General features: G+C 42.4%; 1 protein-coding gene across 4 annotated transcripts; it reads left to right on the plus strand.

Annotated features, from left to right (window-relative positions):
- The first annotated feature begins 48,350 nt into the window (after positions 1-48,350).
- Positions 48,351-117,670, plus strand: FRMD1 (FERM domain containing 1). Of its 4 annotated transcripts, XM_048487159.1 has the most exons (15): positions 48,351-48,710; positions 54,188-54,254; positions 70,310-70,491; positions 78,551-78,641; positions 85,905-85,984; positions 87,651-87,727; positions 93,385-93,571; positions 101,859-102,014; positions 105,645-105,710; positions 105,914-105,982; positions 106,306-106,480; positions 108,969-109,301; positions 109,432-109,545; positions 110,074-110,153; positions 112,356-117,670. In XM_048487159.1, the coding sequence occupies exons 3-15, from the start codon at positions 70,357-70,359 to the stop codon at positions 112,644-112,646; spliced, it is 1,854 nt and encodes a 617-aa protein (XP_048343116.1). In that variant the 5' UTR covers positions 48,351-48,710; positions 54,188-54,254; positions 70,310-70,356; the 3' UTR covers positions 112,647-117,670. The 4 variants fall into 4 exon arrangements, with proteins under 4 accessions (XP_048343116.1, XP_048343115.1, XP_048343117.1 ...); XM_048487158.1 differs by lacking the exon at positions 54,188-54,254; XM_048487160.1 differs by lacking the exon at positions 54,188-54,254 and having other exon boundaries at positions 112,359-117,670.
- Positions 117,671-121,896: the final 4,226 nt, after the last annotated feature.

A 121,896-nucleotide genomic window follows, 5' to 3' on the forward strand; every position in this document is an offset into this window, starting at 1 on the left:
GAACTCTTCACAAAGCAACTCTTGTTCCACAAATAAGCCATTTTCATCAATATCTGTAGCCACCATGATGTTGCATCTTTAATACACTTAACAAGTTTTGAATCTTTACATGGTGTTGTATAACACACATGCAGAAGATTCCCATTCTTTATTCCCATCTATGGGCAGAGGAGCTCTCTACATAAGCAACAACATTGTCTTTGTAAGCATACAGATAGCAAATATCAAGAGGCTTTTACTATTCAGGATTATTGGATAACTTCCAGTTCTAATTGGTAAAATAAATACTGATGCTATTAATGAATATAAAAATAAATGCTGTTTTTGTTAACTTGGATGTGCAATCTAACCCACTAGGGTTAAGATAAAATTCTGCATGATCCCATATAATTCCTCAAAAGATATTGATCAACCATAAGGCACTAGAAGTTTTCCAATTGGAGAGATAGAGTGGACAATTATATTCTATTGAGACATTTGCAGATGAAAGGTGTGAAGGGGATGGCATACTGGTTAGTTTCTGCCATTCTTGTCCTAGAAGACACCAAGAGCTGTCATTATAGAGGCTGAGTTCATTCCTTCTGGATTCACATGTGAGGTCCCTGTTCTTTCACCAATACTATTTGCTATCTACATCAGCTACTTAATGAGAGCATGCATAGGTTGGGGGTTGGGTTTCATAAATCTGCTGCTGATATAAATCATAAATCTTCCCTGAGAAGCATCTGTCTCTGTCTTTCCCTAACACTAGTTGCAGTCAAAAGCTCTGCCTGTTTCAGTAGTTTATAAAGTTCCTAAACTAGAAGCTTTATTGAAAAACCATAATGTTTGTCACAGGCAGGTGACCTAAATATACACACAGTAGAGATAGATGGCCATAATTGCCCCCACTGGTAAAGTCAATGGGTTTGCCCCCAAAATATCTGAAATCCCTGGAAGGAGCTGACAGAGACCAATTTCCCCAATAAATAGAAAATGAATCATTTGGGGGAATTTAATCACTTCCAGCATAACTCTACCTCACAAGGTGAGACATGTACTAATGACACACTTCTACATGTTTGAAACATTTTTAGAGCAATCCTATGTCTAAGTTCACTGAATAGCAGGAAAAGAGAAAGACCCAACTTGGGGTGTGCATTTGGTAAAGTCAAGCTAAAAGACTCCAAAAACTCCTTATTGATATTTAGAGGAGTTTCCCATCCTCAAATGGTGGCAATCTAAGAAACATGAAAAAGTGGGTTGCTGATTAAATTTTTTTGCATCTTTTAGGCCATTATTAAAAATGATGTGGGGAACTCCTCTATCCCTCACATACCTTCTGACCGCTGCGACAGTCCACATGGACTCGGAGGTGGCAGGCTGTTATGAGACTGAACCATGGTGGGTGTGGGAGCCCTGCTTTTAAGACAACAGTATCTCTACCTATCCTGCCAACCGGGGGTGGGGGGGTGGGGCTAGCAGTGCAGTGCTAAGATGGGGTGCCATTCACTGCACTGACTCCATGTCAACCATAAGGGCAAGAAAATCTGCCTGGAATAGCCCTTGCCAACATCAGCCTTGCAAAATAACCGGCCTCACCCTCTTCCTAAAGGGATTAAGAAAGAGACAATACTCCTAATTGGGAAAACCAATCTCCAGCCCTAATCTATATGCTTCCATGAAACAAAGAGTATGCTAATGTGACTTCATCAAGGAGTTCCTGCGAGGTATTCTTCTAGAAATACCAATTTCATTTTCCTAATTTTTGACTAACCTCTCCCAAGACCATGTTCATTTACATTTGGCATTGTCTGGAAGCTGTGATTGAGTCAGCTTCCTCCTATTTTTGGACACTCCCTGTTTTTGAACATTAAGCCAAGTGTCCAGTCAAACTATCTACCACTTAACTTAAGTATCCAAACACCTGTTAAGTGTCCCTCTCTTGTCCTACCTTTGGAAGGCGAGAGCCTCCTTTGTCCTGGGAGATCAGGACATGAGGGTCTGTTCTCCCTATAACTAGCCCTGTTTACCAGCACTCAGTGTTCATATTTTCTTGGAGCTCTCTTAGTCTAGTTAATACTGTCCCCAACACACTGCCTTTCTTCTTCTATCAGAGCTCAGTGTGGGTTGCTGAACTCTGCATAAACAGGCCATTCCACTCCAAGATCAAGTAATTATTGCCTTTATTCTCCAACTCCCTTGTTGTTCCAAACCTATCTCCTCAATTCTATATACATCCCAGGACTTTTTCTGTGTGCTGTAATTATTGTGTGCTTGTGTTTTGATTATTTTACTTTTTCCTAATAAAACTGTTAAACTTTTATCCATTCTCCTGCAGATTTCTTGTGGAGACTCATCTTTATAAGTGTTGGTAATAAAGATCTCGAGCTTAGGTGCTGTGTGGTTCCCGGCCTGTATGGCTGTGTTCTAGCAGCATTCTCTCCTGATGTTTCGCCTGCATCTGTGGCTGGCATCTTCAGAGGATCTGATAGTAGGAAAGGAAAGCAAGTGGAGTATATACCTGTGAGTAACAATTAAGATAGCAAGGTCAATAGGTGAGAGCATCTGAATAGAAGTAGCCTGGCAAGTGAGTAACAATTAAGTATGTAGCCCCCCCTTTTGAATATATAATAAATTACAGCATTATCTAAATATCAATGTAAAACAATTACTATACATATATACAGATTATATCTTAACTTAATGAGTAGACTATCATACATCCTAATAGTACCTGGGGATTATCTGGCCCATATTTGGTTGCTATTACTAACTATCTACACATCAGTCTGCATATTAGTCTCTATAGTGTGCAGGTTTGGCCTTCCTTGGACACATAGTTTATTACCTTCTGCAATTCTGCATCAGAAGAAGTGAGGGTTTGTAGCTAATGAAGAAGATACTTTGAAATTGGCTTTAAGTCTCACAAAGTGGCTTCACAGCATTCAGCTTCTTCAATAAGTGCAATATAGTCAGCATCAATAGTCTTCAGGGGATGATGACGTGACAGAGTATCAGCAATGACTAGGGTTTTATCTGATTGGTATTCTGCTTGAGGATTACATAATCAAATGTAGAAGGCGTTTTTGGCATCTCATTGGAACTTTATCCAAACCTTTGCAGTTTATCAGTGATACTAGAGGTTTGTGGTCAATGAAGAGTTGAAAGGAAGACCAACCAAAGAGATATTTGGGAAACCATTCACAAGTCCAAACTGCTGCTAAACATTCTTTCTCAATCTGAGCATATTGAGTTTCTGCATCAGTTAGGGTTCTGGAACAAAATGCAGTTGATTTCATTTCACCATCATATTCTTGAAGAAGTACTCCACCAAGACCATAGCTACTTGCATTGGCACAGACAACATTGCATTGGCACAGACAACATTGGCTGACATCATGGTATATTAGTGCAGGTGCATTGGTTAACAGTTGCTTTACTTTTGCAAATGGTTCTACTTGATGTGAATCCCATTGCTAGGCTACGTAGGACTTTAACAGGTCATTCAAAGGATGTAGGACTTCTGCCAAGTTTGGCAAGAACCTGCCTAGATAAACACCATACCTAAAAAGTGTTTAAGTTCTGTAGTGTTAGTGGGAGGATCCATTTCTAGGATTGCTCATCCTAGAAATGTTTTAATGCCATGTTCATCAATGTTTTAATGCCATGTTTTAATGCCATATTCATCAATGTGAAGTCCTACATAGGTGAGAGACTTCTGGTGAAGACATTTAGCTTCGTTCATCTGTAGAACTTGCCTTTTGCAAGATGTGAAGGGTGTCTTAACTTAAAGGAATATCATCAGATCTCCTGATAAAAACTGTCAGGGTGGTGCACAGCTAATTAATGGTTTATTCCATCCAGCCACAGACTTGGGGACTCTTAGAGCCATTCCAGCCATCAACCACCACGATGTCATCAATCCTGAAAAAAGCGGGTGGCAGAGACACTCGGTCTGCTATTGCAGTGGCACACAGCAGCTATCTGGCAGAATCAGTTCTGGCTCAGCAACAATGGATAAGTTCAGTTTGAAAGATGGACTTTTAATAGCATGACGTAAAATTTTATGAGATCAAAAAAATCTACCTCTTCTAACAATATTCTGCCATTGTTATCTAAAACCCCATTTACTAGCAAAAAGGGATCTATGTTTCCAGTTAACAAAGGTGGAACCACCCAGTGAAATATTTAAAAGATTTCAGTTAAATCCCCCCCTTTGTGTTTCTTTCAGACAGTGCTCACAGAGGTTTTAATGGAAAGATTACAGCCCTAGCCATTGTACATATAATAGTTTCATTTTATGAATATAACATTTGTTCTAGAGAACTTAATGGTGGCAGAAAAGGTTGGACTGAGGCTTTTTAAGCAGCAGATATTTTGGATAGAAAGTGGAAGGAATGAGTTGTTTTAAACCCTGTTAGCCACTGGTCCAATAAAGCTCATTTACAAATACCACAGCAATGGATGTATTGTTAATTTGTCCATACTGGCTGCTTGTTTTTTTCTGTCTTCCACAGAAACTGCTAGTGTAACCCCTATGTTAAGAATGGGATGACCCAGAAAGGGGTGGAGCCTGAAAGAAGCAGAAAGCTGCAGAACTCATGAGGTTGGAGGAAACAAGGCCACCAGGCTGGGACCTGGATATAATATTTTAAGGTCTTAACACCTTGTTTAAGGTAACTGCAATGTTGTTGGGAACTAGTGGGAAGGGAGTTGTTTATTTTTGCCATATTGTAAATATTAGAATTTATTGTTTCAGGGCTTTTTGTGTATGTAATTGGTGAGAGTTCTTTTGGGGACCTTCATCATCTCGAATCCTGTTCACCAAGCCTCTGGAGTCTTCATGAGCCAACCACCAGCTGGAAGAAAAGGACTTGGCATTATCAGTCTGTAATTAGAAGGACTTGGAATGAAACTTGAACAGGACCATGAAAATGTTAATGTTTGATAAGTGTTATATGTTAAGAAAAGTAAACCTTTTTGTTTAAAATTTAGTTGTTGCAAACTCCAAATTCTGCCCTACAGAACCCATAAGTTGAGGTTACACTAGCTGTGCCCATCACATCTTTAAAATATTCCACCATAATCTGGAATATCCTTGAAGAGCCTCTTGAATTTGCCATTTTTGTATACTAGGTTCAGATAGCAAGGGTAGGCTTAGAAACATTTTTGAGGAATGTCTCTTGCTTGCAGAATTCTCTTAATCTGTAGTATCTTTGATCCTTTAAGTGAAAAGATCTGGAATTTCATATAGTCAAAGTATGTAGTCTCTCTAACTGTCATAATGAATTCATTCTAAATTGAGTATGGAATTGCTGTTTGTCAGCACAGAAGCCTTGTGATGAATTGTATTAATGAGCTTTATGAATTTACACTTTCTGTTGCTTTACTTTTCATGATAATTCCTAATTTATGATAAGTTTCTGGCATGGAATCATAATCAAACTCTATTAATATCAGCAACATATGTCTTTCCCTCTTGACTTACTTCAAGTGTAGCATTCTGTGCCATATAACATTTGTTGTCAAAGATGGGACTGACCCAAATAATGTTTTTGTTTATTAAAATATTTTGATCCTGTTATCCAAGTGTAACCCATGCCATTTTAGTATTTTTTGGTTTTGTTGGATCTTAGGGCCCAGGGGATAAAAGCTCACTGAGCATGTGCAGTTGGTAAGCTTGCTTACTTATTACCAACTGCAAGAGCCCCACCCTCCTCAATTGATCTGGCCTGCAGTAGGAGAAGGAAGGCCTACAGCTTAATTGAGGGAATGACCTATTGAGGGAATGACCTATTTTTTTACAAATATGGGCCCAATAAGAAAGGAAAATATATTAGAATTTCAATGTCATGGAAATATTAGGTTGTTAACCATGTAACCCTCCTGAATTGATCTGGCCTGCAGTAGGAGAAGGAAGGCCTACAGCTTAATTGAGGGAATGACTTATTTTTTACAGGCCCAAATTGAGGGAAGACCTGCAGCAGCTACATCAGATGCAGAAGGCCAGATGAGAGAAAGAAGACCTGCTTGATTAATAGTTTGGATTTTACTGCTATTCTTTCATTACTGGACACTGTTAGTGGTGGTAACTGTTCTGAGTGCTTTTTCTTAAAACAGCACTGAAGATTTTGTACAATTGAGTTGTGCTGTATATATATACTCACTATATATTCACTATTATTTATTCTTAAATGATAGAAAGTTGTATTAAGATTAAAAGTTTGTTAATTGGTTCAAGCAATTTCATATTGGTTTGTTAAGCCACAGGGTGCTGTCATATGTTATTTCCTAAGTCTCCAATGGAGATTGATGTGGCCAAGGATAAGTCGGTTACACAAGCATTTATTACGACAAGGTAGCAACATATATATTTTGGCACTAGAGGCAATCTAAATGGCACTTTCTGGGTTACAATCAAGCCTGTAGTTGGTTCACTTTTCTCTTGCTTCCCTCCACTTTAGTGTGAGTCCTGCTTCTAGTTTCATAGATAAAAATGAATGAGGAATAGCTTGTGAAAGATAACAACATCTGAACAAATTCCATGATGTTAATCATTGTTGCTGAGCCAGAATTGATTCTGCCAGTTAGCTGCTGTGTGCCACTGCAATAGCAGGCCTAGTGGCCCACCAGATGCCTTTGGGAGCTCACGTGCAGGTTTTTGAGGTTGCACATTCAGAATAACCACAAGAGACAACTCCACTGGGGCTGTATTGTTTCAGGAAGGGAGGGGGTAATGCTTCAGTTGTCCTCTGCTCTTAGAAAGCCACCGGTATTTTGAGAACACAAAGCTCTATATATGTTTATCCAAATAGTAGTGTCAAATGGCGTATTTGAGACTAGATTATTGTATTATACTCTATATGGATCTGCCCTTGAAGTCAACTCAGAAACTCCACATGGTACAAAATGTTACCCTTTCTGCAGTCACTTTTATTGGCTGCCTATCAGTTACCAAACTCAAGTCAAGGTAGTTGTTATTGCATACAAAAAAACCCATGGCCTTCAAGCTTGGAGGACTGCCTCTCTTCCTATGTTCAGTCATTTCTGAAGCCTTCTGCACGTGCAAATGGGTATGATCAAATGCAACCTGTACACACATATTTACTGAGACCCCCATCTTGTAGAATGGCTTGCCTGAGGAGGTCAGGAAGGTCCCCATTCTTTTGCCATTCTGCAACCTATGTAAAAGAACTGTTCAGGAAGACAATATATAAAGACAACAAGACTATAGTCAATAACAACACATTTTTATTGAAGTTGAAGATCAGCATATAGCACAATACAAATTTTATAGTGCATAACTAATAATCTAGAGTCTTAAAACCTCAACATTTCAGACAAAACAATTCTATATAAAATACCTATACCAGTGATGGAATTCAGCAGGTTTGCACCACTTCGGCAGAACCGGTTGTTAAAATAGTGCTTGTAAACAGCCAGTTGTTAAATTATTTGAATCCCACTACCAGAACCGGTTGTTAAATTATTTGAATCCCACCACTGACCTATACTATATAAAACACTATATAAAGTCTATGCCTTTGTTCGTGGGATGTATTGTCTATTTGTTGTAGGTATTATCTTTCTCTTATCTTGTTTTCTACCTCAGTAATTTCATTTTCTACACTGTTTGACGTATGGTATGTGATAATTTCTTGCATTGTCTCTAGTCCAATTGGATTGCTTATTGTCTCATTCTACTGGGTCATATACATAATAGTGCAACAGCACTTCAGTTACGTTCATGTCAATTTCACACCTAAGACTAGTTACCTGCATGTCAGTTTCACACCTGTCTTTGCTGAACCTCAGGCATGTTCCTTGGAAAAACAGCATTTTGGAAAAATGAACATGTTATCCTGCCATCTATATACCACTTTTTTGTCATCTCTGCATGAAATCTTGTAGAAACTAGCAAGATTAAAAGTTGTCAGGTGAGTTGCAACATTTCTGGAGATGTCATTTGTGTGGAAATCATATCCCCATCTTTGCCATTAGAAATAGAGACAAGCCTGACCTAAAACTGTCTTGTCAAAGGCTTTCATGACAGGAATCAACTGGCTGTTGTGGGTGTTCTGGGCTGTGTGGCTGTGTTTTGGTCATTTTTGCTCATAATGTTTCACCTGCATCTATGGCTGGCATTGATGGCTAGCATCCATAATGTGCATTGAAGCAGGCCATGAACAGACCTTGACAAGGCTGGCCCTGGGGGCTGCCTTTAGGAATACACACAAACACCATCAGCCCAGTTTCACTTCACAGAAAAAGACACTGTTAGCAGATGTAATGCATAACTGCAACACTTTCCTACCATCTACTGGTGGTCAATGGTATTTTCATAGACTTCAAGTTTCAAATTTTAATAATTATTGCAGGGTCATTTTTACCCACAATCTTTTTCTTAAATATAACTGATTGTACAATATATATTTGCTAGACATGCATTAAGTTTTAAAAGGGTCTTCTGGTTTTTATCCGGCAGTCCCAGCTATCAGATTTAAAAACATTCTTTAAGAGTATTGATAAGTCACCAATTTTCTGCCTTCTACAGCTGTGTCCATCTTTGGTTTATCCCCTAGAGTAATTTTGTATTTAAGAAAAGGTAAGAGGCTGCACCCTGTAGCTCAAGACAGAAACCTTGACTCTTCATTTCTGCAGTTTCTTGTAGGAGAGACAAATTTCGGTAGTCTTTGTGGGTCTTCAGTGAAAGCACTGCAAGATTGCGAGAAGATGACCCTCCAAGAATCTCCACTACTGTATCAAGAGACAAACTTGGCAGGTAGATTTCATATCAAAACAATTAGTGGATAAGCTCTGCTTGTGACTACAAAACTTTCCTTGGAATATTAATGATCAACCTATGGTTAAGACTTTCATTTGGAAATAGTTATCAGATAGACTCCCTAAGCCACTGCTTTCTATTAAGATTTATCATAAATTTCACAAAGGGCGTGATTTTATTTCCTGTTGTCAGTTCCTAAATGGCAAAGGAGATTCACAGTAATTTAACCTCTAATCATTGATGACCGTGATGACATTCCAACATAGTCCATATGGCCGAAAAGGTTATAGGGGCTCTCTGTGAATCCTAACAAATTAATTTCTAGCAAAGGAGAGGACAGACAATGATCAAACAAAATGTCTCTCTAGTGCCTCAGGCTAGTAATTTAGAGATAGCCTTTGTTGGAAGCACAGTTCAAGCTTCAGATCTAGAAGAAGGAACAAGGACAAAGAAGGCTGTGGCTCCATTTAATTGGACCGGAAGGACCAATGATTGCAATATTGATGGTTCCTCCGCTCCTGTAAATCTATTTCCTCAGGAAAAATACTAGAAGAAGATTAGCTAGTGAAGCAATAAAGAGCACTATTTAGCCCCTGTATCAGCAGGAGAAAATCATGTCCCCCTTGGTGCATGGTGAATGTCTTCATTCACACAGTCTCATCCTCTTTAAACAGAATGAAGTTGGCCTTTGAACCAAAACCTCATCTCAATGACAGCAAATAGAAACTGATACTTAATTGTTAGGTCTCGGACCCTTAAGCTAACAAACATACTCTGAAGTATTGATCAGTAGCGTTTATTGAGCAGGCATTGAAGTACCACACGAACAAAGCCAATTCTGCCAAAGCTGGCATTCGCAATCCCCTTTATTCCCCAAAGCCAGCCCCCCTCCCAGTTTCCCAAGAATTTGTGAAAACAGTGTTTGGAGCTGAGGTGTCCCAAGGTCACAAGCAGCTGATAGAAAGCCACCTGGATTCCCACCCCACAAGATAACGAAAGCAGTATTGTTCCCATGAGACGGGAGGAAGCCTAGTTGTCTACAAGCATGTGAAGCCATAAAGCAAAGATCAAGGGAAGAATGTGCAGATGGCAGTGGTTACATACAGCAGGTTAGTTACATATATCTCAGTAGCAGCAGTGAGGTGTTAGCTGGCACATAGGCTCATTCTGCACATGCAGAATAATGCACTTTCAAACTGCTTTCAGTGCTCTTTGAAGCTGTGCAGAATGGCAAAATCCACTTGCAAGCAGTTGTGAAAGTGGTTTGAAAACGCATTATTTTGCGTGTGCGGAAGGGGCCATAGTTCCGGGAATGCCTCTCAATCAGTTGTAATGGTTCTTCGAATTACAATTTTGCTGGTTGTCTGGCTCCAGCTAGCTGTGGTCAAGCTCCAATGCACAAGGTACAACATTCAAGCAAAGGCAAACTCCATGAATTTAATGAGATGTTGCATTACAAATGGCAGCTTCGAGTACATTGCAAGTCAGCCAATTGATTACTCAGCACAGTCTATTGAACATCAGTCAGCCCATTCAGCCCATACTTGATTGTGTTCCTGAGCATCTGATTCCCAGAATTAAATTATGTGCAGGCATGATACTTACTGACATATTTTAGCAACAAAATTCTGCAATTGATAGCTTTTAGTCAAGTCTTTAAATTTCCCCTGAAGACTGTATTTTTGCTGAATCTCAGGCTGAACCTTAAGTTTGGATCTTGTCTAGATTTCTGCAGGCTCAAAGGGGGGAGGCTCCCAATTTTGCCTCCAGTTCCCTTCTGCAAAAGCTATTTCGTCCCCTACAAGCAGTATTTGGCAGTGTGTTTTGGCCTGCCATGGGAGAGAAGAATTGGCAAACCCCAGCCTGGCAGAGGAGACAAAGACACCAGCAGCCAACTGCCCCTCAGCTCTGTGTGGCAAAAGCTGGAAGTCTGAGCCACTGTGGAGCTGTGTTGGCATCCTGATTAGACACCAGTGTGTGTGTGTGTGTGGGGGGGGTGTTCCTCAGAGTGGACCCAACATTTGTCAGCTTCTACCCCAGTTTTGCGGCTGGTTGTACCATGGTCTTTGTCCTGGACTTACATCACCTTTTTGGAGGGCTTTCCGGCAGTGGGATTTGTAGGGGTTTTTTTTCTTTTTCTGCCTGCCTGCACTGCTGGAAAGCCATCTGGAGGTGGCGAGGCAGGGCGGCACTGCAGTAGTGCTGTCCCCAGTCACCTGGGGCTCTGGATTGAGCTGCCAGAAATTTAAGAAAATCTAGGAAATTGTCACAGCACAGTTATATAAATGTATGCACAATGTTGTCATATTTCAGCAAAATTGCATTCTCGTATCTAATATTGTGCAGGCTGACATGCTGACAGCTAATCCATCCTGTGACATTTTAATGGCAGCTATCTTATTGCCGAATTAGCATTAAACTTCCAACGGCATATATGAAGAGTAAAATAATTACTAAGAATTCATTCAGGTTGTAGAGATGAATCTGAAGTGACAACACTCTGATTAGAAATGTAAATTTAACTGGCACAACACAACCACTCAGAAAACGAAAGCACGCATCAATTTTTGAGGTCACTGTTTGGTTAAGTAGCATATGGTCTACAATGAGATGTGGGTTTCAGTTGAATTGCAAATTGTTATCATAAGTGGATTCCATGCAGCACAAATATCTTTATGGTGTTATAAATAGCATTTTGGAGAAGAACTTAGAACAGGATTCTTCTCCAAAATGATGCAAGCCTGTTATATTCCTCTCAACCTGGGTTTTTCAAAAATCAGTAAACTGGCAATCTTTTTGCAAAATCCCAGCTTGAAGGTGCTCCCACGCAAACATGACAGGCAGGAGACACTTCATTCTTCTTGCCCATTGACCAATTCCCAATCCCTTCCACCCTTTTATTGTTGTGTCTGCCACCATCTGCCATGTCAGGAAGATTCTGCACGTGTACCGTTATACAAGTCTACCAAGCATATTTTCTCCCCATGGTAGGAAGTATAACTGCCATTTCACTCATAGGCCATTTCTGCAGGGCACAATTAGACCACATTACAATCGGTATCCGGGTCTATTTTATCCCGGTTTCTCCCTTCGCATGACTGCTCATTTCTGTGAAAAAATCGAGTGAAGACTAGGAGGAAATACTCCAGTTTGTTTTACATGAGCCCAGGTCTTTTGTATTTATACCACAAGCATATCCATGCATGCGCATACATCCCTGGTGTCCCGCATTCTGATTTGGCTGTTGTTTTGGGGCGGCAGCTTGAATGAACGTCTTCTGATTGGTTGACCCACAGCAAGCAGGGGGAAATGAAGCCCTCTTTTTTCCAGTTCTGGATAGGGCCCAGCTCAGGCCTCAACATGGCAAGCGACTGCAAAAAACAATGGGGCACAGCATCACATCACATTCCCACTCACATCCTCATATTTTTGTGGAAAATGAGAGACATCCCCCCCCCCCCGGTGATATGCCCACTAACATTCGCCCCAAAATGCACATCTCCCTAGCTATGCGCTCTGAGCAACCAGTACTTATATAGAAAAGAAAATGGGGGTATTTTGGGACTCCAGTCCTGATTAACTCAACTGAAATGGCACCCAGTTGATACAATGAGCAGAAAACGTGCTTGGGGAAATGTTTCGGGAAGGATAGGCTGCAATGGTCGGTGGCGGGTTCAGCACAGGTTCAGCATGGGATTTTTGAAAAGAAGTGCCATATTGGCAATTTTTGAAAATCCCAGGATGAGGGAAATATCACGGGGCAAATCCGCTTAAGGACCGGGAACCATGCAAACTTCTTGGCCAGACTGGGATATTTCCCTTGCTCAACCTGGGATATTTCGACCATGCAGAAATGGCCATATATCTACAGAACACATTCCTTATTGCCTAACCATTGCAAGACAGTCCCCCTTTCTCTTTTTTTTAAAAAACTGTGTATTGAACATGCAAAGCTATGTAGGTGCAGCCACTCAGATTGTGGGAAATTGGCATGGCTGCATGTATGCTTTTGCAGCTATGCATGCGTTAAAATTTTTTAAAAAGAGAAGCATTTCTGTGCGGAGGCGTGAAAGCAAACCAAATTGTTTCCATGAGCTTCACTCTCTCCTTACATGTATAAACGGCACACATCCAAATAAAAAAAGGAAAATGGGTTCATTTATAATGACTGCAACTCATTATAAATGGGCTGTGCAGAATCCACCATCAAGAGGCAATCACTTGATTACAAGTAAAGTTCCACCCAGAAAAACCTATCCCATAATACTTGCCCATATGAATTGGCTTTCTTCTAATCAACATGGATTTCTACAATACCTAAATGGCAAGAATTTAGTAGAACTAGGCTAGCACCTAGCACACCTGATGACTTATATTTGTAAAATGGAGCATAGCAGATAGGTAGTAACAGTGTGGTGTAGTTTTTAGAGTGTCACGTTAAAATCCCTATTCTGCCGCCGCAGTTGGCTAAGTGCCGTTGACCCTGTCACACTTTCCCAGCCTAACCTGCTTCACAATATGAAAATGATGTATGCCACTATGAGACATTGGGGAGAAAGATAGAGTATAAATAAATAAGTACACGTGCGGGATATGAGTTTTTACCATATTTTATATGAGCCATAAACTCACATTCAGTGCAGCCCTAAACAGAATTAGAGAATTCTAAGCCAACTGTCTTCAGTGGACTTAGAAAGGTGTAAGTCTGCTTAGAATAGCAATATGTCAGCCTCAGCATGTACATGCTCGGCAATATGACTACCAAAATATATGTATGATGATTAATTTACTGACATCATAGACAATAAAATTGCACATATTATGAGGAATAAAATACACCTATCAAAATAATTTATTACATTTTTGTCATATTCTATTTCCCAAGCAACTAATGAAACCAGACTCAAAGTCCTATTAAGACCTCTTTATGTTCAGTGGAATGCTGTTGTCATATTTTATGATTGAAGAAAGACATTTCATTAATAGCAAAGCAAAGCAATGGTCATTAGGTGGCAGTATTGTTCTGCATGGGAAAAATGATTGACCAGTTCCCAGTTGCAGCTGCAACTGGAAGGACTCAGTTCAGTTCTTTAATTTGATATGTTTGAACCAATTCATAGTAGTTTCTCAGTTAATTTTGCTGTATTATTTCATCACTAAAGAGGTAAAGTGTTAACAAGCAAACCTGTGAAAAATCTTCCAGATCAGTAATGCTCCACAGAATATATTATGTTGTAAACCAGAAACACATACACACAAGGTGGGGGCAGGGGGAGAGAAAAGTCCTCTCTCGTGATACTTTATTCTGTGATTTTTGTTTGTGCTTCTGAGGTCTAATCAACATGAATATAATCAAACAGGTCATATCGAGATCCACTCTGAGCAACCCCCTTAATTATTTATTTACATTTATATCTTACTGTGCCCAGATGGTTCAGAATCATTTACCAAAAAACAAAACAGGGATATACAGCCAAAAAGTAAAGAAATATAAGAAAGAAAGAAAATGGAGCTGTGCAAAAGTGTAAAGTGGGGGATATCAACTTTCAACTGTTCATGACATATTTTCTAAAGGAATCTGAAGGCAGTGGATAACATTAAAAAAAAAGGACTGAAAGCCAGCTCAGTTTTGTGGCATGTGAATAATTTACATGCTGTTTGCAAGTTTATAAGATGAATAAAGACAAATAAAAGCAAAGGAATGTCTAAGCAATTGTTTAGCTCAAGATTCCAGCATAGCAGCAAAAATACTAAAAAGATAGAATATAGCTATAGTAAATTTTTCATGATAGAAAAATGCCGTACAGTGGTACCTCTAAAATTGGTGCCTTCGACAGTCGTCGATTTCAGAAATCGACAATTGCCAGGCGCCAATTTCCGCCCTCTAAAATTGTTGGCCGCCTCGATTTTCAGCGGCCACCAACGGTATGGAAACGCCGTTTGCGTGTGCAAACGGCGTACCTCTAAATACGCCGTTTTCACAAATCACTGATAATCTCCGGATGGATTATCGGCGATTTACAAGGTGCCACTGTATTTGACACTGACGTCCTGGGTAGAAAAGTAGACAAGTAGAACTACAGTTCTCTAATCTGGAGAACCAGGTTTGATTCCCCACTCTGCCACTTGAGCTGTGGAGGCTTATCTGGTGAACCAGATTAGCTTGTGCACTCCAGCACATGCCAGTTGGGTGATTTGAGTTGAGTTATTTGAGTTCCAGATGCTGCACTCTTGCTGGGAAGAATGTTTCCCTCATAAACACTGAGAGACTATTAACGGATAGATAAGTTTAAATATTTTCCATTTTAATATGTCAAATATCTTATCAATATTCGAAACTAAAATTCACAGAAAAGTATTTTGAGGTGCATTTTATTGGGGGAGGAATTAATTTCAGCTCTAAATGTCTCTGTGTGAGTTAAGTGTCATCAAGTGGCTTCTGACTTACAATGACCAAATCCAGATGCCACTGATGATACTTCACTGTATACCTGAGAAAGGAGTTAAAATCTATTTCTACACCATGTTAATTTAACTGATCGCAAACCTGGTCTATGAAGTAGCATACAGTAACACACAAGTAGTTTCCTGCCTCGCTACTGTCATCATCATATCCTGAACCATGGGAAGCAGGTGAGATGGTTGCCCTATAAGAGATCCTCCCATGGCATTTACTGCTGACAGTATCAGATATACAGTTATACTCATTCCTGCGGTTCCAACAAGACTTGCACTCCTAGTACTTCAGTGAAACTACTGCAGATGAGATGGGTACAGGTCCGGGATTCTAGGTATGATTGCCAACCTCCAGGTGGCGCCTGGAAATTTCCAACTATTACAATTGATTTCCAGATAATCAAGATCAGTTTCCCTGGAGAAAATGACTACTTTGGATAATGGACTCTCTGATATTATACCTTGCTAAGGTCCCTCCCCTTTCCAAACCCCACCCTCGCCGGACTCCATCCTCAAAATTTCCAGACATTTTCCAACCTGAACTGGCAAAACTAATCAAGAAAGTGGTTGAAAAAGTTCCCAGTTAGCAGCACAGATTTTTTTTTTCCTGGAGCATTCCCAGTTCAAAACATATTCCAATCCTTTCTTAATGTTCAAGATTAAATAAAGACACAGAAAGGAAAGATTCTGAGCCACTCTGCTGGAAATGAGTTTTTTCCCTTTCATTTCAACCCTAAATTGAAAAGAAACACTTCCTCTACTACCTTAGCCTGAGGGATCTGGCTGCTGTGATTGCCTAATTAGCTCAGTGTAATGGTGCCACCTGGGAGACTTGGTCAACCACCAGAGCTGACCAAGGTTTATGTTAGATAACTTGAAAGAACTAGGCTGAAGAACAAAAAAGCTGTTGGTTGTGGTGGGTTTTCCGGGCTGTGTGGCCGTTGTCAGGTGGATCTTGTTCCTAATGTTTCGTCTGCATCTGTGGCTGGCATCTTCAGAGGTGTATCACAAAGGGTAGTCTGTTACACACTGTGCCCAGTGAGAAGGGAATGTACACAGTATGCACAAAACCAATTCACACAGACCAGTAGCTACATAAAAACTCCAACAGAAAAAGGGTTTAATCAAAACTCTGACATATCATGCAAAACGATTTGTGAACCTCACCTCCTCCCTGATGAAATCAACCATCTAGACTGGGCTCTGCAGGCTAATGGCTACTCCACAACAGAAATCAGAAGAGCTTTAAGACTGAGGACTGAGGAGAAACAGCCCACAGGAAAAATATTTCTACCCTACATCAAGGGAATCCCTGATCAAATAGGGAAACTGATGAAGAAATATAACCTACAAACCATCTTCAAACCTACCAGGAAAATACAGCAGATGCTACGCTCAGCCAAGGACAAGAGAGATCCCCTCACTTCTGCAGGAGTCTATCGCATACCCTGCAGCTGTGGAAAGGTCTACATAAGAACCACAAAACGCAGCATTCAGACTCGTATTAAAGAGCACGAAAGACACTGTCAGCTTAACCATCCTGAAAAATCTGCAGTTGCAGAACATGTCTTAAACAAAACTGGACATAACATTTTATTTGAAAACACTGAAATTTTGGACAATTCAGAAGGTTACTTTGTCAGATAGCACAGGGAGGCCATTGAAATTCACAAACACCAAAATAATTTCAACAGGAAAGAAGAGACTGAGAATTAACAAAGCTTGGCCACCAGTACTTAAAAACACCAAAAGCAAACCCCAAGGGCATGCTAAGTTCATGAACAATGGATCCAAACACAGGATTTGCATTCACCAATACTGCTGCTGCTGCAGGGCATGAAAATGTGAATCACTCTCTGGACTGATAAACCCTACCCACAATACAATACTATCAACCACATCTTTGCATAACAAGTTCCACCCAAACACTTACTGATTGGTTCCCCACCCTGGGACATGGACAATATATACCCCACTAAATATTCCCTTCTCACTGGACACAGTGTGTAACAGACTTCCTGCTGTGATACACCTCTGAAGATGCCAGCCACAGATGCAGGTAAAATGTTAGGAACAAGATCCACCAGACCATGGCCACACAGCCCAGAAAACCCACCACAACCAGTTGAATCTGGCCATGACAGCCTTTGAAAAAAAAGCTGGTTTTTGCCCTTTAAGTCTCACATCTTAATTTTTGCTTCCACAAAAATTTACAGTTGTGACTTTGTGGACATCTTGACTTAAATAGAGCAAAGCAGGCTAAAGAATCCATCATGGAGATACTCCAACCTTGCTGTGATATCCCAGCTCCACTGTTTAGGCATTCCAAAGCAAAAGATCATCCTTTGCTGAATCTTCCTTATCTCCAGCCCACAAAGGGAAAGGCTGTGAACTCACAGGAAAAAATGAGCAGTAAACAGATCCACAATTTCCCTGCCCAAAAGAACCCCCTAATTACAGCCACATAAAACATTGAAGACTTTGATTCTCATATTAATGACTGAAAAATAGGTATAATCTCTTTCTTGTTCTGTTGCACAAACCAGTTCTAATCTTAATAGATTTACAGCTAACCTGATATCAGCCTTATCTCTGATATGAGTTCTGGTTTGATAAAGAAGGAATGCTCTTATCTTAACAGAAGGAAATTTTTGGACTAGGAGACTTCAGTAAAGAAATAAATTCACTTTAGTGCTGGCAGGAGGAGAGTTTAAATAAAGTTTAAAACCAATGAGGTTTAAAAGTGGTAGAGGAGATAGATAAGCTCAAAAATAAACCATGGAGAGCTGTAAGGTTTTCTCATACAAATATAATGTCACCTGGCGGTTGTGGATTTTCCAGATTGTGTGGCTATGGTTTGGACGTTTTAGCTCCTAAAATGTTGCCCACATCTATGGTTGACCGGCAGAGCCCTTCAGCGGAGCGAAGTTCAATACAGGGCATCCGCCCATTGGAGCTTCGCTATGAAGCAGACAGGCCAGGCATACCATAACATGCCTCTGAAGATGCCAGTGATAGATGTAGGCAAAATGGTAGGAGCTGAACTACCATACCACAGCCACACAGTCTGGAAAATCCACAAAAGCCAGTTGATTCCAACTGTGAAAGCCTTTGACAATACACCAATGTCACCTCTTTGTTACCTGCTATGTGTGGTTCATATCTTTTCTCTAACTTTCAATCCCTCTTTTGTATTTCCCCACACAAAGATAGTTGAGGTATCTTTTGATACCCCAGTTTCCCTGATAGTCCAACAAATGGGACAAATTTAAGGAGGGATTGGGGTAACCATGTTAGTTTACTGTAGTCAAAGCAATGTAAACATATTTATTTGATTTTTATATTGTAACTATTGCTCCATGCTTAGACTGTGCAGTCATAGACGGAGCTAGTGTGAGGATTTTGATGCCACATATTTATATTTATTTGTCTTACACCTTGATTTAATAAATTGTTGTTCACTTTTCCTTTAAGGAGCAGCCTTTAGTACAGTGCTTTGTTGTTAGTTTTGAAATGAAAGACAGCTGTGAATCACCCACCGGCTGAGGTTGCCTCTGGGGGGTGGGATGGGTGGAGCCAAGGTGACCGCTTCCGCGTAACTGAGGGCGGAAGCAAAGCCCGGGCCATGTTGGGCAAGGGCTGATGTCACCAGGAGGGGAGGGCGGATTGACCCTTTAAAGGGGAAGCCCTCCTTTGTTCTGGCCATGTGCTTCGGCCAGCCAGCAATTTGCCCACCCACCTCTCCCTGGGTTTGTCCAGTTGTTGCATTTTTCTGTCATAGCCGTTTGGCGGTGGTGCATGGGTAATGATCTGGAAGTGCCGATGGTGGCAAGAGGCAACCGCCCTGCCAAACCGGCAAATGGGGATCACCTCTTGCCAGGAGCGTCCGCCCGGCAGAGCCCTTCAGCGGAGCGAAGTTCAATACAGGGCATCCGCCCATTGGAGCTTCGCTATGAAGCAGACAGGCCAGATCAAGACCCATGCTACGCCTCAAGCTTCTGTTTTGGTTGGCTAATAAAATGGCTATGGCCAAAATGTTTATCCCAGCAAAGTGTCCAGTGTGGTTATTGGAGAGGATTCACCCTGGTGGTTCCCACCCTCAGAAGGCAACCCCAGTCTGCCATGGAGGAAGCTTGTCTGGGTCACCTGGGACCAGTCACACACAATCAGCCTAACATTTCTCAAAGGGTTGTTGTGAAGATAAAAAAGAAGAGAACAATGTAAGCTGCTTTGAGTCACATGGTGTAGAAAGAAGTAAATAAACTTCCCCAGAGGTTACCTTTACACAAGAGGCCAATTTTGCTCCAGTATTTCAAAGAAATTCTTGTTTTGATCATAGCAAAGAATTGAATATGGTACTCCTCCTTCCTAAACGTCTTTTGTAGCATGTGCATATATTTTAAATCATGTGAAAATAGAGAAAGACAAATGACACATTTTTCTTTGATCAACCTTTGTCTGACTAATAGGGCTGTAAATTATTTTATGTTCTGGTAAGCAATACTTAACATATATCCAAGACAAACTGTAAACTTATATTCACAGTGAGTAAGAAGGAAATAGGTTATCAATGGCTCTCATTTGTTTTGAGATAACAGCTGCAAAAACATTTTGCCAGAGCAGAAGGGGAATGTGTTTCTCCTGAAGGAGAGCAGAAATGGTGAGAGAGAATATAAAGTAGAGGGAAAGGACAGGAGATAATTTTGATCATCTGCTTTTATTTAACTTCTTGCTCATCCAACCCACCTCCAGATGATTTTTCAATTATTGAACCATCAGCGTTATGTTCCCCTATAAGGCTTATCTTCAAAAGGAGCAGACCCTGATAGTCAATGCATAAGCGGAGAGATTCGTCCTTCTTCTTAACAAACAGCACCGGGCAGCAAAGCTGCTAGTGGCCTTTTGAATAAAATTCTGTGCTAAGTTTTTATCCAAAAACTCCCTAAGAGTGGCATCCCCTGCCGGACTCATGGGATAGAGGCACCCTTTGGGTAGTTTGGCACCGGGAACCTATTCTATTTTACAGTCAGTTTTGCAGTGTGGGGGCAACGAATCACATTCCTTTTCTTCGAAAACCTTACTTAAATCCCGATAAGGCATCGGAATGCTGGTAGCCGTTTCAGACGGACTCTCCAAAGAAGTGGCCACCCCCTCCGCCCCTTCCACGCTGGTTGGAGGAGTGGGGTTTGAGTGTATATGACTGCTGCAAGGAAGATCAGTGAACCGTACTATTCAATCCACCCATTTAATGGTGGGATCATGTTCCTCCAGCAAGGGCATCCCCAGAATTACAGTATATTTGGCAATGTTGGCAATGATGAAACTGCGGCATTCCCAATGTTGAGCGCATTGTATTAAGATCTTTTCAGTTTTGAAAGCCATGGTGGGGCCCTCCATCGGACCCCATCCATTTGAGTAAATTGGATGGGTGTGCGAAGAGGAATTGGGATGAGACCTAATCCTTCGACTACACTAGAATTCATGAGACAGTGTGAGCATCCCGAGTCGACCAGGGCCTGAACCATCATCTGGGTTCCTTTTGGGAAGTTGGTCATAATAATGGGCAGTACCAGGGGTCCCCGGTCATCACTCACCCATTCAGTAATGTTAGAAGGCGGGTCCAAGCTGAGAGCATCAGTCACGAATCCAACCCCTGTTACTTCATCCTCAGAATCTGTGCCAGCTAGATTCAGTCCCAATGCCACTTTAGAGAACCCCTTCTTGAGTTTGCCTGGTTTGGAAGTTGTAGGTTTGACTGAGTATGGTTGGGGTGGACCTTTAGCTGCTGGCTTGGCAGGACCGCTGTCCCCACAATACAGAGACTCAGCTGCTGACGGCGGGCATATGGGGTCTCTTCAGGTTCGACAGGCTGGCAGCTGGTGACTCTACGAGGCCTCATCAGGGGGGGCCAAGAAAGGATTTGGAATCATAATTCCGGGCATCCATCATTCTTGTTTCAGCTTCGCTGGCCAACACGAGTATCTGGGTTGCCATTCACCAAGGACCAGTGATGAAGTTCAGAGTGTGGGGCTTCCTTAAAGGCATGCACCAATACCTGTTCCAGCCAATCGGGGATTCCTAGCCAAAGCTCTTGGAGAATTCCACAAATGATTTATTCCCTTGGTGCATACGCATAATCTCTCTTTTGGCTTGCTCCCCCAAGAATGGATTTTCACAGCGCCGACATATGGCCATCATAAACTACTGGAGAGAGTGAAGTTCGGGGGCCTGTCGATGAAATAGTCCCACACACCAGTCCGTGGCTGGCCCCCTCCAGCAACGCTCCCACATCATGAACTCTTTTAACTTCACTTGCATACTGTCTACCATAGTCCTGCATATGGGCATCCACCTATACCAGGAAGTGAGGCAGACAGTTAGGGGTGCTGTCGAACCATACATTCAATGGTCTGTAAGGCACCGGGGCCAGGGCTGGTATCACCAGAGCAAGCAGCATCAGCGGTGCTGGTTGAAGTAGGGGTGCTGCCCCAATGATGGAGGGGACGCCATCCCTCCCATCTGACGTAAGTACCACTAGCCTGCAACTTTCCCAGGTCTGAAAACGCCAGCCTGAAATAGTGGTTCCTAGGGCTGAACAGTTGTGGGATCCTAGGTTTGGTTATCATCCAAAATCCATTGTGGTTAGACTGCAAGCTATTGCTCTTGTCAGTGCGTGCAATTGAATCTGGAGCAGCTCCATATCATGGTGCAACTTGCGAATCTCGGCCTGGTACTCACACCTCTCCTGATCCCACCACTCAGCTGGTCTCAAAGTATCACTCGAGGGATCAGAGTCCGAATCAGATTCCTCAATAGTTGTCACCAGTTGGGTGAGCTATGCCGCACTTTTCCATCGCTCGGATTGCGTCTCCACAAATTGCTGTGGTTGTGTTCCCCCACTAGGATCGGTCCACTTTACATTTGTATAATTCAATATCTCCCACCTGAGAGCACGGGGTTCCTCTTGCAGCAAATCCAGAGTTGCCCCTCAAGCAAGTCCGAACCTACTCCTTCGAACTTTGAGAGAGTGTCGGTTAGTGGGGGCTGCCGAAGTAGTGTCAGACTTCAGAACATCTGAGTCAAGTTCTTCCTCCACATATTTTGCAACATAGTCCGCAAGAGTAGGGCTCATAGCCCTCTGCCAAGGAATGCCAGAGAGTCCTTGGAGAAAGGTCATAATCGCCAAAAAAAGTGCGCAACTTCAGCCGGCAATAGAAGCATGAAGCTGGCAACAATGCAGAACTGTCTTAATGTCAATTTTCCCGTTCAGACAATAACTCACTTGATGTATTCAAGGATTTTATTGAAGACATGAGAAAGACAGAAGATGGTTCTGGTTAAAAAGCGCCAGATAATATGTTGCAGCGTCAGATAACATGTTGATAATATGTTGCAGCAAATCCCCACTCCCATATATGAACTGAGTCCAGCCTGAAAGCTCGTCCCAGCCGCAAAGCTCCAAGGCCAGGGAAACAGACAAGCAGCACCTGCAAAAGGTAAAGCTCTCCCCAGCAAATCCCCCCTCCCAACAATGGCATCCTGACACAGGGCTAGGGATCTACTTTTTAAAAAATGAAAGTTGAGAATTCAGGGGACCAGGTTAAATCATAATTACCACAATACAGCATTATATCTATATTTTAGCACCTTCTTTGAAAAAAAGATGTTGCTGTGATACCACTGATAATCCCTTGAAAATCCCTTCCCTTGAAAATCCTCTTTATTTGAGCCACATAAAGAGAAAGAAAAATTGATGTTATAAATATAAAAATACACTGAGAGAGCAAGCGTGTAGAAAAACCCTGCCCAAACAGATTCCAATGTTTGTGGATCAACTCCCAAGAAAATCAGATGTAACTTGAGCATGTTCCTAGGCCGCAAGACATCAGATGGTGAAAACCATCCTGCTTCACTCTCTTTAGAAGAGTTTTGCTGGCTGGGGCAAATAACTGGTACTGATGCCAGAAAAATGTGTCATTAATCCCATTGCACACCTGTCCCATTTACATTTAAAACACTAGAGGTTACTTAACCACATCTCCTTATGACTCAGAATGCTCTACTTACTCAGCCTGCAAATAAAACTAGCAAAACTAGTATTTTTATTTGCATGAGGTCTTAAGTGTAAACTTTTAATTTGTATTCTGATTGCATACTTCATTGTATATAATAGCAGACTTCAAGGAGTGTTTCTGGGTTTTGGGGGGTGTTTTTGGCTACGCTTGCAAGTTATAATCTTAAGCAACATGTGGACGGCCTCAAGCAAAGCTTAGACTGGAGACACACAAGAGGTTCCCCCACCCCCCAGAAGTGAACATACTTTGACAGTGGAATTATTGCTCCTCTGGGAAACTGGATTTACAGGTTTTTGTATTATTTCAAAAATTTATTTGACCAGAGGCAACAGAGAGAGAACAGAAGTTCATGCAAACAACTACGAGAAGTGCTGCCTCCTTCAAAACCCTTTATAAAATAACCATTGGCAATGGCAGAGTGATTGGTTTAAGTTAAATCAAGAATGTTCTGAATGTTCATATGTAAGCAGGAAACTTCTGACACTTTAAAGACTAACTACACTTTTATTCCAACATAAACTTTCATACATTAGCTTCCCAAGATACTCTGAGTGGATCCTCATTATGTAGTCATTTTATGCAGCTTTTGATGGGGAAAAGGTTAAGATCAAGGGGCTTTGAAATGTAGGAGGTACAGACTGGAACACTTAAATAATGGTCAGTGTGAATGGCTGGAATAGAGATTTGAGATATGAAATCTCAAATATGATTCAGGAGTATTTTTGTACACAAGCAGTTATCATATCACCTTATGCCAATTGTGCTGAAAGAAATGTAAAATTATTATTTCAGCAGAAATTAGAAGCTTGAACAGATATTCTGAGCAGGGGAGGAGCTGTGGCTCAGTGGCAAAGTATCTGCTTGGTATGCAGAAGATCACAGGATCAATCCCCAGCATCTCCAATTCAGGACCCAGCAGTTGATGTAATGAAAGACTTCTTCCTGGGGCCTGGGAGAGCCACTGTCAGTCTGGGTAGAAAATATTGACCTTGAAGGACTGAAGGTCTAATTTGGTTTAAGGCAACTTTATGTGTGCTTATGTATGTATGGGCTGAAAAGAGCAGATTGTTGGGGATGCAGGATTCCTGCACATTTGATGGGCATGCCAACTAATTAAGATGGAGAAAGGGCTGAAAAACAAGTCATGCCAGACTAATCTTATCAAATTTTTTGGTAGAGTGACAAGCTTGGTAGATGAAGGGAATGCTGTGGATGTAGCATACCTTGATTTTAGTAAAGCTTTTGACAAGGTGCCCCATAATATTCTTGCAAGTAAGCTGGTGAAATGTGGACTAGACAATGCTACTATTAGATGGATTTCTAATTGGTTGACTGACCAAACTCAAAGGGTGCTAATCAATGGCTCATCTTCATCCTGGAGAGAAGTGACTAGTGAAGTGACAGAACCACAGGGTTCTGTCCTGGGCCCAGTGCCATTCAATATTTTTATCAACAACTTGAATGATGGAATAGAGGGCATGCTAATCAAATTTACAAATGACACCAAAATAGGAGGGGTAGCTAATACCCCAGAGGTCAGAGTCAGAATTCAAAATGACTTGGACAGATTAGAGAGCTGGGCCAAAACAAACAAAATGAATTTCAACAGAGATAAATGTAAGATACTACACTTAGGCAGAAAAAATGAAATGCACAGATATAGGATGGATGACATCTGGCTTGACCACACTACATGTGAAAGGGATCTGGGAGTCTTAGTAGACCACAAACTGAGCATGAGTCAGCAGTGTGATGAGGCAGCCAAGAAAGCCAATGCGATTTTGCACAGATATCAGTTTGCAAGGCAGGAAGCCACCGCATCTCCTCCTGCTGTAGCCCACCAGCCTCCACCTCCCACCACTGCTTGGAGAGCTGGTTTACCCACCATAAAGAACAAGTGGTAGACCTGGCCTCTGGCAGCAAGATCAACCCATTGTTTTCAACTGCCAGAAGATCAGTTCTCCAGACAATTGGTCTACCCACCTGGCCTCTGGTAGCTTTCAACTTCTGGTAGATCAGTTCTCCAGAGAGCTGGTTTACTGCCAGTACGAAGAATAGATTGACCTGGCCTCCAGCATCCAGGCATACCCATTGCTTTCAACCATCAATAGTTCAGCTCTCTGGAGTGCTGGTCTACCCATCGTTAAGAAGAACTGGTGAATCACAAATTGTCTGCTTAAAAAAAGAGTTGTGAGTGGCATAAAATATTTACATTTGCAAATAATTGTTTTGCATTCTTTTTAGGGTTAATGTTACTCTTGGTGAGAGGCCAGGAACTATGAACATCCAACTTCTATGCCTATCAGTACTGCTTAGCCACTACTGAAAGATGATGAGATTTTACCAAGTGTCACCTATACACTTTGAAGCCCTTTACCACAGATGCCAGGATTTTCTTGAACTCTCCGACAGGGAGTACTCCTTTGTCAAAGAGGAATTCTAGGTGATCATCCACTGTCAAGACAGCAAGGGACCATTAGCAGTAACACAAGTTCCTTCTATGCAGCACCTAGATTTGTGACCATTCTCTCCTAACTATAAATGTTGCACAAACCAGAGAGACAGCAAGTGCTTGGAAGGACTTTCCAGCTGACTCTGCTTGTATTGGTCACATGAGGAGACCAAAATAAGCTTGGCTTAAAGTTGCTACTCTGGCTTTGGAAATTCCTGGAGATTTGACCATAGTGTCTGGGGAAGATGGTGTTTGAGGATGGGAGGAAGCTCAGAAGGAATGTGGTTTTGGTTACCAATATTGCTACAAGGACAGCTACAGGACGTTTTTCCTGGCCAGCTGGCAATCTTAGGAGACCTCTGACATGACGCAGGAGTACTTCTTTGATTTTTGCCTGCCTTGTCCTCATTCCCCATTTAGGCTATGAAGATATTGCCTCAAAACACTCAAGTAATTCAGTATGGCCTCCCATGAGCCAGCATAGCCTCTAGAGCTTAAAGTACTATGAAAATGTACACAATTTAAACAAAAATCATGATGGGATGCATAAAAGGAACCTGTACATTCCATCAGCATGGTAAGATCCCAGCTTTCATACCTCAGTCTCTGAAAAACTATCATCTGTTTATGGCAGATTATTCATTTCTTACTTCATGGATGCCTTGTGTCACTAGAGATGCATCAGTACTGAACACAGCAAAGCTGAATTAAAGGATTTTTCTATTGGGTTTGTTATTGTTCATGCTGTTTACGGGAAGCAATCAGACAGAAAGCCTTGGAATGTTCTTGCATCTGTGGAATGTTGTGTGCTCGGTTTTTATCTACTTATTCAAAGCTAGAAGAGGGTGTCTTTAAGATGACGGAAATCTTTTGAATGCTGGGGCTGACTGATAGACTCTCCAAGGGTCAGTCTGCAGGCATTTGGTTATGAGAGTTGATTTCAGGCTGCTCATCAGTAGGTGGTCATGTGAGTTGGAAAATCTCTTTTTGAACATGTCTCATGCTTGTCATCCAAAGTAGCAAAAACTTGCAGCTCTCACTAGCTTTTTCAGATGATAAAAATGCTGATCTAGCATCAGCAGAACTGTATACCATTGCCATGTAGGAGGAAGATAACCTCCTCAAAAGCATTTTGGTTAAAAATTATTCTTTTTTTTTTTTTTAAAAAAGGACACAAATACACAGAGATATATCTCAAATCTATGGAAACTCAATCTCCAAAGCCTTGCCAGTTTGGACATCATATTTATGTAGCATCTAATCTACCTCACACACATTTTTTAAAAAGGAAAACAGTATGTTCATGTAATTATCGGGCAAAAATGAGTTTATTAGAACACAGCAATGGCAGAAATGGGGGGCGGCCACGATGCCAGAAGACAAATGTCCATGGAAATTTCAGCAAGTGGTGGACAGCAGTGAGGATCACTGAAGCAGCCAAAAATGGTGGGCAACAGAGAAATGAAATTGTGAGCTTCAAAATTGGGTGGAAGAAATAAAACATTTCCTGATCTTCGCACAACAAGCAGAAAATGTTTTGAAAACATGTTTTGGGGAAAAGATTGATAGTTTAGTGGATCCAAATAAAATGTTTTGAGGATGAAATAAAATATTTCCAAAATGTTTTGGCCTAAAAACTGTGTGGAACTCCTGCAGGGAATGTTTTATTTTCCTGCCTTAAAATGTTTTATTTGTGCTATGCAGAAACAGCCTCTTCTTCTGCTAAGCCTAATCTGATTCACAAAGTTGGTGAAAGGTTAACTAATATAACAGAAGATAGAACTATGCATGCCTCCCTGAGCACTTCAAAGGAAGGACAGGATAACTGTGGCTAGAAAAATTATGTCACATGCACTGTTCAATAAGTTCCTATGACATTAACACAAGCATATTTCATCAGGCAAATATTGCTTCAATTCAAGGGAGAAAATTCTGGGACTTTCAGTGCTGAGAAAAAATACCTTTGCAACAAAAAATACTATCTAGAGGAAAGTTGCTTGGGTGCCCTGCTTCAAATCAAATGAGTAATAATTGTGTTACCTAAATATTTTCTGTTGCTTTTGTGTAGCAACCAGTTTGTTCATCCTGGCTTCATTATATTCTGTAGAGAATCCTAAACACGAATATTTCTTAGAATGAAGCAACGTTTCTTTTAGAATAGTGCCAGTGAATGTTTCATTATTACATACTTCAGTGACTTTGGCTGTTTCTGCACAGCCAAAAAACAGCACCCTAGGGATGGTAAAAACACCGTCCCCGGGGCACTGGTTGCGGTTGTGCACGGCTAACCTCTGCAGAAAAGCCCCTTTGCCAGTCTCTCCCAGGGGAGGCTGCTGGGGCTTTTAGAGCCCTGGAGTAGCCAGAAGCGAGCAGGCCTCCCCCGAAGACTTTGCCGCTGGCCCAAAGCTGGCCTGGCAGTTTGCAGGTCAATTCACAGCTGCCGCCTTTCCTCGCCTCCCCCCAGCCCAACATCGAAAAGGGGGGGCGCAGCAACCAGGTAAGCTTTTAGGCTCAAAATGTAGCTGATTTGAAATAAAGCATAATCTGCCAGTGATAACTCAGGGGTTAAATGTGCAATCCCTGTAGTTCAGACAATTTGAAGAATGCATTAACACTGGCAGTTATCACACCAGCTACAAAGTTGAATGCCCCTAACTGTGCAGAAGCAAAATTGCTTGAAACATTGTTCATTTTAAAATAAAGAAGAAAGAATGTGTGCATTGGGGGTGTGTAACTTAAAGAAAGAGCTGGCACTTTTAGCAGAGTAAATTCAATTTCCAAACATATTCTTTGCTGAGATTATAACATCATGAGTCAGGACCAATGTAAAACTAACCACCTCCTCCTGCCCTCCTTTATCTACATCTAAATAATTATTATCCTGTCCATCATGTCCAATTCCACCTCTGTTTTCAGATGCTTTCAAAACACATTCCAACAATTGTCCTTTACTTCCCATGCATTGCAATCCTCTCCTGCGGAGGTGCCAAACCCCAAGCCATTTGTGGTTTAGAAATTATAGACTCCCTTTTCTATATTTACTGGAAGCGGCTCGTGAAAGTCTGTTTCAGTTCAAAATTCCCTGGGCTCTCTATTCTCTCATCCCGATACCTTGCATTTAGTGGCATGGTTTTGTATTCCTCCATCTTGAATAAAATTATCTGATGTTTACATGTCATCTCCTAACCCCAAACTTCATCCACACCCTGTGGTAGCAGTCAGTACATCAAATTACTTGCGAAGTAGAAGTTATATCCTTTTACGTTTGTGGCCCCTAAGGTAGTCTCAAGACCCTGAACTGACCTTGTCTGTGTCTTGCTGCATCTTCTTCATTCATCCATTAGTGTAGTGTGCAAAAAAACTATTGATACATTCAACAATCTGTGGAAGACCAGAGATGTCCTCCACCACACACTATGGAAGTTCAGCCTTCCCCTCTAGTTGGTTCACATTTTCTTGAAAAGGGATTCCACCCCATTATTTGAGAGCCTAGGAATTAAGGATGCAACACGAGCATGCAACATGAGCAAGCTGTAACATGTTCCCAGCAACTAACAATATGCCAGGGTTCAAAATATGCAGGATTGGAAGAGAAGTGTTCCAGTGACCAAATCTCATTAATTTCAAACTATTAGTATGCAGTGTCTTACGCTTTGAAAGTCCTTCATGGCTTGACAGTTATTAATTTCACTTGCTTTCTCAACAAGTTGGCCAAGTCTCCCATGCTGAAGCAAAACCAAAAATACTTCTCAAGATTTTCAGTTTGCACAAAGAGCAGAAAGCTCTTCATTAGCAGCCTGCTACTATGTTTCAAAACCAGCTTGACATCAAGATGACAATTGGATATGCCATCTGTTCTGTGCATCGTCTTTTGATGAATATGCTTCCGATGAATGGGAGCATTGCGTGCAGTGGTAGGATTCAAATAATTTAACAACTGGTTCTGGTGGTGGGATTCAAATAATTTAACAATTGTTTGTTTATAAGCACCATTTTAACAACTGGTTCTGCCGAAGTGGTGCGAAACTGCTGAATCCGACCACTGCTTGCATGCCATTCTTATTTAAGACTCTCAGCTGCCACTACAGAAAGAAAAGGTGGGTGAAAGAGATTTCAGAATTTATTTTATGAAGTCCTTCAATGTTTTGCTCATCCTCCATGTTAAGTGTTCCACAAATCGGTTTCCAGCAAAAGATTCTCAAAACCTTCATTAAAAATATCTCTGACATCACTTGCTAACCAAATGATGTGTTCTTTTCTTTCTGCATACCAGTAATAAAACTTAGCACTGAAATATTGCTGCTTTCTAGGGGACAGGGCTAGCAAAGAATTAAACCCTGTACTTTCCCCTCCCCCGCTCCCAACTGGAGAGTCTGGTGCATTTGAAGAGGCACCGTTATGCACTGTGTGTTTTTAGGAGAAAGTAGGCTTGTTTGGGTCTCATCAAGTATGCATGAAGTTTCTCAAGGCCCGTTCCTGGCCATCTCCTAACAGCATGCTCTGGGCATTAGCAGTGGATGCTGGAATGTGGCATTCCCTTGGCAACTATTAACCCCAAACTGAGGGCAGCCAACCTCTTTCCATTGTGTGGGACATGAGTGAAAGATGCTTTGTGATATGATGTAATGCCATGTATGCAAACTAAGCGAGGGGCTCGAATGGCACTTGGAAATTGTTCAGTGACTTCTAGAGAAGGGGCTGCGGGTGACTCACAACAGTAATGCAGCCTAGTGTGGCAAGGCTGTCACTACAAAAGCATGGAGGGAGTTGAGCTTGTTTGGGGGTGTTTTCCCCCCTTCCTGGAATTCTTCCATCATAGCAGAGCTACAGGTGGCAAAAAGGATAGTAACTACAACACAGGCTGAGCAAAATGGAACCGCAGGACTATGCTGTGGCTCCTAAGCAAGTCAAGAAAATGCAGATTCAATAAATATTCTAACGTGCAGCTGCAGACTGAGTTGAGGATTGTGGAAAGGGCCAGGAGTGAAGAGTGAAAAAGGTCTTTGCAGTAAGAAAGAAGTACCAAATACGGGTGGCTATTAGAGAGGCAAGAAGGCAGTTGAGATCGATTTCTTGGGGGCTGTTGGGGAGAGAAGCAAAAACACGGGAGCATTAGTAAGGAAGAAAAGAGATTATTATTACTAACACTGAAATACAATATTTAAGTACCTGCTGCTTTTAGAGGTAGTCTGCACATTCAGAATAACCATAAGAGATAACTCCACTGGGGCTGTATTGTTTCAGGAAGGAGGGGGGAATGTTTCAGTTGTCCTCTGCTCTTAGAAAGCTAGTACATCAGGGGAAATAGTTCCAGGCTAGCCCGGGTGTTCTAGTTTTCTTCATACAGGAAGAATATTTTTGGTAACATGGGGAGCTTTCAAATATGTATTTCTCAACCAGCAATCTAAGAGCCCAAAAAAGATACACAGCATCATCATTATGAATGTACTGGAAGTTTCTGGCTGCCTCTGGAGTCCACTATTCAGTTGTTCACCTCTCATGCAATCTCAGGGTATCTTCTGGTTTTAATATTTTGTGAGCATGAATATTGCTTAAAAAAGGAAGGAGTCCCCAAAGGCCTGCAACGTTGGAACAGCAGTTTCTGGTGAATCTAAATGCTAGGGTCCCAGGAAACGAAAACTGGTTTGTGTTTTGCAACCTCCAAATAACATTGGCAGTGAGTGACCTAAAGATAGGGATTAACAAGATGACAAATAGACTGATGGAGGGTAGCTGAGGGATAGTGGCAGACAGAAAAAGTTAAACTCTCATGAACACAACTTGTTCACATAGTCATGCACTCCCCTCACTCTTCCAGGTTCTTCTGTTTCTTTGCCCACAGAATAAAGGCAAAGGTTTCTGGGTCTGAGAAGCTTTGAAACTAATTTCAGCATCTTCATGCAGGCACCAAGGTGAAGAGGAGTTTGCTTCTTCATCACAAATTGGGATTCTGATCCTGCACTTAATCCCATTTAGAATCTCAGTTTGTGATGTCAAAGTGTGGTTTGCCCAAGCACTTGCATTTGGACAGCGCAATGAACTGGAGTTTGATTCAGGGCTTCTAAACCTAACAGCCTTCAGTGGAATTCAGCTGAACAGGTCAAGAGAGAGGCAAAACTACAAAAACACTGTGTTCATGCTTATCTGGGAAATAGTAAAAGAATGGGAGGAAAGGAGATACAAGGATAACAAGGATAAATAGAAGTTGTTGTGGTACTCACCTTGTATATACATTTTGTTTACAAACGGCATAGATAACAGCTCTTTCGGTTCATGGCCTTTCATTCACCCAGATCACAACCCCCACTGCTCACAGAAAGAGAGAGAACTGCCAACTAAGGTTTCCATCTGATGAAGCCTGCTATAGCACAAACTTTCATAAACCTCTTATTTTTTGTATGGTGCCACAAGACTGCTTCTGTTGATACATCTGTCAAATAATCTTTACAATGACTATGTCAGGACTATTAGCCCACACTGCAGATGTGGTGAAGTTGAATGATAATGATTTTCCAGGGGCACCTAATGTGCCTGTCTCATTATGAAATGGATGTTCCAGCTTATAGAGTACAACCCAGTGTGTTTACTAGGGAACAGGTCTCTTTGAACTCACTAGGTCTTGCTTCCAAGAGGGTCAGATCATCAATTATTTTTCTATATTGCAGTCTCAGTTTCACTCTCTCTGTCTTTAGCAGGCTGTGATTTTATTCAATTTGCTTTCTGCAAACAAGAATCTTCTGTACTTTGTGGGAGATTTCCCATTTTATCTTAGTGAGTCATGGCTGTTAATAGTTAAACTCCTCAAGAATTTCTACAGATGGTGCTACAGTCAGTCTATGATCCTCAGGTCGCCACCAGCCTCGCATATACACAACCTAACAAAGCAAGTATCTTTAATAAAGAAGGATGATTATGATCTGACAGCATAATGCACTCAACGGGCTAGTCTAAACTCCAGGCAGGTCAAAGTGTTAGCCACACACAGTGGCCAGAGGTGCTCCAAGCATGCACAATTCAGCTAACAGTTCTGAAAGGGAGTGAAGTCCCCTTGTCATTTCCTTCCCTATATCACACAGAAGTTCTTTCAATGTTTTCAGAACTGGCCACATAAAAACAAGAAAGAAACACATACCTACATGCCTAGCTTCTTCTAAGTGCATCACACACAAAAGAAACGATGTGGTTAAGAAACAGCCATGACTCACTAAGATGAAATAGAAAACATTTCTTTAGATAACAGGGTGAGTGCCAAAGAGGGGGGAACCTGTGTGTAACTGAGAATCAAACCCAAGGGGAATGTTTGCTCAAAGTAAAGGAGGTCATACATGTATAAATGGCCTATTTTCAAAATCAGCATGTCACTTCTGTAGCATGTGTGTCAGCTCTTAACTGTGACTGCAGAGAATGATCTGTTCCATCTTTTAAACAAATTAGAATTTCATGGGATGGTAATTTTTAGTAAGCTGCGGTAGCTACATTTTGAGAGCCAGAATGGTTTAGCAGTTAAAATGTCAGACTAGAATCTGGGAACCCCTGGTTAAAATCCCCCACTCTGCCATGGAAAAATGCCTCCCCACTCCTTGAGTGACAAAGAGGGTTTCTTACAGTTTCTGGCGCTCGTCCCCCCCCCCCCCCCAATTCTACGTCCTGGCTGTACCTGCTTGAAAGTACAACTTTTTCTTTTACTGCAGTTTTTCTCAGTCTCAAGGGGTGGAATGGGGGATTAATCTTTAATTAAAATTCCTGCCATGGAGTGTGACGTAAACACCGGCAACCAATTAGCAATCGGTGGGCGTTGAGCGATGCGCACGCAACATTTCCTGGTTTCCTTTTCGCCTTTGGGTTCAGAGAGTGCATGCGCGAGGAGACAAGGACATGTGAACCGGTAAACCGTTGCCATAGGAGATCGAGCAGCTACTTAAATGACTAGCCATTCACCCTTCCAAACGAGCGAAAACCCATTTATTCAGCCACACAGGAAAACTTTTTAAAAGTAGCTGCTGACGAAAACGCGAAAACACAAGAAAACGTAAGGTCTTGCGAGAACATGAAAACATGTGAAAATGAGAAAATGATAACCAATCAGAAAGCAGGGGTGGATGTGTTACCATTCTAATGTCAGAAGGGATGTGATGGACGCTACCATGGACGGGGATCACGCTTTTTTTTTTTAAGTGAAGAACTTTACCTTCGGATTACACGGCATGCCAGCCAATCAGGAGATACAAAAAACAGAGATCAATTTGTTGTGGGGATTGCTGCATTTCTGGAACCCGATATAGTCCGACATGTCTTCACTGAATAAATGCTGCAATAGGGAGGTTGAAACCCCGATGGAAAGGTGCAGTTTTTTAAAACTTGGTTTTAACTATATTTAATTTCCAGTGGGGAATTGCCCACAGAGGCAGGAAAAGGTAAACTACCTCTGAACATCACTTGCTTTGAAAATCTATGGGGCCACCATTACGTCAGTGATGACTTGATGGCAACCATCCCCCCAACTTTTTGTGTATTTAGGTAATTCCAGTTAAAATAAAAACAATAAGTCTAGTGCCTCAGTCTCTGTGAACCAAGAGATGAAGAGTGGTGCTCAGTCACCCAAACATCAATGGAAATTAATGAAGCATAAAGACAATCTGCTGTATTCACATCTCTATTAGAAATCAAAATTCAACTCAAACAAAGTCAATTCATAAATATAGTAAATGTTGCAAATCTGAACAGTTATTTCTGAAATCTAGGAATGGTCAGAAGTCTTCCAATCTAAAAATTTACTGTTTGAGAAATTTTATCTGCTTAATTACTGCAGCCTAGACTGCAGTTTAGGTTAAGAGGGCACTTAAAAAGCTAGCAGCCCAGGGTGTAACAAATATAAGCCAGTATAGCTGCTTGCTGCTTTTTCTTTTGCATTAGTGAGAAAGTATTAAATATACTCTCAGTTCCAGCTCTGTGATGCTTTTCAGTAATATAGAAGAATGAAAAAGCAGTAAGCAAAGATTCTTCAGTTGCTTTCAGAAATCTTTGATGGGTAGGTGGGGGAATCCTTTAGATGACCCCAACTGAGCTAGGCTGGTTATATCAGTTTGATATTTGACAGCGTGACAAGAGGGTTAACCTTACATTCTCTTCAAAGTTGATGGGATTACTGATGTCATGGCCAAGAGAGTTTGAAACATACAACTATGGCAGATTGCTTAAGCATGCTGGTTAACACTTTAGTACACAAAGTTCTCCTGTGCCCTGCCCAGTTTTCTTTGGGGCCTCATAAGATGTTGGGCCTCATCCTGTCTGGGACATGAAACGCTACAAGTTGGTCTTTTGCAAGGGATTAGATTGTGGAGTCACATTCCTAATTTACAAAGGCACTGGTGGTCTAGGGCATTTGTATTAAAAATGACAACCATCCACCCTCCTGCACACATGAACACTTTTACAAGTGGACATGGGCTAAACCTGTTACTTTTACAAGTTGAACTCGAATTCCTTTCGAACCCTTTTAAGGAAGTAAAAACAGCAATTTGCAGACATGATACAACAGTCACATCTCAAAACAGTTGAGTTCTTGTATGGGAAAAGTGTGACCCTTTGCCTTGACAAATCAGCTCTAATTAAAATGACTGAGGCTAGATTCTTGTCCCTCTATGCAATGATTTGTGTACAGGGAACTTGATCGTCTGGGTCAGTCATTCATACATTAATCTCCCAAGGCTGGTTCATAGTTTATGCTCTAGAATCTGCCTCAGTTTTTGCAGTGTTAAGCACTGGAAAATATATGTGGGAGATTCAAATACTTGGAGACACATGGCAGACACTCATCAGAGAACTCTAATACTGGCACAGATCATCCCCCTCCCCCTCCATGCTTGAAGTTCAATCGGGTTTATTATTAGTCACAATACTGTTTATTTATTTACTACACATGTATGCAACTTTTCAAAGTAAATTTTTTAAGCTGCTTGAAACTTTAAAATGATAGTCATAATCAGTTTGTTTATTTTATTTATTTATTTTAAACATTTTATGCTGCCTTTCCATCCAATCAAGGTCCACAATGTAGCAAACACAAGAAAGCATTAAACGTCTGAGTGATTAAAAAATACATTTACATTATAAAATAATTCAATTAAAAACAAATGACCACACAGCACCAGAAGGAGGGCCAGTGGCTGCTATTGCAGGTATGCTATTGCAGCTTTCGACAAAGACATCAATGGAGGGAGACAGATGAATTTCTTTGGTAAGGGAGTTCCAAAGTTTTAGTGCCACGACCTAGAAGGCCCTTTCTCAGATTGCCACTTATCTAGCTTCAGATGGTAGGGGCAACCGAAACAGAGGTCCAAAGATGAGAGGGGTATAAAGGTAAGTACAGATGGGAGAAGACAGTCATTAAGATATTTTGGGCCCAGGCCATGCAGAGCTTTAAAGGTCAATAGCAGCACCTTCAAAGGGACTCAAAAGCAATTTGGAAGTCATGTAGCTGGGAAAAGTCTGAACTGCTATGGTCCCATCCAACCCACTCTAGTTAACACTTTGATTGCAGCATTCCGTACCAACTACAGCTTCTGGAAAGTATTCAAAGGCAGTTCCACATAGCATGCATTCCAGTAATCTAATCTAGATGTCACTAGGGCATGCACCACAGTGGCAAGATCTTTTCTGCCCAGGTAGGGTCAGAGCTGGCTTACCAGGCAAAAAGGTCACAGATGCCACCTGGAGACCCAGGTCCCAGAGTGCCTCCAAGTTATTAACCTGCCAATGTTTCTTCTTTAGGGGAACTACAACCCCATCCAGAACAAAAGATAGCCCATTTCCTGGGTCAGACCCTCCCCCCAACAGTAGCACCTCCATTTTGTCAGGATTAACTTTCAGCCTGTAAGCCCTTATCCATTCCAAAATTGCCTTCAGGCAGCTTCCACAGCCTCCTTGCCAGAGCTGAGTGTCATTCTAAAATCACTTCAGCCCAAATCTCCAGATGACCTCTCAAGGCAGCTTTACAAAGACATTGAAAACCATGGAAGACAAGATGGAACCTTGGGAAACCAAATAGATCAAAGGCCATGGGGCACAGCACCAGTCCCAGAGCACCATACCCTAAAACCAATAATTGAAGGCAGACTACATCATCCCAGTCCCAAAAAGCAATCCAGAAGGAAACCATGATCGATGGTATCAAAACTCGCTCAGAGATCCAGGAGAACAGGGTTGCACACCCTGTCCCTCTCCTGGCATATGTCATCTACCAGGCCACTTCAGTCTCATAACCAGGCCTGAAAACAGACTGGAATAGATATAAACAATCTATTTCATTCAGGAATCTCTGAGGTGACCAACCACCACTGGTACAATCACTGGTTTTCTTATCAGTGGACCCATTACTGCCCACTTTAAGGCAGGACTGACCATCTCCTCTCTCAGGAAGGTGTATACTGTCTCTTACAGGCCTATCAAAACTAGGACAAAGAGGCTTAGAGACAGCTTCTACTCTAGAGCTGTGGCTATGCTAAACTCTGCGGCTTCGTGTTGATGTGTTTGGGGCTGTGTAGGGATGGGTGGAGGAAGGGGAAAGTGAGGATGGGGTATGAGTCTGAAATTGTGTGCATCGAGGAATGCTGCTGTAAATTTCGTTGTGCGTGCACAATGACAATAAAACACTTATGCTTAAACCCAACCCACCAGTCCCCACCATAGCAAATTTAAGCAGCCAGGAAGCACAAGGGTCATAGAAACAAGTAGTAGGTACTGAACAAGCTCAAAGATATCCCTCACAACTGGACAAATCAGCATCCTGGAGCCATCCAATCCTGTACCTGCTAATGTAGAGTCCAAGTCAGAATGGATGCAAGAGAGTTCATCCACAAAGTACTTAGCAAAATGATTTCAGAGAGCTTCAGAGCAGTCTACCTCCTCCTGTTGGCCAGAACACAATAGACCCCTGACATTTTGTAGATGTGATGGTGGTGGGAAAATATTGCTTCTTTGCTGCAATCACTGCCCATTAGGTCATGCTAACATTAAAGTCAACAAAACAAAAACAGAAAGTCAACAAAACAAAAACAGAACAAAAGTATTAAGGATTCATATGGGGAAAACTAGTCCCTGGAATACTTTGAACCTAAATCATCTTTCAAGGATCAAATTCAGAGCCTTGAATGGGGCCCATCTTGGCAGTTGAGGTGTATGTGGGCATAAAGTACTGCCAAGTTACAGCAAACTTGTGGTGAGATCATAGGACTTTTCAAGGCAAGAGATGAACAGAGGTGATATGCTGTTGCCTACCTTTGTGTAGCAATTCTGTACTTCCTCTGCAGTCTCCCATCCAACTGCTATTGAGGCCCAACCCTGCTCAGCTTCTGAGATCTAACATGATCAGGTTAGCCTGGGCCATGTAGGTCAGGTAAGATAGGTGCAATCAGCCAAAACTTGACCAACAGCATTTTCAACTAATTGATGTTTCTAGTCAGCGTTCAAGGGCATCCGCATGAACAATGCAATGGTCCAATCTGAAAGTTACAAATGTCAAGTTTCTATGGGAACAACCCTAAACAGGTCTGCTCAGAAGTAGTCCTATGTTCAGTAAGAATTACACCCAGGAAAGTGTCTTTAGGACTGTAGCCTTTGTGCCAGTAGTAAATGCAGTTGTGTAATTACTATAATACACAACTGTCTGAAAAATAAAGCAGAATCCTAGTGGCACCTTAAATACTAACCAAGTTTATTCTAGCATACTTTTTTTATGAATGAGAGCTCACTTCATCAGATCCATAATTAATTAGACAGAAGTAGTTACAATAGGCTTGGTGATTCAGAAAACCCAAATCGCAAAAAAAGCCAAATCAGAGCGGAATTTGGCTTTTTTGGCTTGTATTCAGCCCAAATACAAGCCAGGCCAAATACAAACTGAGCTGAATACCTCTGAATGCCAAATAGATAGATATTCGGCATTCGGGGGATTTAAACAATCAAAGCAGCAGATAAGGGAGGGAAGGAAAGAGTTGTTACAGATAGACCAGCTTAAAACAATAACCAATCAAAATAATCAATCTATTCAGAGGGCATGAGTACTACTCCCAACTGTTGATAGATAACAAAATAAAAGTATCATAAAATAAGTCTAGCGCAGTGTGGAACATGATATGGAAATGCGCAATAAGCCGTTCCTAGTAGAAAAGGATAGAGGTATAGCTAAACATCTGTAAGAGGTAGTATTTGCTATGATATTTAGCATCTACAGTGTGTAATGTCAGATCCTTGTTAAGACCTGTTTTCTTGATTAATGCTAATTCAGCAATTTCCTGTTGCACTCTCCCTTTGAAGTTCTACTCTAGGAGAAAAAGATTTTCAGATCAGTCAGCCCAGGAAGATTAAAATGTTCACCCACTGGTTTCTGAATAATGCAGTTTTTAATATCACAGGAGTGTCCATATATACTTTTGAATGACTACAGACCTGTTTGGCCAATGTAGGAGGTAGACGGGCAACATATATTAAGTTGGAATATGAACAAGTGAATAAGACCAAGGTGTGAAACCTGACTTCATTAAGCTTCTGATTGTACTACATTAGAGCAAAGATGGCATATATTGCAGGGTCTGGTTCTCAAGCTTGTCTCTGTCTTAAGTGGTCCATTATTGTGGGTCAGAAATTGCTTTAATTGGAAACACTTAGACAAACCAGTGGGGGAGTATTTTCACTTCTGTGGATATTCAGTAAGGCCGTTTCCGCGTTTATGACGGTGACCCGACGACGCTGGGACCATCCGCATGGATGGTCCTGGGAACAGCCAGGCAGCCGGCGCCATGGAGCGCCGGCACCCAGCCGACCCGGCATGTCCCCGGGCCTCCGGCGCGTCGCCGAGGCCTGGGGACACGCCCCCTGGCCCTGCGCGCCTGCTCCAGCGGCGCAGGGCGGGGGGGGCGTGTCCCCAGGCCTCTTACCGGCCAGCCGCCCGGTGACAAGGTAAAGTTGGTACCGAGGTGGGGGGATGGTGAAATTTCCCCAAAGAGAGCTTGGGAAGCACTCTGGGAGAAGCATGTGACTTCAGCAGGCCAGGAGGGCGGCATGAGGGCGGCGCAGCTGCGTTGCAGCTGCACCCCCCGTGCGAATGGCGGCCTGGAGACGGCGTTTTTACTGTCTCCAGGTCACCATTCATTGCCCGTGCGGAAACAGCCTAACAGTTGTGAGCTTATTACACAAAATAACTGTCCCTCTTTTACAAGTTTATAGACACCTTACTTTGCCAATTCACCACCAAATGGAATCGATCCATTCCCCACTGCCACTCTGATGGTTCACTGTTTTGACTGGATCTTGCACTCTGTACTGGAATGTAACACACCTGTGTCTTAAAATGCCAAGACTTCTTGCCTCCTTTTGTAATAATTCCCCCACCGCACTTCACTTTGTATCTGTTCCCCCATTGAGTGCAAGGCGTTTGACCAAGTGGGTGCTGGCTCTTAACATCTTACAGCACAATAAGACTTTTAAAAAAATGTTACAAAAGTTCATTGTTTATTAGTGAATAGCACATTCCTGGAATTTACCACTATTAGCTGAAATATTGAATATTTGAATATTCTTCCATGTAAAATAAAAACTCCCACATTTAGAAAACCATCTTAGACAGAAAAGCAGCATAGGGAATAGATAAACACCCAACCCCTACCCCACTTGTAGTCTGAAAGTTGTATTTTGTGATGGCATTGAATGTCGTCAACAAATACATGTGTTACATCTTAACAGGTTAGATTCCATGGAAGGTTTCCCTGTACATAACAGTCCCTGCAGTGACTGCCCCCACACCACCACTATTTGCTCACTGTAAGTGAAAGCACTTTTATCCCTGCTATGTTTTCCACATGTACAAGAGTACAAGGCATTTCTTCAGACATAATTTCAACAAGAAATGAAATAAAATCACATGGATCATAGTTTGTACATTGCATTACTCCATACATGCATAGTTATCTTGCTAAAAAATTATACCAAAGACCTGCATGTGGCTGCAGCCCTTGTATTGTTGCTTGCATGAACAGTTACTTGAAGTACATTTTCCTTTCCATTCTTACATCAATGGATTCCATTCTTACATCAGAGACACATTTTTTCTGACACTCAACAGATATGTCTTTTAGAAATTTGATGATGACTACTTTAGTGTATATAAGCAAGAAACTGCTCAATTTGTAAAGAGAGTTACTGAACTAACTATTTTCAGTGCAAAGTATCTGGAAGCCTCTTGCCACTTTCTTTCCTGGAAAGATGACTATCTAAATCTCAAGCATGATGATCTCCAACTAAAGATGAAACTCAGAAGACCCTTCTCTAGACTTTGATCTAGTTTCACCTCCCCTGCAATTCAAGGGTTATAGTTTGTTGCAAAGTAGGAATGGGGAATCCTTCCCTTGTGATCAATAATATAATGTGCACCATTCAATAGGTAGCACTAATATTTAAGCAACTACAGTCCAGATGCACTCCATCTCTTGTAATGGCCCTATTCTATGCCTCCAACATTCAAGATTCAGTCTTGTGCAGCAGCTTTTAGAGCAGGATTTCAGTACTGAACACCCAGATTCAAATCATTACTTTGATCTCCTGGAAGGATGTATAAAATACAAGAAGTAAAAGATAACAACATTTCAATGAAAGGAAAATGGATATCCCCAGAACAGGGGAGTTTGAAGGAAGCAGCTTATACTTTGTACATGACTTTCCATTTATTGCACTATATATAGACTGATTATCTGGAGAGGATTTCCAGAAATGAGCTTGAGAAATTTATACTACTCTGTAGAGAGCCAAAATTGTTTCACTTTCATTTTTCTTTTATTCTATTTCCTATTGATGGTTTCTGTGGGTAATGAAGTTTGCTGAATCAGGCAATCAGGACTTTTGTTAACAATCTTAACCAGGCTTGGTGGGTTTTGCACAAGGGAAAAAAACCCATCCTATTCTAAAGGGAGAATTTATAGAAATGCAACTGCATTTGTAATTGGTGGGCAAAGCTGTTTTTGGATAGGAGACTTTCTCAGCTTTGTGCAGTGTCTTCCCTTGCTTTTCAGGAGACAAGCTTTCATGCTATTTGCCTCCAGGGCTGTGTTGTTCAAAGGCTGGGGCCTGAAGAGCTCATCCCGGCTTGCAAAGAAAACAGAGAAATGAAGAGGAATGTGTAAATGACAGTTTCTGTTGAGACCATTGCTTCCAGTCAATTTCTTTTGTTTCAAGGCTTTGGCAGTGTGGGAGCTGCATTTAGTCACGTCTTCCTCCTGATGTGCCCTCCCAAGCCCTCCACATGCAACATTCGCGTGATGCTTTCATTCTTAAATGGGCATTGAGATGGAAGGCCATGTCACATCCCAAGATCTGATTTTTCAGACTCGCCATTTTCCATTTTAATTTCAGGTTCTGGTATGCAAATAAGAACAAATATTTTGAAGCAATTCAAAACCAAAATATTGAAATGATTGTTTACAAAAAAAAATAAAGAACAAGGGGACAAATCTTGGGACTTTAAAAGAACCCAGTTACACTTAAAATCATACTGCTTTTAATCCCCCTTTCATCAAATTCTTGCACCTTAAACAATGCCAATTATTTGGAACATGCTTATGGTAACTATTAAAAGAAAGGCAGAAAACCAAAGTCTTAACTCCAGAAATTCCACTTTCAGGACAATGACATCAAAGTGGCTAAAGGTTCTACATCCTAAGCATCCTAAGCATGAAGGGTCTGTCATTTTCTAAAACAACAGAATTTCATAATGTTTATATATATATCAGCACTTTTTAAAAGAAACTAAACTGAGGCAATCATACTTTGGTCACATTATGAGAAGACAAGAGTCACTGGAAAATTCAATCATGCCAGGAGAACTTGAAGGCAACAGGAAAAGAGGAAGACCCACCATGAGATGGATTGACTACATCAAGGAAGCCATGGTCTGCAAGTCTTGAGCAAGGATGTTAAAGATATGACATTTTGGAAGACATTAATACATAGGGTCACCATAAGTTGGAAACAAGTTGAGGGCACTTACACACACACAATTTAAACCATTTTCTTGAATATCTTTTGAGAGAAAAAGAAAGAGCTAGAAAGAAGAGGGGAAAGAATAAGTATCTTAATAAACGGTATGATATATGGTCAGGAAGCTCAGGCCACAACAATATAGCGAATCTCATGCAGCCTTCAGTGCTCTGTGGCTTTACTCCAAAACTCAAGCTGCACCCCAAGAGCAGGTTTTGTTGCTCATTTAAATGAATGACAAAATAGCCACAGAAAGAATAAGGGCATCTAAAAAGTCAGCGAGGTTTGCAAAGACAGAATCTCAGGTACAGATCTAATAATTATTTTGAGTAGACAATACACAGTTACTGCTTTTGTATAGTTGACATTTGTTAAGACTCTTCTCTAGCTCTGAGCCTCATCACTCATATAATGTTAACAGAAGCATATAAGCGGTGAACAAAAATTATTTGGGTGAAAAATACAATTCTTGGCTTTCCACAGCAACTGGCGAAATAGAATTCTATCCCGTGCCCTCTTTTCTGTTTCTATCAAAAAGATTAGACCTTTCATGAATGAATGACCTATTATTCCCTTTGAATTGTGTCCCCTATTGATTCTCTCCACATACCTCCCATTGGTCCGCTGTTTACAAAATGTGTGGAATAGGAATGTCCCAGATTTCTGACTTCTGAGTCATCCTCTCCTGGTTGGAACAGACCCAATCTTTCAAAAACCTTTACCACTGCCATTGTTTGTAGTGAATAACTGTTAACTTTAGCAGTTGACCAAAGATTATAGATTTAACACTACGGAGTTATCAGAGACTACATCACTGCCAAACAAGAATGTTGGATCCTCAGCTATAATTCTGTATTACAAACTAAATATATGCATCTTCAAGATACTAAAGTGTAGAGGGGAAGGCGGGGAAGAGGTGTAGTTGCACATATAGTACAAAAATGAAGAGATTATCTTTTCCAATAATATGTATACAGATTGCTTTCTGACAGTGGAATACTCTTGCAGATCCTGTGCAGACATAATTCTGGCTCCTTAAGCACACCTAATACACTGTGATTCAGCTTCAGAAATGTGGACATTCCATGCAGCTCTTGCTTTCCTGTAGCAACTTCAGCACTTCAGTTTCTAAGCTACATCTACGCTGATGTGCTAGATTCTACGCTGTTCCTTGGCACCAACATTAACCATGGTTAAAGCCAATCACAGCTTCCATTCAATAAAAATGTGAAACTTCCCACTTTTAAATCATGCTTAGCAGGAAGTGAACCTTGAGTCTGCACCAGACCCTAAATATATGTACAGCCGCCACTGTCTCTTTGAGGCTGACAGAGACAGTGCTGTGAACTATTTCAGAACCGGGATGTAACGAGAAACCAGTTTAGCAAACAGAATACACAGTCTGATTAAAATTCACCTTTAACACCTATCAACCATAGTTTGTTGAAAAGCCTGAATGGGAAAACTAATCAAATTTTGACTCATCATGATCTCTGAATGGAGCCATGGATGTTCATGATCTATGTTCATGACTATGATTCAAAGCAAAATAAAACAACATTTATTTACTAGATGTAGAAGGAATATTTTTCCTGGGGATATGTGATAGCTCCCAGCAGCTCCAGTTAAAATTCATAGAGGTCTCCAACAAAGACCTTATGGGCCACATAAAACGAGACTATTATTACTGATTCCCAAAAGGTGGTAGTATTAACACATTATTTGAGAAATTCTTAGATGCCACAGCTAGATTTGAGTCTAGTATTACTTTAGAGACCAAGAAGATTTTCCAGGTATAAGTTTTTGAGGCTCAAAGCTCAGCTTTGACTCACAAAAGCTTTTACATCGAAAATATTGTTGTGCAACTGGACTTGAACCTTAACTGTTCTACTGCAGACCAACACTGCTAACCTCTGAAAGTATCTTAGATGCCACAGTTCATTATATAAATTACATGCTCTGATTGTTAATCAAAGAAGATCTATGCAGAAAAGCAAATGACTTCGGAACAATACATGTTATTATCTATGTATTACAAACACACATTGTGTGCTTAATAAAACCAAAATGAGGTTCAGACAGATCTTTCTTTAACTTTTTTCTTTTTTTCTGACATCAAATTATAGCTTCACATGATTGTAAGTGACAGAGCTGAGATTAGTCACACAGTACACCACCAAATTTTCTGTAGTGCTCCTCACCAACTGTTAGTTCAGGCACTCAGTACATGTGCTCCCTTTAATAAAGGCCAACCTCCGAAGCAGCTCTTTTTTTATCAGAGGAACTGATCTCTGATCTCTGTCATCTGGGAATCAGTTGTGAGTGATCTTCAGCCCTCTCTTGGAGGTTGGCAACCCTAGTTCCCCTGGAAGAAATAGCTGCTTTGGAGGGCTCAGTCTACCCTCCCCTCCCCAAATTCCACCATTCAAATCTCCAGGAATTTCACTGTCTAGAGTCAGCAACCTTATCTCCTTCCCACTCAACAGCCAGCCTTCTTTTATCTGCACCTCTGTTTTCCGTCTCCTTCACCCTTCCCACAGACTCTACTTGAAAAACTACTACTATTCAATGCTGGTTTTCATAAAGTGGCTGCCGTTGAACAGCTGCAAGCAGCCAGGCCTAGTTGAGTCATACAAGTTGTGTGGTATCAAGTCATCTAAGGGATTGCTGCTAGGTCTGGGACTGCCAACCTCCAGGTGGAACCGGATATCTTTTAGGAGTGCAACTGAACTCCACACAAAGAGATTTGTCCCCTTGGAGAAAATAGCTGCTTTTGAGAGTGGAGTCTGTGACATTAAAGCAAGCTGAGACCTCTTCTGTCTCCAAACCTATGTAATCTTTACTGCAAAATTTCCAGGAATTTCCTAACCTGGAGCTCGCAATGGCCTCAATGTGTTTTCCCTCAAACCTTGCTGAAAAAATAACAGTTATGACTGGGCAAATTTCTGTCAAAGCAAGGGTTCTGTTTAGAGGTGACCTAAGGTAACTAGTACATGACATAGACTAAGTTTAGTTGTTATCAATAACCACTTTGCCCAGTCATTCATGATGAGCAGCAAAAGACACAGGCAATTTAGCTAGTAGGGTGTACTGTTTTGTATTTATGTACGTTACTTATAGTCCACCTTTCTCACTGGAAACTCAAGGCAGATTACACAATGTAAATGAGTGCAGTCAGTATAACTGTGCAGTTCAGATGGGGGGGGGCAGAGCTGCACTGTGGCTGAAGACAGTGCAATGAAGGTGGTGCTGAACCTCCTTCAAAGGGGCTCTGGGTGGTACAGGCTGGAGGAAAATTTAAAATCCCTCCTACCATCCAAAGAATGCCATCCAGGAAATGCATTTATGGCACTGTTTTCATGGCATAAATCTGATGGCTGCGCCAGGGTGTTCCCAGCATGAAAGTCCAGTGGAAGCCGACTGAAGTCAACTCCACCCCCAGGAACGCCTCTGGAACATCCCCAGTTGCACTGTTGTTCAAAAGATCATGAACGCAGCTCTGGGGCCAGTCCCAGGTCCACCTGTCCTTTGTCGTCCTTGCTTGCATAAGTGCCACGCCGGTGGAGTGGGCAAACGCACCGGCATGGTCCTGTGCCAGTTTCTAAAGCTGCTTGTCCCCACTCATCAGTGTTGGTCTGTAAACATCCTGAAAACAAAGTAATAGGATTGGGATTACAGAAAAATAAAAACAAAGCATAAGTATTAGACATGATATGTTAACAATATCAAAAGATATCTACAAAGGCAGATAACAATGTTGAGAGAGCAGGATAATACATATAGCAAACAGTTAATATATGCTATGAACAGTCGTGTAAGCCACAGTCACCTTCTGGAACTACCATATCCTATTCTCTTTATAAAATGCCCTCCTGAATGATTGTTTTATACAGTGTGTGGCATGCCACCACGACAGATTTGCTCATTTGAGCACGGTCTTCTTCAGGAATACCTGGCACATGGGTGAGATCAGCAACTGCCAGTACACATCCATTCTCTGTTGTGATCCCCACAACAGAGACTGGGGTTCAAATCCTTCCTGTGCCATGAAACCCACTTGGTGACCTTGAACCAACCATGTTCTTTCTATTTTACAGTGTTGTTGTGAAGATATAATGGAGATAGGAAAACCCATGTTCATGATCTTTGTAAATTGAAACAGGATGGTTCTCCCCCACCGCCATGAACATGTCATATATATGACCAGCATAGCTAAAGGATGGGTTAAATACTGACTGCGAAGTTATATCTTTATTTACTTCATTTATACCTTTCTCCCCAATGGAAAACAGCTTACATACCGGTAGTTCTCCTCCATCTTATCGTCACAACAGGCTTGTGAGGTAGAGTAGGTTTGGTGTGTGTCATTGACCCAAGGGCATCCAGCTAGTTTCCATTTTCAGGTTAAAATAGGCTATTTCTTAAAGTACAGGATTAAAATTATTTTACTGGATAACTCCCCATTGAAGGAAATATTTCTGTACTTTTCGTTTATACATATTTGTTGGGAGACTATTCAAATAAGGGTGCGCTATAGCACCGCTGTTGCGGATTCCGCACAGGGCATATATAATGGGTGTAGGACACAATACAAACCGTTTGGGAGGGGGGACTTCACACAGGTCCCATCCCTAAAACAAGTCTGCCCCGCTTTATTTCCCTCAACGGGATTTTTTGAAAATCACTAAGCCAGCAATCCTTTTGCAAAATCCCGGGTTGGAGTTGCTCCCGCATGAATGGCCAGCAGGAGGCACTCTTCCACGTTGCCATCCACAGTCAAGAAGAATCCACCTGTCATTGCCTTGCCATTGAAGAGAGGGCCCTTTTTCTTTTGGTGTGTTTCACATACACAGCTACGCAGGTGCAGCAGATCATAATGTGTGACAATCGGCATGGCTACGGGGTGGGGTGGGAGTCATTTCTTCATGCCTGTGTAGCTACGCATGTGTTGTAGAATTTTTTTAAAAAGAGAAGAATCTCCATGTGAAAATGCAGAAGCAACCCGGATTGCTTCCATGGGCTGCCTGCCTGGCACACATGTGAACAGGGAAAAGGACTACAACCCAGTTATTCATCAGTTGTGTGGAATTGACCTGTGAAGTTCTAAACACTGGGAACTGTGTCTCCACCTCATTTTTAATTATTAACCTGGATGGGTTTCCCTTAGCCTTTGACAGGTAACGTTTTCATCTGTCTTTCTCTATTACTCTATTGTCTTTCTCTATAATATTTTTTATTTAAAAAAACACCCTTCCAAGAAATTTAGGGAGGAATCCAAAGTCCGTTCCCCCCTCCACCCGCATTTGTCCTCACAACAACCCGACCCAGAGAAGTTGACAACAGAATGAGAATTCAGGTCGTACATCTGACATCTTTTACAATTCGCAATTAATCAGTCTTCGTACAGAAACAATGTACAAATTATACGGCACCGAGGAACCAATCAGTGAAAGGCATTTCTCTAGTCAGCCCAAGTTTGGCAAATCGCTTTCCAGCGACTGGGAGTGGGAGGCTGTTCCAATCCTCCCCCCGCCCCCCCGCCCCCCCGCGCGCCGCTTCTCCACGTGGGCTCCATCGGGAGGGCAACAAAGCTGGTTTCGCTCATGTTTACAAGTAGTCGGTCTGGGAAAAGAATAAAAGTTGGGGCGGAGTGCAAATTCGTTTTGGAAGGAGGCGCCCAGGATTGGCGGGTGGTTTACAGGACAAGGCTGCCTCATCTTTGTTTAATGCCATAAGAATAGTTTGAGGAAAACGTTTGGAGTCCAGTTTATTCTCCTGTTTATCATAGCCATTTGATGGGAGGATGGCGCATGGCTTTTCAGTTTGAGACTGGTTCGTCGAAGAACGGGCGCGTGCCGCGCTTGACAGAATCCAGGCAAATATCTGTATCCATACGTATATATTTTGCATGTACGTTAACTGCTGCGACATTTCTGTAAGTACTGGTGGTCGCTGGAGCGCCTATCCGTCAGCATCACAAGAGTTCGTAGCTTCTGAGGGAAATAAGCTCGGGGTTGTGCTGTGAAATAGCTAAAGTTTGCAAACAGGAACTTAATTTATTTGGGGGGGTGGCCGAGGCGGGGGGTGGGGTGGCTAGCTGCAGCTTTTGCATGTCGCCTTGTGTGGGCTTGCGTCTGTATGTTTTGTCCAATACTAATTTCCAAAATCGTATAGCAAGCAACAGGTTTCACTCATTGAATTGTTGAATGCTCAGTGCTTTAAATACCCCGCTTGAGAAACGCGAACCTGAAGCTTCCGTAACCCACATTCCTCCTGGAAAGAACTGCATGCTATTTAATGATCAGCTGGACGGAAGCTTGAGAGAGCAAGTTTTCATTGAAAATGTTTTGAGGTATAACGGATTTCTAGGAAGGTTCTGTTCTAATTAGTTGGAGACTTTCATCACGAAGGAATGAAGGAGTTTTAAACCATCTCAAGTAGCCCCCCCCTTTCTTTCTGATGTTGTAGTTGAATCTACATCATGTGAGGTAGAGCCATACTAAATAGTTATTTTCTGACTTATTTTAGTCTATATGTGAAGACCAGCTTGCACCTAAGTGGTTTCATACTTTGTTGTAAATAGATATGTGAGACAACTTTCATTTTTTAAAAAATAGGAAAACAATTATCTTGAATTTCAGATGTGTCAGGGCAATATAGATTTTTAAGGAAGTTCATTTGGCAAAATGTACCTGTTTGCTGTAGTAATCTTGAAACTGGAGCTGTGTGCCTGATGGCACACATATTTTCCCCACATGGATGTACATATAAACTGTGTATTCTGTCATATGGGAAGGGCCCATTTGGACATGGGTGTACAGTTTTATAGAAGTGGGTATGTGTTCTGTCTCCCAAACTTGCACTGCTGGCAGAGTAGAGTGGCATCATCTTCACATGTGATAGTTGATGTCTCCCATCACCACTCTTTTAGGGAAAATATGACATGTGAGGCTGAGACAGATCTGAAATAAGTGTTATCATATATTTTATTCAGAATGAAGTGGAAGATGTGGGCAGTGAAATGCTTTGAGCTACTTTGAGCTACGGTGCTTCATGTAATTCTAGAACAACTGGCTTAAAACTACACAAAGCTCTTTATTTTGTTATGAAGTGGAGCTTATTTTAATGGGGGACGGGTGGGGAGAAGGGTGTGGAGCTTGATCAAACAGTGGGGTTCCCTACCTGCATTTTGAACTGGTACAGTTTAGAATTCCATCTTCTTATGAAGATGGTGATTTTTCTGGCTGAGGAGGAAGGGAGGCATTTTGCTTTTCCAGGAGCTCTGGGGAAATTCCTTTGTTAATCCCCTCCCCACCCCTAGCTGGTTGCTCTGAAGCTACACAAAAAGATTATCATCTTATCTGATTAAAACAACTCCAGCTCTAATGAAGACGTTGAGTCTGTCCTGGGGGAACTGGCTGTAAACACCTGTCTCCCATTGAAAGAGTAGGCAAACCTCTGGCTGAAGTTACTGGAATTGCAAAAAGCTGACAGACGGTATTTAGTCTGTTCCTCAACATAAGCTCTTATCTGTCTGATGATCAGTCTCTAATAATAGGGGTTTGGTGATAGTTTTATCTGTGGGCTAATATATTTCTCTTGAGGGCTTCCCACCCCAATATGCAACATTAACATTCATTCTGTTAACTCTCAGCGATTCTCATTTTGCCTATGAGGTTAAAATTAACCAATAGCTCTGCAATGACAGTACAATAAAGTTTAAGGTAGGTCAGAATTATTAGGTGCTTCCTACTTCTCTGATTAGTGAGAATTTCTGGGGCTGAGTTTACTTGGTTTGTCTTCCTTTAAAGATAACACTCAAGGTGTGGGATATTTGTAATGTTTACTTTAGGTACAGCACAAATGGGAGCAACACAGTATATATATCTAAGAGTGTAAAGGAAATTAATAGTTGCAGGCCCACAAAAGATCAGATAAGAAATGAGGAAGCAGGTCATAAGACAATGAAGCAAGCAAGACACGGGGAATAACAAGAGAAATAACAAAGCCTGTGTTGAGGCTTAATATCTATTAAATTTCAGCAGTTAATGCACATAAGTATGTATGCTTACATCACCGTGAAAATGATATTTTGCACAACCAAATTTGTTTGTATTAACATAAAAAGGATATTTTACACAACCCAACTTGTTTCAATCAGTATAGGTAACAATGCAAAGAGTCTATATGTGTTTATATTAGCATGACTGTGTACTTGTCACAATGAAATTAGCATCCATGTATATAGGCAAACATTAGCCTTATATCCAATATATACAGGCAATAGGCAAACAAACAGAAAGCTAACTATACACTATTTCATAAGATTCATCAGTATTTGCCAACAAAAATGCCAAAAACAGTTTCTGATGTGGAGATAGAGAGGTGTGCTTGCTTGCATGAGATAATCCTCTTCCTAAATGCAGTGCATGCCTCCTTCCTCCTACTTATGTAAGCATAAGTACTTATTGATTGATGATTGATAAGTACTTATTGATTGTCGAAATTTTGTAGATATTAAGTCTCAGCACAGGTTTTGTTATTTCTCACAGCACCAACGCAAGCAAGTGAGAAATCTTGAGGGCTACAGATCCTCTGCCCCACAGCGATTGATTGATTTATTGATTTGATTTGATTTGATTCCTAGCAGAGAAATACTGTTGCACAGAGATTAGTCAGAATGTCATTTGCCTTCTCTTCTCCCATCAAGCTGCTGTTTCTTCACATACACCTTTCCCCCTTACACAGCTGGGTGAGGCCACCTGACGAGTATTTAGAAAGAGCCATTAGAGAATCATCTCTGATAATTATTCTGCTTGAGGAAACATTCATAAACATTAAGAAAATTTTATATTTTTTGTTATAGAATACGGTCCTTGTAGACTGAATCTATTCACAGGGATCAGACACCAGTTCAACAGCCTTATTTTTTATCTACACTGTATAAAAGAGATTTGTGCAGGAGAATGATCCTGAGAGCTGGTTACAGGGATGTAGGTAAGGGGGGGTTCTTGGGTTCAACCCCCCTATTGCATGTCCGAAGCTCCGCCCCCCAGTTTGTGGGTTTTTGCATTTTAAAGTGGTTTTTTGTTTTTGGCCTGCAGGGGACACAGTTTTTAAGCTAAAGGCACCACAATTTCAGGCTATCGTCAGGTGACACTCCTGATGATACCAGCCAAGTTTGGTGAAGTTTCGTTCAGGTGGTCCATAGTTATGGACCCCCAAAAGGGGTGCCCCCATCCCCCATTGTTTCCAATGGGAGCTAATAGTAGATGGGGCTACCCTTTTGCGGGTCCATATCTTTGAATCTCCTAAATCAAACTTCACTAAACCTAGGTGGTATCATCAGGATAGTTTGCTACTGATACCACCCAGGTTTGGTGAAGGTTGGTTCAGGGGGTCCAAAGTTACGGACTCCCAAAGGGTGTGCCTCCATCCCCCATTGTTTCCAATGGGAGCTAATAGGAGATGGGGCTACACCTTTGAGAGTCCATAACTTTGGACCCCCTGAAACAAACTTCATCAAACCTGGGTGGTATCAACAGGAGAGTCTCCTAAAGATACCCTGAAAGTTTGGTACTACTAGCTTAACAATTGTACCCCTGACAGCAGGCACTCCCCAAATTTCCCCAGATTCTCTTTTTAAATCCACCCCCTTCGGCATGGATTTAAAGTGAGAATCTGAGGTCCCCAGTTCAAATGTTGAAAGTGATGCTGTTTCAGGGTGGGGGAGAATCCACCCCAAAACACCATCACTTTCAATGTTATTTTTACCGGGAACCCCAGATTCTCCCTTTAAAATGGATTTAAAAGAGAATCAGGGCTCGCTAATTTAAACACGTTGAGAGTGATGCTGTTTGGGGGTGGATTCCAGCATCACAGCAGCCGCCCATATAGTACAGTTTGAATGGGACCCATTTTCTAACTGAAGCCCCAGGCATGTTAACATAAGTTTACAGAAACAACCTGAAGCCTAAGGAGCTACTGGCTTGTTCTATACCTAAGGTTGCCAACCTCCAGGTGGGGCCTAGCGATCTCCTGGAATTACAACTGATCTCTAGACAACAGAGGTCCATTCCCCTAGTGGAGGTGGCTACTCTGAAAGAGAGACATTTTCCCATTATAACTCACTGAGGTCCCCCCCCCTCCCTAAATCCTGCCCTCCCAGGCTCTACCCCCATAATCTCAATCAATTTCCCAACCTCCAGCTGGCAATGCTGTCTACACCTGGCTCTGGAACCCTGGAATCTATATGCACACGCTACAAAGTGAGGTGATTTTTTCTGGGGAGTAGTTCACAGTCTTAGTGACTTTGTTGGAAAGTTAAGGGCATGAAAGCTTCCACTATGTACAGTATTTTACTTAGACAGATGCACAGATTCCTACAGTGTCAGTTGTACAAAACAGAATGTAATGACTCACTCCTTCTGGATGATAGTGTATGTGGAGGGACAATTTTTATAATAATCTCCTCTATCCTTATAATTATAGACATCACCTGTACACCTAATACTCAACTATCTGTACTTTATTCAAAGACTGGGGTCATAAACAAACAAGACAGGTTTTTCCACAAACCTGAGAAAATCCCCAGGTTTGCAGAAAAATCTGAAATCAAACAAACATATATTGAGGGGTTAAAAAACCTCAAAAATGATAGAAGCAGTACCTGTACCTTTAAGAAATGCATGCTGTCACTGGTGCCCTCAGCATGGCATAGTGATTAAGAGCAACAGACTCTAATCTGGAGAGCCAGGTTTGATTCCCCACTCCTCCATATGAACTGCAGACTCTAATCTGGTCAATTAGGTTTGTTATTTTCATTCTTCAACAAAAAGCTGCTGAGTGACCTTGGGATGGTCACAGTTCTTTCAGAACTCTCTCAACCTCACCTACCTCACAATCAAAATCTACTGATAAAATCTACTATCAAAATCATTATGCAGTAGCTTCATTTTTACGTTCACAAAAAAAAAGGCTGTGTGCGCTCTGCGCACAACCCACTGTGCTCTGATTGGCTGGAAGGTTCGAAGGGCGGGAAGAATAAGCCATGTCTGTCCCGTTTCTCCCCACCAATCCAGCTTCAAAGTGTGATTGGGAAAAAAGGTGCACTTTAATGCAGGTTCTGAAAAAAACGTGGGATAAGGCGGGGAGCACGTGCCAGAACCAGGATGAATCCGTGTTTGGCGCTTCAGTGGTGGGGAGTTCTTGCTGAAACTGTGTTTTTTGGCTGTGTGGAATCGACCAGGAAATGTGGGGCTGTAAGGAGGAGAGGAAGAAGAGACAATGTGGAGAAGAGCATATAGGGAAAAAATTATGTGACACCTTTCCAAGTTCTTTTGAGTTCCTTGCTTGTATCCTTGCCTACTTGTGCATCATGTAGCCTTCTTGCATTTTTCTCATTACATACAGGCACCTGGGGATGCCAAGGAAAGTTTTTTGGACTGATGTGGTATTTTGTTCCTTGACTTTCAAAAAGGTGTGTTCAGAGGTAAAATAGATTATGAATTGTCATCTGCACATCATATCAGAAGCTCATTTTCCCACTACATTCACAGTCATGTGAAGAGTTTAGAAAGCCTTCATAAATTGTACAAGAATGGCCAGACACAGAAGAGGCTAAAACTGCTTTCTAATTCTTCTCCCTGGCAGGACAGAGCAGCCTGAATGCGGGGATATCTCATTTGGGGCGGTCAAACACTTATTTCAGAGTACTGAGCTTTTTAAGTATTGTCGGTATTTGTGGTTTCAGGATCTACAAAAAAGGAATTGGGAACCAACTTCTGCCTTCAGACAGAGACAGGAAGAAGGAGCTTTGACTCTTCTCATAACCAGATCTTACCCCTGAGCCCCTGCTACTGCCATGTGTTTACTGGAGCCGCATGTGCCATTTGGATGTGCTTGCCTACAGTTCCTTTGGCAGAAACACCCAAACCAGATCCATCTGGGCTGATCAGTAACCATTCTTATAACTGCAGTTATTTTGATCCCAAGCTCATAAACCAGATTTATGTTGCCTTAACAAGCCTTTTTAAAATCATATCAATATTCATGATCTATACCAATATAACCCAATAAAATAAATAAACATTTACTGGAAAACAATTGCACCCAGGCATTTCACAGAAAGAAACTAATGAATTATGAGAACCAATTGATCTGACATTATTCCAGTTTATTATGCTTCAGGGTAAATGGTAGCCACAGGGAAAGGTGAAGCAATTCATCCGTTGTTCTGCAGGTGAAACATTTGTATAAATATGAGTGTTTAAATTGATGCTTTCTTGGTAAATATATACCACACAGCGCTTAAATTAGGAGTAGGTACCTTCCATGACCCACAGTGGAAGTATATTAAGGATGAATGGAATAGAAACTATATACTGTAGGATGGTATATTGCCATGGTGGTGAATCTTTGGCACTCCAGATGTTATGGACTACAATTCCCATCAGCCCCTGCCAGCATGGCCAATTCTGTGTGTCGGTTTTCTGTATACTGTGTGGCCCAATTGGTGGTTGGGTTTCCGAAAGACCAAGACATCTAAAAAAGGCAGTTTCCCTTCTTTTTCAGTTTCCATAGTAAATTGTATGTTTGGGTGGATGCTGTTAAGGCGGTTCAGAAAATTCAGCAGTTCCTCCTCCTCATGGCTCCAGATTGTAAAAGTGTCATCCACAAATCGGAACCAAATTGCAGGTTTCCTAGGTGCTGTTTTGAGGGCTTCTTTCTCAAAATGTACCATGTAAAAATTGGCTATCACTGGGCTGAGGGGGCTTCCCATGGCCACCCCATCGGTCTGCTCATAATAATCATTGTCCCATTGGAAGTAGCTGGTTGTTAGGCAGTGTTGAAATAAAGCTGTGATGTCAACTGGAAACTTATGGCCGATGAGTGCAAGTGTGTCTTTCACTGGAACTTTGGTGAACAGTGAGACAAGATCAAAAAGTCTGTCGCTAGGGTTGAGATGGAGATTGCTAATTTTCTCGATGAAGTGGGCTGAGTCTTTAACATAATGTGCTGTGTGTCCAATGTGGCTTTGTAACTGTGAAGTCAAGAATTTTGCCAGTTCATATGTGGGGGAACCAATTGCACTCACAATAGGTCTGAGTGGGATGGATTCCTTGTGGATTTTGGGGAGTCCATATAACTGGGGTGGAAGAGCTTCTGACTTGCAGAGTCGTTGGCATGTGTCTGGTTGAATGGAGGACCTCTTAATCAATGTGATGGTTTGGCGAGTGATTTTCTTGGTTGGGTCTTGTTTCAGTTTTTAGTATGTTGTGGGATCCAGGAGTTCTCTGATTTTTTTTCTTTATATTGTTCAGTCTTCATGATTATTGTTGCATTTCCTTTGTCTGCTGGAAGTATGATGATTTCTGGATCTGAGCTGAGATTCTTAATAGCATTTCTTTCCTTTCGTGTAATATTACTGGGGGGAAGTTTTGCTTTTCGCAATATTCTTGCTGTTTCTCCTCTTAATTCATTTGCTTGCTCTTCTGGAAGATGCTGTATGGCTGATTCTACGTTGGCAATGATGTCTTCCATGGGAATTCTGGTGGGAGTAATAGCAAAAATGCCTCCCTTGGCCAGGATGGATGTTTCATCACTGGAAAGATGCCTTTCAGTCAAATTTATAATGATTCTTGAAGTGTCCAATGAAGGTTTCTGTTGGTGCTGATGGTTTTGGATTTTGCTGAATTTCTGCTTCTGTCTTTTTGTGTGACTGGCATTGTCTTTCTCCATTTTTCTGTAGGTGAGGTTGTCAATTTTGTTCCAGTCCTGGCTTCTCATTTTTTGACTGATGTGGATGTGGAGAAGTAGTAACACCTTGTCTATGGCTGCAAGTTCTTTGCGGGTGGTGTGAATTCTCTCACGTACTAATGCACATTCCAGGCGGTCATATATACGGTTAGCCTGTGGGGATTTGAAAGTCCTTTTTGCTTTGAGAAAGGCTGGAATAGTCTGGAATAGAAGGCATGGTTGTTTCCCTTGCAGATGGGCTGTTGCGGAACAGAACTGTGGTTCCAACTGTCACATGTGTGGCATGTACACAATAACGGGCACAGTTGTGACATGTACACAACAGGAGGTGTGGAAACAGTATGGAAACCTGGTCGCACGCGAATGCGACGTTGTGTGAAAATTTCAAAGCAATCAGTCCAGTAGTTTGGGAGATTACCTGTCAGCAGAAAAACGCACTGATAGATTTTAATATATATATAGATTTACATTAACAGGAATGCTATTTTTGCTGGCTTTCGTGCTATTGTATTTTAATATATACTGCCTTCATATTAGTGTTATGAAATCATGCAGGCCGGAAATTTCTTCTTTTTTAAAAAAATCTTGATTCTAATAAGAGTTTAGAAGCAGGTTTTATGGGAACTGCATTTAGCCTGAAGCTCTTTTCCTTCTAGGTGAAGAATATTCTGTTTCAAAACCTTTCAAGGACACTCTGCTGCAATATCTATGCTCTTCTTTGATGACTGACCCCATCATATGTGTGTATTTACAGCCTGCCAGAAGGAATATTTCCATTTGTGCATAGACTTGGTAGAGATATGTAAATATAACCAAGTTGAACAACTAAGGTATATTAGAATACTCAGTAAAACAACCAGTTTCCTCAGCATTAAACTTACATCCTCTTACAGTAATCATTTAGAAAGAACTTGTCAGTCTGTCTTTGACTCTTCTGTTATCTACCTCTGAAGTTAACTACTTGATTAATAACCTTATTGTGTTGACTACTAGTAGTTACCTAGAGACTCCAGAGGCTACACAACATTGACTTCCTAATACATCATTTCAGAATCACTGACATAATGCATGCAGGCTTTAGCTGGCAACCATGTATGCCCTTCTTATCTGGAGACCAAGTGACATCCATCAGTGCTATCTGAGCAGTGTCTGTTTTCTGACCTGACCTGACCTGTGCCTTTGTGGAGAACATTCCTCTAACAATCTAGAGCTCACATTGATGGCATGTTAGCTATGCTCAAAGGTTATGAGTTTGTTAGTCCTCACACTTTTACACTGTAAAAACAGCAGACGTTTGACATGCTGTATGAGACCAATACCATTCCGTAAATTATTGGTCTTCTTAATTTCAGTCTTTTCATTTTGTCAGCTGGGGTCAGACCAACTCACTGGCTATGTCTGTAGATGTTTTAAAAGGTATTTATTAATTTATTTAGATATTTATGTACTGCTTTCTCTTCAGTGGAACCCAAAGTGATTTACAACATTGATCTTCCCTCCATTTTATCTTCACAACAGCAACCCTGTGAGGTAGGTTAGGTGAAGAGTAACTGACCCAATGTCATCTGAGTGGGGATTTGGACCTGGGTTCTCCTGATGCTCTAACCACAGCACCACTGTGATCATTTCAGAGTTAGAAGCCTCTAGTGTGACCCAATGTCTGAACTGGTGATATGCAGGGTGAAGGGATTAGATGATGTGTTGTACGTTCTGTGTACAAAGCTCCTAAGATTTTTTAAAGTTAATTTATTTCATGCATGGGTTCCTGATTGGAAAGAAGACCACAGTGCAATAGTTTATGGCCCCCAAATCTACATAAAATTGAGGTTATGATGATAGAAAGATCTGGGTGTCTAAGGCTAACGCCATACACTGAGAGGAGATTGTCTGTGAAAAGTATAATACGAGTTTTTCACACAATGCTAAACTACAATCTGGAGCTCATATACTTGGCATTTGTGACAACTATCCATTTGGAATATTACTTTGTGGAAATTTTGAAGCCAAGATTGGTAGTTTCTGCTCTCAAGTGTAGCCTCAGCATCAGTATTTGCCTTTGCCATCAATTATCTTCTGTTTTTTATCTTGTGTTATGCTGCTTTGACCTAAAATTAAATTCATGGTCTGTAAAATGAATGAATAGAGATAGTAGTAATTTTAAGAAAGTTTATCTGGATGGCAATAAAGTCCTAACAGACTATGCATTGGTGCAGCCTTTAAAATGGTAAATTACAGGGGAATAACTGTAGTGCTTCTGTACACCCTAGATTAAAAATTAACATTTCTCTGACTAGGGATTTGGTGTCTTATGCAGACATTGGGAACAAGCCCATTGAATTCTGAGTAAGCATGTTTAGTTTCTGATTGCATATTTGTTAGAGAAGCCCTCCTACCTCCCCTCCACCCCCAACAGCCAACCTGGGCCCATAGAACAGCTGATCTGCAGGCCCAGTAATGCCCTCCCATCTTCCCCCTGCCCCCAGAAACCCCCTCCAACATCCAGCCTGGGTCTGTGGAACAGCTGCTCTGTGGACCCTGCAAAGACCTCCTGCCTCCCCCACCCCCAACATCTAGCCTGGACCTGCAGAACAGCTGCTCTGTGGGCCCTGCAAGGACCATCCACCTTCCCCTCCACGCCAAACACCCAGCTTCGGACTGTGGAACAGCTGCTCCATGGGCCATACAAAGCCCTCCCACCTTCCCAATGCTCACCTTCCAACCCTCCCCCACCTCAAGCCTCACCTTGCCACCCTCCCCCCACCAGAATCCTCACCTTTTTGACCTCCCCCTCCCAAAGCCTCTCCATTCCACCCTCCCCAAACTGCTACCACAAGCCTCACCTTTCAACCCTCCCACCACCCCAAGCCACTCCTCTTCACCCTTTGCCTATCCTCACTTCCCACCTACCCCAAGCCATACCTGTCCAACCTCTCCCACCCCCAAGCTACCGATTGAGAACCAGGTTGGTGCTCAGTGTTGAGCTGGGAGCAAGGGGGGTGGCTACAGCCCCAGTAAAGCCCATTGCAGGAGGAGATGCTTCCTCTTTCACCCTTTGCTAGAACCCATTGCATCTCCCTTGCAATGAGCTTCGCTGCTAGTAGATATGAATAAAATATTAGGAGCACAGACTACTAAACTATAGCCATACAGCTCAGAAAACCCACAAGAGTCAATTAGTTAGTCTCTTTATTATTTTGTCTTTTTAGGCATAGGTTTTTCTCTTAGTTTTTTTTTTAATGATAACTGTTGTGGAGTAAGTGGGAACTTGTTTTTGTGAATGATGATATTTTTGCTCAGTATACATTTTAGAAACATGTTTGCTATTCTACTAAAGCACAGAACATTTCTGGCCAGAAGCTTTAAATGTACCGTAGCACATAAAATGCCATTCCAGTGTTATATATTAATCACTTGTTTCCTGTCAGTCACAGTCATTATGGAAGCTTCATCATCTAACAATTCTCGAATAAACAAGTACAAATGTACTTTCTTATACTAGGAAGTCATTTGCCTGTCCGGATGGAAATCCAGAAGTGCTAGTTCAAATGCTAGTTTAATACTATTTGTTATAAACTGTATGTTTCTTTTCTGCATTTAGCTGCAAACAAATGATATGGGAGAGAAATTAATAAAGTGCTATATTTCCCTACATTCATGACACTTGGAAAAAAAACAAAGGATCTGGTACTCTCAGTATTTTTTTCTTTTGTTCCTTTGTTTTCAAGCTAATTAATTACTTCCTGTTTGGGGGAGGGGACGGAGCTGCACTGCCAGTTCTCTACTGGCAGTCATGAATCAGAGGTTAATTATCAAGCTTTGTTCCCTATTCAGTCATCCAAAGTGGCTGGTCATTTGTTTTTATAATTTTATCATAGTCGAACGTAATAGTGCACACACCAATTAGAAATAACATTTAGAAGGGCACTGGTGCTGGCAAACTACAAAGTGCAAAGGGAAGGCTTAACATGACTTAATAGTTCACAATTGACTCACAGATTCCAATTAGGGTTGCCAATTCTGGGTTGGGAAATTCCTGGAAATTTAGGGGTAGAGCTTTGGGGAGGGGGTTGGGATATGGAATGGAGTAGCCTTAATGGGGTGTAGTGTCTTGGACTTCACCCTCCAGTTTCTTCAGGAGAACGGGTATCTGTCTTCTGGAGATCAGTTGTAGTTCCTGGAGATTTCCAGGCTCCACCTAGACTCCAGGTTGACAACCCTGATTCCAATAGCCTGTATTAGAACAGGAAGTAATTATGTGTGGAACCACTGATCATTTAAAAGATCAGTAGCCCTGGGGAGTGTCATTTGTGCTAAGACTGTTTGATGAGACAGGCTGGCCTTGTAATGGTTCTATTAAGTATTTAAAAATGGCCACAAATTAGGTCTTAAAAAGATGCCTGTTCTGACTTCATAGTTTCAGGAATATCCTCAAAAAACTGGAATGTATCTCCCTGCTACTGGTCCTTACCAACAGGTATTCACAGGTGTACCAGCTCTGAACATGGAATCTCAATTCAGCCATCCTGTTTAATAGGACCATTCGTGGTGATCCTTCACCATTTTGGCTAATCGTCCTTTCAAAGGTAGAAGTGATTATCACATCCTGTGGCAGCAAGTTTCACAGCTTAATTATGCAGTGGGTGAAGAAATATTTTCTTTTATATCGCCATTAAATTTCAGTGAGTGCCTGTGAAGTATAGCATTTTGAGAGAGGAAGAAAACATTTGCCCTGTTGATATTTCTCCAACCATACATACCTCTATCACGTTCTCACTTACTCTTGTTTTCTAAACTAAAGAGCTCCAAAATCTTTAGCCTTTTTCCTAAGAGAAGGTTTTATAATCCCCTAAACATAGGGTAACCACATTTTTTACGTTACTTTATTTACTTATGTCCCACCCTAACCCAGTCAAAAGACGGGCTCAGGGCAACTTACATAAAACTATATAATACAATAAAGTTCAGCCCAATAACAGTTAAAACCCAACTCGTAATGTAAATTTTAAAAAACTTTGGTGCCAGTGAAATTCCAAGCAAGTTTCCAACGGAAAGAGAATAAAAGCTGCTCTTCAGCGGGACTTGTTCCTCTGTGTGCTTTATAATAATTTCCTCTCAGGCCTTATCTAGATTAAAGGCAAGGGCTTGCACATGATGAGTCTTTGGGATGCGTAGGGCTCCTACTTGTTTCTTCCACTGATTAAAGACTGTTGTATTGCATCAGGGCAACTTCTGAAAACATGAATTTGGAAGTAGCTTGCAGAAGCTCAGAAACCCCACTAAATGTACAAAACTGCAGTCAATTGTACCCACGCTTATGTGTCAAATCTATGTTTTAATGTCAGTCATTGTTTTAACTGTGGAAATTACTTACTGTCTGTAGCAGCTCTACTCACTGGCAAAAGGGAGATATTTTTCCTAGCATAAAATGTTGAAATCCCTTGGTATATCTGTGTAATCATGCCATTTGGGTGTGGGTTATTTCAGGGAGTTGTTCAGGATAAATGCCTGCCTTGAGGATTATTGTGAAACATTCTAGGTTTTAATCATTCAATGAAAGATATTGAAAGATAGTTATGCTCAAAGTCTTTTATTGTTGGAAACAGGAAATATGTTTTGACAGCATGCTCTTCTGCTCTCTAAAGTGGCAGTGGTGGAAAGTGCTATCAAGGCACAAGTGACTTACAGCAACCCTGTAGGATCTCCAAGGCAAGAGATATTTGGAGGTGATGTCCCATTGTCTACTTCTGCATAGGGACTCTAAAATTCCTTGATGGCATCCCATCCAAATACTAAGCAGGACCAACCCTCTTTAGCCTTCGAAATGTGACGGAATCATGCTAGCCTGGGCCATCCAGATGGGGGCAAAAATGTGTCTAAGTCATACAAACACAGGAAGTTGCCTTATAATGAATCGGTCCATCAAAGTCAGTATTATCTACTTAGACTGAGAGCAGCTCTTCAGAGTCCCAGAAATAAACTTTTCTTATTGCCTACTATCTGATCCTTTGTACTGGAGATGCCAAGGATTGAACCTAGGAGTAAGCCAATGTGCTAAAGCAAATACTGGTCCGTTCCACACAGAACAAATAAGATGTCCTGAGGACCTTAAAAAAGGAGTCTTGGGAAGGAATTCCACACATCCCCAGAATGCCTTTTTTAAGATCAACTTTTTTTCCTTAAGGCATCTGCAAGATGTCCCCTGCCTGGCTGTGTGGAATGCTGCGCTCCAGAGGTATCTTATTTCCCCCCACCCACCCCCCGACAGTTTCACTCTTTGGTCAGTTTCACCCTCTGCTTGTGCCCAACATTTTGTGTGCGACTGAAGGGATTCTCCCTGTCACTGTTTGCTGAACGTAACCCCAGGACATTTGCTCTGCAGGATCTGATCTTGGACACCCTTTCAGCCCAGAAATACATAGCTGTACTCAGTTTGTTCTGCTGATTCCAGCAATATACAGTTTTTAAGGAGCTATTTCATAGCTATGCAAACACACAAAAGAGAATCTTAGCCACTCTGAGGACTGCTTTACCTTCCATTGAGAACCATTGGGTAAACCTGCCCTCTGCAGTCTGTCTTCATTTTTTTCTGTACAGTACAAAAAAAACTAAGATGATGCTTCTCAATGGGAGGTAAAGCAGTCCTCTGAGTGGCAGCCTTCAGCAAGTGGAGGCAGGGAGAATCCCTTCACCAACACAAGGTGAAACTGACCAGAGAGAGAAATGGTTGGGTGGGGAAAAGCCACTTTCCCTCTGTGATGTCTTTGCTGTCTGGAACCAAACCAGCAGCCTCCTGTTTTTAAAACATCCCTGGGATGTCTTATTTTGGGTGTGCAGAGTGAAAAGAAGCAGTCATCCCTTTTGAAGACATCCCACAATCATCTTTTTTGTGCTTTGTGAAACAGGCCACTGATACACAACCCCTCCTCTCTACAGTAGCTTCAATAAAATACATTTCAGAAAAAATGTGCTCTGATGTATAGAACTTGCAAAGGCTACTATGGCAAACAAGGAAACCAAGAATGGATTGTTGTATGTATGTCCCTCCCCGCCCTACTTCTGAATAAGATTAATATCTGTATTAACAGAATAATTACAATTTGCCAAAACTTTTCTGGAAATGAAATTTCCAGTAATTAAAAAAAAACAGTAACAAATGCCTTGCAGACAGGCTACTGACTTAAGCTTCCATTAATTCTTCTACAGTGTATTGGCTGGACTTTTAAGGTCTAATTGAGATTAAGCGGTCAGAATCTGTAATGAACAAAAAGGCAGCATATGGACATTCTGAAGCCATCTGTGGGTAAACATGCATGTGGCTTCTTTGTTTTCTCCAGGTTCATAAAGCCTGTTTTTAAAACATAATGCTGGTAAGGCTAAACAACTTATTCTCCTTTGCTCAGGCCTAATGCAAATACAGTTAGGATGCCAGTTTTAACACTTGCCTAGTTCAAACAATTCTTTGGCATTGGCTGCTTGCAATCCAGCTAATGTATTCATTTTTATATTCATGTTTATATTGTAGTCTTCAAGTTGCTCAGAGTCAGGACAGTGTGCTAGAGATACCTAATTTTGTCCTCCCAATAACTGCTGTAACGTTGATTAGGCTGATGACTTCTCTGAAGGCATCAAATAGCGGCAGTAATCAGGGATTTGTACCCAGTCTATGACCATGACACCACCTTGGTTCTACTGCTTAGATGCATTTCTGTGGGATGAAGTAAGGGGTTGTGCAAGACTTTGTCCACTGACCCCTTCTAGCCATGACTCCTTTGATGCTGAGTAAGCCAGTTTCTATCCCTTCCAGGGGTTAAGCACTCTAAGCTGGTTGTTACTAGCAATTTGTATGAAAAGTTATGATTTGGATCATTTTCTTGTGTTAATTTTGTTTGGGATCTTTAATATCTGTATTCCATATTGTTCAAAAATATTTTTTGCATACATCTTCAGTCATACAGTGATGATCCTTGTGCTGTGGTGGCAGCTACTGGTGAAACAACTTTTTAATAATTTGCACAGTGAATGAGATCTCCAGTTGCCAGCCACCACTTGGTGGTTGCCAGGAAAGGTGTCACTGGTCACAATGGTGGTGACCTCTGTTTTAAACAGCAATAGCAAGGGTAAATAAACCCTGTTCTTTTATTAGCAGAAATTTACTATGGCTTCCATGCTGCTTGATCATAAGAGTCAATTTGGAGAGAGGGGGAAGCACCCACAAGAAACCTTTCAAAATGATAGTTTGGTGTAATAGTTGATATTAGACTAGGTTCTGGGAAACCCAGGTTCAGGGGAATAGGGTGAGAAAATGGCACCCAAGGCAATAGCCCCACAGCCCCACCCCAAGGCCCTGCCTCCTCCCACTTACCAACAGCTTGGCTGGGCGGTGGGGAAGGGGTCATCCCCTGTGGCCCTGCCCCCTCCCACTTTTTTTGTAAATCGGGTAGCCCAATCCAGAGGGGGGTGCCAAATCCCCCTCTGAAGCCAGGGCACTCCTGCACCACCATGAGTGCCCATTACGCTGGTCCAGGAGGTAAATGTGCCAGCATAGGGGTAACTTACCTGGATGTCTGGGCACAATATAGCTCCCCAGAGCCCAATCCAGAAGTGTCTTCAGTTGTTCAGGTCTACCAGTGCAAAATGCTGTGCCAGTGTGGCTGGGGGGTGTTTCGGGGGCAGGGCTGACTTAATCAGTCTCCAAAGCCTGATCAGCCCCCATGGACCAGCAAAGCCACCAGCAGAGATATGCCACAAAAATTTCTGGTGGTTTTCATGGGAAAGCCCTTTGGAGGGGGCAGGGCAGTGCTTGAGTGGCACCATCCCTGCCCATTTGTCAGCTCTGGTTTGGACTGTTAGTCTTGTAGTTGTTTCAGAATTATACAGATAATCCCACATTTCGGAAGAAATGTTGTTTCCAGTTTGTGCAATCCTAATGTGCAGTGCTCTTAAGTCTGTGCATCTACTTGGTGGTCAGGGTGGCAGCCACAGGACAGTGCAAGCTGAATTGTAGCACTGTCTGGAAGGAGGAGACTTCCTATGTTTCTAGCCAGTGCTTTTTAAAAAACTTTTTTACAGTCTACCACATATGAAAAAACAATCCAACTTCTTGATATTTCCAACAACGACAATTGAAGTTTTTACTCATCTTCATGATATCTTTGGTGTCACATACCAGCTCTAAAACATTTTGTAACACTTCTCTTTTAATGTTTGACAGGTAGTAAATTTGATGTTTTTGGACCATGGAAACTCCTATTGTTGGAAAGATACTGCTTTTTGAAAGTTTTGCATTCATTTCACCATTCAATCTTTTCCTTGTCCCATTTCAGTATCATATTTATGCAGGATCTTGTATATCCTTCCCAGCAGATGTTGTTTTTGTGATATAAAGCTGTTTTTCAAACTCTGTCATGTCCCTTAATATTCTACCCTCTAATTTTAATTCCCTTCTAAGTCTTGAAATTAAATGGAAGTATGTCAACCATTGTATTTTCTTTTCTTCATCTTTTATCTCTTGCCATGACTTAATTTTCCTATGAAAATTAACCGTTTCTTTATAGATTATATTCTTATTCTTTTTCACATCTCTGTCATAATATGCTTCCATGGTGCTTTAAAAGTGAAATTGGGGGATTTATAGCACAATCCAGAGCTGTTGGGCAGGGACAGCAGCTCACTGCCACTGCCCCACTGCTGCCAAAGAGCTTTCCTGCAGTGCAGGAAGCCCTAAAAGGTTTTTTTAAGGCAGAAATCCCCAATAGGTGAGAATAGAGATATTCCACAAAAATCATGGCATATATCTGCTGAACATTTCCACTGGCACAAAATGATCTATCCAGCTCTGAAGGCCAACTAAGGTTGGCCTCGCCCTTGCCTGCCCCTGGCCACACCAGCGTAGCATTTTGCACTGGTGGGCCTGGGCAATGGAGCCAGCTCCCAAGTAGGGTGTGTGGAGCCATGTGGTGCCTAGCCACTTAAATAAGTTGCCCCTATGCCAGCACATTTGCCCCTTGCACCAGTGGAAAGGGCATTTCTGTTGGCGCAAGAATTTCCAGAATGAAATGTCAAATTGTGGTTAAATTTGCTGTGAGGTTGGTCTGAACTTACCTTGCCATAACTGCTGAAAGTCAACAAGATGCAGCTAAAAATAGTAACATTTCACTTAATGATAATTAAGTGACATTAATCGATCTTTTAGCCTTCTTTGACCCCAGAGCTTTTCTCTATTATAGAGGTCACCAGCCTTTTATAATCAAGGAGCCTAATTATGTCAAAGTTATTTGATTGCTATCATTGCATCAGCTAATTTATAACTAGCTCAGTAGTTCAGCACCCGCAGGTTCCTAAGTTTTAAAATTCTCCTGAGTCTTTTTAATTCTCAGGAACAGGTAGTTAGTTGTGACAATTGAGTGATTTCTTTTACTGATAAAATCTTCCAAATACATTCCAATTTGGAGGCTGGTTGTTACAGTTCAGACAGAAGAAATGTGTAATGTATCATCTGGTCTACTTCACCTGATCGTGAATTATGTCCATCACAAGTCAAGCACTGACTCGACATACCTATTCTTGGCCACAAATACAGGCAGTCATCCATCCATTACTCTAAAAACATTGATACAGTAGAATGATGTGTCTAATTGTTACCCAGTCTCAAATTTCTGGAAAATATGATATTGTGGTTGCAGAACATTTCCAGGTCTTCCTGGATAACTTATCTGCTCTGGACCCTTTTCAGTCTGCTGTCAGGCCATTCTGTGGGATGGAGATGGCATTGGTGGTTTTAGTTGAAGATCTCTGTCTAAGTGTGGACAAGGGCCATGCCTCTTTGTTGCTTTTGCTGAATTTATTGTGGACCTTGCCTTTTTATTGAGTTGGTTAGAGGTAGAAATAGGTATCTGAGGATGCACTGTAGATTTGCCAGCTGGATCAGACTCAGAGGGTTGGTGCTGGAAACCGGTTGTCATCATAGGACTCGTTCTGTGAGGTTCCACAAGAAGAAGAGGAAGAGGAGTTTGGATTTATATCCCCCTTTCTCTCCTGTAGGAGACTCAAAGGGGCTTACAATCTCCTTGCCCCTCCCCCCTCACAACAAACACCCTGTGAGGTGGGTGGGGCTGAGAGAGCTCCGAAGAACTGTGACGAGCCCAAGGTCACCCAGCTGGCGTGTGTGGGAGTGTACAGGCTAATCTGAATTCCCCAGACAAGTTTTCACAACTCAAGCGGCAGAGTGGCAAACCCAGTTCCTCCAGATCAGAGTGCACCTGCTCTTAGCCACTACGCCACTGCTGCTCCCTTAGGCTTAGTACTATCCACTGTGCGATTCAGTTTTGATAATTCCTTAGGACAAATCATTTATGTGTTTGAAGTTAGCTTTCATCAATATGCTGATGATATCCATTCTGTATTTCTTTATCCAAATTTCCTGGTAATGTGGTAGACCTCTTGGGTGCCTACCTGATTGGGTTTGTTAAATGGCTAAAAGTGAACAAGTTGAAAGTGAATCCTGATAATGTAGCAGTCAGGCTGATGGGGAAGCTGAGGTCTTGAGGAACAGTGAATTTCCCACATTTGGTGAAGTGCATCTGGTCCTTGCTAACTTGGTTAAGAGTCGGCGAGTTATACTGGACCCAACTCTATTGTTACAGAAGCAAATTAATGAAGCTTCCAAAAAAAACCCATCTTCATCTGTCCTGAAAGATGCCTCCCTACCTTGTGTGTGTAAAGTGTCATCAAGTCATGACTGATGTGAGGCAACCCCAGCAAGCAGTTTTCAAGGCAACTGATAAGCAGAGTTGGTTTGCTCCCTATCTTGGATTCTGGATACATGGATCCATGCCACTGTGATTTTAAGACTAGAGTACTGAAATGAACTCTGCATGGGTCTGCCACTGAAATCAGCTAAGAGAACGGGGTTTTCGGGGGGGAAGGGTTGCCCCCTCCATCTTGGGAAACTCCTGGAGATTTGGGTGTGGATCCTGGATAATACAGGGACCTTAGTGGGGTACAGCGCTATAGAGTCCACCCTCCAAAGCATCCATTTTCTTCAGGGGAACTGATTTCTATAGTCTGGAGATAAGCTGTAATTCCAAGCAATCTCCAGACCCTACATGGAGGCTGGCAACACTAGAAAACTGTCTACTACCGCGATTCGCTTTAATACTTTTGACTCATTGAACATTGGTGATACTGACTCTTTCAATTTATTGGAACGAAATACGAATGTTACAGGTTTCTTGCCTTATGTACAATGTTTATGAGATCTTATACAATGTTTATGAGAATTTGTTACTAAGTACTGTCCCATTACGCTTCTTAGGTTGCCTAAGTGCCCTCATTGTATGTTTTGTTATTACATTTATATCCAGTTGCATATTACTTATAATATAATTATAAATATGTCTTTATGAATGGTGTATGACTTATCTATTGGCTTTATATTCGAAGTAATTGCATATATTAGTTAGTTCATTGCCTTGTGTCTCTATATATACAGTCCACACTTAGGCTTGGCTGGCCTCAGATTTTCTAGTATTGGTTTGACTGTATATATTTGCTGATCTGTTTAACACTAGAAAACTGCCATTAGTACAGAAAACTGCAACTCAGTTACTATTAAAAGCTAAGCAGGTATGCCTATTGCATTCATCCATTGGTTACCTAGCAGTTAGTCATGGCAGAAAGTTCTGTGTCACAGCTGACTTCGTACAGTTTTCAAAGCAAGATATGTTCAAAGGTGGTTTGGCACCAACTTCCTCTATGTAGTGACCCTGGGCTTTCTTGATAGTCTCCCATCCAAATCCTAACTCGGTTTGACCCTGCTTTGCTTCCAAGATCTGATGAGATCGGGCTAGCCTGGACCATCCAGGGTGAAAAAGAGAAAAACAGACTTTAAATGAAATAAATGAATTCAGAGAGAAAGTTTCATAAGAGCCCCACTAGGTCAGCACAAGGATCTATCCAGGCCAGTATCCTATTGTTGTGGCTAGCTGGATGCCTCTAGGAAGTCTACAGGCAGGCAATGAAATCAACAGATTTCTGCTGCTTGTTCCTGGCACCTGGTAGTCAAAGTTGTACTGATCCCATGACTTTTGTTACACTGCCCAGTGCATACTTATTGTGTGACTCATTTCCATTATGGTCCAGTCTAATCATCAGGTGTCAGAGTAAAACTTCTTGGCTCTTCAGTTATGTTTACTGCTAATCTTAAACCCTCATAAGAACATGCTGCTTTTTCTCTGATTCACCTTTTGGAATGCTGCCCCTTGTGCTGTGCTATTTACTATTAAATTTGCTGTCTTGTGACTTTTCCAGGGTTTTTTTTCATATGTTGTTGCTCATTCATTGAGCAGATTTCTCAAACCCTTTCCAGTGACTCTACATGAGACTGTGTTCTTAAAGTCTAAGTGTCTACATAAATTTTTAGTAGAAACAAGAAAAAAAACCTGAGGTAAATACTTGGCATGAGGGACAAAAAGCATGATTCAGAAGACTGGAATGCATGCTTAAGATGCCTTTTTCTTGGGTCCAGTAGTGCTTCCTTGAGCCTTGCATTCCCACCTACAAAGTAATGGAACGAGCCACTAATTTGCAAAAGAGCTGACTAATGCTAGAATTACTTATGACGGTGTTACTATGAATGCAGTCTTCTGAGACACGCCACTGTTAGTGTCATTGTTGGAATGAAGCCGAAGTGTTTCGTTCAATGTACATGCTTCCTGGCGTTCTGTGCTTCGTACTGTTGTTTTCAGTGAACAAACATTAAGGATTTATGTTTGTCAGGTTTGCCGAAAAGAAAATAGTTCAACTTCAGATTGCTGCATTGTTCTATGGTGGAGGGGGATGAGAAGTTTACAACAGGTTTCGCACCGAGCAAGCAGCTACTGAAAAGCAAAATGCCCTTGGAGTTCAGGAGCGTGTGCGTCCTCCTGCCGAATCGAGAGGAGCTCAGCGTGGCTGTTGGGGTGAGTGGTTCCATGTTTCCTTCAAGATCACAATAGGAATTTTACAGAGATTGTCAGGTAGCCAATGCTAATGGCAGAGTTCAGCGTATTAAATCTGGATTATACAGAGAGAAGTTCACTGCCTGAAAGACGGCGCTACATTCAGGATAATTGGCACTTATCACAGAATATACTAGCATCTCTTTTCTTTAATTTAACATGTTTTAGTACATTTCATTGGCTTAAACTATTCCTCACTGATCAGACTCAGAGGGCTCCTTCCCCGCCCCCCCTTAAATCGTTTTTTGGTTTCTCTAGTGGTTTTATGCCACTTGAAAATTATAAGTACACTTGCATTTTAGTTACCAAAAATATTCAATACACTTTGAACCTTACTGAGTAGTTTACATTTCTTGCAGTGACACTGAGCTGTGTTGTTTTAGCTGTGTTGATTTTGAAAACTGTGTTTTACATAGTTTTACCACCTTATATTTTGGGGCTGAATAAAGTGGTGATATGTCATGCATTGTCTTCATAAAAATAGAAACCTACAGAGATGCAAACTGAAATTAAAGAATTCTGTCTAAAGGGGTAGTATGTTAAAGAAACACTTCAGTAATTTCTTCTGATAAAGCTTTAAAAACACTTCTGTATCACTGGGGAAAAACAGGCAGTTGATCCTCCCCTTTATGCACTATACACTGTTCACCTTTCAAAAATATACAATTTGAAGTGGCCAGCATCTTGTTTTCATGCACAGACCTGCCTGTTTCTTTTCCATCTGTGCTGTCAATAAAACATGAATTACAAAATAATATAAAAAGCATATTAAAAGTGTTATTATTCACAGATATGAAGCTTCCGAGCACTTTAAAGCAATCCCTAGAGGGGAAATAACACACAGCTGTACATGTTTGAAGTATACTATCAAAGGAGCTGTTCTGTGTTCTCCCACTCAGTTTTCCAATAAGATAGCCCTTGAAAATAAACAGCATAAAGAACCAAAGGGGTATGTTAGAGAATAGGTCTGGTTCTTTTCATGCTGTTTAAAGCTGAACAATTAAGGGGGATTCACCCTTTTCATAACCCTGGTGGAGTTTTTTGCAGTAACTTCAATGTGAGAATCCTAAAGGGATTCTGATTATTCATGTTGTTTACTTGTCTATCTTTTGTTACGCTTGCCACTTCTATTCTCTCGCCCTGCTAATTTTCTTCTTCATACTGTAAATATCTTGGGACAAACTCCTGTCTCTTTCTCTTTTTCTTTGATATTACTTGATTAACGGCAATATGCACTGGTGGTGCATATTATTATTGTTATTATTACTACTAATGCTGCTGCTGTTACTACTACTACTATAGTCAAAACACCATGATAATCCAGCATGTACTTGATTGGCATTGGCATTTTCTGCATGGACCATATGTCCTGGGATAGGGGAGGTGAAACATCCTGGTTTGAGCATGACTTCCACATAGCTTCCTGCCCTAAATCAGGCCCACCCCACAGATTTTCCTTATCCCAAGGTTTTCAAAAACTGCTAAATTGGCGGTTTTTTTTTAAAACCCCACTCAGCTCCCACTCCCATGCAAACACTGCTGGAGATGGACCAGTTTATTTTTCCCGCCTTGCCGCCTGCAGCCAATCAGAGCAGCGGAAAAACAGGAATGTTTGCGCATGCTTGGAACATTAGCATGGAAAAAGATTTTAACCAGCAATTGCATCAGGGAAGAAGTCATTCACATTACACTAGGGCAGTGGTGGCGAACTTTTGGCACTCCAGATGTTATGGACTACAATTTCCATCAGACCCTGCCAGCATGGCCAATTGGCACTAGGGCAAGAAAAGGCAGTCTAGCTTACTATTATAAAATAGGACTTTCAGTGGGGCTTTACTAGAAGATCATAAGTGTTTGAGTTGGTGATGATTATCATATGGGAAGATAAGTTAACTGAGATAACTGGGGTCCTTGCCCAAGGTTCTAACCCAGTGTCTTGTAATTTGGAGATGTGTGAAAATGGCAATTTGAGCATGTGAACCGGAGTATAGCCTATGCTGTGCAATAGCTGAAATTCCTGGACCATCTTCTTAAGGGCAGCCCCATCCTGAGTGTGTTGAAATTACCCAGAAATCAGCAATATAGGAATTACAGTGAGCAGGTCCCTGTCTTTAGTTTGCTGGTATATTATTATGCCTGTTGTAATATCAGTGATTTAATTATTACCATGAAATTCTTTCCTGTAACAGATTTTTAACCATAGATAACAACTCACCATTATTATTGATATAGAAACTTTTTCTTTATGGCAAGATTCCATTCTTCTTTGTTCTGGATGGCAGGAAATGAATTACAGGAATGAATACAGGAACAGTTGAAAACACATCAGAGTAGGGTTGCCAGGTCCCCCTGGCCACTGGTGGGGGAGGGTGGGGTGAGGATCTTACCAGGGTCAAAACAGGACGTAGGCCTCGACGTTGCTGGTGTCATGAGATCACTTCCGACAGTGATGTCATCACATTGTCAACAACAAGGAACATACTCTGGTATTTGAGCAAGAACTCTATGGTAGACGCTTTTGCCCAAATACCAGACTGTCTTTCTTGTTTTCACCTGTTTGATTACATCACTTCCATATCATGCTGGTGATGTTGAGGCCTGGACCTCATTTTAAATCTGGTAAGACCCCTACCAGGCAGCCAGATGTTGTCAAGGGGATGGGTCCCAAACCCCTAGCGCAGGGGTAGGGAACCTGCGGCTCTCCAGATGTTCAGGAACTACAATTCCCATCAGCCTCTGTCAGCATGGCCAATTGGCCATGCTGGTAGGGGCTGATGGGAATTGTAGTTCCTGAACATCTGGAGAGCCGCAGGTTCCCTACCCCTGCCCTAGCGGATCCCCACCCCTAGCAGCAATCTGGCAACCCTAAATCAAAGATAATGATGAAGAAGAGTTTTGATTTATATCCACCCTTTCTCTCCTGCAAGGAGACTCAAAGGGGCTTACAGTCTCCTTTCCCTTCCCCACCCCCTCACAACAAACACCCTGTGAGATGGGTGGGGCTGAGAGTGCTCCGAAGAACTGTGACTAGCCCATGGTCACCCAACTGCATATGTTGGAGTGCACAAGCTAATCTGTTCCCCAGATAAGCCTCAATAGCTCAAGTGGCAGAGCGGCAGGGGCAGAGTGAGGGGCGCAGCCTGCCCCCGCCCCAGAATGCCCCTGCCATTGCCTGGCCATGCCCCCACTGTGGCTCCGCCCATGGCATTGCCCCCCTGTTGTCACTATGCCATTTCAGAGTGGGGAATCAAACCTGGTTCTCCAGATTAGAGTTAACCTGCTCTTAACCATTACACCACGCTGGCTCTCAAAAAAACCCAAAAAAGTAAAGTAAAATTAAAAAAGCAATTCTGTAGTGGGGAAAATTATTTTAATTAATTGTGCTTCTTTTATGCATTTTGCATACACTCCTTTAGGGGATCTATAATAGTCTAAATAAAACAAGAAAAATACCAGAATTAAGAAACTTAGTGAAAAGACAGTAATTTACTGAGCAAGTGAAAAGTTTATAAAATTAGACTGGTACACGGAGAGAGAATAGAGGCTTTCCCAGAAAGCTATTGTTTTCTGAGATAAACACAGTGACTCCATAATATTTCCAAATATCATTTACATGCAGCTGTAATGTAGATGCTGCCTGTGATTTGGAATTTATTGCTAAGAGTTTATGTGAACCCAGCAGTTAAATTGGCTTGAACTGTTTCATTTCTTTTTTATTTTTGTAATCCCTTTGATTCTGGTACATTCAAATTGGATGCTAGGTGAATGTTGCTTTAAGTTCCTTACCCTGTTAATGGTTTTCATCTTTATTTTTATTCATTTAGAACATTTTATTGTCATCTTTCCACTTCATTGGGGACCACCAGATAGCAAACATAAAATATTTAAACACTTATAAAATTCATTTTAAAACACACAAATAAACAACACTAGGAGGCGGGTCAAAAACTGGGGATAGCTGAGATGAACCAAAAAAGTCTTCATCTACTGGTGAAAAATTCCAGTAGAGGGAGACAGATGAATTTCCCTGGTGAGGGTCGTCCAAAGTTTTTGAGCCACAGTGGATAAGGTCCTTTCTTGGGTCTCCACCTGTCTAACTTCAGATAGTGGAGGCAACTGAAGTAGGGTTTCTGAGGATGACCACAGTGAACCAGTATGGTTGTATGGGAGAGGGCAGTCCTTAAAAGACGTTGGTCCTAGACTATTTGTACAGGGTCGAAACCAGCAACTTGAGTTGAGCCCAGAAGCCAATTGGAAGCCAGTATAGATGGAACAAGACTGGAGTGATATCATCTCTACAACCCACTTCAAGGGCAGCCCCTTGTAGACCACATTGTAGTAATGTAATCTAGATGTTACCAGGGCATGTATCTCAATGGCAAGATTTTTTTTCTGTCCAAGGACTGCAGTTGACTCACTAGCTGAAGCTGGTGAAGGGTACCCCTGTCCACCATTTCCACCTGTTTATCCAACAGGATGCCTGAATCCAGGAGCGATGTATTGGGATTAAGTTCGGTCTTGTTAATCCTTATCCATTCCAAAATTGTCTTCAGGTGCCTGCATATGATTTCTACCACCTCCCTGGGTTCACCTGGTAGCTCAAGATAGAGTTATATTTGCATATTGGTGGCACCTCAGCCCAAATCTCTGGATGACTACTCCCACCAGCTTTGTATAGATGTTGAAAAGTATAGGGACAAGATGGAACCTTGGAGAATCCCATAAGACAAGAGGCAGAGCAGCAATCCTCCAGTACCAAACTCTGAACCCTACCTTCAAGATAGGACTGGAATCACCACAGAACAGTTCCTCCCAGTCCTGAAAGGCAATCCAGAAGGATACTGTGATTGGTGGTATGAAAACCACTCAGAGGTTCAGGAGAATGAACATTCCCCCTGTCCATCTCCTGGTGCATATCATCCACCAGGGTGACAAAGGCCATTTCAGTCGCGTAACCAGGCCTGAAAACAGACTTGAATGGATCTAACAATTCATTTCATGCAAGAATCTTTGAAGTTAGCCACCACTAATTCAATCACCTTGCTCAAGAATAGTACATTTGAGCCTGGAGGGTAGTTATTCAATTCTCCTGGCTCCAGAGTAGGTTTCTTTAGAAGTGGATATACCACTGCCTGCTTCAAGGCAGGAGTGATCACTGCCTCTCTCAGTGAGGCATTTACTCTGTCTTGGACCCACTCCTCCAGTTTTCTCAGGCGGATTTAAGCAACCAGGAAAGGTGAGGATCATACAGGCAAGGGGTAGGTTTCAAAGCTTCCAGAATCCTGTCTGCAACCTCAGACTGCATAAGCAGAAAGGTATTCTATACAACTAGACAAATTGGCATCCTGGGACCATCTAATCCTGTTGCTACTATTGTGAAGTCCAAGTCATAATAGATGTGAGAGATGTTATCTGCAAAGTACTTAGCAAATTATCACCACTCCTTAATTGGCCAGAACCCATTAGGCCTCAACCACCCAGAAGAGTTCTGTGGGGCTACCCTACACAGATGCAGTGGTGGTGAAAAATAATTGCTTCTTTGCTGCCATCACCACCACAGAGTTGGCTTTCAAATGAGCTCTAGCCTGTGCCTCTCTGCACATGATCAGCTGCTGTATATAATTTGCAGCTTGGAAGTAGTTGTCATGGGTAGCATTTTAAAGATGCTTCCATAGGCTAGTCATTTTGTGTTGTATGCACCAGTAAACTTGTAACTACGTCAAGACACTGTAAAATCTAATTGAATCTGTAACCTTTTTTCCTTTTGTGGATAACAGCCATGGGAAGCCCCAGTCCAGACCAGGGCCATAGCATTGAGTTGAGGGAATTAACTTTTCCTCTGCACCATTGTCTGACCTCAGTTGGCTCTCTGGAGCTGCTTTTAGGCCAGTTGGATAAATTTATACAGACGGTATATCTGTTTTCTCCAATTGGGCAAATAGCACCCAGGAAGGAGGCAGTTCAGGGATCAGGGAGAGGGTCCTACTGCACCATGATCTTATGGTCCAAATCCAGGAATTCCTCTGACTGCTATTTATGAAGAGAAAACTTGCTGAGGATCCAATTGTAGATCTTTCAATGCCTCAGGTGGATGAACCTTTATTGTTACAGTATCTACAAAGAGTTCCACACTTGGTTATGTCTATGGACTCTTCTTTCTAATCAGGAAGAGGACATTCCAGTTCTTCCCATTCTTATCTCCAGAAATGTGATCTTATATACTTGGCTTAAAGTAAAAATTCCTTATCTGCTCTGCCTCGCTCCTTTGGTCTTTTACTGCACATGCTGATTAAGTTTCTCCAGAAGGATTAAAATGCCTTGTGCATGGTTTACTTCCTCATAAAAGCTAGGAGGATCAAGATGTGCCATAGGGGACCCCACACAGCCTAACACATAATAAGTGCCTCTCAGTGGGCTCACTAGTCCTGAGTTCTGTTCTTGGTTCTACTTCCAGTGATAAGCAAATGGGATTTGCATCAGTCTTTGCTTTTCAGAATGCTGTGTAAATCCTTGTAATGATCCAACAAGGAGTGAGGGTGGGGGTACTGACTAGGTTTCAGGAAGGTAAAGGGTAGATATTTATCATGATAGGCAAGGGATTTGGACATGAATTGCTTATTCCTATATCTGCTTCCACAAAATGTCCATGGAAATATTGTATTCCACTAAACGAAAATCTGTCACTTATTCTATATAGTGAGATTTAGGTCGAAGTAGGCTTGCATTCTTTGGCACTCATCAAATATGTAGTCCTTTCCTCTTGAGCTTATGATGTCTTTAAAATAATCTTCAAAAAGTTGTCCAAAGTTATCTGTCACTTGTGTGTTGGTTTTCAGTCTTGAAAATGACCCTTTAGCATCTTGACTAAAGATGAATGCTTCAGAAGGCTGGTATTTTAGGCAGAGTTTTCAAAATGTTGTTTCTAGAGTGCACTTAATTATTAAAAAAGAGAGTTAAATGGGAACATTCATTCCTAGCTAAAGAAGAATGCTCATACACATGGATAGACACATGCTAAATAAAGAAAATCAAGAAAAATATAGCATGTGTTCTGAGGTGCTTATACAGACTGCGTAGAAGAAGAGTTTGGATTTATACCCTGCCTTTCTCTCCTGTAAGGAGTCTCGAAGCGGCTTACAACGTCCTTCCTTTCTTCTCCCCACAACCTTAGGAAATAGGTGGGGCTGAGAAAGAACTGTGACTAGCCCAAGGTCACCCAGCAGGCTTCAAGTGCAGGAGCAGGGAAACAAATCCAATTCATCAGATATGAGTCCACTGCTCTTTCCAACTACTCTTACCAACTACACGATACTGGTATAATCTTCAGAGCTGTGCCACTTTGTGTCACTACTGGCAACATATGACATACTCAACTATTTTGGTAACCTTTTTAAATGTATGATGCTCTTTACATTTCATGGCATCCCAATGGTGTGTTAAATGCATTCATTTGAATATATTTACGGAACTTGCCTGCTTCTGTGTGAGTGTGCATGTGTAATTTTCTCTGCACTATGAGTTCTGCAATTCTGAGTTCTAATCCATATACAGAAGTTTGGGGATGGAACTTCCAGTTATAATCCTGCTTCCCATTTAGAATGTCTGAAAAAGTGTTTGAGAGTTCCTCAAGACTAAATATTTATATGGTTGATCAAATTTCCACTTGAGTCTCCAATGTCTCTAATTGTTGAGTAAGCAAGAAACAATACATTTTTAAGCCCATTAATTGTGAGGGAAACAGACATGTGAACAATAGACATTGCTCCAGACTCTAGGCATAATTGGTTGCAATTAAATTGTAACCATGCTTTGCGTTCCATTCGGGCTGTCTGATGTCATGATAAGTGGTGCATTCAATTATGGGTCAGCCCCACTCTGCCCACAAAAAGTTTAATTTTTGCATCTCTTAATTTTCTGTTCTGAATATCTAAATCTCCATTAATTGTCTCAGTCCAGGAAATTATTTTGCAAGCTATTGAAATACTAGATTTGCTTATAATTTATTTTAATCTTTTTACAGGTAAAAGCCACTGGACAGGAACTCTTCCAAAAAGTTTGTGACTTACTTCAAATTAAAGATCCTCACCTCTTCGGTATCAGTGTTCTAAAAAGTAAGGAAGGTTTCTATTGAAATATTATAACCTAATGAATATACAGGAAATTATATGGATATGGGGGTGAATTATTTGTGAGAAATCTTTAGCATTGGATCGGTGCCTATGCTTCAGAAGTTATTCAGAATACAGTTGGTAGCTCTGAGTATCATTGCAAATCATGTCTGTGTCCTTTGATCACTAGTCTGTGAGCATGCCTGTTCGAGGATAGAGAAAGAGATGCTTTTAAATTTATTTATCTCTTTTCCAGTAGTTCTTTTTTCCAGTTTTTCGGAGCACCACTAGATATAATTTAATATTAGTTGTGCAACAAGGGATGCTATTGAAAGGCTATCATAAAGACTCTGAACTCTAAAGTCAACTGATGTTTTTTATTAACCAAAATCTGGAGGAAGAGAAGAATTTTTCCAGCGAACAGTTTCTGACCCAATCCACATCACCTTGATACTTGGAGATTACTAGAATATTAAGTGCCCCACACATAAATTCTTCAGGTGCAGAAAACCTAATGGAGAAAGCAGACATTTTGATGTCCAGTTCTGTCAGAGGTCTAAAGCAACAGAAGAAGCAGGATAGTTTATAATTTGTTCCCCCTTTTCTCGTTATGAGGTTTCTTTTAAAATATATTACTCTCCCAGAAGTTTCTACCGAGATAAACAAGTTTAGGATTTCACATGTATTTAAATTAGCAACACATATTTAAGCAAGCTAAGGATATTTTAGCTACACACATATACCTAGGGCCATTTCATACATAAATCTGTCTGGCTGCTAAATGCATACACAACACAAAACCCTAGCCAATCACAGCTCCCTAAAAGAGGCGGTTAGTTTGAAATAATTATGTCCATCCCAAAAGATGGACCTTTGAGGTAGGTTGCAATAAGTTAAAAACAAACACAATAGAACACCACTATTTTTTTTTTAAAAAAATAGTGGCATAGAATGGCTGACTGCACTCTGGGAGACCCAGTTTTGAATGCCCAATAAAGGTCACTGGGTGACCTTGGGATAGTCATATGCTATCTATCTGACCTATCTCACAGATTTGTTTGTGAGGGTAAAATGGAAAAGAAGAGAATGGCATAAGCTGTAGTGTCCCTGTTGGGGAGAATGGCAGGATATACCATAGATCACTGGTGGCGAACCTATGGCACGGGTGCCAGAGGTGGCACTCAGAGCCCTCTCTGTGGGCACACGCAAACAGAGTCCCCCCCTTTAGACTGGCCTGGGCTGCTGGTCTCATAAGAACATAAGAACAAGCCAGCTGGATCAGACCAAAGTCCATCTAGTCCAGCTCTCTGCTACTCACAGTGGCCCACCAGGTGCCTTTGGGAGCTCACATGTAGGATGTGAACGCAATGGCCTTCTGCGGCTGTTGCTCCCAATCACCTGGTCTGTTAAGGCATTTGCAATCTCAGATCAAGAGGATCAAGATTGGTAGCCATAAATCGACTTCTCCTCCATAAATCTGTCCAAGCCCCTTTTAAAGCTATCCAGGTTAGTGGCCATCACCACCTCCTGTGGCAGCATATTCCAAACACCAATCACACGTTGCGTGAAGAAGTGTTTCCTTTTATTAGTCCTAATTCTTCCCCCCAGCATTTTCAATGAATGCCCCCTGGTTCTAGTATTGTGAGAAAGAGAGAAAAATTTCTCTCTGTCAACATTTTCTACCCCATGCATAATTTTGTAGACTTCAATCATATCCCCCCTCAGCCGCCTCCTCTCCAAACTAAAGAGTCCCAAACGCTGCAGCCTCTCCTCATAGGGAAGGTGCTCCAGTCCCTCAATCATCCTTGTTGCCCTTCTCTGCACTTTTCTCTGCACAATCATCCTTGTTGCCCTTCTCTGCACTTTTTCTATCTCCTCAATATCCTTTTTGAGATGCGGCGACCAGAACTGGACACAGTACTCCAAGTGCGGTCGCACCACTGCTTTATATAAGGGCATGACAATCTTTGCAGTTTTATTATCAATTCCTTTTCTAATGATCCCCAGCATAGAGTTTGCCTTTTTCACAGCTGCCATGCATTGAGTTGACATTCCCATGGAACTATTAATTGATAGTAATGGATATTAATTGTCTCAATTATTAGCATTAAGCCTAAGACCTAGTTTTGGGGAAGCAGTGTAGGTAACCCTGTTAAGCGCTGTTAAACCCCACTGATTTTCATGCGAAGAACTAAAGCATGATCCTTTACCTGGGGTTAAGGTTGCTGGCAATGGGGCTTGCTTCTGAGTAAACCCTCCTAGGGTCATGATTCACCCATTGGAAGAGTTGCATGGTTACTTCAAAGCAAAGCCACCGACTACCACCAAGCTTACTCTTGAGTAATGCACACCTTTTTCTAAACTAAAACCTCAGTATTCAGGTTAAATTGCTGTGTTGGCACTTTGCAATAAATAAGTTGGTTTTGGGTTGCTATTTGGGCACTCGGTCTCGAAAAGGTTTGCTATCACTGCCATAGATGAAGGTAAACAAAATTTAAACATAGCAGTCCCAGACTATTTATACAACAGTCCCTGTGTAAATGGACCTTTGAGTATAGGGAGATTTTGTGAGGAAGAGCAAGAGTAGGTATGACTATTATTGATTTCTGCATGGCATGACCATCTGCACAGTTGTTATCTTTGCCTCATGATGTTTCATTACTAAAGTAAGCTGCGAGAGCTCAAGTTTGCCTGGAAATCCCCTGTTTTTATTTGGAAACCTTCCTTTCTAATCCTAGCTGTGTAGTGTGAAACAGGGAATGCACTCTCCATTTTCTCAAAGATAGTATTTCACTGGCTGAGCATTAGCACTATGGATTATGAGGTTGAACCCTGGTACAAATTAAGCCCATGTGGCATAAATACTACAATATTTCCAAAGTGAATATGTTTCACAAGGGACAGTTTAAAGCCTACAAATTTGTGTGCCTGAATAAGGCATGTTGTTTCCACTTCTGCAATAAGCGGATTGAATTTGTGCTCAGGTTTCATTTAATCAGAAGAATACATTAAAAAAAGAGGCACCTCAACCATATGACAAAGATCTGTAAGCTACTTTTTAAAAAATGCTGAATTTTTATGTGGGAAAGTTTGGATGAAGGGCTTTTCTTTTTTGTAGCTTGAGGCTTACACTGCAAGTTGGCATTTTGACAATATTAACCTCATTAGAGTAGGAATGTAATGCTGCATTCCTGCACTAAAGGGAGGATGGGCAGGACTGCACGCTGTGAGGAGGGAGAAGGGGGTGAAAAAGGTGGCCTCTTTGCTTCGGAAGGCCAGGGGATTCCTCAAGATTTATAATATTTTGAAGCAGTTTCATGAGTCACATAGGTTGCTTCCTCCTCTCACCCCATAGATAAATGAGACATTATTTCCATATTTAGTTATCCAATTTTTAGAAGAGTACCTCAACAAGTCCTTTCTGGACATCAAATACTCTTCAACCATAAATCATTATATAATAATGTGTTAAAGAATCCTCCTTTTTATTATATTTATTAGGTTTATATCCTACCTTTCTTCCATAATAGGAACCAACATTGGTACTGAGAAAGTTCCTAGACTTGAGAGTCTCTTATTCAGGCTAGATCTTTGGCTCAAGCATATGCCCCAATTGTTTCTATTTAATAGCAGTAGCCCCTATTATCTGATCCTTTTCTCTGGCAAATCATTGTCTTTCATTTTTCCCATTTGGTAGGATTCATTATGAAAATCTTGTTTGAGTTATTAAATTTGCTATTCTTCAGGTTTCAGCCTGAAGAATCACAGCTCTAAGGCATATATGCGTACATGCACATGCCTAAACATTAAGGTAATGTGCATTTATGTGTGTATTTACATCATTTATAGGCCTGCTTTCTCCTCAGTGTGGACCAAAGCGGGTTACATTTTTCTCCTCCATTTTATCCTCATAATAATCTTGTGGAGTTGATCAGGTTGAGAAAGTGTGACTGGTCCAAGCAAGGATTTGTGGCCATTGTATTCAATCTAGTATAGTGTACATTGTTTTCCATGTAGGAAATATCGGGTGTGTGTGTGTGTGTGTGTGTGTGTGTGTGTGTGTGTGTGTGTGTACACACAGTGGAGGTAGCTGCTCTGAATGGGTGTAGCTGCTCCTACAATGGAGGTAGCTGTTCTGAATGGGTACTCTATGCAGACAGAAAGGTAATGCATCCAGGGTTCTTCCGAAGTACCTCCTGCTTAAGGAGGAGATGTCTCTTTGCTTTGCTGGGATTGTCTCTTTGCTTTAAGGAAGAGATGCTCTGTCAAAGAAACAAATATATATACCAGTTTGTAAGAAAGAGCAACCATACCTGCCTTTCATTTTACAAATGAAATCATGGACCAGTACCTGAATAAATGTGTGGTTTCAGTCACATATTCAGCTGTTTTTGGATTGAATGTAAATTGAGAATTGCCTAACACATGTGTAAAGAAAATCTAAGTGCATACTGTACCCAGTTTATGTGTGTAACCACTGTAATTTGTGAGTAGGATGATAGTAGGTACTACTTGGGAGATGACTGTTCTCTTCTTCTGTAAGGCAGTTTACTTCCTTGTACTTCCTTGCACAGTCCCTAGTCCTGGTACTATTTAGGAGTAAGCTGCTCTGTGCTAGACTGGAGCTTCAGAGAAGCACTCACTCTTATCACATTTGACCACTACAGCGAGCAGTGGCGAAGCTACAAGGGGGACATCCAGGGACAATTGTCCTGGGCACCCCCTGCTAAGTCACGTGGGGGTGGAAAATTTCTCCCGCAGACCCCACCCCCTTCCCCCCTCTGCCCGGCCCCACCCCAACAGACTGCTCCTTCAGCCAGAAGAGCCAATTGAAGGAACAGTCTGTCAGGGTGGGGTCGGGCCAAGGAAGGAAGGTGGCCTGACCCTGCAGGCTGCCCAAGACCACTTCTATTTCATAAAGGTAAGTGGGGTGCAGGAGGGTGGGGGCACAGCCTGGGCCCAGCAGAAGCCTTCTCCTCCTCCCCCCCTCGCCACCCAAAAAGAACAGCGGGGCCTGCGTGGGCCTGGCAGAAGCCTTTCCTCCCTCCCCCACACCAAAAAGGACAGTCAGGCCTGCAGGGGCCAGCAGAAGCCTTCCTTCCCCCAGCAGATGCCTCCAGCCTCTGTGTTTTTTGGTTGGTTTGGTTTTTTTTAAAAAAAAAAGTCGAGACAGCAGCACCCCTCTCTCTCTGAGACTCTCACTCTCAGAGAGAGAGGGGTACTTCAACCTCCTCTGCCCATGGATCCAATGGTCCATGGGCACTGCCAGCTCACCCACCCCCACCCCCCATCCCCAAGGGGAGAGCCAGCTTGCTGGGGGTAGGAGAGGCTGGGAGAACTGGATCTGCACTGTGATCCATGGGCAGAGCCCGCTTGCTGGGGATGGGGGGGAGAGCTGGCAGTGCCTATGGACCACAGGATCCATGGGCAGAGCCAGCTCTACCAGAACCCCTCCCCCAGCCCCATCAAGCTGGCTTCCATGGGTCACAGGATTCATGGGCAGAGCAAGCTCTCCCAGCATCCCAGCCCAGCCCCTTTGAAATTACCTGGTGCAAAAAATCATTGTTTGGTCATGGTAGGGTAGGGCGGTCACCTATGGCGGGGTAGTGGCGCAAAACTCAGATTTTGCCCCGGGGTCCATTTTTCCTAGCTATGCCTCTGAGAGTGAGCAACTGGAAAACTACATTTGGACCCCATACTGCACTCTACCTAAAATACACACATCATTTGTTTAACATTTGTACTGGAAGAACACTTTTTTGCTCTGGTTTGGAAAAGTAAATTGTTTTCAACTTCTCCGTGTACTGCATTCAATTTTTATTTGTGTGTAAACCTGGCTGGTCTTACAAAAACAACTCAATCAAGATGACAGGCAGTGCAATCCACAGCACAGCTATATCTGCTGAAGTGAGCGGAGTTTGGTAGATATCACTTTGCTAAGGATTACACAGTTAAGCAAATAAACTCTGTGAAATGTAAATTAAGAACACAATGATTAGTTCGTCTTGCCATTAAAATAATGTTATAGCCATGATCCATTTAATTTCCTCAATGTTTTCCAACATCATTTTGGTTTTCTTCTTCTAGTCCTTACCTTGTGAATTTGGGTTGTGGGGGCTTAGTTTAGGTCAGGGGTAGGGAACCTGTGGCTCTCCAGATGTTCAGGAACTACAATTCCCATCAGCCTCTGTCAGCATGGCCAATTGGCCATGCTGGTAGGGGCTGATGGGAATTGTAGTTCCTGAACATCTGGAGAGCCGCAGGTTCCCTACCCCTGGTTTAGGTGCATATGTTTTTGTGTTATATGAATGAGTCTTGGAAGAGCTTCTGGCCCACATGTGCAATTCTTCTTCCCCTCACAGACTGCAAGCTTTTGGGACAAATTATTGGGCTAAGTTGTGCCTAACATTGATTTATGGGCGTGGCTACCGGTTCATGTCTGAAATCAGAGAATGTGTGTCTAGTTTTGAGCAAAAATGGACAACTCAGGCAAGGAAACCACACCCTGCCCCTGTCAGGGCGGGGGGGCATGGCTCACTGGTAGGGCATCTGCATGGCATGCAGAAAGTCCCAGGTTCAGATTCCAGCTAAAAGAATCAGGCAGTAGATGATGTGAAAGCCTCAGCCTGAGACTCTGGAGAGCTGCTGCCTGTCTGATTAGACCAGGTCTATGGCAACTTCATACGTCTGATTTCTCTGTGCTCTGATAGTTTCATCACTTCCCTTCCAGCCAGGCTTCTGTCGGGTGTCAAAACTGACAGGGTTAAAAAAAAATCTTTACAGTATCAGAAGATGGCAGGAAGAGGAGAGAAGCAGGTCTACTCCCCTTGCCTTCATGCTCCTTTTTTGTTCAAAAATAGCCTGCCAATGAATTGATGGGCATGTATACACGCCGGTGGGGCCCTCATCCCAGCTAGTTCGGCCCACAGTTTGCTGTTACATGTGAACCAGTAAGCTGTGGTTAATGTTGCCCAGCAAAACCAGGATTGCAAAAACAGGTGAAGCACACTTTGCAACCTTGTTTTCAGGGCTTGGTTATTTTGTTCAGAAATAACCTAAAGTTCGATCCGCAAATATGAGTTATGGGATGAAGAAAGTTCCATACTGCCCTCTTTTCTCTGTCCACCCATGTTAAGATGCAACACTCTTTATTGTCTTGATGTATAACCATTGAGGTCAGAAGGTTTTTTCTGGCACATATCATAACGACAGTATCTCTGGCCTTGAAGTCCTCCATTTTCTAAGGTTATTTTGTTTCCTTCTCAGACAATGAATATGTGTTTATCGACCTAGAACAGAAGCTTTGCAAGTACTTTATAAAGGAATGGAAGAAAGAGACAAGCAAAGTAGGTTAAAAGACCAAGCAAAACAAGTTGCATGTTTTTGACTCAAATTTGTAACCATACTGCAGGCAGAGGCTTCTTTTTCTAGAAACTGGATCTAATGTTCATGTTTCACACAGGGTCAGTTTTGTTGTACACCTGTTGTTTCTTCAGTCTTCTTTTCACTTCTGCTAAGTATTTTGGAAATCCAAAATTCTTTCGTACCACCACCATCAAACAGAGGTTGTGACACAGTTGGAAACTAAACTAGGTTTTCCTTAGCCGCCTCAGTGTTCAGTGACTTCCATCTAGTCATGTTTGTATAGTGTTGCTGCTGTAAGTTTATCAGAAGTCAGTTAGCAGTGGCTTCATAACCAGAAATTTGTGAACATGCTATGGTTACAGTATGAGTAAGATTGCCAGCTTTTCAACTTACCCCTGTAGCTACCCCGCAACAGTAGTGTGCTCTGCAGTAATTAGCCACCAAAACTTTTCATAATGTAGGAATAAATAGCTAATTGCTATAGAAGCAATGATTGAAGAACTGTGTATTCATTTGATACCCCACTCTCGCCACCCTAAAACAACCTGCAGCATTGTTCTGTCTCAGTTTTAACCTGACAATAACAACCCTGTGAAATAAATTAGGCTGAAAGAGTTAACTTGCCCAAGCATACCTCCATGGTAAAGTGAGAATTGTTGACAGAGTGAGAATTGTTGGCAGAGTTTGAGAAATAGTCTGGTCCCAGGCTTTGGAGTTTGCTTTTAATGATTTATACTGCCACAGGATTTGCAAAAGAGAATAACTGAATGCATACCACTGATACACATAGAGGACTTTAGAGTACAAGCTCTGGCATATACTACCACACAGCAGAAAAACAAAAAGAGGCAGGCTAAATTGCAAGAAAAAAATCAGTAAACCTGAAGCACTAATAATTGCACCACAAGCTCCCCTGGGAAAAGTATTCGTTCAGCTGTATTTACATTAACTAGACTTTAGCAGGCCATCACTTCTCCAACAAGGATTTGAAACTGGATCTCCCTGATCCTTGTCCAACACCCTCCCCACTATACTGCACTGGAGAGTCCCAAAAAACTGCAATCCTTGTTCACCCCGGTATCACGAGCCAATCAATGATGTGGCTTCAAAATAGCATTTGGTTACTTAAATACATTAAGGGCAACCCAATCCAAAGCAGTGGGTGATAGAGCAGCAACTGGAAACAACACATGGTAGCACACCTGCACTACCTCTAATGGAGTTTCAGGCAGTGTGGGAAGAGGGAAAGATTAAAAAACCCAACTGCCTGAAAAATCCCATTGGGACCACCAACTTTTGCCACACTTTTTGGTGACATAAGTAAACTGCTGGTGTAGGGGACATCCCTGGGAATGGAGGCCCGCCACTACAGGACTGAACTTCTAGGTTTGGGCACCATGGTCACTGTGGCCAGCCGTTGAAGTATGTCCCTCAGTGCTGGTGTCTGTGCCACTTTGCCCAATGCTGGTGGTACGAGCACCAGTCCAACCCTTCCACCACTTCCAGTGCAGCTTTGGATTGCACAATTTAAGTGGGAAAGTGTGGAGAAAAGATATACGCAAAATTCCTAGTGGTAACAGAGATATAAAACTATGTCTTTATTGTGGAATTGACTAACCCTAAATTTTTTGCTGATTTCTGTTAAAGGGAACAGAGAAGTTTAGCCCTCCTCTGGTTACATTCTTTAGAGTGCAGTACTATGTGGAAAATGGACGGGTCATAAGGTATGAGAAGAGTTATATAATCTTTGTGTTTGTTCTTTTGCCACCACTCTACTATTGGAGAACAGAATTGGCATTTATGGATTATAATTTGCACTGTGTCCTTATTGCAAAGTTTTCTCATTTATTCTTTCACTTTTAATAATTTCCAAACTGATAGCAAATATGCACACATGTACGCAAAACTGTTAACAGTTGTGAACCACACAGTCAGGACCATGAAATGATAAAATTATGTAAAACTGGAGTGTAATAAAGAAAAGAAGACTTGTTTGCAATAATAGTAATCAGCAATCTTCCTGGTTTTGCTATGCTAGTTAACCCCTGCAGTGGTTGAGGAATCTCAGGTCCTTGGTAAGCTCTTGGGAGATTGTGTCAGACCCTGATAAATTCTGATTCTCAAGTTTGATATTGGAGTCTCCCTTTGAAATTATTTTGCTGTAGAATCAGTAACTTTAGATTCACATCAGTTTTAAAGGGTCTTCACATATAAAGTGGACCATATTAGTTATTCACTGATCCCAGAAAGTTTCCAGACAAAATAACCTAATAAATTCAAGAAATTAGAATATTGTAGGCAGTTAAGAGAATGCTGTAGTCCCTACTGCTGTTTCAGGTATGATAGAGATCTGTTCTTCCTGGTTTACACATTGTAAGAAATTGACTGCATCTTCTCTCTGGCCCATTCTGCACGGGTCAATTAAAATGGGTTGAGCCCCTTTTTAAATGAATTGGAGGGGGGGAATTCCCACAGAAGCCCCCCCCCAAAAAAAACTTCTAACCTGTTTTAAGGCCAGAACCCGGGTTTAATGAAACTCACTTCCTGCTTGCGTGTGTGAACTACTGCAAGCAGGAGCGTTCAATTCCCACTCCTCCCTTTCTCTACCATTACAGTGGATTCCACAGGCAGCTGCCATTAGAAGGGATACTCTAATAGGTGAATGCCATGCCATGCACTAGGTGGGGTGGGGGTGGATTCTCAGGTGGGAGGGAATCTCAGCTGCACTGTGTTTCTGTGCGAACCAAGCTGCCTTCTGCAAACAGCAGCAGCACAGCAGAAACAGGTTTCATGAACCTGTTGCTGCCTGTGCAGAAGGGGCCTCAGTGAAGAGGTATGTATTCTTCATCCATGCTGGGGTCTTGCATTCCTCTCTCTTCGCTATGTGAACCACAAGATGAGGAACTGCAATATGACTGAGTTCTCCCTTATAAAACTAAAAGACAACGTGTTGTAGTGGTTAAGAGGAGGAGGAGGAGGAGGAGGAGGAGGAGGAGGAGGAGGAGTTTGGATTTATATCCCCCCTTTCTCTCCTGTAGGAGACTCAAAGGAGCTTACAATCTCCTTGCCCTTTCTCCCTCACAACAAACACCCTGTGAGGTAGGTGGGGCTGAGAGAGCTCCAAGAAGCTGTGACTAGCCCAAGGTCACCCAGCTGGCGTGTGTGGGAGTGTACAGGCTAATCTGAATTCCCCAGATAAGCCTCCACAGCTCAGGTGGCAGAGTGGAGAATACCAAGCCAAGAAAGAAAGATGGAAAGGAGGGAAATTCAGAAGTGAAAACCTCCTTTTTAGAAAATGGTTTTCAGACTAAAAATGCTGGGCAAGTTGTAAACGCATGTGCATCCTCTAAAATCAAAAACCAATTCATGTTGATTTTTGGCAAAAATGCTAGGATAATTCCATGCTCCATACAATGCTGAAAAACATACCTTGCAAAGACAAGGTAAACCTCCCCCTTCTGTGTTTCCCTCATTCTTTGATCTTGACTAATGTACTCACCTTGGGGTTAAAAGTGGCACAACTGGAAATTCAGCTTTAAAAATAAATAAGAATCCAAAGCATCAAGCAGAGTGCCCATTTTGGGAATTCACTGGTTTACCTGATCTGCCTCCTGAACTTTCCTGGTTAAATGAGCAAATGCAACTGTACTGAGAGCTATGCCGGGCAAGAGAAATCAAGGCAGAAATCAAGCAGGTGAATTAATGAACCAGCAAGCAGTTCATGAGTCCTGCTTTATCCCCAGAGCCCTGAAGCCCCTTTGCCCAGGAAAAGTTCCTTTTGTGCAAGTTGTCAGGAGCCCCTGTGCCACCCAGGCTGGGGATCGCCATGGTGAGGAAGCACCACCACTCCTGCTCCCTCCTCTAGCCTCCATTCACCAGCATCATCAAGCCATCAGGATCCAGTGAGAGCAAGTCCTAGCTGCTTGTCCAAAGATGCACCAGCTGCACACAAAGCTTGGCTCATCATGGAGGGCAAGCTGGGATTTACTCCCAAGTAAATGTACAAATTGGCTTCCAGCTCTGCTGTGCATACTTCCTCAGAAGTAAACCCCTTTGATGCAAAGTGGGTTTGCTACAAGGCCATGAGTGAGGCACACCTCTGAGCCCACTGTCCACCCACCCTCAACTCCACTCAGGTTTTTAAAACCTGCCTGCTCACATCTCATCCCGAGCTTGGAGGTGGCGGCCGGAGACTGGATGCACAGGTGAGGGCAGGCGGCTCATCAGCAAGTGGAAGCTCAGCTAGGAGATGTGTGGCAGGCACAGGGTAGCAGCTGGCAGAAGTAGCCAGCCAGTGAGCAGTGAATATGGGAGCAGAAGAAGCAGTGTGACTTGCCCCTGGGGGATTTAAAGTGGCACCTGGGTCATATTTATTTTATTTATTTATTTTATTTATTAAACTTTTATACCGCCCCATCCTCTAGGGGCTCTGGGCGGTGTACAGCATAAAACATGGTAAAACAAGTCACTAAAATCTTTAAAACAGCGGTAACAAACATTAATAGTAATCCATAAAATAGCTTAAAACTCATAAAACAGCAAAAAACCATAATACCTAATAAAAGGCGTCCGACCCCAATTTAAAACCTACCCCCATGGGGGGGGGATGGCAGGACCCCTCAATATGACCCCCAGGACCCCCATTGGGTTTATTTCAATTCTGATGTTCAATGAATGGGACCCATGTTTCCACAAACAACTCCTGGACCTTACTTTTTCCTTCACAAAGCCACATGCTATACTTTATAAGCCCATTCATCAACACCTGGCTGGACTGGATGTTTCCAAGCCTGCACTAACAGCTGTTTAGCTCTAACCAACAGATTTGGGGGTGTTAACTTTTCCCCCTACAATAAATCTCCTGGCAGAATGCTTAAAAGAGCATGATCTCTTTAGATATGTTGAAGGCCTGGGGCCCTCATACCTTAGGGACCGTCTCTCCCCACATGTCCCTACTTAGCCTCTGCAATCTGCGGAGGCAAACTTGCTGATGGTCCCCAGCCCCTCAACGATGCAACTGACCTCTACCCAGGCCAGGGCCTTCATTTCCCTGGCCCCTGCCTGGTGGAATGCTCCCCCTCCAACCATCAGGACCCTGCAGAACCTTGGACAGTTCTGCAGGGCTTGTAAAACGGAATTGTTCCACTGGGCTTTTGGGGGTCGGTCGCTGATTGCCTCCCATGCCACTCCCCCACATATCATCTTAATCAGTCACCATGTGCTGTGCCTGGTCCCCTCCCAGGGGGTTAAGAGGTTTCTTTGGATTGCCATCCAATGTTAGGTTTTTCTTCTGTTTCACTGTTGTATTTAAATTAATTTCGTTTTAATTAGACTGTAACTTTTAAATTGTGTTTATCTTCTGTACACTGCCCAGAGCCCTTAGGGGGTGGCTGGCATAGCAAGCCAAACAATAAATAAATAAATCAACAAGTAAACAAACTATAATTACTTACAGTTCTGGTTTTAGAGCTCCATATAACGGATTTAACCTATTAAAGAAAACTCTGTCCATGCCCAAAAGCAATTAGATCTGTTCAAAAAAGACCAATTAATTCTGTCAAATGCCTTCTCTGCACTGATGAAAAATAATATTACAGGCAAATATCTCACCTTGGCAAGATTTATTAATCAGCCTTCTAATATTCCAAAACATTAATTGGCCTTTTAGTAAGCCTGTGTGGTCCAACCCAATACTTCAATTCATCTGTTTGCCAGAATATTTGATTCTATCTTATAATCACTGTTAAGCAATGACACATCATTTGGATCTTTTCCCTCATTTCAAATAATAGCAATATTTAAAACTGCCCATTATTTTGAAACGTCTTACATATTTTGCATATATGTGAACAGTATTTATACATATGGGTCTAGTTGCTCAGCAAAACTTATAAAATTCATTACTGAACCTGTCTGGACCAGGTAATTTTCCTATTTTCTAAATTCTTGATCCTGTCTCTTATTTTTGATCTAGAAATTGGTTTGTCTGAGAATTTCCTGTGTTCTGATGACAAATCAGGGATAGAGACACACTTCCTATAAATGTCAGTATTTTTTGTCCCTATCCAGGCTGTCTGCCTTTTACAAATTTGAAATTCCCTTAAAGTCTGCCCATCTGTTTGTGTTTGCATCCTCTTTTCTGTTCTAATCCTAAGGATCTTATATCATTGTCCTTTTCTTTCAGCAGTTTTGCTAAGATCTTACATGGTTTATTACTGTGTTCAAGTATAGATTGCTTTTCATATCAGTATGAATTTTGAAATTGTCAAAGCATCATAGAGCTTTGACTTCTCTGGGGTAAATTCTAACATCTTTCTGTCCCTACAAATCTAGTAGCTTTATGCCTAGTTTATTTTATTCTAAGGTTTCAAGTTCATTCTTTTCTGGCCAGATCTCTTTCTTTTTTAATATAACGAGTGAGATATTAGAATTTCTCTTATAAATGTCATTCATGCATCCCAAATAGTTGTACATTCAACTTCTTGGCTCAAATATAATTTTGAAAACACTTTATCTCCAATTTTATTCTACCAAGTACTTCCTCAGTTTGTAATAACATATTATTTAACCTCCATTCCCTTTTTTACGCTCTCGGTTAATATCAAATTCCAGAACAATGAGATGATGGTCAGGCTTAGGCCCCTTCCACACATGCAGAATAATGCACTTTCAATCCACTTTCAATCCACTTTGCAGCTGAACAGAATAGCAATCTGCAAAGATATATTGAGTGTATGAGTGAGACTTAAACATGTATGGAAAATAGTGTACTTACATAGAAAGCATGATTTAATGACATATCTTTTAACAAATTTTATTTTGGGGATTCTATTTTGTGATTGTACGCTTGAAGAGAAACTCAAGGGGGACTCCGTTATTTCATTCAAATATCCTGCCAATATCAATCCACCTTCTACCCAACTTGTTGACAATGAAATAATTTGATCAGAAAAGGACTTTTGTCTTTTATTTGGTTTTTAAATGCAGACTAATGTAAACCTACAACCTTCTATTAAACCTTTTATAAACTAAAACGTCCTTGCTCATCTTTATTTCAGGGAATAACCTTGCCCCTTAGTGCCTTTTTATCCTACTCCCCTCCAAATTGGCTTACAGCATTGTCCTGCCCCACAATAACAACCCTGTGAAGTAAGTTAGGCATTGCCTGTTGAGGCACTACTGCATTCTCTTATCTGCTACACGGCACTAAGTCTCACCTTTCCTTTGCCCAGTGATAGATGTTTATGATAAAACTATGCCTTACATAGGTTGTCCTCAGAGTGATAAATTGTGTAGGAAGGAAAGTCCAATTAGATGGCTACTTTTCTTTCCTGCTGCTGCTTGTTTTTTGAAGTGTGTTGCTTTTTTCTGAATCCTACAGTGACAAGGTATCACGGCACTATTACTACTGTAATCTCAGGGACCAAGTGCTGAGGTCTCGGTGTCCAAACAAAGAAGAAATCTACTTCCTGCTGGCTGCTTATGGTCTGCAAGCTGATGTGGGTGACTACCAGGAAAATTTACATAGTAGGAACTATTTTCATCCCCAGACTTATTTTCCGCAATGGGTAAGTCTCCATGAGAATGGAACAAAATGATTGGGATTGAATGAAGCCTTAACACGTTTTTCTTCTCAGCTCTTCCAGTTCTTATTTGAGTATGATTTTGGTTGTTAGTCAAATTGGTGACACAGTGCCCCGAGATCTACTTTGTATCATCCTTTGACAACCAAGAAATGTAGGAATGAGATGCATCAGGGAGGCAGATTAGAAAGAGCAATGGCAAGTCAAGATTCCTCCTATTAATGAGCTCTCATTCTGGCACAATATTCCAATGTAACCTCCATCCCAGACAACCTTTGTCCTACTTCATGGATTGCCATTCTCAGCTGGTTATAGCAACATGTTTGTTTGGGGGGGGGGGGGTACTGATCTTTTCTTATCTCAGCACGTTTTAATGCTTGCAAACAAACCAAAGTCTAAAGCAGATTCCAGCTACTGAGTCCTTCATCTGCAAACAGACTCTGGGATAATTTACTGCCGGAGATGGAATGTGGGCATCCAGTGGCACACCTCTCTCTGTGTCCCTGGGGCAACTGCAGTGAGGTGAAACATGTTAGGTTCAGCTCCATGGACTGCAATGGAGCATGATGGAGAATGAGAGTAATGATGACAGTAAAGGGTGGAGATGCAAAATAGCAAGTGGGTAATCTTGTTGAGGAAGAGGATTCCTAGACTCAGAGCCCTCAGAGCTGAGGAGGTGATTGAGAAAGACTAGGCCTCCTGGCTGCAGGATAATTAAAATTATAAGGTCTTTCTGGAGACAGAGAGAGACATAGCAAGGCTACCCGAAGGAACTTCCCTGTAATTAAGGAAATTGTTTGTACTTTGGCAGGTACATTCCTCCTTCAAGGGAATATTATTCTCTTGCAAAAAACGAGTTTGAAATGACTCTCTGTTGATTGATAGCCGTGAAAGAAGACCTAAGATTTACAGCCTAAAATACAGTGAGCCTTTATTGCCTGTATTTTAGATCCAGCCTGGAAGGAATGCTTCCTAAATGGGCCAATGAATTAGTCTTCTCACAGGAATGCTTTAAAACCTTTCCACCCAATGGAGTTTTCAGGGAGCTGTAGCACTATCCAGTTTGTTATCTACTACAAACTATCTGCCAGAATCTTTTTCCAGACCTCTCTAGGGATGGCTACCTGCTGGCTCTGTCTTCTCACCTTTCAACAGCTCCTGACTTTTAGAAGCAGAAAAGAGGAATGGCAATATCACTGTGCTTTGCATTTTAATTTGCATAAATCTATTCATGACTGGATGGACTTGCTTCCCCTTTAATGATTACAGTTAAGCTTCCTGGTTCACTGAAGTAAGATTGCCAACCAGAGCTTAGGAAATTGCTGGAGATTTTGGGGAACTAGGAAGGATTTGGAGAAGTGTAGAAGCTCAGTGGGACATATTGCCATAGAGACCACCCTCCAAAGCAGCCATTTTCTCCAGAGGAATTGATCTTCTGTCTGATTCCAGGAAATCACCTGGCACCACCAGGAGGTTGGCAGCCATACACTGAAAGCTTTCCAATTATTACAGGTACTAAAGCTTTTTCTCAGTAGGCCCCAGACTATGGCTGGAAGGCACCTGAGACAGCAGGCACATGGCTGGTCTCTGTCTGGGTAGTGCCTGGTTGTCAAACATACCGGGAATAGCTTGAGTTCCCTGTAATAAATAAAATGAGTAAGTTATTAGTGCCTAGTTCCATTGTCAGTATCACAATATTGATTTATAATGTTTTACTAAAGTGGTTTTTTTTTTTACTCCTGGTCACATTTCTGGAACCATTTGAGTTAAGCAGCAGTATTTGAGGCTTTGATAGGAAATAGGATAGGAAGTAGAAGTCTGGAGAATGAATTTCATGCACAGCATTGCTCTTGTGTGTCCTTTTGTACTTATTCAGAAAGACTTTAATCTCTACTTGTCTTGTGCTTGTAAAGGATTCAATGGTGTTGATGAACGGGTCAGCCGCCTGGCCTTGACTACATTCCACAGCCCGGGCGATGGGCCAGCTTCTTCGGCGGAGACCTTATCTCTGCGAGGGAGATGAGACCTCCGTTCCCATGGGAATCCGGGAGGGGGGATGGGATGGACAGAGTTATAACCTGTGTTTCTGGCGGGAGATCTTATTCCTGCCACTGCGTGTACATGAGCTTTCTAAGATGTCTGAATAAACGGTCTTTTACACCAAAGAGCCTTTTATTTCTGCTTCTATGGAATTCCTTACATTGTGGCAGGAATCGTAATTCATCTATATTCCTAGTACAGTGGACCTCTGGTGTCTCGGCATGGAGAGGTTGGATGTTTCTGTGGAAGGTGCGGTAGCCCCCAAAGAGGGCTCCGACCTTTCCCTTCTGGATCTGGAGGAACCGGCGGGAGAACGGGTCTCGCTGGTGACTCTTTCCCGTCCACCGTATCAGCACGAGTCTTCCTTTACTCCGTTGGAACGAGGGACGTGAAGACGCACTCATGGGGACTTACATGAGTCGCTTGGGGCGCTTCGTCTATGGATCGGCGCCTGTGGATCGGGATATCTACCCGTTTTAGGTATGGGATTACAAACCTCAGATGCAACCTGTCACGGAGGAGACGGGCCTGACCACCTTTCGTGCGGCAACCCAGGAGTCCATTGAACGATTCCTGGACTCGTATTTGGGTGATGCTCCCAAAGAACCACCGTGGCATAGCACTGGGGCCCGTCCGAAGACCACCGGTGACACTGGGACTATACCAGGGATTGGGAGGGGTATCCGTACCGTCTTCCGATCGGATCCCCCTGATCCCGGACCAGCGGCAGCACCTGAGATGCCCCGTGGAGCCACCGGTGGGCGCGATGTCACCAGCGTCCAGACGACGAGGAGTCCGGAGGAAGCCTGCACTTCCCAGCCGGGATCTGTTCCCTCTCCCATCGAAAGAGAGCTGGGCTGAGGAAGTGGGCCGACTGCGAGATGCCCAGGAAGCATGGGCCCGTGAACGCCAGCTATGGGAAGAGGAACGGGAACAGCTGCAGCAAGAGCTTGAAAACCGGCAGAGGGACCGGGAACAGCAGCGCAAAGAAGTCCAACTCGAATTGGACCGTTGCCAAAGATGCGCTCCAACGGCAATATGCGCAGAATCTATCAGGTCCATGATAAAGTCCTAGAACACTCCAAACTGAACTTACAGCGTCAACGCTGAAAGTGTTCAGGCCTTGCGCATTACACAAAAGTGAACTTACTGCAGCTGTTCAACGGGACGAACTGGCTAAATTGGAACGAGAGAAAGCAGCTTTGCATGCGCACCAGGATGCATGGACCTCAAGGAGAGAGAGCTGGCTGCCTTGGAGAGGGAACTGGAAAGAAGCAGCAGACCAGGACAACCCAAGTTGGAGTCTACGCTGTCACGGGTACAGCCGGCGCCAGAGGCGACGCTGCTGGAGTCCAGCCACCTTCCAAGGACCGGCTCCCACCCGAAACGCCAGCGGCACCGGCATTGATACCTCCACCGATTCCAGCCCCCCCTGCGCAACCGCTGCCTCAACCTGCTCAACCCTGCGCAACCGCCGCCCTGCTGGCGCCAAGGGCCGGAGAGGGGTTACTACAGACCTCCAATACCTGCCCGTTTCGATGGGACCGCTTCCAAACTTCCCTACTTCATCTTGCAACTCGATGCCCACATGGAGGACTATGACGATTTATACCGGTCTGAGCGCGAAAAAATACGGGACATCGGCTCAGTCCTGGATGGGGCGGCAGCCGACTGGTTTGTGACTCTTTTGAACCTGCAAGATGAAGATACTTTCGCCACGGTGCCGCTGTTCCTCCAAGCCTTAAGGGCTCGCTTCCAAGACCGGGTGCTGAAAATGAAGCTATCCGCACCATCAAGACTATTCAGCAAGGCAACCGCCGTTTGCAGAATTTGCCCGTGAATTTACGTCGCGGCGGCTGCTCGGCTCCCTCCTGAGTGGCCTGAGCGGATGAAATGCGAATACTTCTCGGATGCTGTCGACGGCAAGCTGCGTGGAGCGGTGTTTTTAATTCGGGTCCCCGCACTATTGCTGATTGGATTGAATTGGGATCCCAGGTGGCGTCTCGCTTAGAGTACGCTCGTGCCGGAGGCCGCCAACGCCCGAAGCCTGCCACTGTGTCCACCAAGCCAAGCCCAGCCGCCCCTACCGAGACCACCTCCGGCGCCCGTCGCCGACTGGGATTGTGTCTTTACTGCGGAGGACCAGGTCATCTAGCCGCCAACTGCCCGAAAAACAGAAGCCAACCGCCCGCCGCGCGCACCCCATCTGCCAAGCCACCACGCAAATCAGGGCCGCCCAGCGGGCTCGTCTAAGGCAGTCATCGAAGGCGACCCAGAGGAGGGAAGCAGCTGTTTGCCTTTCTTCAGCCCCATGGACATGGGTTCGACTCCAGACAGCGGTGAGTGAAGGCAGCTTCCATTACAATCAAAAGCGTTTCTGGCCAACCCCCGCTTAAGCATACTCGTATTATAGCCTCGGCCCTTGTGGATTCTGGCTGCTCCCATTGCTTAATGCGGCCCCAGGTGGCGGAGGAGCTAGGTCTAGACCAAGTCCCCTGGCTAAGCCCATACCATTCACCCAAATGGACGGCAGTCCTCTCGGGAGCGAAAGGACCGGCCCAGTTCAAAAGCGCAACCGGTTCTCCTCCGTTGCGCCCGACCATTGGGAGAAAATTAGTTTTATTCTGGCGCCAGTGGCCAAACACTCCATAGTTCTGGGCATGCCATGGTTGTTGTTGCATGAACCAAAATTCCTTTGGAAAGAAAGGATCTTAGAATTCACTGACCCTCCCTGCGGTGAACACATGAATTGGGGGGAAAACTTGACTTCTCCTGACACACACGGCTTCATCAGCGATTGCTCGATTCTACCGGCATTCCACCGGTACCAAGATCTAGCCAGAGTATTTCCAGGAGCAAGAATGCGATCAGTTGCCACCTCCATAGAGACACTGACTGCAAAATCGCAAGTAATACAGCCAGAGAACAACTGCCCAAAGGTAGAATCTACCGCATGAGTCCCAATGAGGAGAAGGAACTTCGTGCCTTCTTAGACAAGAACCTCGCCGCGAGGTTCATACGGCGGGCTACCAAACACACACATGCTGCTCCGGTATTGTTTGTAAAAGAAAGATGGGTCTTTACGGCTCTGCACAGATTACCGAGGTCTCAATGCAGTCTCCCTGTCCAATAAATACCCTTTGCCTTTGATCAAGGACCTTTTAGACGCATTGGGCAAAGGACAGCATCTTTACTAAGTTGGACTTGAGAGAAGCTTACTACAGGGTCAGAATTGCTGAAGGCTATGAACACTTGACTGCATTTAACACAAAGTTTGGACAGTTTGAATACTTAATAATGCCATTCGGGTTAAGTGGGGCCCCCGGAGCTTTTATGGCCCTTATCAACGAAGTTCTCCATGATTTATTGTATAAGGGAGTAGTGGTGTACTTAGATGACGTTTTAATTTATTCACAAACCATGGAGGAGCATGAAGCATTGGTTCGGGAAGTATTGAAACGTTTGCTCGACAACTCCCTCTTTGCCAAACTTTCCAAGTGCTGTTTCCACCAAACCTCTATTGACTATTTGGGTTACCGGATCTCGCCCGAGGGCCTACAAATGGATCCTGCTAAGATTGATGCGGTCCTCCAATGGCCTGCCCCTACCAACCGAAAAGAACTTCAATCTTTTCTAGGTTTTGCTAACTTCTATCGTGACTTTATACCCCAATTCGCTGAACTGACTCTCCCTCTCACAGACCTCTTACGCACTAAGGGTAAAGATCCACTGTCCGCCAAGCCCGGGGCCCCCCTTTCCTGGTCCGAAGAATGTCAGACAGCCTTTCAGCTTTTAAAATCTGCTTTTACCACCGAACCTATCCTAAAGCACCCTGACCCAGATCTCGTTTGTGGTTCGCGTGGATGCCTCGGACAAAGCGCTTGGGGCAGCCCTGTTGCAGAGAAATAAAGATGATAGGTTGGTTCCGTGTGCTTATTTATCAAAGAAATTCTCCGGTGCTGAACTCAACTGGACTGTAGGGGATAAAAGAGACTGCTGGCCATCAAAGTAGCACTCTCCACTTGGCGCCACTGGTTGGAGGGGGCTAAACACCCCTTTCAAGTTTGGTCGGATCACAAGAACTTGGCCGCCCTTTCCACCCCCCTCAAGATGTCCGCGAAACAACTTCGTTGGGCCGATTTCTTTTCCCGTTTCTCTTTCACGGTCCATTTTTCCCCCGGAAAAACCAATAAACTGGCTGATGCGCTCTCGCGCCTACCCGGGGAGGGGGGTGGAGCCAGCTTACGGGACATTCCGCGCACTGTTCTCTCCCCCTCCCAATTAGGGCTGGCTGTCACCCGATCTCAGACATCCACTCCTCCTTCTCCGCCCATTCCCAGCCTGGTCTCTCCTTTCCTACGGGAACTTGAGGAGGCGGGGCTTCATTTCAAAGTTCTGGAAAGCTTTTCTAGGGTTGTTAGGGGCCGCCCCGGCGGTTGCCGCCCCCTACCACGTTCAAAGTGACGGTGAGTTGGAGAGAACGAACAGAACCCTAGAGCAGTATTTACGTTGTTACACCAACTACCACCAAGACAATTGGTGCGAGCTAATTCCGTTTGCAGAGTACGCCTATAACAATGCGGTTCATAGCAGTACAAAAAAGACCCCCTTCGAAATTGTGTCCGGTCGCTCCTTCCCGCCGTTGCCGCAACTACCTGCAGAAGCATTGGATCCTCCAGAGTTTCAACAATGGATTTCATCTCTGGCCGAGGGGTGGAAAACGGTCCAGACTGCCTTACAACAGGCTAAAGACTCCCAAAAGCTGCAAGCGGATAAGCACCGCTCGGATTTCCCTCTGCGTGTGTCCGCCGGGGTGTATTTGTCTACCAAAAAGCTCAGAGACGTGCATAAATTTTCAAAACTAGGCAAAAGATTCGTGGGACCTTTTCAGATTACTAAAGTGATTAATGATGTCACTGCCCGATTGGATTTGCCTAACTCTCTTAGTAACATTCATCCTGTCTTCCATTCCAGTTTACTCAAGGAGGCTCCCGTTTCCGATGCCTGGCACGACCCGCCAGAGAGACCCCCACCGACTATTATTGATGGCCACAAGCATTACGAAATTGACGCCATCCTGGACTCTCGCTTTAATCGCAAACGCTTACAATATTTAGTCTCTTGGGTGGGGTATTCCTCTGGGTATAATCAATGGGTTTATTCCGAAAATATTGACGCCCCCGTCCTTATTTCTGCTTTCCACCGCGCCTTTCCGCACAAACCTGGGGGGGAGGGGTCTTTTTTAAGGGAGGCAGAGTGTAAAGGATTCAATGGTGTTGATGAACGGGTCAGCCGCCTGGCCTTGACTACATTCCACAGCCCGGGCGATGGGCCAGCTTCTTCGGCGGAGACCTTATCTCTGCGAGGGAGATGAGACCTCCGTTCCCATGGGAATCCGGGAGGGGGGATGGGATGGACAGAGTTATAACCTGTGTTTCTGGCGGGAGATCTTATTCCTGCCACTTATTCCTTACAGTGCTTCAGTGAGATGAGGGAAACTACAACTGTTGACATTTTCACATTCCACATCAAATCTTGCAACCTTAGTCAAAGATCATACTTTTGTGTGCATGGGTGTGTAAAGAGTCATCAAGTCGCACCAAATTTATGGTGAACCTGTAGGAATTTCAAGGCAGGAAGCTTACAGTGCTGGTTTGCCATTGCCTTCCTCTGCATAGCAACCCTGATATTCCTTGGTGGTCTTCCATCCAATTACTAACCAGGTCTGACCCTGCTTAGCCTCTGAAATCTGACAAGATCAGGCTAGCCTGGGCCATCCAGCTCAGGGCACAGGTCATACTTAAGAGCTGTGAATAATATTCCCATGATCTGTGAATAAATTCTTCAGTAGTGATATTTAAACATGTTTGCCTTGTATTTAAAGACAGGCATGTTAAAAGTCCCCATGTGTTATGGGGGGTTGGACTTTTTTGTGTTCCTGCATTGCAGGGGGTTGGACTTGATGGCCCTTGGGGTATCTTCCAACTCTATGATTCTATGATTATTCAGTTGGCAGATTAAGCAGTTGGCCCTTTTTCTGAGGAAACATTTAAACAGTATTTTATGCTAATCTCATGCACCATTTTAAGCTAGTTTGAAAAGTTTCTGTCGGTTTGGAAGTGAGTGGGTTTCCCTTCTCGGAACTTTCACACATGCAATGAATCCCAACCGTATTCTCTTGTGGGACTGTAGAGCTGGAATCTGTTGACTTTGTTTCTTTCCCTGGTGGCAGATAATTGCAAAACGAGGGAGCGATTATATCCTGAAGCATGCTCCAGAGATCCACCGAGAACAGCAAGGTCTGACCACAAGAGAAGCTCTTCTGAAATATGTCAAAGAATCCTGTTTGCTAGAAGATGTGCCTGTTCATTTCTACAGATTGCAGAAGGTTAAATATTTGGTTGATTGATTTGTTTGATATATTACTAAAACCTCATAAGTGTTTTTATTGAGGGGAATATTAAAGGAAGTTTGAGTGACCTTGGAATTTAATACAGCAGTGTTCTGCATTAGGAGGAATGGCTGTGAACATTTTCATTTTTGATTATGCTATTGTGTCAGGGTCCAAATAACCTTTTTAATAATTATCCCCTTCAACTTAAGTGTCACAGGTTAGTATTGATTAATACATTTAATGATTCTAATCAAAGCTTTTCATAACAGCTGTCACTGTTTTGTATACTGTGTAGAATTTTTTTGATCCAGTTTGCCCTCTGACACCTTAAGGCAGTGGTGTACCAGGCCTAAATGGTGCCCAGAGGCATGGCCAGCTCCTCGCACCGCTAGATCACCAGTGCCTGTGCCCCTGCGCCCCTTTTACGGGAGCCAGCAGGGCGGCCGGGGTTTGTGGCTGGCGCTGAGGGGCAGCTCCAACGGGCACTGCAGCAGCAGGCTGGCTCCTGGGCCAGCCTGTGGCCAAGCCCAACCCTCCCAGGTGGCCTCCAGGCAGGCTGGGGGGCAGGGCTCAGTGGCGCCCTACTGGGCTACCCACTGCCGAGCCCCGTCCTCCCGGACTGCCTCCCTGCAGGCCAACTTCTGCCCTCCCCAGGTGGGCGTCATGGCAGCAGGCCAGCTCCTGCCCTCCCTGGCCTCCCTTGCGAGGAGGGAACCAGCTTGCAGCCACAGCAAACAACTCAGCCAGCCTGCAGTGCCCCGGCATGGGGGGAGCCACCAGGCACTGGTCAGGGCGCCGCACCATGGGAAAGGCCAGATGCGGGGACCCGGCTGATGTCCGGCGCCCCTCCCCACATGCTGAAACAGCGTGTGCCCGGGGACATGGGTTACTCCATGTTTCCATGGGTGGTACGCCTCTGCCTAAAGGGATCCCACTGGAAATCTCAATGTATTTTTGGACTTTTTTTCCTTCGTATTCCTTTTTCCCCTGAAAAAGGTTAATTGCAGCTGGGGTGGTGGTGGTTTCAGCTGGGGAAAAAGGCATTAGCAGGAAGAAAGAAAACTCTTTTCTCAGTGCTGCAGCCCCAGCCCAAATCTGCCCCCCCATACATACATGTGCTCTTTGGGTTGCAAGTTACAGTGGGAGATCCTGTCACTGGTCTCCAGCATAACACATTCTTTGGCCCTAATTTCATCAGCAGTTTGGCAAAACCCATCTTGTGTGCTGTCATGTCTGCTTTTGAGGTGTATTTGCTCTGAAATCAGAGGGAAAGACATTTCAATTTTTGTTTGGGTTATTTATTAAAATATTTATGGAATCTGCCTCTCAAACAAAAATATTCTCCAAGGTAAAATTATTGTCAAGTTATTATTGGGCCGCCAACAGTGTGAAGATCAAATGTCCTTTAACAGAGCCTGAATGAGATTTGTTAAATCTCTGTACCATGAGAAACTTCACCTCCCCAATTTCACATATTCGGCCTTTATTAAAGGTGCACCATGTAGTATCTTTTATCCTCCAGGTTGTTTGCAACCCGGGTTGATGCTTATGCAGTTTCTATCCCGTTTCCCAGCAGTGCCTCAAAGCAGCTGACAAAGTTTGAGACCTCCAGCCTTTCCAAAGCAAGGCTCCTTTAATCGTTGTGTAGAAAAGAGGATTTCAACAAGTGCAGCTTATCATGTCACATGGTGGCAGGGGTTCCAAAAGCTCATTGCCAAAATTCCATAAGCTACACAAGTATTAAAGATACAGAGTCCTAATACAGAAAGGCTGGGTATCCCTTATCCCCTCCTGTATTTTCCTACAGCTTAAGTGTTTCCTAAGACAGCTGTAAGAATACTTGAGAAGGAATACATGTAGCAAGATTTGACATGCTTTGTGCCTGGGAATGATGAAGATCAGAAATCAATTGTTGTAATACATGAATTCCTGCCTGACTTGAAATACTGGGGTGTGTTTGTGTATATATGAGAGAGTACTTTTTTGAATATACTGATTATTTTTCATTATCACTATTCATTAGAGGCTATAGGAAAAAAACAGACTATTTTTGCAGCATTGTACAAACCTCTGAGATCCCAGGTATACCCTCTAAACGAAAAGTATGAAGTCATTATAAACAGTTGGCTCTTCCATGGGCTAGATCACCAGTTTCCTAATCTCTATTTCTGACCTTTTGATAAATTCTTGCAAGTGCCTTATTTTAGCTGTGACAGCACAGGTGGAGTAAAAGAGGAACTGGGAACTATTGTTTAATGTAAGGGTTGGGGATTTTTTAAAGAGCAAGTGAGGCAGTTCCTTAATTTAGAGCCACAGTTTATTTTTCAGAAGGTGGTTATTAGCTGCAGCAGATGTGAGCAACCAAGGACATACATACTGCTTGCCCCCTGCTGAACTTCTCTTTGTAGCCCTTGTAGCATTCCTTGGTAATCCTTTGGAGCTTGACCCAACAATGCATTGAAAATTGGATGTAGCAAATGAGGTTTCCAGGGTGTTCTTCCCTCCCTGGGCATATGTAAGCCACTCTCTTGGTCAAAGCATCCCTGAAGCAGATGAGGTCATTTGCTTCATATAGCATGAACAGAGCAAACTGTTGAAATTAATCTTTGGGAGAATCTTGTAACACTTGAGCAATTAGGAGTAAGAACAGTGGGGCAGGGGAGGGAAAGGATAGTCACTATGCACTATCCCTTTATGGAATATAGTGTTAATTGCTGTTCAAATATTTGAGAGACAAAGAGCTGTCTAGATCCTAGACTTCGTTGCAGTTGCTCCATAGCAAATTAAAAAACAAACATATTTGAAACATTCACAAAAGAAACAGATGTGCAGCTAAAGAACTTCAGTGTGCTGTTAGCATGCTCTGTTATATTATCACTGATTCAAAATATTTAGAACCTGCCGCATCCTACGCTGTAGGCTGCTTACAAACTTAATTAAAACCACATACCCGGTATTAATAAAAACAAAATTACAAGCAACTAAAATGTCTGTAACAGCAGTAATTAAGTAGTCAGCTCAGCTGACTTCCCCTCCCAAATGCCTTTCTGAATAACACATCTTCTTTCAAAGTCACAAGAGGTCTGATGTCCCACCTCTGGGAGGCCACTCCACCACCCCAGTGCTCCTCACTGTGGTCAACTTGGCTCCACACAGTGATGGATCTCTAGGTGGGTATCCAGTGGAAATCGGAATTGGCAGTAGTTGTGTGTGTTGAGGGGGGATGTGAATTATATGAGGAGATGTGATCCTATGGGTACACTGGTCTTCAGCTATGAATCACTTTCAAGGTTGAAGCCAGCATTATGTGTTGAGCCCTGAAATTAACCTGCAACTGAAGTCTAGCCAGTTGCACCCTCCTGGAGCAAGCAGCACATTCTGCACTAGCTGAAGGTTTTTGAGCAGCCTGCAAAGACAATCTTGGGGATAGTACATTTTAGTAGTAAATCTGAAAAATTAACATGGGTACATGGGTGAGGACTGTCAAGATCGATCTTCTGCAAGAAGAGGCAACGCATAGCCTAGCCAATATATATATCCACCTACTAACAGCATCCTTTGTGGCCACCAACTAATTGTGCACAAGGAGTTATTTTTCATGCTGCACCTCTGTCTATATCCTAGGATAAGAAAGAGGATCGTCCTACTATCATCCTGGGCCTGACCCTTAAAGGGATACAGATTTATCAGGTAAGAGGTTTAAAAATGTTTGAAATATAACAATAATTCTGCATGACTCTTCTCCCCAGCAATTCTCTTTATCTCATGTCTTAGACTCTAGTGCCCTTTCATCTTTTATGCAGTCTTTGAAATCTCCTTGCGTTGGCTTGGCTCCATTATACCTCTGATAATTATTTCTCTCTGTTTTTCCTGGGTGTGTAATAATGTTATAGGATGTGAACCATGTTCGAGAGCTGCTCTATGACTTCCCCTGGTCACATATTGGGAAGCTTGCCTTTCTGGTGAGTGTTTCAGGTCTGACTGTTATTTAAATCATTCTATTTTTTTTAAAACAGAACATGTATTGACAGTAAAATGTCAACCTCCCTCAGTGCAAAATGTGTTAGTCTTGTTTTTTGGAACATTCTCAGGCTTTGTTAAAAAAAATTCTGGGAAAGGGGTTTAATGTCTGTGACCTGCTTCAATAAATTATTCTTTATGTGTTCTTATTCAGACCTGCTGTTCTGTTTGTATAGTTAAAAGAATATTTTGATTCTTAGGGAAGCTTCCTCGTGATAACTCACTTTGATATTCTCCTGAATCCCCTCCCCCTTTTACAATCCAGGGGAAAAAGTTTGTTATCCAGCCAGATGGTTTGCCTTCTGCCCGGAAACTGATTTACTATACAGGCTGTCCCTTCCGGTCTCGGCATTTGCTTCAGCTGCTCAGCAACAGCCATCGGCTGTTTCTTAACATCCAACCCGTGCTTAAGCAGATCCAGATGCTGGAAGATGCGGAAGGTATGTGATAGTGAGGGTTCATGCTTGCAGAGGGCAATGCCGGTCAGCATAATAACCAGTAGTCAGTTCTATTTAACAAGTCAGGTCAGAAATCTGCTTTGAGCCACAGTTCAGTCAGGAAAATTTCAGGTTGGAAATGTTTACCATCATCCATCCTATGGTTTAAAGAACCAAGCACTTGCATGGGCTCATACACTTCTACCTTTTCACCTCCCTGATACACTACTACTGTTTCCCTTTAGCTTTTCCTAGGAACCAGACTTGCAAACCACAGTCAAACCCTGTGTTTTAATTGTGGTTTACAAGTAGACTGTAATTTGTCCCTATGTGACATCAAATTATGCCTTGCCAGGAAAGGGCAGGAGAAGGACAACAAGGTGCAAATTTGAGAGTTTATTTAGCTCTTTGAGATTTATTCTAAAAGAGCGAAATAAACTCTCAGCTTTGCACCTTGTTCTCCTGCTCATTGGGGCTGCCTTTTTTCCCTTCTGTTTGCCAGGTAAGGGGAAAGGAATGAGGAAACCGAAGCATGCGAGGGAAGGAGAGGGGGGCCATCTGTCCCACCCCAAATGAGAGGGCAGCCCAGCATTAGAAAGCAAAGGTTTTTGCTAGGAATGGTCCTCTTCCTGCAAGCCATACCCTGAGAAAGAGATTGGGCCCTTGTGTGAAGGTGCCCAGTGTTCCTCATGCTTCACTTTCTCAAATGGAATCCTTTGCCATTTTATTTATTTCCATATCCCCCCTTTCCAATTTTCAGCTGTCATAAATCAGGCTGTAAAATATTCAAATTGTTAAAATATCAGTTTAAAAATAAAGAATTAACACAGCTGATAACAATCAACAAAGCCATCCTCCTGGTAGGTCTGCCTGCTGCTTTCTCTTTTGCCTTCTACATATCAAATCATTGGCATAAGCAAAGAATATACGCAACAACGTATAAAAGAGTTTGCTTCCTACATGCCAAGTTAAGATACTTTATTTGCGTAGGCATTTAACTGAGGTTTTTTATCCTAACCACCTTTGTTAGTTCATCATTTTTGCTGTTTTATGGCCACCAGGAATTATTTGGTTGATAGAGTGCCATCTTGTGGAAATAGAGAACTTTGTATGGAGCTATAGAAGATGAATAGTCTCTTGGTTACATCTGAAACCCTTGGTTATATCTGAAACTCAGTAGAATACACATTAAAAATGAGCATTGATGCTCTACAAGAAAAATTGCCAAGAAACTTACAATTTTGCACTTAAACAATACAAACCAGTAGAAATGAATTCACGTTTTGAGTTTCTTCAATAAATGCATTTAGTTTTTTATACTGTCTTATGTATCAAGATTTGGAAAATTTGAAATAGGGCGAGAACTTGTATGATAGCAAGAAGATGTAGGTGTAAGGGTCTGGTACTCCGGTCAACAAATGAGACTCATGAAGATTTCAAGAGCTTTACTGGAATCGTGTCAGTCCAAGGCTCAGATAGCTGAAACTGAAGTTTGGCTCTCTGACCTCTGGTATATACCTGTAAGTTTCAGAGTGGTTCAACGCATAATCCCCCCCACTCTCGCATTCCCATAATATCAGCATTATAAAGGATGGTGAGAACAGAAGCATTGTTTAAGGACAGGCGGTTCACTCCTATGGGAGGAGGCAGATAAGAGTGGACAGTTAAGTTCTATTGACTAGTTACATGCAAGCGGGGGTGGGGGAGGTCTCCTTAGCCTCAAGTGATGATAATGGCTGGACCAGCTGTGGCTTTGATGCGGACATGCTATTTGCCAGGCTGAGAAGGGTGAGGCCTGACAGTAGGGGTAAATTAGTAGCAAGTGGAATCTAGGCAGCCTTGATCTGCCTTTTTTTAAAAAATGACCTGTTTTCCCCATTTGTTAATAACTCTTTGTCTTCCCTTCCAGTTTTTCATCTTCAGAGAAACAGGATAGATTTTCAGCCTCATCTAACAGACCGGGCATCTAGCTGCAGCACCACAGCTGTACCAGCCCACCACTCCTCAGGAGGCTTCCCATAGGTGTGGGAGGCTAGAAACACATAAAAGCCTCCCACTTGTCAGAAAGCCCCCATTGGGTTTGATGGACGTACGTCACCAAAAAGGTGGCATAAGTCCAAAGCACTGGCAAATGGGGGCAACATCTTGGGAGGAAGCCAACTAGCATCACTTCCTCCCCCAACCATGCCCCAGACCACCCACGCTATGCTTGGCAGTGCAGGGATGCTGATGCAGCATTCAGCATCACATCCCACTGCTGGAAAGAACTGAGGCAGCTGCACATAGGGGAATTCGCTGTTCCACGGGGGCGAGTGCCCCAGGGAGGGAAAATTCACTAGCAGGGCCCTGAGGTGCTCCCAATGGCAGATTCCCACCCCTACCCCCCTTTGATTAGAGCTGCATGTCTATTGTAACACTGTAATCTAAATTACTCAGCTGTTTCATAGTATGAGGGGAATATTAGATTCTTTTGTATTTTTCATTTTTCTAGAGAAAAAACGATATCGGGAATCTTACATCAGTGACACATTGGAGATGGATCTTGATTCATCAGACAAGCATTCACACGACAGCGGAAGCAGCAGAGGAAGTGAAAGAACCAATTGTTTGTCTCGGCAGTCAACGGAGAGCCATGGCAGTTCACACACATCTGGCATTGAGGCAGACTCAAGGCATCGGATGTCTGTGGAAATGTCTGTGGATGAACCCTTCATTATGGATCAGATTCATCAGAAGGAGAAGTCCTGTAACTCAACTGTCAGCTGTGGCAGCTCAGGTGTTGACAGTGGCAGCAAAGGCAAAGTGGATGGCTCCCAGGGTGATGGTAAGGGAGTGGCCACACTTTGTTTCTCCTTGTGCAGCAGTAAAATTAAGAGAGAGATGGTAAATTGAATGAATGGGGTGAGGTTAGAGAAGGATGGGTCACCATGCCAACTTCTTTACCTTATCTCTAGAAGCTGAACTGGTGGATGAGCCAGAAGAGGTATCTGTGGATGAGCTTCACTCAGAAGAGGCCATGAATGGGATGCCTGTAGATTCTCTTGCAGTCGACGGTCTTTGCTGTCAAAGTGAGACAAGACTTCCACAACCACTTTTCAGTTTTGCATCCTGTTCCATATTTTACTTTTCAAGACTTCCTAATTCTCTAGCTAAAACTAATGAAATTATTGAGCTTAGAGTAATTCAGTTTGTATAAAATATTCCAATAGCCCCTTGGGGAGGGAGAGGTAAAGCAGAGAAATGTCTTGAGCTGAATCTGAGAGGGTATGTAAAGCATTGGATTTGAAAAAGTTGTAAAGACAGGCAGTGATGTGGATTGGGAGCCAGAGAAAATAACTGTGAGCTATGCATATACCCTCTATTGTTGAGATGCTTCTCTACAAGCAAAGCACCTTCTTGAATAATAATCTTGGCTGATTTTGTCCACCTAATTTATAATTTCATCCTGAGGCCCATTTCTAATAGTTATAATGCACAGCTTCTGCAGTTCATTTTGCACATACCATTTCTGCAAGCTTCAGCCTACATTTTTTGGTTTAAGTTTGTATTAAGTTTGCTGTTATAATTCTGATGACTTTTCTTTTTCATTCCCACAGCCTTTAATAGGAACCCTCTTTCAGTAGTACAGGTCACCTTGATAAAGGTCAGAGGGCAAAGTGTGGAATCCCTTCATCAGGTAAGATACAGGCTGAGCAACAAATTCTCTTCTTGTTTGCACCCTATTACAGCAAAATGAGTGAATACAATATAATGTGGTGCCAAAGGTAGATCAAGAATTCTGGGTTTAAGGCACTGGTACTACTCTTGCAAAATATCAATTTCTAAGCATAAAACATAACATACATCACTGGAAACTGGATACAACCCAACACAAAGAAGGCATAGGGTTGGGGTTGGCTGTTCAATCGGGTTTCCAAAAGTAGAATCTTGTATTTCAAGCAATAATATTATGGATTATAAAAATATTTTCATCTCTACATTTTAGTGCTAATGTTTTTATATTCCAAATTGTGGTTGCCATCCCAAGGAGAGACCAGGTACTAAAGCAAGGTTGTTTATACTTGGATTGTGGTTCCAGCACAGATTGCTCAGCTAAGAATGTTTCTAAAATTTTACCTCCCAACAGCAGAGATCTGAAAGTAAGATTAAACTCACTCTGTTGTCAACTACAATGGAAGTTTAGTTCAAATTAATTCATTTTACATTTTATTAACATGTGAAGATCAACGAGGAAGTTTGTACTTCCAAAGAAGTGTATCCACGAAGGACTGATTTTGACAAATTGTTGGGTACAATCCAGTCAGCCTCATTTTCTTTCCCAGATAATGTGCTAGTGTGTGTATGTGAGAAAGAGAGGCATGTGCTTAAAGCACCAAGACTTTGGTACCTCCTTGGGGATAAAATAACCCATCAGAACCAGCTTTTAAGAAACAATTAGGCTATGTTTCTCTACCATAGAGACTTAGAAGCTCATAACTTTGGGTGGCATTGTACCCATAATTTGGTTGTGAATGAGAAAATATGACCTGAACTTGCAGAACAACTGAGTAATGGAGTCCAGCAAAATGGGAATCCTGTTGAGTTAGAACTACATAACAATGGGCTACACTGAGTTTGATAACTATTAAATAATAGAATAGAGAATTTTGGGGGGTACTGGTCTGTAGAAAAACATAATTATACTGATGAATTCATAAAATAGGATGTAAGAGCTATGCTTAACAAGTATTAGATAAATTTATTCATTTATGAATAGGTTTATTTTTTATAAATTATGATTTCTTATTTTTAAGAAAGCATACCTATCAACAGCTATTCATTTTTATAGCCAGATAGAACTGCTGTGCTGAAATGTACTATGCTTCTAAATACCAGATAATGCGGACAAACAAGAGAAGAGAGCTCATGCTTCTTAACAAGCAAGACATGAAGGCCTCTGGTTGGCCATTTTTGAAAATCGAATGTTTCTGAGTAGATCCAATTTTTATTTTTATTCAGTACAACTTAGAGATGCAAGCCTGTCAAAAATAGAGGTTTTCCTTAGGTTTTGAAGAAGAGGAGTTTGGATGTATGACTTACAAACTCCTTCCTTTCCCCTTCCCACAATAGGCACCTTGTGAGGTAGGTGGGGCTGAGATAGTTCCAAAGAACTGTGACTAGCTCAAGGTCACCCAGCAGGCTTTGTGTGTAGGGGTGGAGAAACAAATCTGATTCACCAAATAAGAGTCTGTCGCATATGTGGAATAGTGGGGAATCGAACCCAGTTCTCCAGATTAGAGCCCTCTTGCTCTTAACCACTGCACCTGCTGGCTTTCCCAGTTTGTCTTGCCATATTTTAATGTGGCTTTGGTGGACTGTCATAATCCTGCTGGACTGGTGGACCATCATCATCCTGAAAAACGTTTAAAGTTTAAAGAACCTAGAACAGTACAGTGAATACTGGGGCTGAAGTTGCCATTTGACAATAATGTTTCAAAATGAGTAGTGATGCAGACACAAGCACAAGGACTAACCGTGTTTTTAGAATGATTAAACTTCTTTAAATGTAGACATGAAAAGCTATGCTTTCCTTCCCGTTGCTGCCTAGACAAGCACTGACATTTCAGCTATATAATTCCTTTCCAACAGTTCATTGTACATGCCAGTGGGGACACCTTTTATTGAGTTCCAAATCTAGGCATTAATAACTGAATGACTTCATAATTCCATAATAGTTCACAGCTTCTTCATTAAGGTAGTTTCCTTAAAGAGGATGAGAGGAATGTTAACAGTTTGAGATGAGATTGAGAGATGCACTGGGAGATGTGTATGATCATTTAGTTTAGCTTTACTTATTTATTTCATGTTTTGTTTTTAATATATGCCCCTCTTAAATTAGCAGGTGGCACAGTCCAAAGCTATGAAGTATCCAGACCTGCACAGCCAAAGTTTAGATGACATCCGCCTTCACAAGCACCTTCATCCACTATTAAGTACCACATTGTCTTCAGATACCTCCCATAGCTACACGTTTGGTTGTACCTTAGAGGATAAACTGGTCAACTATGGATGTGTGTATTCAACAGCTGACTGCAAAACTAAGTCAGCCCTGTATGGGAAGAGGTCCATGAATTGTCTCTCTCTGGATCTTTTGGGAGAAGATCCACTTCCAGAGGAATTTGTGGTGTAATCACATTTGAAGACCTCTTGGACTATCTTAGAGAGGAACATAAACGGACATTAAAAATGACTATTGTTATGAAACTTGTGTGAAAAGAAAGCCGTTATATATACCTCATCATCAGGGATGCTTGTGCTTCATTCTTGTTCGGGTGTTAAAACAACCTCTCTGGCTTTCCATTGTTCTGTCTAGAAGTCTTAATTGAAGTACAAATTAATAGTTAAAACTTACCATCAGTTCTTCTCCCAGTCAGCATCTGAGGAATCCTGGACTACTGGCAGAAACAATTTTCAAACTAAAAAGGCTGGTGGGCAAATAAGTTAAAATTCCAGATAAGCCAACAGGGAATACAGCAAATAGCTGCCTGGAATTCTCCAGGTGTGGTCTAAGGTATTGGCCACTTGGTCCTCATGTTGTTTCAGTATGTATGGTGCTGGTTTTCCTCAAAATGTATCCTCATCAGCTGCCTAACAGGCAGAAGTTCTATCACTCCATTGCTGTTGTCTTGATAAAACAAAAGGTCTGCCTTACATGCAGCTTTCTTCTCTCAAACCTAACTCTTGTTACCAGATCACAGTTTGAAGTGGCCAAATGTTCATTGCTTGCAGAGAAAGAGAAGAGGAGCAACAGCAGCTGCACAGGCCAAAAACAGCGTTTTGCACCTGGTGCCAAGCGAATGGCACCAGGTCGGAGACACTGCATTTTGGCGCATCTGTTTTGTTTGTAAACTTACCTTCTCTTCCCTGCACAGCTCTGCGGTGACAAGGGGACACACCTCCTGCCCTCCAACCCCTGGGATGTTGCCACAGCCATTTGGGGGTGTCCCCTCATCCAGTAGTGGGATTCAGCAGGTTCGCACCACTTCGGCAGAACCGGTTGTTAAAATGGTGCTTGTAAACAACCAGTTGTTAAATTATTTGAATCCCACCACTGCCCTCATCCTTGCAGAGCTGTGCAGGGAAGAAAAGGTAAGTTTACAAACAGAATGGAGGCGTCTCCGTGTGACGGTGTGGTTGCAGGCTGCGGCAGTTCCGAGACTGCTCGCATGGGAGTGTGTGAATGGTCCCAGGGCTCCACCGGCATCATTTACACCGGTGTCCTGTCACTTCACAGGCCCATGCGGAATGGGCCAAAGTGAAGACTAGAGAAGAAGCAAAGCTACAAATGATTTATTATCAAAACTGATCCAAATGTTCAATTTTTAAAATTCAAGGGCCAAAAGTTGTATGTCTTGATCTTGAAGATTAATATTACATTGAATGTGCCCTTTAATCAATAAGTTCCTTAGGTCAAGATACTGGCTCTGCTAGAGATCTGCAAGAATGCAGATGCATTGATTTCATTGATTTCTGCATTGATTTCAGTGGGACTGCTCAGTTTTCTCTGAGATTGCTATTTTGAGTGGAAGCAAAGAGGCCCTATTCAGTTTTTTTAAATAACAAGTGTAGAGCCACTCATGGGAGGGGCCAATCTTCCTCCCTTCTACCAGCTAACACCGCTGCACTGCTTCTCCCTCCCCTCACTGTCCACCAAATTCACTCACTCACTTATTTAGCAGCTTGAGTGTGGTTAGTAGTTCCCTCATTGTCCACCATTATTGCTTCCATTCTATGGCTTACAGGTCGATTCCTCACTGAAAAAATAAATGTAGATACTAACCAGTTTGAGAAAAACTGGGACCTTTTCAGCACTGTTTCAGAATCCCCACTGCAGCTTCTGCCCCACAAACGATCCTTGTTCCCAGAAATGCAGCAGCAACGAAGGATTCCCCACTGAGGCAGATTGAACACACAATCCGCTCAGGGGTTATCCTGATTGGCTGTTGCATTGTGTTGGGGAGGGAATTTTTTAAAATTTTCAAACTACCAGATCCACGCATCTGCAAGCATGCGCAGAACGACCCTATGCAAAAACAAAGAAACGGGCAATTAAAGCGAAGCCCTGTTTCCAAGCGCCTCCATGTAGTTGGATCCACATGGATACGACGTGTAGCACTGCTTTGTATTGCCTTCTACTCAGTCAGTCAATCAAAACTGGCCCCATGTTGCTTCGTATTCACATGGATCTCTGGTCCGCACAATTAAAAAAAGGCTGCACGTGCATCGCACACAGCCCACTGCATTCTCATTGGATGGGAGGCTTCACATCGCTATCAGCGGCAGGAAAAACGAATCCGGATTCACCCCTCCAATTTCCCCACCACTCAGATTGCCCATGTGGTTTTTGAAAAGGTCTACTTTCTTGCACGTTCTAAAATAACATGTGCTGGGGGGAGGGAGCACCAGAAACAGGATGAAAGTGTGTTAGGCGCTGGTGAAGTGGGGAGTTCTGCTGGAAACCTAGATATTTTGTGTGTCGAGCACGCATCTAATCCTCAGTGGGGAATTGACCACAGTGTGGTGGGGAAGCTGCTTTGCTCTTCTTCTCCTTCAGTCTGTTCTCCACATGTCAGGGGCAAAGGTGAAGTAGTGGCCCTGCTGCTCCCACAAACCTACCAGCCAGAAGCAAGGAGATGGATGGCAGTGGCCCCTGCTTCTCCCCACCTGTCATCTAACTGGAAGGTCCAGGTTTCACCAATTCCACCCACCTGCTGATCTCAAAGTGCAAGTGGGCAGAGTCAGGACTCTCCTGACTCCTTCTACCTTCCCCACTGAAGTATGTTGCCATCTGCATTTGCACAGATGTGTTCTTTTGTTTGGGGAGGTTTTAACCCCACCGATTTTTGTAAAGCTTTCATATTCTTTTGCAAATCTGTAGGGTCTGTGTTGGTGAAAAGCCTCATAGGGTTTTCAAGGCAAGAGATGTTCAGAGATGGTTTGCCATTGCCTGGCTCCATGTGGGCCGAGAGAATTCTGAACGAATTGTGTCTGGCCCAAGGTCATCCAGCAGGTTTCCTGGCTGGCGGTGGGTGAGGAATCAAACCCAGTTCTCCAGATTCCACCATTTTTAACCACTACAACATGCCGGTGACGTCTGGGTTTGTAGAAAAATATCTTTCTTTTTAATCTGGCCCCATTCACTTGTGCAATCAATTCACATGGAGATCAGATTCAAAATTAGATGCATTGGTAATGATAGATCCTTGGACTTTGACTAATCCCAGTTCTGAAATATTGGCTAGTGGAGCTTTGCTTCATTTCTTTCTTTTTAATTTTTTTAAATTTTTAATTAAACTTTATTAAGAATATAATTTTAAAAAGAAAAAAGAAATACAAAGGCAAGTCACATTTGACATATTGATCACAACCAATCAAACCTAGTATCTAACCAGTAATATCTATATTCATTTAGATACTTTGTTCGATGTCAAAACTTAACTAAACGACTTTGCTTCATTTCTTAACTATGTTGTCTTAATTTTTTGCTTTACTCTTATTTTCTTAATTTGTCTTAATTTCTAGCAGGATTGCAAAACAATTTTATCTACTTCCTATATGATTTACAGCCACAACCCAAGAGGGGGGTGAATCTGCCACTGGGAACAGCATGGGGCCACACTGGTGGACTTTCCCTCCCCAAGGCACTTACCCCAGCGGAAGGGTGGATCTTTGGCAGGTGGCTACTGCAGCCCTCCCTGGTGGTCTAACAGTGTTCAGAGTGTTGCCCCAGCATGCCTATGTCCCCGCTGCCATTGACATAGCTGTGGGGGTCCAAAGGCGTAGCCAGCGGAGGAGCCAATGCTAGATGGCTTCTACCCAGCCATTGTCTCTGTTATACCACTAGCGCCTGAGGTTTTGGACTTATGCCTCTGAAAAGGTGGCATAAATCCATTAAGTCCAGTGGGAGCTTTCTGACAGTAGGGAGACTTTTTTGTGTTTTTTGCCTCCCCACGCCACCAGAAAGCCCCTTAGGAATGGTGGGGCGGCAACAGCTTCCCCTCTGGTTGCCCAGCTCTTTGTATGAGGCTGTAAGTTTTCTTGAGGCCCAGTTCACACATACATTTCATCACATGTTGATATCAATGGCCTGTACATTTGAGTGCCCGATCATGCAGTACTTTTCAAGGGAACCCATTTCACACACAGCCATCTTTATGGGCTTGTTTTTGCCTGGAATTTTCAGTACACTATTACTTTATCTCAAATGGGAGAACATTTTGTTGTAGAATTTTAAAATATAATTAAGACCACATGCAGTATTTTCATACTACTGACCTTTTTTGCAATAGAAAATCCTGGCCTCTTTCAGTTGAAGAGTTCTTGTTTCTCTACCACCACCAAATTGCAAACTGGAAATACTAGACACATCCACAGATATTATGTCAGCCATTGTTCTTCATATTTGAGTTATTTTTGTATGTTTAATCAGTTCATTTGCTTGTTGCCATTGCTCAAGACTGCTATATAGTCTGGTGAATTCTGTATTTCTATCCATGTATTCATATTTATTTATGCCTAGCGAGATTGAAAAACTTGCAGCAACAGTATATACTTTGTCTTGATTTCAGAAAATGGAGATGACAAAGGGGAGGGGAATGCCCAAATTATGCCTAGTATGAAGGCTAGTTCTTATGGACTATCATGGGCCAAACTGTTTCTGCCAAAGTTAAGCACTTTGACACACCTAACTCTTTTTCACTTAAATTATAGGTTCCTTAAAATGCTGAACTTTGGCTGAATTGTGTCGAGGTAATATGAGAGCCAGAGCTGGAAACTATTCATCTTGTCTTAATGAAAATGCTTCAGCTATTCTGATGGCAGTTATAGAACCTCATTTCACTCATGTGAACTTAAGAATCCTGGTATAGTTTTATTCTAATCCTGAAGTTATGTTTCAGTTTTGTTTAATTTAGCAGTAGTATAGGGCTTTTTTATTTAAAAAAAAACACAACCCCAACCTATTTTAATCTACTGATAATATGAAAACCAGCTGTCAGTACTTGTTCGGCCATAAGATACCTGTTGTAGTCATTCTATTTTCTTCCTTTCCATGAAAGGAAATATTTTGTATGAGGAAAAAACACACACATGTATGTATATATAAATACACAAATAATAATTTACACACTTAATAAAGAGATTGTTAGAAAAGCAGAGGTAAATGTGTGCTATTTAAGTGATGAACAAGAACGTAGAAAAGTCTCTGTAGCTGCACAAGTGCATCTGAAATATGAATCGCAAAAAAGAGAAGTTGTCTATCAAATATATGCTCCATCATAGCCACTGCATTCCTGGTACCATGATCAAACCATCCACTGTGTGCATGCGTAGTACTAGAAACAGGGCACTCAGTTTTGTCATCCCAGGTCCCCAGTGGCATTGGACAGATGGCTTCTTCCTCTGGAGCTGTGATGGCAAACCTATGGCACGGGTGCCAGAGGCGGCACTCAGAGCCCTCTCTGTGGGCACCCGTGCCATCATCTCCCCCTTCCTCCCTCGCCCAGCCAGAGGTGGCCACCAGCAAACGTATCGGGAGTCACGCTGCATAGGCTGGCCATGCACAAGGCGGTCTGCTGGCTGGGGCTGAGCTTCAGGGAGGTCCTCTTGAGTTGACCTGATTTGCTGTAAGTACTATCTACCGCCCCACAAGTACTACCCTCCGCCACAAAGCTTGGGAGACTGGAGGCTAGCATTCTTTTCTTGGCGTGTAACTTTTGGGACCAAACTAAAACTTTGGGGGTAGGATTAAAAAGCAGCAGTCCAGGTGAGGGGCTTCCATTGGGAAGAGTGTGTCTGCCAAGAGCAGTTACATGTGCAGTGGTGGGATTCAGGCGCTCGCCCCGATTGGAGTGAACTGTTTGTTAAGGGATCCCTCCCCTGGGAGAGAGAGTGATGGGGCTTTTAGTGCCTGGTAGCCCAGGACGGGGAGGAGAGATCTTGCAAGGTCCCTAGGCTTGCGACGCCAATTCCATTCCCACAGGATCAAAGCAAAAGTACAAAAGACAAAAGGCATTTCACACCGATAAAGAATTGAGCTAAACCAGGCCCCGACCAACTGACAGGAAAGGGAGAGGAACATCCCTTACGGCCCTGAGCATCCCTTCCCCACCCCCCCTTGTCAGAATTAGGGCCATTCTGACAGAGGCAAATGTGGGACAGAGCGGTCCATTTCAAAATATTCTCCATGCTTTCATTTTTCTGTTCCTGTTGCATTTTTGTGGGAAGTCAAATGCTGTGATGACACGTGAAGGAAAAACCGCAGATCAGATGGCTGCTCCACCAATATAGCTCTCCTGAAGTTATCCCACCCCTTGCACAGCATTCTTGCTTAGAATTGCTTTCCTTGACTGCCTTTTTACTTCTATTTTGTGGTGGTGGGGTCATTGGGTTTCAGAAAGCGAACGTTTTACTTCCCTTTCCCCCCGCACCCCTCCTCCTTCCCCTGCCAGACCCCCAGTGTGATAATAGTGTAATTATTGCAGGGAGATTATTAACATTAAACTTCAGACCTAGTTTTGGGGAAGCAGTGTAGGTAACCCTGTTAAGCACTCTCAAACCCCACTGATTTTCATGGGAAAAACTAAAGCACGATCCTTTACCTGGGAGTAAGCTCGGTTGCTGGCAATGGGGCTTGCTTCTGAGTAAACCCTTCTAGAGTCATGATTCACCCATTCAAAGCATTGTACGGTTGCCTCAAAGCAAAGCCACCAACTACCACCAAGCTTACTCCCGAGTAGCACGCACCCTAGAGCCAACCGTTTTTTCTAAATGAAAACCTCAGTATTCAAGTTAAATTGCTGTGTTGGCACTTTGCGATAAGTGAGTTTTGGGTTGCAGTTTGGGCACTCGGTCTCGAAAAGGTTCGCCATCACTGCTCTGGAGGAACTGCAGCCAGGGACCTCAAAAGATATTCCCTCATGTTGGTTGTGTACGGCATCGGGATTCTGTTCTTCCTACTAGCAATGGGAGCATCTGCTTAGAGATAGAGACTGGGAAGGCCACATTGAATTGTGGAAATCCTCCTAAAGAAAGGATTGTGTCTTGAAAAGGGGAGATGGGGACATAGAAGTGTGCAGGAAACCTTACAAAACTCTTGGATAGGAATGGGCCTAAGTTGTTATAAAAGATTTCCATGGTTGATAAGGGAGCTTTACATTTAAAGAAAAAGACAGAAAGAAAAATGATGTCATGTTTACTGACAACTCATTGTCCAAGATCCACAATAAATTTGAACCTAGCCTAATATGGATTGTCAGGGATGGATCTTGGCGATGGTTCAAATGCATTCTGAATTTCCAGCTAAATTTTCACAGCAAGAAAATGCTTATGTCTCACTTGAAGCAATACAGCCTGTCTGTGTGTGTGTGTGTGTGTGTGTGTGTGTGTGTGTTTGTGGGTGTATTTCGACACTGAGGTCCTTTCTTTGCTAAAACAAAGCTAATGCTTCAAGGATGCCTCAGTAGACCAGCTGTGTGAGGAGTTGTCAGTTGGAGCATTTGGAGTCGGCTAGCCGGATGAGTAGACTTAGCTGTCCTTGACAGACCAAAAGGAGGTTACAAAGATAAACAAAATTGATGATTTTGATTTGAAGGGCAGGGCAGAAACTTAACTATTTGAAGAACTCCATAGATAGCCTGGATAAATGAACTATAAACAATTCTGGGGATACATTCAGAACTGCAATTTGTATTTGTTGAGGAAGTTTTGGTTTGAATTTAATCACAAATATTTTACATATGCTCATACTGCTACATGGGAATTCCAGTTTGATCGTATAAATTCTTAGTATGTATCAGTGATTGGCTAACTGCCATGCTGAATAGCACCAACTGCACAGTCACAAAACTACTTGGAAACACTGCACATTTTGAATTGTGAACAAGTCATCAATGTGGGGTGCTCAAACAGAGAAAACAAATGCATTGTGAGCAAGATAATTTTGATTTTTTTAATATGGTATTTGCAAAAACTGAAATATGATACTTATTAAAAAGTTTGTTTAGATATTTTATTTATAGCCTACCTGTCTCAAGGCAGATCACACAGAATGAGTCAATACAACTGATTGGTGGGACATTCAGTAAACAATGTATTAGTGATTAGGACTATGGTAGCAGAACCAACCAGAAGTCTAAAAACAGAACTGAAGGAAAGCTCAAGTAGCAACATGACACATTAAATGATGCAAAAATTACATAGCAGGAGCCTACTTCAGCAAACTATATACAGTAGTATAGCCCATATTTCCTAATCATTTTTCCAAGTAACTTTCTGAATCATTCAGTACAATGCAAATCTATTTTGCATAGAAAAGCCCTCTTCAGTAATTCAGTTCTGCATAGTTTATGGAAAGCCAGGAGAGTGGGGGCCTTCCTGACCTCTTCAGATAGGCCATTCCACAAAGGTGAAGGCACATATAGATTAGACTACTGTAATATACTTTACATGGGGCTGCCTGTAAATAGTGTCCCAAAGATTCAATTGGTGCCAGAATGATGTGGTCAGAATTCTGGATGGAGTGGGCTGTATCACTTCAGTCTTGTTCCACCTTTACTGACTCTGAATTTCCTTCCAGACCCAATTCAAGGTGTTGGTATTGACCTTTAACACCTTGTATGACTTGAAGCCTCCATAATTTAAGGACCACCTACTTCCATATGGACTTCCTTGACAACTCTAGTCATTGTTTGAGTCCTACTTTGGGTGAAGGGGCCTTTTGCGTTGTGGCACCAAAAATGTAGAATTCCCTTCCCAGGGAGATTTGTCCATCCCTTTCTAGCAGGTGAAAACTTTTTAATAATTTTGTCTGGTATCCCCTCATTGATGTTTTGTTGCCTGGGACAGATGTTAGGCTGATGAGCCTGTAATGATCTGGGTGAGTAGTGTAGTGGCTAAGTTTGCAGATGACATAAAATTATTCAGGATGGTTACTATATGAAGAGTTACCAGAGGCTCTTCATAAATCGGGTGAGTGGGCAAAGTGGCAAATGAAGTTCAGTGTTGGTAGATGTAAGGTGATGCACATTGGGATTTTTAAAAAATCTACCCTAACTTCAAGCATAGCTAATGGGATCTGAACTTGCTGAAACTGAGAGGGGGAAAGATCTTGGGGTCATTGTAGATAGCTGGATGAAAATGTCAATCCAGTGTACTGTAGCCATGAAAAAGGCAAACACTGTGTTAGGGATTATTAGGAAAGGGATTGAAAATAAAGCAATTGATATTATAATGTCCCTGTATAGATCTATGATGTGGCTTTATTTGGAATACTGTGTATGTCTGGCCAGCATGCCTCAAAAAGGATACCTCAGAGCTAGGAAAAGTATAAAAGAGGGAAACCAAGATGATTAGAGGATTTGCCTATGAGGAAAGGCTGAAGA

The sequence above is a fragment of the Sphaerodactylus townsendi genome, linkage group LG01 (genome assembly GCF_021028975.2).
Source record: "Sphaerodactylus townsendi isolate TG3544 linkage group LG01, MPM_Stown_v2.3, whole genome shotgun sequence".
Classification (NCBI taxonomy): domain Eukaryota; kingdom Metazoa; phylum Chordata; class Lepidosauria; order Squamata; family Sphaerodactylidae; genus Sphaerodactylus; species Sphaerodactylus townsendi.

Bases quoted from the DNA above. Each gene is read 5' to 3' on its own strand.
- FRMD1 (XM_048487159.1), top strand. From the start codon at position 70,357: ATGGTGGAGGGGGATGAGAAGTTTACAACAGGTTTCGCACCGAGCAAG. The intron at 105,711-105,913 runs GTAAGAGGTTTA...ATAATGTTATAG, and splicing joins AAGGGATACAGATTTATCAG to GATGTGAACCATGTTCGAGA. The intron at 109,302-109,431 runs GTAAGGGAGTGG...CCTTATCTCTAG, and splicing joins GGATGGCTCCCAGGGTGATG to AAGCTGAACTGGTGGATGAG.